Consider the following 144,179-nt stretch of genomic DNA (forward strand, 5'->3'; position numbering starts at 1 on the left):
CTCGTCTTTTTGGATCACAATGTGACCCAGGCTATCTACACCCCCTTCTCCAGACTCAACATCTACCAATTCCTTCTCTTTGGTGAATACTGATGCTAAGTATTCATTTAGTACCTCGCCCATTTCCTCTGGCTCCACACATAGATTCCCTTGCCTATCCTTCAGTGGGCCAACCCTTTCCCTGGCTACCCTCTTGCTTTTTATGTACGTGTAAAAAGCCTTGGGATTTTCCTTAACCCTATTTGCCAATGACTTTTCGTGACCCCTTCTAGCCCTCCTGACTCCTTACTTAAGTTCCTTCCTACTTTCCTTATATTCCACGCAGGCTTCGTCTGTTCCCAGCCTTTTAGCCCTGACAAATGCCTCCTTTTTCTTTTTGACGAGGCCTACAATATCACTCGTCATCCAAGGTTCCCGAAAATTGCCGTATTTATCTTTCTTCCTCACAGGAACATGCCGGTCCTGTATTCCTTTCAACTGCCACTTGAAAGCCTCCCACATGTCAGATGTTGATTTGCCCTCAAACATCCGCCCCCAATCTATGTTCTTCAGTTCCCGCCTAATATTGTTATAATTAGCCTTCCCCCAATTTAGCACATTCATCCTCGGACCACTCTTATCCTTGTCCACCAGTACTTTAAAACTTACTGAATTGTGGTCACTGTTACCGAAATGCTCCCTTGGGTTTGGTTCCCTGGGTGGGGGGTTCGGGGCTGTTGGTGTCGTTGCTGGTTCGGGGGGCATTAGTGGGCCGATTCCGTTGCTGTTTCAGGGGGGCTTGACATTCTCGCACGTAATGTCCTAACTGTCCACAATTGTAACATTCTTGAGCTTTGGGCTGGGGTGGGCTGTTCCTGCCCTCATTTACCCATGCGGGGTTCTGGTGCGCTTTAACTGAATTCATATCTGCCTGCTCTTCATCGGGTTTTATAAATGCGGTTTTGCTTTGGACTGATTGCTCCCAAGCGCGGGACAACGTTTTCAAAACCCATTTTTCATTGTGGGCCTCGTCTGAGGGGTCATAATGTACGCAAGCTTTCTGTCCTGCATCTGTCGCGTGAGACACTAAGATTCAAGTCCATTTGGCCATATTCTCTGGGGACAAATGGGTGTGGGCTAACTCTCCAAAAACTGCTGTGAAGTGTATCCACAAGCGTCCAGCAAACGCTGTGGGGTGCTCTGTCTTCTTTTGCCGACACTTGTTTAAGTCTTCTCCGGGGTCTCCTCTGTTATAGCCGATCGCATCAAGGATCGCTGTGTGCATCTCTTGGATTAAGCCTCCTCCTACATTCTGTGGGTCGGGAAGGGCTGCCATGACTGAAGGGTCGAGGCTTAAAACTGTCAGCTTCACTTGCTCCTTCTCGTCCAGGCCGTACATGGTAGCCTGCTGTTTGACTTTCGTGAAAAATTGGTGGGGGTCTGATGTGGGAAGGAACGGTGTAATTTTTCCACACGCATCCCGTAATTGGGTCACGGTTAACGGGGTTGTATAAAGGAAATCTGCATCTCCTTCTGCTGTGGCCCTGTGGTGTGTGGTTACAGGGTTCATGGAGGTGTGTTCTGCCTGTTCGGTTGGGGGCTCCTTTTCTGGGGTTCTTCCTGCGTACATGTCCCATGTACGTAGCTATGGGCAGGCTCATTCAATTCCTGCCAATCGCATCCTTTATCTCCTGCTCCACTACCTCTCTACGGAGCATCCTAACGACCTCCTCTGTGTCTCGCAATTGTGCCAAACAGGACACGATTGCCATCGGCTTGCGAGCTTTCCCCAAGCTCTTCTTGTGTATCTCTGACAGGTTCTCCCACCAAGTATGTCCTATACTCCCGGAACCTGTTTCATCATTGGCGCAGAATTTACTCCAAAGGGGCAATCCTTTCCCTTGGAGATATTTCCTGATCTCATCTTCCCAAACGGGACACTGTCCTACTCTACTGGTCGCTGCGACCTCAAATTCCTGGGGGTTCATAAGGCGTTCCATTGCCTTCATTGCCATTCTCTCGATCTGGGTTGTCTACTGAATTTGGAACAGGGGGTGATAAAGCAGTGATGTAAACACGGGTATGGCTTACGCTAATTTCCGGCCTACAAAACTGCCGAGTTTTACGCAACAAAATCTCTCAGGTTTACCTTATATCCCTGTTAGTACGCAAGCATTAACACACTTCCGAATCTCGGAGGCTTGATCAGTACTGCTTAACACTTGCGGTTTTTCTTTCTGTTCCCAATTGGATTCCAATTCAAATTTTGGGTTCTCTCGGAGTGGTTAGGTCACTTCGAAGTCGAGTCCCGTCAGATATCACCAGTAAATATTGCTAACGTGCTGTTGTCTCTCAATTTGGCTCTGTTTAATTACGTTTGCTCAAGAGTCGCCAGGTATCTTTCGACACCGCCACAAGGTTCAAAACCAAATGCTGAGCAAAGACTCGATACACCAGTTAGCAAGTTCAAAAGCAATGCTCATTTATTTACAGTCAAATCTACTCATGCATAAAACTCTACAACCTAAACTATCACTATTACTGAAAGCCTATACTTAGCTTCGGGTGCCCACTCAGTCAGAGGAACAATGGCCATTGCTCGGTTCTGAGGCTGCTGGGTCGATCTGTTTACAGGATAGCAACTAGGAACGTCTATCTCGTAGCGTGCGTTGACTTGGAACTTACTTGGTCTGGAGCAGATTCTCTCTTGGGGAATCCTTTTTATACCCAAAAGGGCTTTGCACGCTTTTGGGCGGGCCTTGAACTTGGCCCCAATTAATTGGGCCGTTTCCGAATCGTCCATATCGATTTTCCTCCAACAGAGGGGTGGGTTCCCTGGTTGCTGGGCGTGTCCTAGGTGGCCGTTGGTCAGCTTTGTTTTAGTCTCCTCTGGTGCCGGGATGTCTGTCTTAGCATTGTTTACCTAACTGTTGCCTTTTGTTCCCGGGGATGACTCATTAGTATGTAGATGGTTCTGCAGTACCGGTCCTGTCTGAGAGCTACAGCTTTAATCAACAGACAGACCTTGCACCTGCTTGCTTTTTTCAGTATTGTCCAATTTTCCCTGCATTCTTTGCAAGTGTCCATTTTGTAATCGGGACGTGGCCATCCGAGATGGCTACAGTATGAAGTTGGACTCAGGCAGATGAGTGGAGGCCCCAAACCCCCAATAAGACCCATTGGTTTTAGTGTCAGTCTGCAGACAGGAGCTGGAGAACCCAGGCAGAGGAGAGGGAGGGAAAAAACTGGGAGTGGAGGAAAGAAATGGTGCAGATGGTGAGATGGGTTTGGATTTCAGCCGAGGGAGGAGGGGCAGTGTGTGGGACGGGGATTTACAGCTTTGGGGAACAAGAGAGGAAAAAATGTTCCAGTAACACTGGAATTGTCTGTTCAGAATTTCTATCCTGGATTGACAGTGATGACTTTTATAAACTCCTTTTACAGGATATTGGAAGTGGAGGATTGGCTGACAGAAAACTCAAACCAAATATTGAGATCTGAGAGTCACTCAATTTTTAAGAACCTGAATATCATCGGTCTTTGTATGTGGAAGGAGAAATGTTTATCTGTTCAGTTTGTGAGAAAAGATTTCAAACATCAGTGTGATTGGAAAGCACCGAGACGCACATACACAGTGAGTGTTTCAGTGAACTGACTGTGGAAAGAGCTTTAACCAGTTACATAGCCTGAAAAACAATCACACCATTTACCGCAGGGAGAAACCGTACACGTGTTCTGTGTGTGGACGAGAGTTCTATATAACTAACGTAATTTTAGAGCTTTATACTTGATACCCCGTCCTATGAAGGCAAGCATGTCATGTGCTTTCTTCACCACCATTTCCACCTGTGCTGCCACTTTTAAGTATCTGTGGACCTACCTGCCCAGATCTCTCGGTGTTTCTGCTCCTGATGGTTCTGCCATTTATTTTATAGCTCCCACCTGAATTGGATCTAGCAAAATGCATCACCTTGCATTTGCCCGGGTTAAATTCCATCTGCCATTTTTCTCACCAATTTTGCAGCCTATCTATATCCTGTTGTATTCTCTGACAATCTTCATCACTGTCCACAACTCCTGCAATCTTAGTATCATCCGCAAACTTGCTAATCAGACCCGCTATGTTTTTTTCCAAGTCATTTATATATATTACAAAGAGCAGAGGTCCCAGTGCTGATCCCTGCAGAACACCACTGGTTACAGACCTCCATTCAGAAAAACACCCTTCCACTGCTACCCTCTGTCTTCTATGACCAAACCAGTTCTGGATCCATCCAGCTCATTCACCCCTGACCCCATGTGATCTATTATTTTGCACCAGCCTACCATGAGGGACTTTCTCAAATGCTTTACTAAAGTCCATGTAGACAACAGCCACAGCCCTTCCCTCGTCAATCATTTTTGTCACCTCCTCAAAATATTCAATCAAATTAGTGAGACATGACCTCCCTCGCACAAAACCATGCTGTCTGTCACTAATAAGATCATTCGCTTCCAAATGTGCCTAGATCCTATTTCTGAGAATCTTTTCCAACAATTTCAGTATCACTGACGTCAAGCTCACTAGCTATAAATACCCAGATTATCCTTGCAACCCTTCTGAAATAACGGTACAATATTGGCTATCCTCCAATCCTCTGGGATCTCACCTGTGGCCAATGAGAACACAAAGATTTATGTTAGAGGCCCAGCGATTTCATCTCTTGTCTCCCTCAGTAATCTGGGATAGATGTCATCTGGCCATTGGGATTTGTCGACCTTAATGCTTTTTAACAAACCTAACACTTCCTCCCTCGAAATAATGACTTGTTCTAAAGTGTTTACATATCCCTCTGAGACACCACCAATCAACGTGTCCCTCTCCTTTGTGAATACCGATGCAAAACACTCATTAAAGGACCTCACCTACTTCCTCTGGTTCTACACATGATTTCCCTCCTTTGTCCTGGAGTGGACCAACTCTTTCTCTAGCTACCCTCTTGTTCCTAATATACATATAAAATCCTATCTGCCAAGGACATTTCGTGACCCTTTTTGCCCACCTAACTCCCTGCTTGAGCTCTTTTCTACTTGCCCTGTAGTCCTCAAGTGCTTCATCTGTTTTTAGCTGCCTTTACCTCACATATGCATCTTTTTCATTTTGACAAGATTCTTAATTTCCCTGGTCATCCATGGTTCCCGAATCCTGCCTTTCCTGTCCTTCCTTTTTACCGGCACATGCCTGTCCTGCACTCCCATCTACTGCTCCTTAAGAGACTCCCGCATGCCAAATGAAGATTTACCCTCAAACAGCCTCTCCCAAGCAACAGCATCCAAATCCTGCCTAATTTGTAGTTAGCCTTATCCCAATTTAGCACCTTAACCCGAGGACAACACTCGTCCTTTTCCATGAGTATCCAAAAGTTTACGGAATTGTGGTCACTGTTCGCCACATGTTCCCCCACTACAACTTCGATGACATGGCCGGGCTCGTTCCCTAGTACTAGGTCCAATACAGCCCCCTCTCCAGTCGAACTATCCACATATTGCTCCAAAAAACCATCTAGAACATAGAACATTACAGCGCAGAACAGGCCCTTCGGCCCTCGATGTTGCGCCGACCTGTGAAACCACTCTAAAGCCCATCTACACTCTTCCCTTATTATCCATGTCTATCCAATGACCATTTGAATGTCCTTAGTGTTGGCGAGTCCACTACTGTTGCAGGCAGGACATTCCACGCCCTTACTACTCTCTGAGTAAAGAACCTACCTCTGACATCTGTCTTATATCTAGCTCCCCTCAATTTAAAGGTATGTCCCCTCGTGCCAGACATCACCATCCGAGGAAAAAGGCTCCCACTGTCCACCCTATCCAATCCTCTGATCATCTTGTATGCCTCAATTAAGTCACCTCTTAACCTTCTTCTCTCTAACGAAAACAGCCTCAAGTCCCTCAGCCTTTCCTCATAAGATCTTCCCTCCATACCAGGCAACATTCTGGTAAATCTCTTCTGCACCCTTTCCAATGCTTCCACATCCTTCCTATAATACGGCGACCAGAATTGCACGCAATACTCCAAATGCGGCCGCACCAGAGTTTTGTACAGCTGCAACATGACCTCATGGCTCCGAAACTCAATGGCTCCGAAACTCAATCCCTCTACCAATAAAAGCTAACACACCGTACGCCTTCGTAACAACCCTCTCAACCTGGGTGGCAACTTTCAGGGATCTAGGTACATGGACACCGAGATCTCTCTGCTCATCCACACTGCCAAGAATCTTACCATTAGCCCAGTACTCAGTCTTCCTGTTATTCCTTCCAAAATGAATCACCTCACACTTTTCTGCATTAAACTCCATTTGCCACCTCTCAGCCCAGCGCTGCAGCTTATCTATGTCCCTCTGTAACTTGTAACATCCTTCCGCACTGTCCACAACTCCACCAACTTTAGTGTCATCTGCAAATTTACTCATCTTGGACACACTTAACAAATTCCTCACCATCCAGGCCCCCGCCCTAATGGATCTCCACTCAATATCAGGAAAATTAAAGGCTCGTGGGAGGGAGTGACGAATGTGATATAAAAGTTACTTTAGAGATATTAGTTAATGTAATGTAGAAATAAGCCACTTTGATTCTGGCAGTTAGGGACAAAGGGGTTTGAGACCGCATGGAAAAAGCAGGAAGAGGTGTGTCTATGAGAGTGATGCTGCATTGATAGGGGCCAGAGAAAGGGATTGGAAGTGAGCCAATCAGAATAGATCGAACAGGTCAGGAGGGACATAGGCTGACCTATGTCCGTCGAGTATGTGAAACTTGATACCATTTGAATTGATTTTGCAGAGATCCCTTTGTCTTTTAGTTCAGTCGTTTTCTGGGGTGTAAGAGGCTGGATGTCTCTTACGTTTCTGTAAGATGATTCAAGCTTGCAAGCTAAATAAATAACTTCTTTTTACGTGCGAATCCATCTCAACTTTTATTGAGGCCAGACTGACAGAGAAAGAAATTTGGGGATCAACATTTGGTGCCGAAAACCGGGATTTCTCTGGGCGATCCTGATCCAACTGCGAAATCAGAATTAGACTGATTATGAACAGGAGGATGGGGAACAAAGGGCCCTCAATGTAGAACTGGAAAACGACTGCGCATTGATTGTTCCCCTCTTCTTATCGTCTGATTAGTCTGGTCACTCGCGGTTGGCACAGAAAGACCGCCTCGACGAAATCACAGGTCAGTCTGGGGATTAGCACTTTAATTGATGGGATTTCATATTGTTGTTTCGGCTTGGGTTAGGGTTTTGGGCTGATGTGACTTCATTAATGAAGGTTCAGTCTATTATATGCGTTCAGAGGCTGATGTGACTTCATTAATGAAGGTTCAGTCTATTATATGGGTTCAGAGGCTGATGTGACTTCATTAATGAAGGTTCAGTCTATTATATGGGTTCAGGGGCTGATGTGACTTCATTAATGAAGGTTCAGTCTATTATATGGGTTCAGGGGCTGATGAGACTTCAATAGATGGAGGTTCAGTCCAGTATAACTGTTTTTAAATCTGAAGATGGTTCAACTCTATGTGTGAGTGTTTTAAATATATAGTTGATTAAGCTAAAATTGTCTCCTTGGACTGTAAAGTTCCGAGGTCTAGTTGAGATTGTGAGGAATGCTGCATATTGGTTGAAGCAGAAGTCTCTCAAAGGGTTAACAGCAGCAGGCGGAGTTGAAAACAGACAGTGCTTCTCACTCAGGCTTTGAGATAACAGCAGCAGCCGTAGTGTAATCGGATACCTTTCCTTTGAGTCAGTGAACACCAGCAAAGTTACGTTTTGAATTAATTAAAGGAAACCAGTGGGTTTCTCCACCTCTTTGATAAAAGTTATTATTTTCGAAAGCAATTGATTGAAATTGCCAGAATCTTAAGTTTTACTTACTTGAAATAAGGTTTATCTCATTTTATCTGGAGATTAATAGAAACTTAAAGAAGATCATGGACACCATTTTAAAAAGTGTCAATCTGGAGATGATAGTTGATTTTGCTAATACTTATGTGTATGTAAAAGAAAAAAAACTTGTTAAAAGAAAAATTGTTAAGATAAAGAAATAATTAAGTTGTAAATGTTATACAAGTTTGTGTTAAGCAAATTGTAAATTTAGTTCTGAGTTGAGATCAGAGCTAAGCTTGCAAGTTACAGTAATTCAATTTGAATTTTCAAACATTTTTAAGTTTTAAAAAAAAAGAGAGCAAATAGAGAAAAGAAGGACACAGATCTTGAATGCGTTGAATAGCACATTTCAAAGGCCCATAAATCTTTCTGTTATCTTAGACCTAAAACCTAGGAAGATTGACGAGCCAGAGGAATTTCTGGAGCGTTTTAATGAAATCTACCGGGGGCAGTCAGGCGATTTGCTGTATCAAAATGGTCAGAATTCCCCTCAATACTGTGCTATGTTAATGCATTGCCTACCACCTTCTGTGGTTACTGCTGTGAAATGTAATAACATGAATTGGACAGAGAACGACCCTTCCCAGATGGCAAGGGCAGTCAGATTTTACTGGAAGGAGGGTGTAGGCCAAGAAGGAGGCTCAGTTACAAAGGTTAAGACTGAGTATGTAATGAAAAAGGATAATCTGCGACCCCAACAAGCGGCAGAAATGGTAGTTTACCAGCAGGAGCTCCAATATAGTGACTTTGGGTGGGTGGATCAGCGAAGAGGAGGATGAGACAACAGTGCTATATTTCTATCACCCCCCAGTGGTGGACGTTAGACGTTGAACAGTCACTGCATCACGTTACCCTGGCCTATGACAGAACTGGACGAAACAGGGAGTTGGAGGACAAATACCGGCCATTACTTGAGACCGAATGGCCAGTCAAGGTTACAGCCACAGTCACGGGAAAAGAAGGTACAGCCGATTTTGTTACAATATCACCACATTTATGGCCACAGTCAGCTTCGGTAAGCCCTCATATTACACGTCAGGTCCATGACCAGTACCATGCCAGGGATATGGGGCGAATGGTCAGCATCTTACCGCAGCTCGTCAGAATAGGTATGAGATATACCTTTTGAACAATCCACGTCTGACATTTAAATACTGTACCACTATCAATCCAGCCTGTTTTCTTAGTGGTCCCCCTGTCCATGAAGACGCACCTGGCCACGACTGTTTAGCCTTGATTCAGGAAACTACCACAATAAGGGGCGATTTGAGTGACATTTCGTCAGAACAACCTGACATGATTATGTGTGGTCAAATATCCCACCGGGGTTTAGTTAATGACCTACTGCAGGCCCTCCTTATGCCCGCGCAGATTTCTGTTATTAAATGCGCTGCCCACACGAATGGTACAACCCCAGTTGACGTTGGTAATGAACGAGCAGATCGTGCAGCGCGCACAGCTGCACAAATTCAGCAAGTGATGGTGCCTAAAATGTTAAGTCAGACTAAACGATCTACTATAAATATGTCTGCTTCTGACAAGCGAATGCCAACCATCCAAGACGTCATAAGGTTACAGGAGGACGCTCCTGAGAGTGATAAACAAATGTGGAAACGGTTAGGTTGTACATATGATTCTGTTTCCTCTTTATGGACCACGCCTGCACATCAGACTTGTATGTCTGATGTGCTGGCTTTATGGGTCATCGAATGTGTACACTTTGCAACTCATTGTGGGGCTCGAGGGACTAGTGATTTGTTGCTGGACACTTGGTGGCACCCTAAAATGCAGGGGTTGGCCCAAAGTATCAGTAATCGGTGTTTGATTTGTCAGCAATATAACACCGGAAAAGGTATCCCTTGTGGGAAGGGGCAAACCCCGTTGCCCAGTGGTCCCTTTGAGACGCTCCAAATGGATTACATTGAGTTGGAAAGGTGTCAATGTTACAAATATGTTTTGGTCATTGTGGATGTGTTCAGCAGATGGGTCGAGGCGTATCCGACTATCTATAGTAAAGCTGCTCCTGTGGTTAAAGTCTTGATGAGGGAAATCATTCCCCGGTACGGTATACCAGCTCAGTTAAGTTCTGATAATGGGCCTCATTTTATTGGACAAATTAACAAGGAGTTTTGCTCCCAGTTGGGCATACGCCAGCAGTTACACTGTCCTTACAGACCGCAGGCGGCCGGGTTGGTTGAGAGACACAATCAGACCCTCAAAACTAAATTGGCAAAATTAAGAGCAGACACGGGACTGACATGGCTTAAGTTGCTCCCCGTTGCCCTCTTCCAGCTGCGGGTTACACCTGCGGGACCGGCCCGGCTCTCTCCCGCCGAGATTCTTTATGGCAGGCCTCTTAGAACTCCTTGGAGCCTGCAGGTTCCCAGACGGGTTCAGTTTCATCAGATGACTGAAGAAATGACCACCTATGTTCTAGCCCTTACGCAAGTGCTCAAGGAACTCCATGGCCAAGTCCGCGCGGCTCACCAGCCATTGCCCCAGTACCTAGCTCACTTTCAGTCCAGCCCGGTAGTTATGTCATGGTCAAAAATTGGACTAGGAAGGGGTCGGAGCCGCGATGGGACGGGCCCTTCCAAGTTCTCCTTACCACCCCCACAGCAGTTAAAGTGGAGGGGCGAAGTGCTTGGTTCCACCTACATCACTGTAAATTGAGTCCATCTCCACTACTGTACAAGGTCGGATACTAACCTGCCTCCCTTCTCCAGTGCTATTTTACAGGTGTGGAGCATGATGGAGTGGCTACGCATCGTCTGTCTGATATTTGGCCTCACTTTGCTTGGCGTGTTATTGGCGATGGATATGGAAAAGGGGAATATTATGTATCTGTGTAGCCCCAACCAATCTACAAGGATACATCACCTATGCAAAGGTGATGTTCTTCGCTGCCCCCATATACGAGGACATGGTATCGACTCATGGAAGGTCATCAAAGTTAAGGAGAATGCAGGAGTCATGAAGCAGCTGCACCGGTCCCGGCGATGGGAAGGGAACATTATATGGACATTGCCTTGTTTTTGGAATACATGTAAATTTGATTTTGGATGTGTTAAAAGTGGTACAATAAAGGTAAAATCAGGCTGTCAGAAGAGTGTAGGAAGAGACCATGAGAAAGAGAAAGGGACTAGAGAGAGGACGGGGCGTGTGAGAAGGGAAGTACAGCTAGAACGTAGGTTACCGGGAGATACACTTAAGTTAGTTAAAGGCCAAACTGAGGAAAACCCGGGTAGTAAACCTTGGGAGCCCTCGGGGCAATAACCAAGGAGTTGTCTCAGCTACGGTTGTTTGCAATGCAGAACCGGCATGCTCTTGACTATCTTCTGGCCCGTGAGGGTGGGGTATGCGCCATAGTACAGGGCAAGTGTATCATGGGAGTTCAAGACTTGACCGCTAACATTACTAAATTTATGGATCGCATACGGGATCACTTGGACGGGATGCAGGATCCTGACTCTTGGGGTAACTGGGGATTTGGAGGATGGAAGGACTGGTTGATAAATATGGCCATGTATCTAGTGGTAGCTATCGGCTGCATCTTTGTGGGCCTGGCCATCCTTAAATGTGTGATGGGTAGAATGCGGGGTGCACTAGATCAGATCACCGCCCCAATCACCGGAAAAAAAATTTAACTGTTAAAATCCATGAGGGTGAGGCAGATGAAGGGGGGCTAAGACAGGAATTGGAAATGCAGCGACGGATCTTTTTAGATGAGGAACCGTAGCTATGGATTGGATAGTTTGGTTATCATGGAATGATAAAAGGAGGGAATGACGAATGTGATATAAAAGTTACTTTAGAGATATTAGTTAATGTAATGTAGAAATAAGCCACTTTGATTCTGGCAGTTAGGGACAAAGGGGTTTGAGACCGCATGGAAAAAGCAGGAAGAGGTGTGTCTATGAGAGTGATGCTGCATTGATAGGGGCCAGAGAAAGGGATTGGAAGTGAGCCAATCAGAATAGATCGAACAGGTCAGGAGGGACATAGGCTGACCTATGTCCGTCGAGTATGTGAAACTTGATACCATTTGAATTGATTTTGCAGAGATCCCTTTGTCTTTTAGTTCAGTCATTTTCTGGGGTGTAAGAGGCTGGATGTCTCTTACGTTTCTGTAAGATGATTCAAGCTTGCAAGCTAAATAAATAACTTCTTTTTACGTGCGAATCCATCTCAACTTTTATTGAGGCCAGACTGACAGAGAAAGAAATTTGGGGATCAACAGGAGGGAAGCAGCAGCGGCAGCTGATCGGATTTACTCAATCTCAGTCACAAAGAAGCTCCACAAACTCCTTGTTGGAGGTGAGGATGGAAGAGACAGGGAGAGCGAGAGTACTTCAAAAGGAACTAACTTGTGTCAGAGATATTAAAAAGTTTCAACACACTGCATATTTAACACAAATCTAATTTATTTGACTTTTAGCCAGAATATTAGCCCCTGTAAATGGGCTGGAGTTTGTTATCAGCAGAAAGAGACCCAAATGAACATGGTTCAGTCCTGATGTGAGTAACAGCAAAATCCAATAACTGTGGTTACTTGTGGCCTCGTTGGTGTCTCAGCAGGTGGGATGAAGTGGTGAATCCCTTCCCACACTCGGTGCAGGTGAATGGTCTCTCCCCAGTGTGAATTCGCTGATGTACAGTGAGTTGAGATGATCGCACAAACCCAGTCCCACAGTGAGAGCACCGGAATGGTCTCTCCTCAGTGTGAACACGTTGGTGACGGGTCAGTTCCCCAGAACTTTTAAAGCACTTCCCACAGTCTGGACATTTAAAAGGTCTCTCATCAGTATGAACTCGCTGGTGTGCAGTAAGTTGAGATGTTCGCCTGAACCCAGTCCCACAGTGAGAGCACCTGAACGGTCTCTCGTCAGTGTGAACACACCGATGGTGCATCAGTTTCTCAGAACTTTTGTAGCATTTCCCACAGAGTGGACATTTAAAAGTTTTCCTGTTTGTGTGAACTCGCTGGTGTGCCAGCAAGATGGATGATGTCGTAAATCCCTTCCCACACATGGAGCAGGTAAACGCCCTCTCCCCAGTGTGAATTCGCTGGTGCTTCTGCAGATCGGATGACTGAGTGAATCCCTTCCCACACTTGGTGCAGGTGAATGGCCTCTCCCCTGTGTGAATTCGCTGATGTACAGTGAGGTCAGATGATCGCCTGAACCCAGTCCCGCAGTGAGAGCACCTGAATGGTCTCTCGTCAGTGTGAATACGTTGATGGCACATCAGTTCCCCAGAACTTTTATAGCACTTCCCGCAGTCTGGACATTGAAACGGTCTCTCATCAGTGTGAACTCGCTGGTGACTCAGCAAGTGGCCTGAAATAGTAAATCCCTTCCCACACTCTGAGCAGGTGAATGGTCTCTCCCTGGAGTGAACTCGCTGGTGTGTGGACAGTGAGGATGACTGAGTGAATCCCTTCCCACACTTGGAGCAGGTGAATGGTCTCTCTCCAGTGTGACTGCGTCGATGAGTTTCCAGCTTAGATGGGGAAATGAATCCTTTCCCACAGTCCGCACATTTCCACGGTTTCTCCTCAGTGTGACTGTATTTGTGGCTTGTGAGGCCTGATGATCGAGTGAATCCTCTGCCACTCACACAACACGTGTACGGTTTCTCCCCACTGTGAACAATGCTTTTGCCTTCCATGTTCAAAATCCCACGATATTCAAGATATGATAAATTGAGGACTCTGTCAGATCCTGATGTGATGCTTGGTTTGGGTTTCCGGACTTTGAAGCCTCCCCTTCGAACACCCTGTGAAACTGATTGAAAACAGAAAATAGGGAGTGAGAGAGAATCCACAAAAACAGGTTGCGAAATTGAGCTGAATCAATCTGATCATTTGTGGGGCCGGAACAAGGGAAAGGGGCCATGAAAACTGCTGAATTATCATAAAAACCTAACTGGCCTCTTTGGTAGGAGAAAGAGGTGAAGAGGGATTTTGTATATCTACAAGACATAGTAAGAGAGTAGTTGGCAAAGCAAATGCGATCTTGAGCTTCATAAAAAGTAATATTGAGACTAAAAATATGCTCACGCTGGCATAGAGGCTAGCACTGCTGCCTCACAGTGCCAGGGACCCGGATTCAATTCCGGCCTTGGTGACTGTCTATGTGGAGTTTGCACTTTCTCCCCGTGTCATAGATTATCATAGAATCATAGATTATCATAGAATTTACAGTGCAGAAGGAGGCCATTTGGCCAATCGAGTCTGCACCTGCTGTTAGAAAGAGCACCGTACCCAAGGTCAAACCTCCACCCTATCCCCATAACCCAGTAACCACACTCAACACTAAGGGCAATTTTGGACACCAAGGGCAATTTAGCATGGCCAATCCACCTAACCTGCACATCTTTGAACTGTGGGAGGAAACCGGAGCACCCGGAGGAAACCCACGCACACACGGGGAGGATGTGTAGACTCCGCACAGACAGTGACCCAAGCCGGAATCGAACCTGGGACCCTGGAGCTGTGAAGCAATTGTGCTATCCACAATGCTACCGTGCTACCGTGTCTGCGTGGGGTTCCACCCGGTGCTCAGGTTCCCTCCAACAGTCCAAAGAAGAACAAGTTAAGTGAATTGGCCTTGATAAATTGTCTCTTAATTGGGAAAAGAAAATGGAAAATAAAAGAAACAGGTAATCAAAATTTTTTTTTTGAAAATTAGATGAGCCGCAATCTTATTGAATAGTGGAGCAGGCCTGAGGGGCTCGATGGGCCGACTCCTAGTTTATATGCAAGGAGCAGGCTCAAGGGGGCGACTCCTAGTTTACATGCAAGGAGCAGGCTCAAGGGGGCGACTCCTAGTTTATATGCAAGGAGCAGGCTCGATGGGCCGACTCCTAGTTTATATGCAAGGAGCAGGCTCGAGGAGCCGACTCCTAGTTTATCTGCAAGGAGCAGGCTCGATGGGCCGACTCCTAGTTTATCTGCAAGGAGCAGGCTCGAGGGGCCGACTATTTTTTTCAGCGTCGCAAAAATCGCTTTTACTGTCCAAATCACTTTCCATACACCCAGGCCTCAATCTCACCAAGGCAGAAGGTAAAATTTGAATTCATTGAAAGTTTACTGATGACCATGAAACCATTGTCGATTGTTGCAAAGACCCATCTGGTTCACTCACGTCCTTCAGTGAAGGAAATCTTCTATCCTTACCTGGTCTGGCCTACATGTGATTCCAGATTCACAGTTCACTGGTTGACCCTTAAAATGCTCTCTGAGATGCCCTCAGTTCAAGGGCAATTAGTGCTGGGCAGTGAATGCTGGCCCAGCCAGCGACACCCACATCCCGTGAATGAACAGAAAAGTAAATCTGCCATCCTTGCCTGGCCGACACGATTCCAACCCACATCAATGTGGTTGACTCTTTAAATGCCCTCCGAGATGGCCGAGCAAGTCAATCAGTTCAAAGGAAATTAGGGATGGGCAATAAATGTTGGCCCAGCCAGTGACTCCGAATAAAATAAAATCCCGGAGACTCCAGTCAGTCAATCCGGGAGAGTTGGCATCGGATCCCGGCTCGCAGCGCATGCGCCCTGCGGCTCCTTGTCCTCTGTAAAGATGGCGGCCGGTAACCCGGGCCTGTCACCGCTCAGCTCTCACTCTGTTCGGTGCTGTTTAAGTCGGGACCGTTAACATTTTACTCGGGAGTTGAAGCCTCCACGGGGTATTTATGAAGCCTCCCGGCTCACTCCGCAGCTTCTATCGCTCCCCAGCCACCCACCGGCTCCATTCCTGAAAGTCGCTCGATTGCTTCTTCCCCGCTCCTCGCACCGTCAGCAACAACCTGAACTGCGCATGCACGAGTCACAGCCCGATTGGCGCATGCTCCAGTCATAGCTGGACTCTGCGCATGTGCGAGGAGCTTCTGTAATGTGGATAGTGCACATTATCCGCCGCAATGCATGACGGGTAATAACCCCGCCATTGAAATCGATATTCCTGATAGTAATTATGCTTTGCAAACCTGTTCCGATTGGTACCATTGTGCCAAGGTAACAAATGTATTAAATAAATTAATAGGGCACCTAAATAGTACAGGCCCTCCACCATAGTTCTGTCCTGGGTGTGATTGACAACAGACCAAACACGGACAGTGAGATGTTAACGTGTTGGGGTCTGAGCAGGTTCAGGTGAACAGTGAATTTTGTCCTCCTGGACAGAACAGTTAAACTGCCCCTCGTCAATAACAATGTGCTGAAATCGGATCAAATGGTTTGGGGCTTTTAAAGTTGGAGTGTTAACCAGTGGGAAAACTGCGGAAATCCTTTTGGACACATGAAGTGTGCGAGTGAGCTCCCTCTGAACTGCTCCTGAACTGCACATTAGATTAATTAATGACTAACTCATATTTATTCTAATCCAGTGGAAACATCCTCCACTTGTCTATCATATCAAACCTTTTCATAATCTTACAGGATCAGGTCATCCTTCATTCCCTTTTCCAGAGAAAAGGTTTACACCCTGTCCCATCTTTCTTGCTGGGTACAACCTGCCAGTTCAGGCATAATTCAAATATCTTTTCCTGCACCTTCTCCAGTCCTTCTAGATCCATTTTACAATATGGAGACTTTAACTAATCTGAGCAGCAAACTCACCGTTGTCCCCAAATGCCTGTATGTTGCAGTATTTTAGTCATTTTACTGTTAGCTGAATGTTAGATGGGACAGAATAAGATCCAATGAGCCAGTCTGTAACACTGTAGAACATCTACAAACTTACCTCTTCCCCGTAATGCTAAACAGTTGACTTTTCACTCTTTACCTGTCAGCTATGTCATTAAGAATAATGTGTCAGAGAAAGACTGGATTTCAGCTTGGTGACACCAGGCCAGACTAAATTTTAGTTCATAGGATTGTTGAGCTAATTTCTCCACATCATAAGATGCCACTGACGATTCCTGAACTGTCAAACCAACGGAAGGAATTTATATTTACCCTCTGTTCATCTTAAAAGTGTTGATTCTGCTGTTACTGTCACTGTTAATCACACCCAGAACTGAACCATCTTCATTCTGACAATTGGGGTTTATTTCGAATCTCTGTCACTGAGCTGGACTAGAGTTTAATATCTTGTTGTTTGTGAAATAAATCAGCTTTGTCTCAAACACACTGTCCTTGATTTCTCTAGGGGGAAAGGAAATTAATTGATGGCCACGTGCCACCAGGCCATGCCAGTCTGAGTCTTTTTAAGACAGAGATATAGAGGTTCTTGATTAATAAGGGGCTCAGGTGTTATAGGAGAAGGCAGGAGAATGGGGATGAGAAACATATCAGCCAGGATCGAATGGCAGAGCAAACTGGATGGGATGAATGGCCTAATTCTGCTTCTCTATTTTTTTTTAATGAGAGGAGCTCATAGAAACGTATAAATTTCTAACAGGAGTGGACAGAGTAGATTCATAAAGAATGTTCCCAATGGTGGGAGAGTGCACAACTAGGGGGTCATATCTTGAGGATAAGGGGTAAAACTTTTTTTTTTTTTTTTTTTAAATAATATTTTATTGAAAATTTTTGGTCAACCAACACAGTACATTGTGCATCCTTTACACAACATTGTAACAATACAGATAATAATGACCTTTTTTAAATTTAAACAAAAACAACAACAAATAAATAAATATTAAATAACAAAAAATAAAAACTAGCCCTAATTGGCAACTGCCTTGTCTCAGGCCACACCCCCCCCCATCCCTCCACCCACCCCCCCCCCCCCCCCCCAAGTCCTGGGCCGCTGCTGCTGCCTTCTTTGTTCTCCCCTATCTATCTTTCCGCAAGATATTCGACGAACGGTTGCCACCGCCTAGTAAACCCTTGAGCCGACCCCCTTAGGACGAACTTAATCCGCTCTAACTTTATGAACCCCGCCATATCATTTATCCAGGTCTCCACCCCCGGGGGCTTGGCTTCTTTCCACATTAGCAATATTCTGCGCCGGGCTACTAGGGACGCAAAGGCCAAAACATCGGCCTCTTTCGCCTCCTGCACTCCCGGCTCTTGTGCAACCCCAAATATAGCCAACCCACAGCTTGGTTCGACCCGGACTCCTACTACTTTCGAAAGCACCTTTGTCACCCCCATCCAAAACCCCTGTAGTGCCGGGCATGACCAAAACATATGGGTATGATTCGCTGGGCTTCTCGAGCACCTCGCACACCTATCCTCCACCCCAAAAAATTTACTGAGCCGTGTTCCAGTCATATGTGCCCTGTGTAATACCTTAAACTGAATCAGGCTTAGCCTGGCGCACGAGGACGACGAGTTTACCCTGTTTAGGGCATCTGCCCACATCCCCTCCTCAATCTCCTCCCCTAGCTCTTCTTCCCATTTCCCTTTTAGTTCGTCCATCATAGTCTCCCCTTCGTCTCTCATTTCCCTATACATATCCGACACCTTACCGTCCCCCACCCATTTCTTTGAGATGACTCTGTCCTGCACCTCTTGTGTCGGGAGCTGCGGGAATTCCCTCACCTGCTGCCTCGCAAAAGCCCTCAATTGCATGTACCTGAATGCATTCCCTTGGGGCAACCCATATTTCTCGGTCAGCGCTCCCAGACTCGCAAACTTCCCATCCACAAATAGATCTTTCAATTGCGTTATACCTGCTCTTTGCCACATTCCATATCCCCCATCCATTCCCCCCGGGGCAAACCTATGGTTGTTTCTTATCGGGGACCCCCCCAGTGCTCCGGTCTTTCCCCTATGTCGTCTCCACTGTCCCCAAATCTTCAGTGTAGCTACCACCACCGGACTCGTGGTATAGTTCCTTGGTGAGAACGGCAATGGGGCTGTCACCATAGCCTGCAGGCTGGTCCCCCTACAGGACGCCCTCTCTAATCTCTTCCACGCCGCTCCTTCCTCCTCTCCCATCCACTTACTCACCATTGAAATATTAGCGGCCCAATAATACTCACTTAGGCTCGGTAGTGCCAGCCCCCCCCTATCCCTACTACGCTGTAAGAATCCCTTCCTCACTCTCGGAGTCTTCCCGGCCCAAACAAAACCCATAATACTCTTTTCTATCCTTTTGAAAAAAGCCTTCGTGATCACCACAGGGAGACACTGAAACACAAAAAGGAATCTCGGGAGGACCACCATCTTAACTGCCTGCACCCTCCCTGCCATTGACAATGCTACCATATCCCATCTCTTGAAATCTTCCTCCATCTGTTCCACCAACCGCGTCAAATTTAGCCTGTGCAATGTGCCCCAATTCTTAGCTATCTGGATCCCCAGGTAACGAAAGTCTCTTGTTACCTTCCTCAACGGTAGGTCTTCTATTTCTCTACTCTGCTCCCCTGGATGCACCACAAACAGCTCACTCTTTCCCATGTTCAATTTATACCCTGAAAAATCCCCAAACTCCCCAAGTATCCGCATTATTTCTGGCATCCCCTCCGCTGGATCCGCCACATATAGTAGCAGATCATCCGCATATAAAGATACCCGGTGTTCTTCTCCTCCCCTAAGTATTCCCCTCCATCCCTTGGAACCTCTCAGCGCTATCGCCAGGGGCTCAATCGCCAGTGCAAACAGGAATGGGGACAGAGGACATCCCTGCCTTGTCCCTCTATGGAGCCGAAAATATGCCGATCCCCGTCCATTCGTGACCACACTCGCCACTGGGGCCCTATACAACAGCTGCACCCATCTAACATACCCCTCTCCGAACCCAAATCTCCTCAATACCTCCCACAGATAATCCCACTCCACTTTATCAAATGCTTTCTCGGCATCCATCGCCACTACTATCTCCGTTTCACCCTCTAGTGGGGCCATCATCATTACCCCTAACAACCTCCGTATGTTCGTGTTCAGCTGTCTCCCCTTCACAAACCCAGTTTGGTCCTCATGAACCACCCCCGGGACACATTCCTCTATTCTCATTGCCATTACCTTGGCCAAGACCTTGGCATCTACATTGAGGAGGGAGATTGGTCTGTAGGACCCGCATTGTAGTGGATCCTTTTCCTTCTTTAAAAGAAGCGATATCGTTGCTTCTGACATAGTCGGGGGCAGTTGTCCCCTTTCCTTTGCCTCGTTGAAGGTCCTCGTCAGTAGCGGGGCGAGCAAGTCCAAATATTTTCTGTAAAATTCAACTGGGAATCCGTCCGGTCCCGGGGCCTTTCCCGTCTGCATGTTCCTAATTCCTTTCACCACTTCTTCTACCGTGATCTGTGCTCCCAATCCCATCCTTTCCTGCTCTTCCACCTTGGGAATTTCCAGCCGATCCAAAAACTCCATCATTCTCTCCCTCCCATCCGGGGGTTGAGCTTCATACAATTTTTTATAAAATGTCTTAAACACTTCATTCACTCTCTCCGCTCCCCGCTCCGTCTCTCCATCTTCGTCTCTCACCCCCCCTATTTCCCTCGCTGCTCCCCTTTTCCTCAATTGGTGTGCCAGCAATCTGCTCGCCGTCTCTCCATATTCATACTGTACACCCTGCGCCTTCCTCCATTGTGCCTCTGCAGTGCCTGTGGTCAGCAAGTCAAATTCCACATGCAGCCTTTGCCTTTCCCTATACAGTCCCTCCTCCGGTGCTTCCGCATACTGTCTGTCCACCCTCAAAAGTTCTTGCAACAACCGCTCCCGTTCCTTACTCTCCTGCTTCCCTTTATGTGTCCTTATTGATATCAGCTCCCCCCTAACCACCGCCTTCAACGCCTCCCAGACCACTCCCACCTGAACCTCCCCATTGTCATTGAGTTCCAAGTACTTTTCAATGCATCCCCTCACCCTTAAGCACACCCCCTCATCCGCCATTAGTCCCATATCCATTCTCCAGGGTGGACGCCCTCTTGTTTCCTCCCCTATCTCCAAGTCTACCCAGTGTGGGGCATGATCTGAAATGACTATAGCCGTATATTCCGTTCCCCTCACCCTCGGGATCAATGCCCTACCCAACACAAAAAAGTCTATGTGTGAATAGACTTTATGGACATAGGAGAAAAACGAGAACTCCTTACTCCTAGGTCTACTGAATCTCCACGGGTCCACCCCTCCCATCTGCTCCATAAAATCCTTAAGCACCTTGGCTGCTGCCGGCCTCCTACCAGTCCTGGACTTCGACCTATCCAGCCTTGGTTCCAACACCGTGTTAAAGTCTCCCCCCATTATCAGCTTTCCGGTCTCTAGGTCTGGGATGCGTCCTAGCATTCGCCTCATAAAATTGGCATCGTCCCAATTCGGGGCATACACGTTTACCAACACCACCATCTCTCCCTGTAATTTGCCACTCACCATCACGTATCTGCCCCCGTTATCCGCCACTATAGTCTTTGCCTCGAACATTACCCGCTTCCCCACTAATATAGCCACCCCCCTGTTTTTCGCATCCAGCCCCGAATGGAACACCTGCCCTACCCATCCTTTGCGCAACCTAACCTGATCTATCAGTTTCAGGTGCGTTTCCTGTAACATGACCACATCTGCTTTAAGTTTCTTAAGGTGTGCGAGTACTCGTGCCCTCTTTATCGGCCCGTTAAGCCCCCTCACGTTCCACGTGATCAGCCGAGTTGGGGGGCTTCCCACCACCCACCCTTGCCGGTTAGCCATCATCTTTTTCCAGCTTCTCGCCCAGTTCCCACGCGGCTGTATTTCTCCCAGATGGTGCCCCCCCGCCCATCCTTTCCCGTACCCACTCTCCCCTTTCCCCAGCAGCAGCAACCCAGTAATTCCCCCCCCCCCCCCGCTAGACCCCCCGCTAGCGTAATTACTCCCCCCATGTTGCTCCCAGAAGTCAGCAAACTCTGGCTGACCTCGGCTTCCCCCGGTGATCACGGCTCGCCCCGTGCGGCGCCCCCTCCTTCCTGCTTCTCTATTCCCGCCATAATTATCATAGCGCGGGAACCAAGCCCGCGCCTCTCCCTCGGCCCCGCCTCCCATGGCCAACGCCCCATCTCCTCTCCCTCCCCACCTCCCCCCATCACCACCTGTGGGAGAAAGAAAAGTTACCATACCGCAGGATTAATCATACAATCCCTCTTCGCCCCCCCCCCCCCCCCCACTCGTCCCACCACTTTGTCCAAACGTTCATTTTCGTAGTCCAATCATTCCAATTTTTCTTCTACAATAAAAGTCCACGCTTCATCCGCCGTCTCAAAGTAGTGGTGCCTCCCTTGATATGTGACCCACAGTCTTGCCGGTTGCAGCATTCCAAACTTTATCTTTTTTTTGTGAAGTACCGCTTTGGCCCGATTAAAGCTCGCCCTCCTTCTCGCCACCTCCGCACTCCAATCTTGATAGACGCAGATCACCGCGTTCTCCCATTTACTACACCGAGTTTTCTTCGCCCATCTAAGGACCATTTCTCTATCCTTAAAACGGAGAAATCTCACCACTATGGCTCTGGGAGCTTCTCCTGCTCTCGGTCCTCGCACCATAACTCGGTATGCTCCCTCCACCTCCAACGGACCCGTCGGGGCCTCCACTCCCATTAACGAGTGCAGCATCGTGCTCACATATGCCCCGACGTCCGCCCCCTCCACACCTTCAGGAAGGCAAGAATCCTCAAGTTGTTCCTCCTTGCGTTATTTTCCAGTGCCTCCAACCTCTCCACAGATCGTTTCTGGTGTGCCTCCTGTATCTCCGACTTCACCACCAGGCCCTGTATGTCGTTTTCATTCTCTGCTGCTTTCGCCTTCACGACCCGAAGCTCCTGCTCCTGGGTCTTTTGTTCCTCTTTCAGCCCTTCAATCGCCTGTAATATCGGGGCCAACAACTCTTTCTTCATTTCCTTTTTTATCTCCTCCACGCAGCGTTTCAAAAACTCTTGTTGTTCAGGGCCCCATATGAAACTGCCACCTTCCGACGCCATCTTGGTTTCTGCTTGCCTTCCTTGCCGTTGTTCCAAAGGATCCGCTGCAATCCGGCCACTTTCCTCTCCTTTTTCCATCCGTGTCCAGGGGGAACACCCTTCTGGTTTACCGCACGGTGTTTTCAGCCGTTAAAATTGCCGTTGGGGCTCCTATCAAGAGCCCAAAAGTCCGTTTCACAGGGAGCTGCCGAAACGTGCGACTCAGCTGGTCATCGCCGCACCCGGAAGTCAGGGGGTAAAACTTTTAAGATTGAGGTGACAGTGATGAGCCTGTGGAATTCATTACCATAGAAAGTCGTTGAGGACAAAACATTGTGCAATTTGAAGAAGGAGTTAGATTAAAGCTCTTGGGGCTAAAGGGATTAAAGGATATGTACGGCTCTGTGGTGCAAAGGATAATGTGTTGGACTTCTACTTAATGGGAAGTAAGGAAGTCAAAGGTTGTGGGATCAAATCCCACCAGAGTCGACTGTTAGTGTAGCACAGTGGTTATCACTGCTGTCTCACAGTGCCAGGGACTCAGGTTCAATTTCAACCTTGGGTGGCTGTGGGTGTGGAGTTTGCACCTTCTCCCCGTGTCTGCGTGGGTTTCCGCCGGGTGCTCCGGTTTCCTTCCACAGTCCAAAGGTTGGATCAGGGTATTGAACTTGCTGATCAGCCATGATCATAATGAATGGCGGAGCAGGCTCGAATGGCCTACTCCTGCTTCTATTTTCTATGGAAGTCACATGTAGGCCAGACCAGGTAAGGAAGGCAGATTTCCTTCTCTAAAGGACATTAGTGACCCAGATGGATTTTTGCAACAATTGACAACGTTTTCATGGTCACCATTCGACTTCTAATTCCAGATTTTTATTTAATTCAAATGTCACCATCTGCCATAGTGGGATTCCTCACTCATCCTCACTGTCTTCAGGTGATGTCCCGGAGGACTGGAGACTAGCCAATGTTGTTCCTCTGTTTAAGAAGGGTAGCAAGGATAATCCAGGGAACTACAGGCCGGTGAGCCTTACTTCAGTGGTAGGGAAATTACTGGAGAGAATTCTTCGAGACAGGATCTACTCCCATTTGGAAGCAAATGGACGTATTAGTGAGAGGCAGCATGGTTTTGTGAAGGGGAGGTCGTGTCTCACTAACTTGATAGAGTTTATCGAGGAGGTCACAAAGATGATTCATGCAGGTAGGGCAGTGGATGTTGTCTATATGGACTTCAGTAAGGCCTTTGACAAGGTCCCTCATGGTAGACTAGTACAAAAGGTGAAGTCACACGGGATCAGGGGTGAGCTGGCAAGGTGGATACAGAACTGGCTAGGTCATAGAAGGCAGAGTAGCAATGGAAGGATGCTTTTCTAATTGGAGGGCTGTGACCAGTGGTGTTCCTCAGGGATCAGTGCTGGGACCTTTGCTCTTTGTAGTATATATAAATGATTTGGAGGAAAATGTAACTGATCTGATTAGTAAGTTTGCAGACGACACAAAGGTTAGTGGAATTGCGGATAGCGATGAGGACTGTCAGAGGATACAGCAGGATTTAGATTGTTTGGAGACTTGGGCGGAGAGATGGCAGATGGAGTTTAATCCGGACAAATGTGAGGTAATGCATTTTGGAAGGTCTAATGCAGGTAGGGAATACACAGTGAATGGTAGAACCCTCAAGAGTATTGAAAGTCAGAGAGATCTAGGAGTACAGGTCCACAGGTCACTGAAAAGGGCAACACAGGTGGAGAAGGTAGTCAAGAAGGCATACGGCATGCTTGCCTTTATTGGCCAGGGCATTGAATATAACAATTGGCAAGTCATGTTGCAGCTGTATAGAACTTTAGTTAGGCCACACTTGGAGTATAGTGTTCAATTCTGGTCGCCACACTACCAGAAGGATGGTGAGGCTTTAGAGAGGGTGCAGAAGAGATTTACCAGAATCTTGCCTAGTATGCTAGACATTAGCTATGAGGAGCGGTTGAATAAACTCGGTTTGTTCTCACTGGAACGACGGAGGTTGAGGGGTGACCTGATAGAGGTCTACAAAATTATGAGGGGCATAGACAGAGTGGATAGTCAGAGGCTTTTTCCCAGGGTAGAGGGGTCAATTACTAGGGGGCATAGGTTTAAGGTGAGAGGGGCAAGGTTTAGAGTAGATGTACGAGGCAAGCTTTTTACACAGAGGGTAGTGGGTGCCTGGAATCCGCTACCGGAGGAGGTGGTGGAAGCAGGGACGATAGTGACATTTAAGGGGCATCTTGACAAATACATGAATATGATGGGAATAGAGGGATACGGACACAGGAAGTGTAGAAGATTGTAGTTTAGTCGGGCAGCATGTTCGGCACGGGCTTGGAGGGAAGAAGGGCCTGTTCCTGTGCTGTACATTTCTTTGTTCTTTGATTCAAACCCCAGTTCCCAGAGATTTACTCGGGGTTTGGATTACTAGTCATGTGACATTACCAATATGCCATCACCTCACCGAGTGATGCAGTGTATATTACTCACATTTTTAATCCAGTAATATATACGTGTACATGGCTCGCAGCCTATCTGATCCTTTTCAGGTCTCTTTGCCCTGCACAGGAATTAGTGAACATGGATATGTTCATCAGCATGAATTGTCATTCAGAAGAATTGGGACGGTATGTATCAGGCAAAGCAGAGAGAATGGAGGGAGAGTGTGAGATGCAGATATACAGGTTTTGGGAATGGGAGAGGAAGGAATATTCCATAGAAACGAGCACTATGCATTGTGAATATCTATCCTATCCTGACAGTGATGATTTTGTAAACTCCCTTTACAGGACAATAGAAGATTTGTATTCGGGAAATTCAGACGAAACATTGCATCAAGATCGTACAGAAATCAGTTGATTCATCAGGACCTGAATATCATCCTTCGAATGTGGAAGGAGAAATGTTTGTCTGCTCTGTCTGTGAGAAAAGATTTCAAACATCAGTGTGACTGGAAAAGCACCGAGACCCACACAACACACACCCGAGTGAGAGTGTTCCAGTGAACTGACTGTGGAAAGAGCTTTAACCAGTTACACAGTGGGGAGGCGGTGATGCAGTGGTATCGTCGCTGGACTCATAACCCAGAGAACCAGGATAATGATCTGGGGACTTGGATTTGAATCCCACCATCTCAGGTGATGGAATAAAATATCTGGAATTAAAAGTCTACAAAACCATCTGGTGCACTAATGTCTTTCAGGGAGGGAAATCTGCCGTCCTTACCCAGTCTGGCCTACACGTGACTCCAGACCCACAGCAATGTGGTTGACTCTTACTAGCCCTCAAGGGCAATTAGATCATAGAATTTACAGTGCAGAAGGAGGCCATTCCGCCCATCGGGTCCGCACTGGCCCTGGGAAAGAGCACCCTACCCAAGCCCACACCTTCACCCTCTCCCCGTAACCCCACCTAACTTTTTTGGACACTAAGGGCAATTTATCATTGCCAATCCACCAAACCTGCACATCTTTGGACCGTGGGAGGAAACCGGAGCACCCGGAGGAAACCCACGCAGACACGGGGAGAACATGCAGGCTCCGCAGAGACAGTGACCCAGTGGGGAATCGAACCGGAGACCCTGGCACTGTGAAGCCACAATGCTATCCACTTGTGTTACCGTGCTGCCCGTTGCTGTGGAATAAAGGAGGCAACAGCTCTGCTTCTCCACAAACACCTTTGTTTCTTTGATCCAACGTCACACACAAATCTCCATGAACAAATAGTGCCACCTGTAACCCCTTTATGTATCAGTGACTTCTATTGGATAATTGACATCAAATTAGTATTTAATTCGAAAGTCCATTCCGAACATCTTGTTCTCCAGAGTCTGTAAATCTCCATCCCACACACTCTCCCTCCATTCTCACTCTGCTGTATCTAATATTTACCCTCCCATTTCTCCTGAAGGTGCTGATTCATGTTGATCGACAGATCCAAGCTCAGCTCACTGCTTCCTGACCAGGACACAGAGATTATAACAGGAGCAAGAGTAGGCCATTCGGCCCACCGAGTCTGCTCAACCATTCAACCTTGGCCGATCTACCTCAACACCATTTCCCACACGATCATCGATATCTTCAATATCTAGAAACCTATCAATATTTGTCTTAGACATACCTGATGACTGAGGCTCCACATTCCTCTGGGGTAGAGAATTCCAAAGCTTCACCACATCCTCGAATGAAGAGATCCCCCCTCATCTCAGCTTTCTCTCTATTTTCCTACCTGTTCCCCATAACCCTGAACTCCATTGTCAATAAAATATCTGTCAAACTTGTGCTTCAATATATTCAATGACCCCCAGATACAACTGGTCCCTGTGGAAGAGAAATCCAAAGACTAACAACCCTCTGAGGGAAGAGATGACTGGAAATCTATAATGTAGCTACAGTCTTATATTACAAGGCGAGAAATAAGAATAAATTTACTTTATTACAGAACGGTAAATAATATATCTAATCTGTACAATATAACAACACTAGCCATATCTCTGTCCATTATTAATTTAATTGCCCTGAAATGTCAGCCATCTCCTGGGGAACCCACCCCTTTAATTGTGAACATTAGGAAAGAGACAATCTTTTTTTGAAATAAATTTCGAGTGACCAAATATTTTTTTCCAATTAATATGCAATTTAGCGTGTCCAATCCACCTACCCTGCACATCTTTGGGTTGTGGGGGTGAGACGCATGCAGACACGGGGAGAATGTGCAAACTCCACACGGACAGTGACTCAGGGCCGGGATCGAACACGGGTCCTTGGCGCCGTGAGGCAGCAGTGCCAACCATGGTGCGATCAGAGACCATTCTTTTTGTCAGACAAATAAATGCGTCAACCTGTTAAGGAGATGGGTGGGAGGAGTTGGAAACACTTTGTGGAGCTGCGAACCTACATGAACATATTTTTTTCCCAATTAATGTGGTTCCAGTTTGGGCTCAAATCATCAACGAGGACTCTGATCTCAGGGGAGGAAGATACCCTGGGAGTTGTGCAGGGAGGATTCACAAACACCCACTGGAGGCCCCAAACCCCCAATAAAACCCATTGATTTTATTGTCAGTCTGCAGACAGGAGCTGGAGATCTGAACCCAGGCAGAGGAGAGGGAGGGAGAAAACTGGGAGTGGAGGAAAGAAATGGTGAGATGGGTTTGGATTTCAGCCCAGGGAGGAGGGAGACTGTGTGGGATGGGGAAAAATGTTCCAGAGAAACCAAAATTGTCTGTTAAGAATTTCTATCCTAGATTGACAGTGATGGCGTTTGTTTATTTTTAATTTAAAAAATTTAAGATTACCCAATTTTCTTTCTCCCAATTGAGGCGTAATGTTAGCGAGGCCAATTCACCTACCCTGCACATCTTTTGGATTGTGGGTGTGAGTCCCACACAGACACGGGGAGAATGTGCAAACGCCATTCGGACAGTGACCCGGGGCCGGGATCAAACCCGGATCCTCGGCTAATGACTGAGCCACTGTGCCTGCCCCTAGTGATGACTTTTATAAACTACTTAGACAGGATATTACAAGGGGAGGATTTACAGATGGAAACACTAATCAAACTTCACATCAAGATTTTAAAAGAGTCACTTCATTCATCAGGACCTGAATATCATTGGCCCGTGAATGTGGAAGAAGAAATGTTTGTCTGTTCTGTCTGTAGGAAAAGATTTTCTTTAGAAAAAAATAAATTTAGAGTACCAAATTATTTTTTTCCAATTAAAGGGCAATTTAGCGTGACCAATCCACCTACCCTGCACATCTTTGGGTTGTGGAGGTGAGACTCACGCATACACGGGAAGAATGTGCAAACTCCACACAGACAGTGACCCGGAGCCGGCATCGATACCAGATCCTCAGCGCCATTGGCAACAGTGCTAACTACTGCGCCACCCTGCCACCTCTAGTGTTGTGAGTTTCTGACATGGGTCTCCGTGTGACTGAACAGAGCCGCACATGGGGTCAGACATCTGTTGAGTTAGTGGGATCCATGGAGCAGAATTTGCTTGTTTCTTTACTTCTCTGTTGCTACTCTGATCAGCAATTAGATATCAGGGTCTGTGAAAACCGGGGTAATGGGAGGTCAAGTACCCATTACTTGTAATGGGAGGACAAAGAGTAATGCAGTTTGCTGGCCAAGTTGTCTCCATTCTGAGCAATGTGGAATGAGCTTCTCCCAGTAACTGAAAATGTTGCCCCCTACAAACATGGCGGCCGCACATGCGCTCTACTGCACATTGTCCCGAGTAAAGATGGCGGTCGTTATCCCGAACCGATCACGGGGCCCTCGCGGCCCCGCTCCGTGAAACGGGCGAACGAGGAAGTGATTTTTCCAGGTATGGCCTTGTACAACATGTTTAGAAAACTTCTCCACCCACCAACCAGATCCATCGCTCCCGCGTTCCACAATATTCCTCTTACCCTTTGTGAATCCGAGATAAAAGTTTCTCTCCATCGCCATTACCCGCACTGCGCATGCTTCAGTCGAGGTCCCACCCACTCCGATTGGTTGGAGGACCATCCACTTCCGCACGGTCCTCCAGTTCCGCCCCCTCTTCCTATTGGTCCGGAGCTCCCGTCAATCACTCCCTGGGCATTGTGATGTGGGGCATGCGCAGTGCGGCTCATGTCCAAGGACCGACGCTCGTTTGTCTCATCTTCAGGCGGCAAGGAGGCGGATAAGCGGAGGCAGCGTTAGGGGCAGTGGGTGGGAGGGGAGGCTTCACAAACACCCAGTGGAGGCCTCAACACCCCCAATAACAAACTAGCCGCACCGCCTCAACACCCAACACAATGGCAGCTTTCTCCCGGTGCCAGGCCCCAGTGGACAAATGTGGCTTCAGGAAGGAAATGCAGCAATGGATTTCTTCAGGAGAAATTATCTTTCACTCACTTTACTGATCCTGGAGCAGGAGGAGAGAATGGGGCAATTTCTATCCTACTCTCACATTGATGGATTTGTTAATGCAGATGGTAGAATTTAAATTCAAGGGATAATCTGGAATTCAAAGCTCCACTCCGTATTAAGGACCTTGAAACCATTGTGGTGAGTTTGTGGGAAGGGGCAGTGTGGGACTGGGATTTGCAGCTTTCGGAAACGAGAGAAACAATTACTCCCCAGGGACGAGAATTATCTGTTCTGAATTTCTGACCTGTGTAAACTGATTCTACAGGATTACAAGGAATGGATGACAGACAGGAAACTCAAATAATACATCAAGATCTGACAGTCACTCAATTCATCAGGATCTGAATGTCAACAGCTTTTGAATGTGGAAGGAGAAATGTTTGTCTGTTCTGTCTGTGGGAAAAGATTTCGAACATCAGTGTGACTGAAAAAGCACCGAGACATACACACCTGAGTGAGAGTATTCCAGTGAACTGACTGTGAAAAGAGCTTTAACCAGTTGCACAGCCTGAAAAACGCACCATTCACGGCGAGGAGAAACCGTACACGTGTCCTGTGTGTGGAAGAAGCATCAACTGATCGTCCAAAATGGAGACACAAGGACGCCGGCACCATTGAGAAACCGTGGAAATGTGGGGATTGTGGGAAGGGATTCAGTTACCCTTCTGAGCTGGAAACTCATCACCGCAGTCACACCGGGGAGAGACCATTCACCTGTTCCGAGTGTGGAAAGGGATTCACTCGACTAACACATCTGACTGCACACCAACTTGTTCACTCTGACATGAGACCTTTTAAATGTTCCGATTGTGAGAAGAGCTTTAAAAACAAATTTAATCTTCTGACACACCAGCGAGTTCACACTGGGGAGAGGCCGTTCACTTGCTCAGAGTGTGGGAAGCAATTCACTCAGTTATCCAGCCTTTTGACACACCAGCGAATTCACAGAGGGGAGAAACCATTCACGTGCACTGAGTGCAGGAAGGGATTTGCTCAAGTTATCCAAACTTCTGATGCACCAGTGAGTTCACACTGGAGAGAAACCATTCACCTGTCCTGAGTGTGGGGTAACATTCGCTCAGTTATGTAAACTGTTGGATCATCAGCGAGTTCACACTGGGGAGAGACCATTCACCTGCTGTGTGTGTGGGAAGGGATTCGCTCAGTCATCCACCCTGCTGAGACACCAACGTATTCACACTGGGGTGAGACAGTTCACCTGCTCTGAGTGTGGGAAGGGATTCACTCAGTCCACCCAACTCACCTCACACCAACGTGTTCAGTCTGACGCGAGGCCTTTTAAATGTTCCGACTGTGAGAAGAGCTTCAAAAGCAAAATGGATCTGCTGATTCACCAGCGCAGTCACACTGGAGAGAGGCCGTTCACCTGCTCCGTGTGTGGGAAGGGATTCACTCAGCATTCCCTGCGGCTGAAACATTAGCGCATTCACACCAGGGAGACATTATTTATCTGCTCTGTGTGTGGGAAAGGATTCACTCGTTCATTCACCCTGCAGAAACACCAGCGAGTTCACAAGCGATTATAGGGATTGGAATCTGTTATTGCTGCTGTTAATCACATCCAGGACTGAACCATGTTCATTCTGACAGTTGGAGTTTGTTTCAATTGATGATAATCATTCCTGTGACTCGGCTGAAGTTTAATATTCTGTATATAGATTAATTAAATTAGCTTTGTGTTAATGACAGTGTTCCAGTCCTTGATTTCTCTAAAATAGGAGGAGACTGTTGATGTCCTGCTACCGACTGTTCCATTGTTGGGTCTTTTCTGATTTATTGTGGAAGATGTGGTAAAGCAAAGCGTAAGACCAGAGAGAAAGATAAGAATATGGGAAATGATAAACAGATTGAGGCAGGAAGAGACAGAGAGAACATATTTAAAATTACATCAGATAAATGCTACAAAAATAATAAAAGGCCAAAACTAAAGGCTGTGTATCAAAACACAAGTAGCATTTGAAACAAAACTGATGAATTGACAGCACATATAGAAATAAGTAAGTACGATCTGATGGCCATTGCAGAGACATAGATTGAGACCTGAATTTTTTAATATTCATTCTTGGCATGTGGGTGTCGCTGGATAGTCCAACATTTATTGCCCATCCCTCATTTCCCTTCTTCAGGTAGTGGTGAGCTGAATATTGTAGTATATGTGAAACTTAGGAAGGACAGAAATCTAGGAAAAGGTGGAATTGTTGATGGTGTTAGCACATTAGACAGGGATGACCTAATTTCAGGAAACTAGGATGTCGGAGTGGTTTGGTTTGAGATGAAAAATGCTAAAGGCAAGAATTTAATTGTAAGTACACAGTAGGACAGAGTGTAAAGGAAGAGATAATGGGAGTTTGTCAGAAAAGGTACAGCGATAATCAAAGGGGATTTTAGTCTACATATAAACTGGAAAAATCAGGTGGTCAAAGATAGCATAGGTGAGGAGTTCACAGAATGTTTTGCGATAGTTTCTACAATCAACACATTTTGGAGCCAACCAGAGGGCAGGTTCTACCAGACTGGGTGTTGTGCAACAAGGATTAATTGATAACCTCATTGTGAAGGCATCCCCAGGTAATAGCAATCATAATATGATTGAATTGGACATGCAGTTTGAGGGGAAGAAGATTGAGCACAAAGGCAGATTTCAGGTCAAAACGTTGGGCAGATTATAAAGAATAGAATATAAACACAAAAATATCAATGAGGGAATAATTGGGCTAAACAGCTGGCTTGTAATGCAGAACAAGGCCAGCAGCGCGGGAGCAATTCCCGTACCGGCCTCCCCGAACAGGCGCCGGAATGTGGCGACTGGGGTTTTTCCACAGTAACTTTATTGAAGCCTACTTGTGACAATAAGCGATTATTATTAGAGTACCAGAGAAAGCTGGCTAGAAATATAAAGACAGAGTTTCTGTAGACATTTGTGTTAGTAAATAATTCAAGTGAGTGTTGATTCTCCAGAAAGCTCGTCTGGGAAATTAACAATGAAAAGTAAGGTTTTGGCAAATGAACTGATCAGGTATGGAGGAATCAAATGACATCCCAGAAATATCCGTAAATCAGGAAGGAATGGAAAGAAAATTACAACCACCAGGGAAGTGGTAATGAGCAATGTTTTGAGTCTGCAGGCTGACAAAATCCCGGGTCCGGGTGGACTTCACCATAAGGTCTTGAAAGAAGCAGCTAAAGAGGGAGTTGATGCACTCGTTTCATTGTCCAAAATTCACTAGATACGAGGAGGCTTCCATTAAATTGGAAAATAAAAATGTAACTCCTTTATTCACAAAGGGAGGGGGACAGATGGCTGGAAACTACAGGCCAGTTAGCCTAATATTAGTCACAGGGAACATGTTAGAAGCTATTATTAAAGATGCGATGTCAGATCTCTTAGAAAAATTCAAGGCAATCAGGCAGCGTCAACATGGTTTTGTGAAAGGAAAATCACGTTTAACCAAAATCACGTTTAACCAATTTATCAGAGTTACTTGATGGAGTCACATGACTGTGGATAAAGGGGAACGGGTGAATGTACTGTCCTTAGATTTCCAGAAAGCATTTGATAAGTTATATCAAAGGTTATTATAGAAAACAAAAACTCAGGATATAAGGGATAACATACTGGCTTAGACTGAAGATTGGCTAACCAGTGGGAAACAAAGAGTCGGCATAAATGGGTATTTTTCTGATTGGTAGGATGTGATGAGTGGTGTGTCACAGGGATCAGTACTGGAGACTCAACTTATTATAATTTATATAAATGACTTGGATGAAGTTACTAAAGGTTCTGTTGCTAAATTTGCTGATAACACAAAGAAAGGTGGGAGACTAAATTGTGAGGAATGCAAGACAGCCACATAGGGACATAGATAGGTTAAGTGAGTCGGCAAAGGCCTGGCAAATGGAGTATAATGTGGGAAAATGTGAAAATGCCCATTTTGCCAGGAAGAATAAAACAGGCAGATTATTCAAATGGTGAGAGACTTTTAGAGTTCTGAGACACAGAGGGACTGAGGTGTTATTGTGCATTAATCACAAAAGGCTAGCATGCAGGTACAGCAAGTAGTTAGGAAAGCTAATAGAATGTTAATTGAATATTTATTGTGAGGGAATTGAATACAAACTGGGGAGGTTATGCCTCAGTTATACAGGGCATTGGTGAGACTGCACGTGGAGCACAGGGTACAGTGTTGGTCTTATTTTTTTAAAAATCCAATTGAGGGGCAATTTAGCATGGCCAATCCATAAATAACATTCGAAAGCTCCTGGAATGATCAGAATCAGCAACACAAATCCTTGAGCTGCCACCGAGAATAAATGTAAAATCTTTTCCATCAAATTGTGATCATTATTGACGAGATTCATCCTCCCCACCTGCACTCAATCTCTCACAATTCTAAATTATTGGCATCGTAAACACATCTGGTTCAAACAAAGGTTCAGGCACAAACTTCAAAGATTCTCCAGCTCCCTGTTCACCTGCATCCACCTTGTGGATATTTTCTAAATCCAGATTCGAGATACCTGTTCACTTTAATTGCACTCCCTCTGATAGATTCCTGTGTTTAATTCTGTCCTGATTGTTTTAAAGTCAGATTCTCTATGTCAATGTCTTGATAACTTAAAATGTTCTCACATTCTTTAAAAAAAAATTTAGAGTACCTAATTCTTTTTTCCCAATTAAGGGGCAATTTAGCGTGGCCAATCCACTTTCCCTGCACATCTTTGGGCTGTGGGGGTGAGACCCACGCAGAAAAAGAGGAGAATGTGCAAACTCCACATGGACAGTGACCCAGGGCCGGGATTGAACCCAGGTCCTTGGCGCCATGAGGCAGTGGTGCTAACCACTGTGCCACCATGCCTCTTCTGCTCTCTCATTCTGCGTTAATCTCTCAATGTTAGTCTGTATTTGTATAGCTGAACATGTCTGGGACCTGTTCTCCAGTGCATGGTCACGTGTTTCCACAAATTACTGACACGACATGTAACATATCACATCTGCACACTCACATCTGTATCCCAAAAGGATGTTCCATCCAGGGCGGCGCAATGGTTAGCACTGCTGCCTACGGCGCCGAGGTCCCAAGTTCGATCCCGGCTGTGGGTCACTGTCCGTGTGGAGTTTGCACATTCTCCCTGTGTTTGCTTGGGTTTCGCCCCCACAACCCAAAGATGTGCAGGCTAGATGGATTGGCCACGCTAAATTGGCCCTTAATTGGAAAAAATGAATTGGTACTCTAAATTTATTTTTTAAAAAAAGATGTTTCATCTACCATCTGTTACAGCCCATTGATGGATTTTAATGTTGTTAAAAAGATGATGATAGCGTCTCCATGAAGATGTTTGCCTGTCTCTCTATGGCTCCAATGCCTTCAGGTAGTGACCAGACTGTCAGATTCCATTATTTTTCAGTTCAGAAGGAAGGACACAAACATCAAGAGAAAACCAACAATTATTGTCTCATCTACACTTTCCTGATTTCCACTAGAATGTCTGTGGATATCCAATTTGTCTGTTCCATTGAACTAGGTCCAGAGTGAATTATTCCTATTCCCAATCGCTGGTGTGATTCTTTTCTTTGAAAATGGGGCTTCCCACAAGAGACTGCGGAATCTACTGTCCATTAAACACTCACATCGTCCGGTATTTTTAGATCAGAGACAGAGGTACAGATTAGTTTGAGGGAACCTCTCATATCTCCCGTTTTCAGGCAATTTGTCTTGAACAATATCAAATGGGATGAAGCCAAATCTTTAAAAAACAGAATCTTTAGTTTAAATTCTCACCGCGCTGCTTGATTGTAAAAGGGTGAAGCAAACATTCACAAATGGGCACAATTGTGTCACTTTACATAACTTTATTTCCAGATTAAAGATGAACAAGACACCATTTTGATCTTTGTTTTTCCAATTATTTTGGTGTTTTTCCCAATTGTAAACAAACGTTTCAACCTTTTTAGACCAAAAAGAGTTAAAGAGCTTCCCACAGCTTGTGAGCTCCGAAACATAACTTAAAGGCTGAAATATATCTTCAGGTAATCAAACATTTTGGTGCCTTTTCCAATTGTACCAGTAAATTGAACTTTCACACTGAAAGGTTTACTTTCGCTCAGTAACTGCAGCATTTCATTTTTCACAACACAGGAGCTGGCAGCATTTTAGATTAAACACCAATTGTTCCCTTGTAGCTGGTGTGTGGAGAAGATCATGTTCACTGTAGATCTGTCAGCACAGAAACCGCACTGTGCTTCTGGATATACCCAATCTGCAAGTAGATGAATCTTTTAAACATCACCCAAGTGATGGTCTTCCCCTGACTCTAAGGAGTGAGATGTCCCTGTAGTTGATGCTGTCTCCTCTGTCACTGCTGTTTTTGTAGATTGTAATGATTTTTCACACATTTCCTATGAAATGGATTCTATCTCCCAACAGAGAGGGCTGTGGTCATGAAGGTGTGACAGTCGATGGGACTTTGTGTGTGAGCAGTTCAGCTGGAATTCCATCCTTGCCAGGTGCCTTTCTGCTTGCTCAGCAATCAATGGCCTTTTCCAGCTCAAATGATGAGGGTTCCTCATCCAACTGAACCATGACAGGAAGCTGCAGGAGAGTCAAACAGAGACTGGGAGATGTCCGTCTCACAAGGGGACAGCTCACAGTCGGGTTCAACCCAGCGGGACTTTTGGTTACTTCTGTCGGTAAGAACGTCACCAGCTCCAATTTCAGCCAGGGAACTTTGGTGCTGGTGGGATGAAGCGCCCTCTTGATCTCATCATACAGAGATTTCCATTGTCAGTCAGTCTGGAATCATTGACACAGGCTGATTCTGATTTTTACACAATGGTCTTGGCTACTTTCATATGATGCAGCGTTCTAGTTGTTGGGTTTATGTTGTACATCAGGTCGGCTTTGCTTTTTGCTTCCATGACAGATGTCATCTCTGCTGAGTGGGTCTCAAACCAGTCTGTGTTGTGGGTTCCACCTTTACCAAATGTTGCTGCTGCTGTGTCAGAAATGATTCAACTCAGCGACTTCCAAACTTCATCAATAACAATGTTGATGTTCAGTGTTTATGTCCGTTTTCACAGGGCCTGTATAATACTTAACTGTTTTGTTTTGCTTCCTTCACAATTTAATTTCCTAATGGACATAACACTGAAGAAGTCAGTAAGAATTGTCAGGAAGGATTAATCTGCACTTTCTAATTGCAGATGTTGATCAGTGGAACCTTCCAGACACTGATTTGCATCAAACATCAATTTAGGATTGAAGTACAAGTTCAGTATTTTACTGTAAAGGTGTTCCTGTTGACAGTTCTTGTTTAAGTAGTAAGATCACAGCTGGTGCTTTTAAAAAGAGACATTGCAGCCCCGAAAACTAGTGAAATCTCCAGAATGTTAAACTGCAGCCAGTTATAGGGATTGTCAACATCAGCAGAATCAAACCAGATATTGTCAGACTATCAATCCTGGATGTGATTAGCAGCAAAACAGCAGATTCCAGTCCCTGCACTCACTTGTGAACTCGCTGGTGTCTCAGCAGGTGTTGTGACTGAGAGAATCCCGCTCCACACAAGGAGCAGGTGAACCGTCTCCCCCCGGTGTGATCCCACTGATGTGTCAGCAGTTGGGATGACCAAGGGAATCCCTTCCCACACACGGAGCAGGTGAACGGCTTCTCCCCAGTGTGAGTGCGTTGGTGCTCACTGAGGTCAGCTGACTGACTGAAACCCTCTCCACAGGTGGTGCACCTGAATGGATCCCCATTTGTGTGCATTTGGTGGTGTGATTGGAGGGTGAATATCTGAGTGAATCCCCCCCCCCCCCCCCCCCCCCACACACAAAGCAAATGAATGGTTTCTGACCCGTGTGAATTCGCTGGTGTTCAGTGAGCATGAAAAAGGACTTGAATTTCTCTTCACAGGTTGTGTAGCTGAATGGCGTCTCCTCAGTGTGAACTCGCTGGTGTAACCGAAGGGCAGATAACTGAGTGAATCTCCTCTCACACACACAACAGATGAACGGCCTTTCCCCAGTGTGAACGCCAGGTGGATTTCCAGCCTGGATGAAGAATTGAATCCTTTACCACAGTCCTCACATTTCCACGGTTTCTCCATGATTCTAGTTTCCCTGCGTCTTTCCAGTTTGGACAATCAGTTGAAGCTTTGTCCACACACAGAACACGAATACGCTTTTTCCCCACTGTGAATCGTGTGATGATTATAATTGGCTGTTTAACTGGTTAAAGCTCTTTGTACATTGAGTGTACTGGAACCTCCCACTCCAGTGTGAGTCTTGATGCTTGTCCAGTCACACAGATGTTTTAAATGGTGTCGCACAGACAGAACACAAACATTTCTCCTTCCAAATTCAATGACTGATGATATTCAGGCTGTGGCGACTCAGTGACTGTCAGACCATGCAGTTGGAGTTCCTGTTTGTAAATCCAAGTCTAATGCCCTGGAAAAGGAGTTTACAAAACTTTAGAGAAGAGAAATTCTGAACGTACAGTTCTATTTTCCATGAAGGATATTTTCCTCATCTGTACCTGCAAAGCAGTAAATCCTCATCCCATGCACTCTCTCACCTCCCTGTGCTCGATGCAAATCCCAGGGTGACTAACAGTCCCATATTTTACTGGAATGTATTGGAGTCCACTGTCCCAGGCTGCATGCTGCCTAGATGTTTTCTGTCATATAATTTGGACCTTTCTCAATGCACAGAACCATGTTCCTTATTGTTTCTGTGTTCCAGAAACAGACACTTACCCCAGGCGGCCTGGTCCCAGCTCTGGCAGAACACCAGTCTTTCAGTGCAGGCTGTACCTTAATTTTCACCATGGGAGTTTGTCAGCTCGGCAAACCCTGCACACCACCTTCACAATTCCTTTCCTTACAGCTCACCCCCTCCCTCCCCTCTGGCTGGGTTCAGTTCTCAAACCCCTTTGTGCAAAGTGAGAATAAAATCAATTAACCAATAATTTTTCCTCCTGGTCACTGGGACCCTGAAGCCCCGCCCACTCTTATGTTCCTGCACCAAGATGGCCGCACCTGAAGCCAACAATCCCCCAGAGCTGGAAACCCGGGATCTGCAGGTTCTGATTGGGGGTTTGGGGTCTCCAGCGGGTGTTTGTGAATCCTCCCCGCCCACGTGCCAGGGTTTCCTTCCTTGCCAGAGATCAGAATCCTCATTGATTTGAGTGCAAAGTGGAAGCTCTTATTTATTATCCCCCCTCCCCCATCCTCTGATGTGAACCATCCTCCAGTGTCTGAAGCAGGATGGTGCCCGTTAACCTGGGCCTGTTCCCGGGAGGGAGGGAGAAGCACCGCAGCTGCAAACCAGGGAGCTGACAATGATTGTGAAGGGTTTGCGGATCCACAAAGTGTTTCCAAATTCTCCCACCCACCGCCTGACGCTGACTCCGCTTCTCCAGGACAAACAAGCACTGAAATCCATGTCCAGCAGTCACACTGCGCGTGCTCCGGAGCACAATGCCGGGGAGTGATTGACGGCAGCTCTGGGCTGGAGGACCGAGCGGGAGCATCTGGTCCTCCAACCAATCGGAGAGAACGAGGGGCGGGGCTTATCCCAGATCTCCTTCATTGGCTGTGATTCTGCATCATTTTGAGTTCTTCCTATTGGCCACGGGTGCGCGGTTTCCACAACCTAATTTTCTACCTGAGAGGTGTTGACCATTGAGAAGGTTTGAAGGACTGGAGCGACTCTTGGCAGCATTTTGTATTTGGCACCTGCGTTCAATTCAATGTGTAGTTTGCACATTCTCCCTGTGTCTGCGTGGGTTCCCTCCATTGTGTTCCAGTTTGCTCCCACCATCCAAAGATGTACAGGTTTGGTGGATTGGCTATGCTAAATGGCCCCTCAGTGCCCAAAAAAAGGTTAGGTGGGGTCCCTGGGTTACAGGGATAGCGTGGAGGCACGGACTTAAGTAGGGTGCTCTTTCCAAGGACGGTGTAGGCTTAATGGGCCTGTAAATTCTATGATTCTGTCGGACTTTCGCTCTCACAGTCTGATCTGATGGGTCTGTCTTGCGGTATTTCCTGGTACAGTCTATGTGTTTGGGTATTTTAGGGAGCAGGTAGAACTTCCTTGGTTCTATCTGTTGTGCCTTGTTGTTTTTGGATAATGTGTCTGCAGTTTTTGAGTTCTTCCAGTCTGTCTCCAATTCTCCTTCCTGTCTCGTGTATATGGATCTAGGTAGCTTGGTGTGATGTGTGTTGTTTAGTTGTCTGTCTGTCTCCAGCAGGTATTGTTGTCTCTCGATAATGACTGTGCTGCTACCCTTGTCTTCTGGTTATGAACATATCCGTATTGGAGCCAAGTTCCCGGATTGTCTGTCTTTCTGTTTGTCTCTTGTATTTCACTGTGACATTTCAGAGACCTGATTGAAGGGATTCAAACATGGGAGTTCTGGGAAAGATGGGCAAGGATTTGGGAGGTGGCAACATGTTCAAAGAGTTTGGAGAGGAGGGAGGTTGAAGATGGGGCAGTAATTTGTAAGGATGGCAGGGTCAAGGGTTTGTTTTATTGAGGGGGTAATGATGGCAGATTTGAAGGACAGAGGGACAGTACCTGAAGAGTGAGAAATGTTGACAACATCCATGGACACAGGGTAGTTGGCTGATCAGTAGCTCAGTGGGAATTGGGTCGATGGAGCAGGAGCTGGGTCTCATGGACACGATGAGCTCTGAGAGGGTATGAGGGGAGATGGGAGAGAAACTAGAGAAAGATGTGGGCTCAGGGCTCAGGAAAGGATGACATTTAGAGACAGTTTGGTCCGGTGGGCTCGTGGAAGGGAGGGAAGCAGCAGAGGCAGCTGATCGGATTTACTCAATCTCAGTCACAAAGAAGCTCCACAAGCTCCTCACACTTCTTGTTGGAGGTGAGGGTGGAAGAGACAGGGGAGAGCGAGAGTACTTCAAAAGGAAGTAACTTGTGTCAGAGATATTAAAAAGTTTCAACACACTGCGTATTTCACACAAATCTAATTTATTTGACTTTTTAAAAAAATATTTTTTATTCTCCTTTTTCACATTTTCTCCCAAATTTACACCCACCAACAATAAACAATAATCAGTAACAAATATGTCAATCCCCATATCAATAACAACGATCCCATCCTCTCGCCAAACCCCAAACATTAGCCCGCATGTTCACATAAACAAATGACAAAAAGGAATCAGGAATCACCCAAAGTCGCCATTAACACACACAGCCCCCCCTCCCCCCAAAAACTAATGTTCGATGTTATCCAATTCTTGAAAGTGCATAATGAATAATGCCCATGAATTGTAGAAGCCCTCGTCCCTCCCCTCAGTTCAAACATAATCTTCTCAAGAGTCAAGAATTCCAACAGGTACCCCCCGCCACGCCAGGGCACTGGGTGGAGAGGCTGCTCTCCATTCCATTATATCCACCTTCGGGCGATCAACGAGGCGAAGGCTACAACATCTGCCTCCACACCTGTTTCCAACCCTGGGTGGTCCGACACCCCGAATATGACCTCCCGGGAGCCCGGGTCCAGTTTCACGTGCACCACTTTAGAAATTACCCTAAAAACCTGCTTACAGTACTCCCCTAGCGTTGGACAGGACCAAAACATATGAATGTGATTAGCACCCCCCCCTCCCGCAACGCTCACACACATCTTCCACTCCGTCAAAGACTCGGCTCATCCTCGCCCTCGTGAGGTGTGCTCTGTATACCACCTTCAGCTGTATCAGCCCCACCCTCGCACACAAGGTGGAGGCATTCAATCTCCGGAGCACCTCACACCAGAATCCCTCCTCCATATCCTCTCCCAACTCTTCCTCCCACTTTGCTTTGATCCCATCCAGTGGTGCCTTCCCCTCCTCCAAAATAGCGCCGTAAACCACCAACACTACTCCCTTCTCCAGTCCCCCTGTCGTCAGCACCTCCTCCAGCAATGTGGAGGCCGGTTCCCCCGGGAAGCTCTGTATCTCCATTCTGGCAAAATCTCGAACCTGCATGTTTCTAAACATTTCCCCCTGCTCCAGCCCATACTTCGCTTCCAGCTCCTTCAATCCTGCAAACCGACCCCTAAGAAACAAATCTTTTAGTGTCTTAATCCCCTTCGCCTCCCCTTTCCGAATATTTCTATCCCACTTCCCTGGCTCAAATCTGTGGTCCTCCGAATCGGCATTTCCCTTGACCCTGCCCCCAACCCGAAGTGTTGGCAAAACTGCCTCCAAATTCTCAATGAAGCTATTATTACCGGACTCCCGGAGTATTTTCCCGGGGCTATCGGGAGTAGCGCTGTTGCTAGTGCTTTCAATCCCGACCCCCTGCACAAACTCTCCTCCATTCTGACCCACTGGGAATCAACCCCTCGGACTCAGCTCCGCACCTTCTCTACATTCGCAGCCCAGTAGAAGTACATCAGGTTCGGAAGACCCAAACCCCCTGCCTGCCTTCCCCCCTGTAGCAGCATCTTTCTAACTCTGGCCACCTTCCCTCCCCATATGAACGACGTAATCCTTCCCTCAATCTCTCTGAAAAAAGCCTTTGTCAGAAAATCAGCAGGCATTGAAAAATAAACAGAAATCGCTGCAATATGTTCATTTTAACCGCCTGTACCCGACCCGCCAGCGACAGAGGGAGACATCCCCAACTTGCCAGATCAGCTTTCATTCTCCCCACCAAATAGGAATGTTGTACCTGCGGAGGCCCCCCCACTCCCGGGCAACCTGCACCCCCAGGTACCTGAAGCGAGTCACTGCCCTACGGAATGGCAGCCCCGCCACCCCTGCCCCCACCCCCGGTCAAGACACCACAAAATACTCACTCTTGTCCAGGTTCAGCTTGTACCCCGAGAAAGACCCAAACACCCGAAGCAGCTCCACTATTCTCCCTATCGACACACTCAGTTCCGACACATATAATAGCAAGTCATCAGCATATAAGGACACCCTATGCTCTATTCCCCCCTGCACTATTCCTTTCCATACTCCTGAACCTTTTAATGGGATGGCCAACGGCTCAATCGCGAGTGCAAACAGCAGGGGGGACATAGGACATCCCTGCCTCGTCCCACGGTGGAGAGAAAAGTATCTCGAGCTGATGTTGGTTGTGCGGACACTCGCCCTCGGCTCCTTATATAGTAGCTTTACTCAGTTCACAAATCTTGGTCCAATCCCAAACCGCTCCAGAACTGCCATCAAGTGCCCCCATTCTACCCGGTCCAACGCCTTCTCAGCGTCCAATGCCACAACCACCTGTTTCCTTCCCCTCTGCCGGTACCATAATGACGTTCAATACCCTTCTAACGTTTGAAAAGAGCTGCCTCCTTCTCACGAACCTCGTCTGATTTTCACCTATCACCTTCGGGAGGCACTCCTACAGCCTACCCGCCAGTACCTTCACCAGTACTTTTGCGTCTACATTCAGAAGTGATATGGGCCTATATGACCCACATTCCATCAGATCCTTAGCTTTTTTTAGCAACAGGGAAATCGACGCCTGCCCAAACGTTTGTGGCAACACCCCCTTCCCTATCGCCTCCTCAAACATCCCCACCATCAGGGGTACCAGCTTATCCTTGAAGTTTTTATAATATTCCACCGGAAACCCATCCGGCCCTGCCACCTTCCCCGACTGCATCCTCCCAATCGCATCTTTTATCTCCTGCTCCACTATCGCTCCTTCTAATGTAGCCCTGTCCCCCTCCCCTAACCTCGGGTACTCCAACCCATCTAGGAATTCCTGCATCTCACGGTCTCCCCCAGGTGGCTGACCTGTAAAACCTCTCATAAAATTCCTCAAAAACCTTGTTAATCAGATCCGGAGCCACCACCAGCTTCCTTGCCCTATCCCACAGCTGAACAATTTTCCTTGTCGCTGCTTCCCTCCGGAGCTGACCTGCTAACATACACTTAACAGCGCCACTAACCTCCCCTCCAGCGCCCCTGTCAGAATCACATATCTACCCCCCTGATCTGCCAGCACCTTCTCCATCTGGGAGCGTACTCTTTTGCTGACCATTACGCTATCCCTCAAGCCCTTCCGTCAAATCCAGAGTGAAACACCGGACTAATCCAGCCCTTTTTAAGTTTCAACTGATCCTTCATACTCAGGTGAGTCTCCTGCAGCATTGCTCCACCAGTTTTCAAACTTTTAAAGATGCGCAAGCACCCTTGACCTCTTGAGCGGATCTCTTAATCCCCTCACATTCCACGTGACTATCCTAACTGGAGGTCTCTCACCCCCCAGCCCCCCCTTCTTATCCACCATCATCATCCCGACTCCATGAGCCAGACCCGCCCCTATCCATTAACATCGAACCCCTTCCCCCCCCTCCCACTACATTTCCTCTCGAAAAAACATCTCCCAGCATCAATTCCCCCCCCCCCACCCCGCCTCCCCGCTTGCTTCGTAGGCCCATCGAAACCTGCCAACCAGGCTCCAATATCCACAGCCCTCCTCCGTTCACTAGCCGACTTTAGTTAGCGAGCGCGGGTGGCTCTCCCGCCAAGAAATACCATCCCCTCCCACCCAGTCGCAGAAAAAACAAAAACAAAAATAACAATCCAACCCATACAATTCACTAAACTAAGATATAACCGTCGCAACGCAGAATGCCAATCAACCCAACCAATAACCTGAACTCTGGAACAATGTGAAGAGAATTAAATTACAATACACGTCAGTAAAAAGAAAGTTACAGCATTTATACATTTTCCAGCTCCCCAATCACAGCCCAGTCCCTCTTCCAGCTCCGCTCCTCACGTCTGTCCCAAGCCTTCTGCCCTCGCGAACGACTCAGCCACCTCCGCCGTCTCGAAATAAAAGTCTTTGGCTTCATACGTCACCCTCAGCTTCGCCGGGTATACCATACCAAATCGAACCCCCTTTTTGTACAGTGCCGCCTTCACTCGCCAGAACGAACCTCGTCTTTTTGCCAACTCCACCGTCAAGTCCTGGTAGATCCGAACTCCAGCAGCATCCCACTGCACCTTGCGCTTCTCCTTCGCCCAGCTTACCACCTTCTCCTTCATGCAGTACTTATGGAAGCAGATAATTACTGCTCTTGGCGGCTCATTCACTTTGGGCTTCAGCCTTAATGACCGATGAGCTCGGTCCAGCTCGTACCGGGAGGGGTTCTCACCCTCCCCCATCAACTCCGCCACCTTCTTAGTGAAGTACTCTGCTGGCCTTGCACCCTCTGTCCCTTCGGGCAAGCACACAATTCTCAGATTGTGCCGCCTCGAGCTTTGCTCGGAGTCCTCTGTTGACCTCCACCACCCTCCGCAGCTCGTCCCCCATCGAGGTGAGCTGGTCGATGTGCTGCGACACGCCCTCCTCCACTTCCTTCATCTTCTCGCCCTGCTCTCTCACCTCGGCCGATGTCTTTGCCACAGCTATCCTCACCGGGGCGATTGCCTCCTCCACCAATGACTTCAATGCGATCGCCGTCTCATTCCTCAACGCCTCCATGTGCCCATGTGCCTCACAAACTGCTTTTCCAGCTCCACCACCATCACCTCGGTCATCTTCTCCACCGTTAGTAGTGCTGACCCACCACGCGGTCCGGCATCCTCCCTCTTGTCAGCACTTTTGCTCATCTTCTCATTCAACGACGAGCCCGCGTTTCCAACCTTTCTCAACGCTGCTTTTCGCATCCTTTAACGGCTTATTATTTTTCCTTTTTTTCCCCCACCTTCTTTCCTTCTTCAATCCTTTTTTTTTTAAAATCGAAAAAACAAAAAACATTTCTTCCTTCATAAAAAAAGGGAGAAAACTTTTTTTTTCAACCAAATTTCTTTAAAACATCTTTCTCTTCTTTTTTGTATTCCTCCAGAATTTCCCTGGGACCGGGCTTCAGTCCTCTTATTACATTCTAGGCGGGACATCCGATGTGGGACATCTCACCGACATCACGCCCTGGCTTTGGGCCTGCCGCCTCGGCCTGTTTGGCTCCGCCCCCGCTGCTCCTTTCAAATTTTCAGGTCCGGCTTTCAGGTTGTCCCGCTCCTCCACCACGTGCAGCCGCTCCAGCGAACCCACCGGGACCAGTCTCCCCCCCCCCCCCCCCCCGCCCCCCCTCCCCCCTCACCCCCCCCCCGCACCCCCTCCCCCCTCACCCTTCCAACCCTCCGGCTCCCTGAAACGGAGCTTTGACGGGTGAGGGAGGCAAGGCCGACCCCGGAGAAGTTTAATTTTATTTTAAACAGTGGGGAGTCCCCCGAAAAAGACCGCGATATCGTGGACCAACAGGAGCTTCTCCTCATCGCGGCCGCTCCGCTCGTGAATGCCACCGTCTCTCCCAGTGTGAATTCGCTGGTGTTTCCGCAGGTTGGATGAATTACTGAATCCCTTCTCACTCTGAGCAGGTGAATGGTCTCTCCCCTGTGTGAATTCGCTGGTGTGTGGACAGAGCGGATGACTCAGCGAATCCCTTCCCACACTTGGGGCAGGTGAATGGTCTCTCCCCTGTGTGAACTCGCTGGTATGTGGGCAGAGTAGATAACCGAGTGAATCCTTCCCACACTTGAGCAGGTGAATGGTCTCTGCCCAGTGTGACTGCTTCGATGAGTTTCCAGCTGGGATGGAGAAAAGGCTGATGAAATTCAACGTGGGCAAGTGTGAGATCTTGCACTTTGGAAAAAAGAATAGAGGGATGGACTATTTTGTAAACGGTGACAAAATTCATAATGCTGAAGTGCAAAGGGACTTGGGAGTCCTAGTCCAGGATTCTCTAAAGGTAAACTTGCAGGTTGAGTCCGTAATTAAGAAAGCAAATGCAATGTTGTCATTTATCTCAAGAGGCTTGGAATATAAAAGCAGGGATGTACTTCTGAAGCTTTAGAAAGCATTAGTTAGGCCCCATTTAGAATACTGTGAGCATTTTGGGCCCCACACCTCAGAAGGACATACTGGCACTGGAGCAGGTACAGCAGAGATTCACACGGATGATCCCAGGAATGGTAGGCCTAACATACGATGAACGTCTGAGGATCCTGGGATTATATTCATTGGAGCTTCGGAGGTTGAGGGGAATCTAATAGAAACTTACAAGATAATGAATGGCTTAGATAGGGTGGACGTAGGGAAGTTGTTTCCATTAGCAGGGGAGACTAGGACCCGGGGGCACAGCCTTAGAATAAAAGGGAGTCACTTTAGAACAGAGATGAGGAGAAATTTCTTCAGCCAGAGAGTGGTGGGTCTGTGGAATTCATTGCCACAGAGGGCGGTGGAGGCCGGGACATTGAGTGTCTTTAAGACAGAAGTTGATAAATTCTTGATTTCTCAAGGAATTAAGGGCGATGGAGAGAGAGCGGGTAAAAGGAGTTGAAATCAACCATGATTGAATGGTGGAGTGGACTCGATGGGCCGAATGGCCTTACTTCCGCTCCGATGTCTTATGGTCTTCAGTCAATTTATTTGACTTTAAGCCAGAATATTAGCCCCTGTAAATGGGCCGGAGTTTGTCATAAGCAGAAAGAGACCCAAATGAATATGGTTCAGTCCTGAATGTGAGGAACAGCAAAATCCAATCACTGTGGTTACTTGTGGCCTCGTTTGTGTTTCAGCAGGTTGGGTGAAGTAGTGAATCCCTTCCCACACTTGGGGCAGGTGAATGGTCTCTCCCCTGTGTGAACTCGCTGGTGTGTGGACAGAGCGGATGACCGAATGAATCCCTTCCCACACTCGGCGCAGGTGAATGGCCTCTCCTCAGTGTGAATTCGCTGATGTACAGTGAGGTCACATGATCGTCTGAACCCAGTCCCGCAGTGAGAGCACCTGAACGGTCTCTCGTCAGTGTGAACACGTTGATGGTACATCAGATCCCCAGAACTTTTACAGCGCTTCCCGCAGTCTGGACATTTAAACGGTCTCTCATCAGTGTGAACTCGCTGGTGTCTCAGCAAGTGGGCTGAAATAGCAAATCCCTTCCCACACTCTGAGCAGGTGAACGGCCTCTCCCCAGTGTGAACTCGCTGGTGATTCTGCAGGTTGGATGAATCACTGAATCCCTTCTCACACTCTGAGCAGGTGAATGGTCTCTCCCCAGTGTGAATTTGCTGGTGTCTGGACAGAGCGGATGACCGAGTGAATCCCTTGCCACACTTGGAGCAGGTGAATGGTCTCTCCCCAGTGTGAACTCGCTGGTGTGTGGACAGAGCGGATGACTGAGTGAATCTCTTCCCACATTTGGAGCAGGGGAATGGTCTCTCCCCAGTGTGACTGCGTCGATGAGTTTCCAGCTGGGATGGGGAAGTGAATCCTTTCCCACAGTCCGCACATTTCCACGGTTTCTCCTCAGTGTGACTGCATTTGTGGCTCGTGAGGCCTGATGATTGACTGAATCCTCGACAACACACACAACACGTGTACGGTTTCCCCGCAGTGTGAATGATGCTTTTTCCTTCCATGTTCAAAATCTGCTGATATTCAGGATATGATAAGATGAGGATTCTGTCAGATCCTGATGTGATGCTTGGTTTGAGTTTCCGGACTTTGAAGCCTCCCCTTCGAACACCCTGTGAAACTGATTTAAAACAGAAAATAGGGAGTGAGAGAGAACCCACAAAAACACAAAGGCAGGTTGTGAAATTGAGCTGAATGAATCTGGTCATTTGTGGGGCCGGCACTGGGAAAAAGTGACCATGAAAACTGCTGGATTGTCATAAAAACCCAACTGGCCTCTTTGGGAGGAGAGAGAAGGAGGTGAAGAGGGATTTAGTATATCTACAAGTCATACTAAAGAGAATAGTTGGCAACGCAAATTCGACCTTGAGCTTCATAAACAGTAATATTGACACCAAAACTATGCTTCTGGTGGCATGGTGATTAGCACTGCTGCCTCTCAGCGCCAGGGACCCGGGTTCAATTCCGGCCTTGGTGACTGTCTGTGTGGGGTCTGTACTTCCTCCCAGTGTCTGCGTGGGTTTCCACCCGGTGCTCAGGTTTCCTCTAACAGTCCAATGAAGGGAAAGTTAGGCGGATTGGCCTTGATAAATTGCCCCTTAGTGTCCAGGGATGTGCAGGTTAGGTAGGGCTATGGGGTTACAGGGACAGGGTAGGAGTGTGGGCCGAGGCAGGGTGCCCTTTCAGAGAATCAGTGCTGACTCGATGGGCCGAGTGGCCTCCTGCACTGTAGGAATTCTATGATTCCAATTCTATTCGATGAATCTTTATAAAGCTCTGGTCACCACTTTTCAGGAAGGATCTGAAGGTTCTTGGAGAAGGTGCAGAGGAGATTTACCAGAATAGTTCCAGCAAAGGAGGTTGAGGGGAGATTTGATTCAGGAACACAAGATTATGCCAGATTTCTATCAGGTGTACAAAGAAACTCTGTTTCCATTCACTGATCGTCCAAGAACTAGGGACAAAGATGTAAAGTTTTGGGTAAAACCTGGATTGATCTATATAAGATCCTGAGGGGTTTTGACAGGGTGGATGTGGAGAGGATGTTTCCTCTTGTGGGGGAATCGAGAACGAGGGCATCACTGTTGCAAAATAAGGGGTCACCCATTTCAGATGGAGATGAGGATTTTGTATTCTCTTGAGGGCTGTAACAATTTGGAACTCGCGTCCTTAAAAGGCAGCGGAAGCAGAGACCTTAAATATTTTTAAGGCAGAACTGGATAGATTCTTGATGAGCAAGGAGGTGAAAGGTCATCAGGGGTAGACAGGAATGTGGAGTTAACGTTAGAATGAGATCAGTTGCAATCTTATTCAATGCTGAGCAGGCTCGAGGGGCCGAGTGGCCTGTACTTAGATTGTATGTCCAAAGGTACAGGAGATATGAGGTGATATGAGATTTATGTTTTTACACAGCGAGTGGCAATGACCTGAAACTCGCTGCCTATGAGGGAGTTTGAAAATAGACACAATGAATGATTTAATTTCAAAAGGAAATTGGATAGACATCTGAGGGAAATAAACCTGCGAGGATACAGGGATAGAGCAGGAGAATGGCACTGACTGGATTGCTCCAGAGAGCTAGCATGGACTCAATGGGCCAAATGCCCTTCTTTGTGCCATCATGTCGCTGACTCTTTTGTGTAATCTAGTTTTGTAATTTAACGCCGGGTTCAGATATCACTCAGATAAATCTGTGCTACACTCCCTCCGAGGCCATTCTATCCTTCCTCAGGTTTGTTGCCCAGAACTGAACACAGTTCTCCAGGTTTGGTCAAACCAGGGTTTGTGAATCTCGGGGCTTTTCCAGTCACACTGAGACCTGAAATCTTCCCTCACAGACAGAACAGACAAACCTTTTACCTTCCACACCCAGATGCTGCTGAAATTCAGTTTCTAATAAATCAATAATAGATCGCGATGTGACGTTTGGTTTGCATTTCCCGTCTGTTAAACCTCCACTTCCATTATTCTGTAAATTACAGAAACCTCACTGTCAGTTTAGGATAGAAATTCACAACATTCTCTCCTCGCCAACTTTGATTAAACGTATTCCTGGAGGTTTGATCACATGACCTGCCCCCATCCTCCAGCCATTAATCGGTCAACACATCCATCCTTGTGACACACTGCCTTCCTCGGCCAATTGGGAAGCAAAATGATTCATTACCTTACAGGACAGTTACTGTCCTAACGATTTTCCAGACACCCAGGTATGAATCTCACCAACGCAGGGAGTGGAGTTGGTGCGAACTCAGGCAGGAGCAGCTTCAGAACAGTAAATATAAATGACTTACCTCAGGGATTCACGGCCTATTCGGCAGGGAGCGGATTTGGCCCGAATCCGGGGAGGAGGAGCTTTGAACGGTAAATATAAATAACTTACCTCAGAGTAAAGCTGATTGGCTTGTTGGGAATCTGTTCTAAATTTGAGAAACTGGAGTAATTAACTAAATAGGGAGTAACTCGGAGATCAGTAACTAGGAGATTGCTGTTTATATCTATAAATCAACGATTTGGATGAGAATGTACAAGACATGATCAGTAAGTTTGCAGATGACACTAAAATAGGTGGTATTGTCGGCAGTGAGGAAGGTTATCAAAAATTGCAGTAGGCTCTTGAGCAGATGGGAAACTGGGCCGAGAAATGGCAAATGGAATTCAATACAGATAAGTGTGAGGAATTACATTTCAGAAATCAAGGTAGGACTTTCACAGTGAATGGTAGGGCCTGAGGGTGTATCATGGAACAGAAGGATCTTGGAGTTCAGGTGCATGGTTCTCTAAAGGTGGAGTCACAGGTAGATAGGGCAGCACGGTAGCACAGTGGTTATCACAGGTGCTTCACAGCTCCAGGTTCCCCCGTTCGATTCCCAGCTGGGTCACTGTCTGTGCAGAGTATGCACGTTCTCCCCGTGTGTTCTCTAGTTTCCTCCCACAGTCTAAAGATGTGCGGGTTCGGTGGACTGGCCTTGCTAAATTGCCCTTAGTGTCCAAAAAAAAGGTTAAGTGGGAGTTACTGGGTTACGGGGATAGGGTAGATAAGTGGGCTTGAGTAAGGGCCGGTGCAGACTCGATGGGCCGAATAGCCTCCTTCTGCACTGCAAATTCTCTGAAGAAGGTTTTTGGAATGCTGACCTTCATCAGTCAGGGCACTGAGTATACAAGTTGGGAAATTATGTTGCAGTTGTACAGGACGTTGGTGAGGTCGAACCTGGAGTATTGTGTTCAGTTTTGGCTGCTTTGCTATGGGAAAGATGTTATTAAACTGGAGAGAGTGAAGAAGAGATTTACAAGGATGTTGCCAGGACTCAAGAGACTGAGTGAAAGGGAGAGATTGGACAGGCCAGGACCTTTATCTTTGGAGCGTAGGAGACTGAGGGGTGATCTTATCGGGATGTATAAAATCATGAGAGGCATGGATAGGGTGAATGCACTCAGTCTTTTTCTCAGGGTTGGGGAATCGAGAACTAGAGGCTTTGGTTTAAGTTCAGAGGGGAAAGAATTAATGGGAACCTAAGGAGCAATGGTTTTACACAGAGGATGGTACGGAATGAGCTGCCGGAGGAAGTAGTTGAGGCAGGGACATTGACAAGATTGTAAAGGCATTTGGACAGATAGATGAATAGGAAAGGTTCAGAGGGGTGTGGGCCAAATGCAGGCAAATGGCATTGACCTAGATGAGCTCTTTGGTTGGCATGGACCGGTTTGGGCCGAAGGGCCGGTCTCCGTGCTGTAGATTCTATGAACCCCAAATCTCTTTGGACATCCACTGTACTTAACCTCCTTCCATTTAGAAAGTACTCAGTTCTATCCTTTATTGGTTCCAAACAGATAACCTCACACTTGTTTACATTGCCACAATCTTGCCCATTGACCTTGTCTGTCAATATCTTCTTGCAATATAATGCAATCATCTATGCTGTCTATGATGCCATCGAACTTTGTATCATCAGCAACACAGAGGGGCTGGTTTAGCACACTGGGCAGGCCAGCAGCACGGTTCAATTTCCGTACCAGCCTCCCCGAACAAGCGCCAGAATGTGGCGACTAGGGGCTTTTCACAGTAACTTCATTTGAAGCCTACTTGTGACAATAAGCAATTTTCATTTCATTTATTTCAGTGCAGGAGAGGCCCTTCAGTCCATCGAGTTTGCACTAACACATGATAAACCTGACCCACCTACCTAATCCCATTTGCCAGCACTTGGCTCATAGCCTTTAATGTTATGACGTGCCAGTCTTCATCCAGGTACTTTTTTAGCGGATGTGAGACAACCGTCTCTACCACCCTCCTAGGCAGTGCATTACAGACCCTCACCACCCTCTGGGTAAAAACATTTTTCTTCAGTACATGTGTCAATAAATCTAACCCCACTCTCTGTTGTCTGTTGGTTAGCCAATCCTCTATCCAAGCTAATATCTCTCAACCCCGTGGGATTTTACCTTGATTATTACCTTTTATGTGACACTTTATCAAATGTATTCTGGGAGTCAAAATACATCGACAGGACCCCATTATCCACTTGGCATGTTACATCTTCCAAGAACTGCAAGAAATGAGTCAAACACAATATACCCTTCACAAAACCACGCTGACTCTGATGGATTGCAGTTTGACTTTCCAAATGTCCAGATACTGCTTCCTCAATAATAGATTCTAACAGTTTCCCAACAACAGGCTTTAAACTAACTAGTTTCCTACTTTCTGCCTTTTTGACCTAATCCAATGACATTGGAGATTTTCTCAGTGACCCTCAGTCACCATCACTGAAACGAACTTTAAATTCCAGATTTTATTAATTTAATGTCCCCAGAACATTCTCTTGTCTCTCTGGGTGACTAATGCAGTGACATTGTCACTGGGTCAGTGTCTCCCCCCTGGTCTCTGTGAGGTTGTTTGTGCAGAGAAGCCGGAAGTGGTGGACAGTGAGAGTGGAGAATGTTCATTGTTCAGCTCTGGGGCCGCACTCGGGATTTGTAAACCCCGCCCCCCAACACTGACCTCTCACCTGACACCTCATAATGCCCGGACAATGGTCGACAGCATCGCGCGACCAATAGAAGAGTGGACGGATCCTTGGGGAGGGGGGGGAGGGAGAGTGACTGGTCCTCCAGCCAATCGGAGCGAATCAGGGGCGGGACTGGGCCGAGTGAAGCATGCGCACTGTGATTAATGGCGACGCAGAAGAAGTTCTTTCTCGGATCCACAATTCGTGAAGGTGGGAATGGCGGGACGGAGGGAGAGCTGGATCATGCGGGTTGTTAGGCACGCTTCGTAAACATGTTATATAAACTGAACATCTGACAAAATAAACCACCGGTACCTGGGGATCTGAGCGGAGGCTGCAGCTTTGTTACAGACGAGCCTGTGCACCCGCCATCTTTATTTGGGACTGGCAGCGGTGCGCATGCGCCCTCGTTATTTGGCTCACTGGCAGTAGTGCGCACGCGCACCCACCATATTTATTGGGGCACGAGCAACAGAGCTCAGTCGCCATCATTGTTGGGGGCAACATTTTTGAAATGTGTCTTCATGACAGACTTTCCCTCTGAGTTACAAATTCTTATTTATGGGGCAGAATATATGCCGAGGGCAGTGACAATAATTCGAATTTATATTGTGACTTGAACAGAATATAACTTTTAAGACTTTCAGAGAAACGTTACAAAATAACAATTGACACTGAGCCGCATGAGGAGATATTAGATTTTAAGGAGAATCTTAATGGAGGAAATTGAGTCAGAGAGTCGGAGAGTTTTAAGGAGGAAATTCCTGAAATTGAGGCCTTGGCAACTCAGTAATGGTGGAGAGATTAAAATCAGGAATTCTCAAGTGGCTGGAATTAAATGAGTGCAGAGATCTCAAAGGGGTGTGTGTGGAGGAGATTACAGTGATCAGGATGATCATTATCATGGAGGAAAAGAATGAGAAATTTAAACTTCTGTGTGCCTTTTAAAAGGAAGCATTTGCAGATCAGTGGGCACAGGGGCTGGTGTGAGCAAGCACATGGGTAGCAGAGTTTGGGATGGGATGGAGGGGGTTGTTTAATGTTGCAGTCCGGCTGCGAGTGCGTTGGAATAATTTGGTTAAGTGGTAACAGAAGAATGGATGATGGTTTCTGCAGCAGATGAACAGAGACAAAGGTGGAGTCGAGCTGTGTTCCTGAGGTGGAAATTGGCAATCTTGGTGACAGTGTGGATATGTGGTCAAGAGCTCATCGAGGGGTGAAATATTTCACCAGGGTTGTGAACAGTCTGCTTCAGCCTCAGACATTGGACAGGGATGGAATTGGTGGCAAGGGACTGGAGTTTGTAGCGGGGATGAAAGGGAATGGGTTCAGTCTTGTCAATATTTAAATATAGGAAAGTTCTGCTCATCCAGCCCTGGATGTCAGGCAAGTTCAACAGTGTGTGTCTTGGAAAGGAACTTGCAGGTGGTGATGTTCACATACATCTGCTGTCCTGCTCCATCCAGGTGGTGGAGGTTAAGGGTTCAGGAGATTCTGTCAAATTGTGATTCAGTTGTTGGTCCATTGCTTGCTGTTACCCTCACTCCTTTCTCACTCTCTCCCTTTCCATCAATCTTTTTGATTTTCTCTCTCCCCCACTACTCACTCTCTTTCTCTCTCACTCTGTTTCTCATATTAAATTCTCTAGCCCAGAGGGTTGAGGATGTTAATAATCATTATTGTCACAAGTAGGCTTACATTAACACTGCAATGAAGTTACTGTGACCATCAGTGAATATATATAAGGCTGAGATGGTGAGACTTTTGGTCTCTCAGGAAGTCAAAGGACATAGAGAGCTAACGGGAAAGTGGAATTGAAGACTGAGATCAGCCACAAATGTGTTCAATGGCAGAGCAGGTTCGAAGGGCCGAATGGTCTACTTCTGCTCCTATTTCTTGTGTTCTTGCAAAGGCCCGAGTCTTGTGTGGGCTCAGACCGGGTGGTAGGTTCCCTTCCCTGAAGGACATTAACAAACTAGTTCACTTTTCACAAAAGGTTCAACAGTTTTCGTGGTCACTTTTTCCCAGTGCCGGCCCCACAAGTTACCAGATTCATTCAGCTCCATTTCACAACCTGCCTTTGTGTTTTTGTGGGATCTCTCTCACTCCCTTTTTTCTGTTTTAACTCAATTTCACAGGGTATCAGCAGGGAAGGATGTGCAATTGGGAAACTCCAACCAAGCACCACATCAAAATCTGACAGTCATGTAACTGATCGTAACCTAAATATCATCAGATTTTGAACATGGAAGGAAAAAGCACAGTTCACAGTCAGGAGAAACCATGGAAATGTGGGGACTGTGGCAAAGCGTTCAATTACCCATCTGACCTGGCAACCCATCGACACATTCACACTGGGGAGAAGCCTGTCACCTGCCCCGAGTGTGGGAAGGGATTCACTCATTCATCCCAACTGCTGACACACCAGCAGATTCACAATGATGAGAGACCTTTAAAATGCAGGAAGTGCTTTAAATGTTCTCGGGATTAGGTGTCCCATCAAAGAGTTCACATTGACGCAAGACCGTTTAAATGCTGCCACGAGGTGACATCATCCAAAAGCACCGTGTTAGTTTTCACATGTACACTGACAACACCCAGCTCTACCTCACCCCTCTCCATTCCTCCACTGTTACTGAATGATCAAACTGCTTATTTCACATCCGGTACTGGATGAGCAGAAATTTCCTCCAATTAAAAATTGGGAAGACCAAAGCCATTGCCTTCAGTCACCATTAGAAATTCCGTTCCCGAACTCCCGAGTCCATCCCTCTCCCTGGGAACTGTCTGAGGCTGAACCACACTCTGCACAATCTCCGTGTCAGATTTGACCCCAAGATGAGTTTCTGACCCCATATCCACACCATCACTAATACCAGATATTTCAGTCTCCATAATGTCACCTGTCCGCTCCCACACCAGCTGCTGCTGAATCCTCATCCATGCCCCTGTTACCTTTAGACTTGATTCCAATACATTCCTGTCCAGCCTCTCCCGTTCACCCCACATGGAAATGGGAGATCATCCAAAACTCTGCTGACTGTGTGTTTTCTCACACCAAGTCCTGTTCACCATCACCCCTGTGCTCACTGACCTACACTGGCTCTGACTGAGCAATGCCTCCATTATAAAATTTGCATTCATGTTGTCAAATCCCTCCATGGCCATGAACATCATCAGCCTTTAACCATGGAAGCAAAGAGCCCTGTTCAATGTGTGGAGAAACAGTTCACGTGGTCTGAATGTAGATGATGTTTTAGCCGATTATCTGACCTTTCGAACGATATGTAGTCACACTGGGGAGAAATCTTGGAAATCTGGGGATTGTGGAATGGATTTAATCAGACCTGGAGATTCATCAACCTGTTCACACTGAGGAGTGACCGTTAATGTTCTCCGTGTGTGGGAAGGGAGTCACTCAGTTCACCAGCCTCACTTCATCATGGTCAATCTGTACTGGACTGTTACCAAGTGCAATGTATCTTCCTGAGGTTTGGGGCCAGTACGGAACACAGTTGATGCAGCAAGTGAGGAAAAGACAGCAGGAATTTCTCTAATCTGTGATTTACAAGGACACATTCTCTGGATCCCAGCAGTTAAGTTTCTTTAGTTATTTCCTCATTCTCCCTAAACTACCCTGCCTGTTAATTCTATTATTTCTGATAATTCCATTACTGTAGCTATAAACATCACACATTAGAATTTAATCTGTTCCATTATTCACTCTGGTTTAGGTTTATGGTGAGGTTAATAACAGACAACTCTGTCCTCCCCCCCACCCCCCCCCCACCCCCCCACCCCCCCCCCCCCCCCCCGCCCCACCCGATCCGATTCGAGTTTCCAATGAGTCGATTCTGTGGAATGGAATGTCTGATCAGCATTTCCACGGTGACCTGTCTGCAGTGAAGAGCCTGCTTGAGTTTCTAATACAGATTAAACTTCTCTGTCCCATAACACACATTATATCAGACATTGGATGTCAATGTATTTCAGCCATGTTATGTTAATGTCTCCAAAACCCTAAAAGGAGTTTCAGATACACAAACTTTCAAGTGTGGGAGGACAAGTTGATAAAGTGTTTAAAATTCACAATGGATCCAAAGTTTTATAATTCTGGGTGTGGAGTACAAAAAGGACAGAGGTCATGTAAATCTGTACAAATCATTGGTGAGGCTGCAGTTGGAATATTAGGTCAGGTTTTGGGGATCTTACACCAGGAAGAATGTCAAGGCCATGGAGAGGTGTAGAAGAGATTCACTGAGATGATCCCAGGGAAGAGAGGCTTTAGTTACCAGGAGAGATTAGAGAAACTGGGGCTCTTTTCATTCGAAGAGAGGCTGACTGGAGATCTAAGGGAGGGGGTTCGATTCCGGCCTTGGGTGACTGTGTGGAGTTTGCACTTCCTCCGCGTGTCTAAGTGGGTTCCTTCCGGGTTCCGGGTGTTCCAGTTTTCTCCCATAGTCCAAAGATGTCCAGGTTAGGTGGATTGGCCATTCTAAAAGATTTCCCCTGAGTGTCCAAACGTTAGATCGGGTTACGGGGATAGGGTGGAGGAGTGGTCCTGAGTGGGGTGCCGTTTTGGAGGGTCTGTGCAGACTCGATGGGCCGAATGGCCTCTTTCTGCACTGTAGGAATTCTATGGTTCTAATTCTATTCTACGAATCTTTATAAAGCTCTGGTCACCACTCTTCAGGAAGCAAAGGAGGTTGAGGGGAGATTTGATTCAGGGACACAGGATTATGCCAGGTTTCGATCAGGTGGACAAGGAAACTCTGTTTCCATTCACTGATCGTACAAGCAGTCGAGACACAGATTTAAAGTTTTGGGTAAAACCTGGATTGGACGATATAAGATCCTGAGGGGTTTTGACAGGGTGGATGTGGAGAGGATGTTTCCTCTTGTGGGAGAATCTGGAACAAGGGGGTCACTGTTGCAAAATAAGGGGTCACCCATTTCAGATGGGTGACAGTGCGGAGACTGCACGTTCTCCCCGTGTCTGTTTGGGTTTCCTCCGGGTGCTCCGGTTTCCTCACACAGTTCAAAGACGTGCAGGTTAGGTGGATCGGCCATGCTAAATTGCCCCTTCATCTCCAAGGATGTGCACGTTGGGTGGGGTGGACCTGAGTGGGGTGTTCTTTCACAGGGTTGAGTCCGCTCCAGTCACAGCCGGACTCTGCGCATGTGCGAAGTTGTGTAATGTGGATCGCGCACATTCTCAGCTGCAGTGCATGTTGGGTGATTAACCCGCCATTGAAATCTATATTGGGATATAAATCATGCTTTGCGAACCGATTGTGACTGGTAATATTGGGCCAACGTAACAAATATATGAAGTCAATTGATACAGCACCTACATAGTACGGGCCCTCCACCACAGTTCTGTCCTGGGTGTGATTGACAACAGTGACGACAGTGAGATGTGAACTCATTGGGGTCTCAACAGGTTAGGGTGAACAAGTGATTTTTGTCCCCATAGACCAAACTGTTCAAACCTGTTGGACTTTAACCTGGTGTCGTAAGATTTCTTACTGTGCTCACCCCAGTCCAACGCCGGCATCGCCACATCATTACTGCTTAACAGTTGACTTTTTCCACTCTTAACCTGTCCGTGATGACATTAAGAATAATGTGTCAGAGAAAGACTGGATTTCAGTTCGGTGACACGAGACTAGACTAAAGTTTACTTCATAGGATTGTTGAGCTAATGTCTCCATATTATAAGATGGATCGAGAAGGCCCGGAGAAGAAGCAGGAGAGTATGCCAGAATGATGTCTGAAAGGGCAGGTTGCACCCAGCAAGAAATGCTGAGGCCTGATGAGCCAATCTAATCGGGATTTGATGAGAAACCTCTTCAGCCAGTGAGTGGTGAGAAGGTGGAACTCTGAGCCTGGCCAAATTGGCCATTAACAGGTTTAGGCTGGGGGGTGGTGTCGCCCCTCTTCCACGGCTATGTTCACAGCCGGGTGTCCCTGGAGAGAGCACGTGGTGTCTGCCGGCACGACTGAGAATTTCCATGATCGGTGGGCACCGCGGGGGTTGCAGCTCTTCATTTCCCCCCAGAACCACAGCATGATTTGAAGTTTGTAACTATCCTTCGGGGGGTTTAGATTTTTGTTGTCTCTTTAAAGGGCTTCTCCAACTCACTTAATTCAATTGTTTGATTTGTTACTTTGACCCATAGTCTGTTGCTCAAAAGAGTAAAAAGGGGAAATGTATTATGTATTGTTGACATTGTGTTGCATAAATACTGATACAGACCAATTGCTCTGACCAGCCTGGCCCTGTGCTGTAGACTCAATGGAACAGAGACAAATGTATTTATTTGAGATCTGCCTGTAATGGTAGAAACAGAGTCTACCAAATAAATTCAGGCCAGAACTAAGGGCCATGGTGTTATGATCTCATATAAACAGTGTGGAGCAGTCGCAGCATCTGGGTTACAATGAACATTCATCTTCTGAAAGCCCTTGTGTGGCCTGTGACAATGTGCGGCTGTGAAAGCTTGAGTATAAGAATCGGCAAGTCATGTTGCAGCTTTACAGAACCTTAGTTAGGCCACACTTGGAGTATCGTGTTCAATTCTGGTCGCCACACTACCAGAAGGATGTGGAGGCTTTAGAGAGGGTGCAGAAGAGATTTACCAGAATGTTGCCTGGTATGGAGGGCATTAGCTATGAGGAGAGGTTGAATAAACTCAGTTTGTTTTCACTGGAACGACAGAGGTTGAGGGGTGACCTGATAGAAGTATACAAAATTATGAGGGGTATAGACAGAGTGGATAGTCAGAGGCTTTTTCCCAGGGTAGAGGGGTCAATTACTAGGGGGCATAGGTTTAAAGTGCGAGGGGCAAGGTTTAGAGGAGATGTACGAGGCAAGTTTTTTTTACGCAGAGGGTAGTGGGTGCCTGAAACTTGCTGCCGGAGGAGGTGGTGGAAGCAGGGACGATAGTGACATTTAAGGGGCATCTTGACAAATACATGAATAGGATGGGAATAGAGGGATACGGACCCAGGAAGTGTAGAAGATTGTAGTTTAGTCGGGCAGCATGGTCGGCACAGGCTTGGAGGGCCGACGGGCCTGTTCCTGTGCTGTACATTTCTTTGTTCATTGAAATCTGCATCATCAAGAAGAGCGACGAGGCTCCAATAAAAGTGTTTGAAATGTAAGGACTCAAACGGATATTCCGTGTGTCACGGACGGCAAAGTGGGCGAATGAGTGGGTGCTGGAGAAAGCTGGTGTTCAGAGGAACCTGTTTGAGGCAATGATATCGAGGAAGCTCACGGATTTTGGACATGTGTTGTCAATAGGAAGGGAGTGTTTGGAAAAAGAGGTAATGCCAGGCACCTGGAAACTGTGTACAAGCAAGGCCCAAGATGGCCTGGGTGGATAATAGCAGAATGTGGACTGGCACCGAGGTCCCAGGTTCAATCCCGGCTCTGCGTCACTGTCCGTGTGGATGTTGCACATTCTCCCTGTGTCTGCGTGGGTTTCACCCCACAAGCCGAAGATGTGCAGGGTAGATGGATTGGCCACGCTAAATTGCCCCTTAATTGGAAAAAATGAATCGGGTACTCTAAATTTATTTTAAAAATTAAAAAAAAAGAATGTAGACTGGCCTCTCGATGGGACAGGGAAGTGAGAGCAGCGGAGAAATCAGTGGAGAAAGATTGTTCAGTGTGTGACCAACACTCGGAATGAGGATGGATGAAAAACAAGACAAGGCACCTGTAGTGGTAGGAAAAAGACTATTTACTAAACAGGATAAAATTAATGTACCATATCTGCCTTTGCAGACCATTGCAGTGGAAATGTGCCTTCGCTCGAAGAGAATCAGTCCACTGGAATGGAAATTGGAAGACCGGCCAGTCCAGAGGGAAACCCTCCGACCTCCCACTTCACCCACTGTCAGACTGAACATGGTTCAGTAAAAACGGCAGAATCCAACCCCAACTTGTGAACTCGCTGGGGTCTCAGCAGGTGGGATGACTGAGTGAATCCCTTCCCACAGTTAGAACAGGTAAATGATCTCTCCCCATTGTGAACTCACCGGTGTGTGAGCAGGCTGGATGAATCTCTGAATCCTTTCCCACACACAGAGCACAGTAAATGGTCTCTCCCACGAGTGAACTCCCCTGTGAGTCAGCTGGTTGGATGAAGCTCTGATTCCTTTCCCAGACATGGAGCAGGTGAATGAAATTTCCCCGGTGTGAAATCACTGGTAAGAGAGCAGGTGGGATGAATCTCAGAATCCTTTCCCAGACATGGAGCAGTAAATGGCTTCTCCCCGATGTGAACTTGCTGGTGTGTTCGCAGGTCGGATGCATCTCCGAATCCTTTCCTACACACTGAACAGGTAAACGGCTTGTCCCCGGTGTGAACGCGCTGGTGAGTCAGCAGGCTGTATGAATCTCTGAATCCTTTCCCACACATGGAGCAGGTGAATGGCTTCTCTCCAGTGTGAACTCGCTGGTGTCTCAACAAGTCAGATGAAGTAGTGAATCCCTCCCCACACACACAGCAGGTAAACGGCTTCTCCCCGGTGTGAACTCGCTGGTGCCTCAGCAGGCAGAATGAATCTCTGAATCCTTTCCCACACTTGGAGCAGGTGAATGGTCTCTCCCCAGAGTGAACTCGCTGGTGTCTCAACAAGTCAGATGAATTAGTAAATCTCTTCCCACACACTGAGCAGGTAAATGGCTTCTCTCCGGTGTGAACGCGCTGGTGTGCCAGCAGGCAGGATGAATCTCTGAATCCTTTCTCACACTTGGAGCAGGTGAATGGTCTCTCCCCAGTGTGAACTTGCTGGTGTGTCTGCAGGTTGGATGAAGATCTAAATCTCTTCCCACACACTGAGCAGGTGAACGGTCTCTCCCCGGTGTGAGTGCGTCGATGAGTTTCCAGCGCAGATGGAAAAGTGAATTCCTTTCCACAATCCCCACATTTCCACGGTTTCCCCATGGTGCTGGTGTCCGTGACTCGGTGCTTTTCCCGTCACACTGATGGTAAAATAGCCAATGGTTTTCCCCGTCCTAACGAATCGAGTGACTGTCAGATCTCGATGTGAAATTTGGTTTGAGATTTCTTGCTGCAAGTCCTCCCCTTTGAATACCCTGTTAAAGGAGTTTACAAATCTCATCACTGTCAGTACAGCTCAGAAATTCAGAACTAACAATTCTAGTTGCTGTGGAACATGCTTTCCTCTCTCGTTCCCCCAAAACTATACATTTCCTTTTTAAAAAAAATATCTTCATTGGAATTTTGCATTTAATATCAAAACATTGCAGAACAACATAAAAACAATAATACTAACCAAACCGATAACAATGTCAATACAGGTATCACATGCTGCCACCGTGTCTGTGACAGTCGTCCCAGTGCTATCATTCCCTACCTTTGTTACATTAGTGTGTTTTAACCAGTTTTTTTTAAAGGTGTTCTTATTCGGACTTTTAGTGTTTAATAATAAGAATTATACACAACTTTACATCAGTATTTAAAGTTACTGCCAGGATTGTTTGCGTTATTTCCGATTACTTTCATTTTGCTGGGGGTGGAGGGACACGGGTGGAGGGAGTGGGGGGGGGGTCCTATTTCTCCCCTTGAGTTTTGGACGGTCCACCTATCCGGTTTGACTTGTGTGAGAGGGATGTGTGACCCCTCCTGTGAGTGGCCTTCCTCCCCGTTTCTTACCTGCCCCACGCTTCCTGCCACCCCTTCCTATTCCCCCCCCCCCCCCAAGTTAGTTGCTGGTTGTGAACAGGTCTGCGAAGAGGTTTGTGAACTTCTTCCACTTGTCGTGGAATCTCTCCTTGGACCCCCTTATCGAGAATATTTTTGTTCCAGTTTCAGGAACTCGATCAGGTCTGAGAGCCACTCGGAGGCCCTGGGCAGCATTGCCAACTTTCAGCCTCGCAGAAGTCTCCACCTGGCAGTCAGTGAGGCGTAGGCCAGTGTGTCCGACCACTTTCCTGTCCAAAGCTGTTCATTTCCACACATGCACACACTCACTCTACCTCCCTCCGTTCTCACTCTGCTCTATCTAATATACACACTCCCTATCCTTCTGAAGGTGCTAATTCATGCTGGTCGACAGATTAATACTCACTGTTTCCTGTTCTCAACCAAGAGATCATAACATCCGAAGAAATAGGAGAAGTAGGCCATTTGTCCCATCAATCCTGCTCTTCTATTTAATAAGATCATGGCTGATCGGATTGTGACCTTAACTTCATTTTCTTCCTGTCACCCACAACTCTCGACTCCCTTTTCGACCAAAAATCTAACTGGACCTTGTATATATTTAATGATGCAGCCTCCACTGCTCTCTTGGGAAGAGAATTGCAAAGACCAACAACCCTCTGAGGGAAGACATTTCTCATCATCTCCACCAGAAATGGGGACCCTTTATTTTGACAATCTGCCCACTCGCTCCTGAATCCCCCATCAGGGGAAACATCCTCTCTTCATCTCCCCAATCATGTTACCTCAGAATCTTATATGTTTCAATATGATCACCTCTAAACTCCAATGAGTCCAGACCCTTTCCTCACAACACAACACCTTCATCCCAGGAATCAACCTGTGATCCTTCTCTGAACTGCTCCCAACGCAAGAATCACCCTCCTTAGTTAAGGAGACTAAAAGTGTGCACCGTACTCCAGGTACTGTGATGATAGCCATTACAGAGACACGGCTGCAAGATGACAAAGGCTGGGACCTGAAGATTTAAGATTCCATCACTTTTGAGAAGGACAGGAAGCTGGAAATATGCAGAGGGGCAGTTCTGTTAATTAAGGATGACATTAGTACAATAGAGGCAGATGACAGTTATGGAGATCAAGATGTACAATCACATTGGGTAACGATAAGAAATGATAAAGATAGGAAGTCACTTGTGGGCGTAGATTCTAGGCCCCCCCTACCAGTAACTACTGTCATGGGAATGTCCCTTTAAGAACTGTTTGTCTTCTCAAATGACTGCAGTGAAGTCATTGCGTGGGTGGAGCTGGGCTGTGGCTCTAGTTTTTACTTTTGTTTTGAGCTGGAAGCTGTTTGTGGCTCTGAGTTTTACTTTCTTAGACAGTTGGAAGCTGCATTCAGACAAAAGAAGGCGTCTCTGGTCTCTCCATGTTAAAAATGAGTCTCCAGATCACTTGATAACTTCAAAGTAATAACTGTTCTGGAAGGAATTCAAACCTACTATTTTGTGGTGAAAGGGATTGTCTGATTTATGGAGGTTGTTACTTGAGTGAAACAGTAAAGGGAAATTATTAAGGTTAAATATAGAGTACTGTAGCTGTGTGGAGTATTTAGGTTTGATAAAAATGCTGACTATGTGTGTTTATAGAAATGTTAACTGATTTGCAGAATAAACTTTGTTTTTGATTTAAAGTGCTTAAGGCTGTTGCATAACACCTGAAATGTAGGCCCTTGTGCTCCTCATAACCAAAATCTATAAACAGTTGTAGGTCAGGTGAACTCCATGATATATTTTAGTGTTCTCTAGACTCTGCCCATAACACTACACTGTAGGATGGAGAGTACAGAGAGGAATAATGGCTCTGAAAAAATGTACGACAATAATCATGGGTGATTTTAATCTACATGTAGATTGGGCAAATCAGATTGGCAAAGGTAGCCAGACAGATGAGCTCGCAGAGTCTTTTTGGGACAGTTTTTAACAGCAGCACATGCTAGAGCTGACCAGAGAGCTGACTATTCTAGATCACCCCAATCACTGAATTGTTAGGGTACAGAAGGCCCATCGTGTCTGCACCGACTCTCCAAACGAGGATGATGACTTAGTGCCATTCCCCGTACCTCCCTTGATAACTTCACATCTGAAATTATTGCTCAATACTGGGTTACAAAGTCCTCGGGGTTAAACCCAGCAGCTTCTCCTGCAATTCCACTCCAGTCAAACTGATACAACAAACCAAAGGGAATTGGACAAGACCTTGGAAAGAAAAATCGCTGGAAGGAAGTGAAGAAAGATCAGGGGAGTGGGATGAGCCAGTATGATGGGCTGAATGGCCTCCATCTGTATTGTAATCATTCAATGATTATGTGAAAAAGGACTGTAACTGGAGGCCAGAGACCAACCTCCACAACCAACACCCTCCACAATACAAATCCGTTCTTAATTGGTCTATCTCTGTTTCTAGACTCGCTTCTGTGAGAAACGCCTGCAACAAAATAATAGCAAAATACTGTGGTTACTGAAAATCTGAAATAAAAAGAGCAAATACTCAACATGTCAGCGAGTAACTGCGGCAAGAGAAACAGAGTTAACATCTCAGGGTGACAGAATCAATAAACATATGAACAAGGAGCAGGAGTCGCCATTCAACCCCTCAAGCCTGCTCTACCATTTAATAAGGTCATGGCTGGTCTGATAGTAATCTGAAATCTTCAATTGCACGGAAAACATTTGGTGCAGAATTTGATGGTTAATATCAGCTGATGAACAGAAGAGAAATTATCTCTTGTGTAGGAAAAACAATTCCTGACCACGGGAAGATAAAGATGGTAAATCAGCAGCACACAGCCAAGGGATGGGCAGCAGTGAAATCTTCATTCAGACACATTGGAAGAAACAACAGTAAAATACCAAACCTGGTTAAAATAAATCCACTGTTAGGGGCAGAAGTTAAACAATGGCAGAGAGGTGATGAGAGAGGGCAGAGCGGAAACAGAGCAATGGGTGAAGATGGATTCAGATCCACAGTAAAAGGAGCCAAATCTTCCCCAGAGCCCTGGAACCAGAGCACAGATAACAAAACACAACACTGAAAACTCTAAATTATAGATGAATGCTCAATAATACTCACCTCTGGAACTATTTCACTGTTTTCAAATTTCAAACCTTCTGCTGGAACTACAGCTTGAAATAATTCAGCAACACTCGAATCAGAGAAAAATTGCTGTCTTCAAATCTTCTAACTCACTGTCAAGGGCGATTACAAGAGCCATGTGTCAATAGTGGTTATAAATCAAGAGATGAACATTTTTTCTTGATTTACGATTGCTATGTAAATACTCTCCCTCTAACCTCCTGTAAAAGGAGTTTGCAAAATCCATCAGTCAGTCCAGGATGCAAATTTATAACATTCTCTCCTCTTTCCTGCTGTAGGATTACTTAAAATGGGATATACCTAATTGGAAGTAGTTCAGACAAAATTCACTGAGCTGATTCCTGGCTAGAAGGAGTTAGTTTCAAGAGCAAATGTTGGGCAAGGTGGTTAGCACTGTTGCTTCACAGCGCCAGGGTCCCATGTTTAATTCCAGGCTTGGGCCACTGTCTGTGCGGAGTCTGCATGTTCTCCCCGTGTCTGCGTGAGTTTCCTCCGGGTGCTCCGGTTTCCTCACAAGTCCCAAAAGACGAGTTTGTTAGGTGAATTGGGCACTCTGAATTCTCCCTCTGTGTACCCCGAACAGTTGCCGGAGTGTGGCGACAAGGGGATTTTCACAGTAACTTCATTGCAGTGTTAATGTAAGCCTACTTGTGACAAAAACAAATATTATTATTGTGTCCCCTGCAGCACCTTCCCCCCTCTAAGGAGGATGCCCGTAAACCGGACCTTTCAATCAATGAGTCATACATTTTCTCTCCTGGTCACTGGAACCCCGGCACAGTGGCAGAGTGGTTTGCATTGCTGCCACACAGCACCAGGGACCGCCGATCAATTACGGCCTTGGGTGACTGTGTGGAGTTTGCACATTCTCCCTGTTTCTGCGTGGGTTTCCTCCGGGTGCTCTGGTTTCTTTTCACAGGTCAGGTTGGGATAGGGTGAAGAGTGGGCCGAGGTAGGGTGCTCTTTCGAAGGGTCGGTGGAGTCTTGATGGGGCCGAATGGCCTCCTTCTGCACTCCAGGGATTCTCTGATCAAAGATGCTAGGATAGCCGCGCATGCGCTCTACTCCCCGCTGAACGAAGATGGCGGCGGTGGAACTGGGCCTGATCCGGATAAAAGCCTCGCAGTTGCAAACTCGGGACCTGAAGGGTTTTATTCCGGCTTTGGGCCTTCACAAGGTGTTGTTCAAGCAGCCTCTCCCTACCCACCCCCCGGTTCCCGGCTATCGGCTCCATTCCTCCCACCGACTCACCCGCCCAAAAAGCCGCTTCCGCACTCGCAGAGGTCCGAACGAAGTGGCACTGCGCATGCTCCAGATACAGCACAACGCCTGCGCACTGGGCTCATGTGGAGTGAATAGAGCACCTTCACAGCCGCGGGGGATGCTGGGTAACACCCGAACCTTGAAAGTACAATACAATATAACTTTGTTACCATTTGAGATAAGTTAATCTAAAAATGTAATAAATTGTGAATTGGTGATCTGCTATGTTCCATTTCTCAAAGTTCTCCTGTGCGACCATGCAGAGTTTTTAAAGCTTTCGGACTATTTCCTCTCTCTCATCCCTCCTCTCATGTTGCTGACTCTGACTAGGTTCAATCGCATCACTGGTTCTTCTCTCTTTCCTTCTCCAACCCTGATTCTGAATATTCACTGTTTTACAGAATAATACTGTACAAATAAAAGTTATTCGGCCCATTATACCTGTACTGGCTCTTTGGAAGATCTATCCAATTAATCCCATAGCCCTGCTGGCAGAGTCAGAACAATGTATAACTGCTGTAGTAATCCGAGTGATTAATGGAAATAGTTTTCCAGTTGGATAGTTCACAGTCATATTCACCACTGTGGAAAAATTTATTGTCCAATTTATTGTCCAATTAAGTGTCCACCGTTAGTTATGCACACAGCACATTATTGAATAATCCAACAAACGACAGACCGCACAAACCACAGTGACATTATTAACAAAGGGTCAAGTTAAGGGAGAATCCTGTTGTGATAGAGTAGATGAAACATGGGGTGACAAAATAAAGGCATTAATATCCTGCAACTTCACAATTGGCTGGAATGTTGCAGTATGAAAGGGCCCCACATTCCTGTCAGAGGGAAGAGGCCGAGTCCAATAAACCTATTAAAGCCACACCACTGTTAGACTGCCTGGGGTCTGTGAATAAATCTGGGTATTATGATTATTAGTATGGATGTGTATTTGATTCCCAACAACATATGTAGTATCCTCATTAAATACCCATGACAGTATTTAGCCCAGAAATCACAGGACATCATCATAATCACAGCCCTTGAAATCGTTCCTGATAAAATTACCAACTATTCTGAAATCTCCATTAGGTATAACTCCCTCACTGAAAACATACGTCTCTGGCACAAAAAAAAACGCACACAGCTTCTGCACAGCAGAAAGGAAATCACTCATCCTGCACTCCAAACTCTGAATGATTTGGGATGTTGCTGATAAGAGTCCAGGACAAATTGTTATTTGTAAGGTGAAGGTACATCAGCAGCTGGAGTTAGTGAAGAGGGTAATGGTAATAACTAGACAGACTGACCCAAAAGATAAAACACAATCATTGGCATCGGTATGACAGACTCCAGTTAGACCTGATTTTAAAACTTTTCAGGACCCTGACCCTGATCTGATGGTGCAGAGGTGGGACACCATCGCAAAGACGTTTCCTCGTCCCTCACAGCAAGTAATTATCATAGAATTTACAGTGCAGAAGGAGGCCACCCGGCCCATCGAGTCTGCACCGGCTCTTGGAAAGAGCACCCGACCCAAGGTCAACACCTCCACCCAATCCCCATAACCCAGTAACCCCACCCAACACTAAGGGCATATTTGGACACTAAGAGCAATTTATCACGGCCAATCCACCCAACCTGCACATCTTTGGACTGTGGGAGGAAACCGGAGCACGCGGAGGACACCCACACGCACACGGGGAGGACGTGCAGACTCCGCACAGACAGTGACCCATACTGGAATCGAACCTGGGACCCTGGAGCTGTGAAGCAATTGTGCTATCCACAATGCTACCATGCTGCCCCCTAAGTAAGGTCTCACCCATCCTACATGATGAGGTTTTCTATCACAAAGTGGCTCTAATTTGACATGCATTACATCTTGATGGCTTGCAAAAGAATTAATTTTGTTTAGGGATCAGATTGGGGGAGTGTTGCTCTTTCATGTCCTCCATATATTCATAATAACTACTGGTGGCTGAGGAAACCCCAGGATGTTCGTCAACACCTGAACCTGTGTCCAAACTAATCTGGCTGAGCGAAAGGAAGACTAATTGGGAAGTTCCACATGATGATCTGGATAAATTGGGAGGAACAAGTCATTTATTGGCTATTCACAAATGAGTGAAGGAAGCACAGTATCTGTGTTACCATGGAGATAAATGTGTCAGGTACAAAATGAAAAGAAAAATGTCCGATAACTAGATTGTGAATAAATACTGTGCTTGATGTTTTTCCAACAGGGACGAGATGTAGATGTAGACGTGCTTGTGGACTGTGTCCAGGCTGAAATTCGGTTCTTGATCCCCACCCCCTGCCCCACCCCCTCCAGCCAGGTAATATTAACATTTAATTGGGAAAGCCAAAGAGTATCAGGGGAAGGTGCTAGTCCAGAGCTTTCTCTATGATAGTTCTCTCAATGCTTGAATTATGATTAAACTGTTATTACCTATCCCTGGGTCTCCTCTCGTTAGTTGGAAGAGGTCATGCGTCCAGAACTGTATACAATATTCCAGCTAAGGTCCAACTAGTGTCTTGTGCACGTTCAACACAATCAGCTTGTTCCTGTAGTCCATGGCTGTGGAAGGGAAATTAATGAGTTGCCAACGTAGAAGCATGCTGAGAAATGCTTGCCTATAGTTCAACACTGCTTTTGAACGAAAATAAGTAAGTCAGGTAACATAAACGAAATACTGCTTAATATTCTGGTCTCGGCCTTATTATGAAAACACATTGTCCTCCGAAAGATAACAAAATGTGTACTCGAGTTGTTTTTAGCCAAGGGCAAGAACATACGTACTACGTATTTCATCTTACGTACTACGTATTTCATCTTACGTACTTTCCAAGGTCTATTTAATATAAAGATGGCTGTTTACTTCAAGTTGTTATTTCAGACTATAAAAATATGCTTTCTTGGGTCGCATCTCAGAGTGCAGTACCCTGGCTTTTCAGCTGGAACACTCTCTCTCCGCAAATATATTTGTGTAAATAAATTTCCTTCAATCGAACCTCAAGAATTTGTCTTTATTATAATTTCCACGACAATGGCCTTATAAATCAATCTCAGAATATATTATGCTTTAACTGCTCTCTTCATCTATCCTGTCACATTTAATGACTTCTGCACATATACACCCAGGTCCCACTGATTCTGCCCCTTAAGAATTTTATCCATTATTTTATATTGTCTCTCTATGTTCTTCCTTCCAAAATGTATCACCTCACACTTCTCCACATTGAATTCAATCTGTCGACCATCTGCTCAGTCCGCCAGCCTGTCTTTGTCCAATTTGAAGCTCTACACTATACTCTTCACAGCTTGTAACACTTCCAAGTTTTGTGTCATCTACAAACATTGAAATTGTCCCCTGCAAACCATCAATCTAGATCATTAATAAAAACCAGGAAAAGCAAGAGTCCAAATACAGACACTGGGGAACACCACTACAAACATTCCTCCAGCCTGAAAAATATTCATTGACTGTTACTCTCTGCTTCCTCGTATTCAACCACTTTTGTATCTACATTGCTACTGTCCCTTTCATTCCTCGCACTATAATTTTTCTCACAAGCCTGTTGTGTTGCATTATATTAAATGCCTACTGAAAGGCCGTGTACATGACGTCAACAGAATTCCCTCATCAATCCTTTCGGTTACCTTCATAAAAACTCCAGCAAATTAATTAAACATAATTTTCTCTTTAGAAATCCATGCTGGTTCTTCCACATAAGCACTCATTTTTCATGTGGCGATTAATTCTATCTGGAATAATTGATTCATGAAGCATACCTAACAACTGGTGTTAAACTAACTGGTCTATATGCTGGAGCTATCATGACAACCCTTTTTGAATAAAGGTGTAAGATATGTAATTCTCCAGTCTGGCACCTCCTGGAAAGACTGGCGAATCATTTCAGCACCCCTGAAATATACATTTTCACTTCAACAGTTCCTCCTTATCAATTTTAAACCTATTTATGGACAGGGCTTTCTAGTCTGCCTACATGGCCTGGGTAGCGTCCATCTCCTTCGTAAAGACAACCAGTTAGTTTTGTATCATTTTGAACAGGGTGGGATTCTCCGTTGGCCGACAGCAGAATCGCGAAACCCGATTGGGCGGAGAATCGGTTCCGCCTCTGAAATTGTGACAAGCACCGAATTCAAGGGAAATCGCAATTCTCAGGGTAGCACGGTGGCGCAGTGGTTAGCACTCCTGTCGCACGGCGCCGAGGTCCCAGGTTCGATCCCTGCTCTGGGTCTCTGTCCATATGGAGTTTGCCCGTGTCTGCGTGGGTTTTGCCCCACATCCCAAAGATGTGCAGGATAGGTGAATTGGCCATGCTAAATTGCTCCTTATTTGGAAAAAATGAATCGGGTACTCGAAATTTATATTTTTAAAAATTGCAATTCTCTGTCGCCTTGACAGTGGCGTCAATGCATTCCGAAATGCAGATACAGTTAAAATTGTTTGCAGATCATTAGCAGGGCCAACCCAGTATTCTCAGGGGCCTCCGTGATTCACCTCCAATGGGCTGAATTCTCGACGGTGAGGTTCATTTGTGCTTTTAAAAATCGTGAAACAGGCTCTATGGCTGATGAGCGAGAGGGGGTATGGAAAGTGTCCAACATCACCATAGTTTGCTGACAGTTGTGTTGCTGGCCAGGGGACTTCTGCCAGAGTTGGGGGGAGTAGTAGGGGATGGCCAGGAGGTGCTCTGTGGGGTGAGGGTGGATGGGCACAGAGCACTATTGCTGCAGCCTGAAAAGTAACCATGCAGATGCGCTCGCTGGTGACTGCCCACTGTGAAATTAAGGCCACAGATTGTATGGGTGTCCCCCAGGAGACTCCCATAGGTGCCCTCTGGACTTAGCTGACCCATCAGTGGGATGGGGGCACTCCAGTGCAACCAATGCTATCTTGTTGGCTGGGATGAGTGTGTATGGGGAGTGTAATGTGTATATGCGACCGCAGCTTGTCAGCCTCCCGTGAGTCAATCACAGACCCGGTGAATCCCGCACCGTTTTAATTCGAATTAATTGTGTTCCATGTGGCTCCGGTCCTAGCCCCTCCAAAGTCACTGAATAGGTACTCCCTCTCTGCCCTGTTCTTTTCTAAAGTCAGCCCTTGAATTGTGTGAATATAGTTTCATATTTCCACACTTCAGTAACAAATGTTGAAATGTTTGCTCCACACCCATAGGGTTTCATCTGTTTAAAGCCACAAACACAAAGGTCCAGTTTTCTCCTGGGGTTTGAGACATATCAGCTTTCAAAATGATGCAGAGTTTCAGCCAATAAGGGAGATCCGGGCTCAGCACCGCCCTCCATTCACTCCGATTGGTTGGAAGACCAGTGCCGCCCCGTCTTCCTATTGGTCCAGACCCTCCGTCAATCAGTTGGGCATTGTCATACAGAGCATGCGCAATCCATGCTGTCATTGGACACCAGTGCGCAGGCGTAGAGACGGAGTTAGGAGCATGCGCAATTCCAGTGTTGGCCTGGGCAGCGGGTTTTTTGTCCTGGAGAAGCGGAGTCAGCATCAGGCAGTGGGTGGGAGGATTTGAAAACACTTTGTGGATCCGCAAACCCTTCACAATCATCGTCAGCTCCCTGGTTTGCAGCTGCGGGGCTTCTCCCTCCCTCCCAGGAACAGGCCCAGGTTAACGGGCACCATCCTGCTTCAGACAGTGGAGGATGGTTCACATCAGAAGATGGGGGAGGGAGGGATAATAAATAAGAGCTTCCACGTTGCACACACTCTGATCTCTGGCAAGGAAGGAAACCCTGGCAGGTGGGCGGGAAGGATTCACAAACAACCGTTGGAGGCCCCAAACCCCCAATAAGAACCTGCTGGTCCCGGGTTTCCAGCTCCGGGGGATTGTTGGCTTCAGATGCAGCCATCTTGGTGAAGGAACAGAGTGGGCGCGGCTTCAGGGTCCCAGTGATCAGGAGGAAAAATTATTGATTAATTGATTTTATTCTCACTTTGCACAGAGGGGCTTGAGAACTGAACCCAGCCAGAGGGGAGGGAGGCGGTAAAATGTAAGGAAAGGAATTGTGAAGGTGGTGTGCAGGGTTTGCCGAGCTGACAAACTCCCATGGTGAAAATTAAGGTACAGCCTGCACTGAAAGACTGGTGTTCTGCCAGAGCTGGGTCCAGGCCACTTCGGGTAAGTATCTGTGTTTCTGGAACACAGAAACAGTAAGGAACATGATTCTGTGCATTGAGAAAGGTCCAATCTATGTGACAGAAAACATCTAGGCAGCATGCAGCCTGGGACAGTGGACTCAAATACATTCCAGTAAAACATGGGACTGTTCGTCACCCCGGGATTTGCATCCACCCCGGGAGGTGAGAGAGTGCATGGGATTAGGATTTACTGCTTTACAGGTACAATTGAATAAAATATGCTTCATGCAAAATAGAATTGTATGTTCAGAATTTCACTCCTCTATTTAAAGTTTTGTAAACTCTTTTTCCAGGGCATTAGAATGGGTGGATTTACAAACAGGAAGCTCAAACTGAACATCTCAGCATGATCTGGCAGAGTTACTGAGTCACCACGGCCTGAATAGCATCAATCATTGAATTTGGAATGAGAAATGATTGCGTTCTGTCTGTGCGACACCATTTAAAACATCTGTGTGACTGGAAAAGCATCAAGACTCACACTGGAGTGAGAGGTTCCAGTACACTCAATGTAGAAAGAGCTTTAACCAGTTAAACAGCTTGTAAAAATCATCACACGATTCGCAGTGGGGAAAAAAGCGTACTCGTCTTCAACTGATTGTCCAAACTGGAAAGACACAAGGAAACTAAAATCATGGAGAATCCGTGGAAATGTGAGGACTGTGGTAAAGGATGCAATTCTTCATCCAGGCTGGAAATCCATCGACGCGTTCACACAGGGGAAAGGCCATTCATCTGTTCTGTGTGTGAGAGGAGATTCACTCAGTCACCTGGCCTTCGATTACACCAGCAGGTTCACACTGAGAAGACTCCATTCAGCAGCACAACCTGTGAAGAGAAATTCAAGTCCTTATCCATGCTCACTGAACACCAGCAAATTCACACGGAACAGAAACCATTGTTTCTCCTCTTTTCCTGCTGTCTCCCATCATGCTCTCTCAGCGCTCATCTTGTCTGTGAGACTTACCCTTTGCTCCTTTGACCCAATTCTCACTAAACTGTTTAGCATCGAACTTCCACAATCAAATAATTTACAGTGCAGAACAGGCCATTCGGCACATTGAGTTTGCACTGGCCCAAGGAAAGAGCACCCTTCTCAAGCCACACCTCCACCCTACCCCTGTAACCCAGTAACCCCACTTAATCCTTTTGGACACGAAGAGCAATTTAGCATGGCCACTCCACCAAACCTGCACATCTTTGGACTGGGGGAAAACCAGAGCACCCGGAGTAAACCCCCGCAGACACGAGGAGAACGTGCAGACTCCGCACAGAGTGACCTAAGCGGGAATCAAACCTGGGACAGTGGAGCTGTGAAGCGATTGTGCTAACCAGTGTGCTACTGTACTGCCCCTGATTTATTGGATTCAAGTTTGAATACCAGCTACGATGGAAGCATCTGCCATGGTGGGGTTTGAACCTGCATTCTCAGAGAATTGTGCTGGGTCTCAGGATTACTCATCCAGTGACAATACCACTACACTATCACCTTCCCAGTCAAGCACTTTGCAGGGCTCATCCGGGATATGAACCCGGGACCTCTCGCATTTTGGAAACCCCCGAAGCGAAAATCATACCCTACGGTTTCGACGGTATCTCCATGGAATCAGTGTCTTTGTCGTTTCCTCTTTAGACAATCAAGTGAAGCTTGGTCCTCACACAGAACACGTGTATGGTTTCTCCCCTTAGCGAATGGTGTGGTGTTTTTTCAGGCTGTAACTGGTTAAAGCTCTTTCCACAGTCAGTTCACTGGAACACACTCACTTGGGTGCATGTGTGTCTCGGTGCTTTTCCAGTCACACTGATGTTTGAAATATTTTCCCACAAACAGAACAAACATTTTTCACTCCACATTTATCGTCTGAGGATATTCAGGTACTGATCAATTGAGTGACACTGTCGGATCTTAATGTGATATTTGGTTTGTGTTTCCTGTCTGAAAATCCTCTCCTAATGCCCTGGAAAAGGAGTTGACAAAGGTCACACTATAGAAATTCAGAACATACAATTTCTGCGGAACATTTTTTTCTCTCTTCTGTCCCCAATGCTGTAAATCCCCGTCCCACACACTCTCCCTCCTCCCTGGGCTGAAATCCAAATAAAGTATTCGATCATTATTTCTGTATCCTTTTAGCAAAGTTATATAATTAGAGGTAAGAATATGCTTTATAAGTCACTTCATTCATGACTTGTGACAGACATTCATCTGAATCATCCTGACTGACCAATTAGAATAACAGATGTTAACCTTGTGTCCAGAACTGACTGTGGAGATTTGATGAGCAATCGCGAAGGTCGTTTCTCCAAATCGTCCAGGGTTTCCTTTGTTCTTCCTCTCCCTCTCGAACTAAGTTAGACCGGATATTAAACTCAGGGCTCATTCTGGTTCTCTTCCTGCTGACTAAATAACTTCAATCAAATATGGAGAAGACTAAATCCACTGCTCGGTCCCTGCTCCAATCTCCATTCCTGGAGATCCACTCTATCCCACTCCCCGGCAACAGTCTGAGACTTAGCCAGTCTCTTTGTAAACTTGGGTTTCACACTTGATCCAATATGATCTTCTGACTTCATAGAATTTACAGTGCAAAAGGAGGCCATTCTGCTCATCGAGTCTGCACCGGCCCTTGGAAAGAGCACCCTAGCTAAGCCTCCACCTATCCCCATAACCCCCCTAACCTTTTTAGATACTAAGGCAATTTACCATCGTCACCTCCCGATTCGACAATTCCTTTACACACCTGGCTGCTCTCCCACATTCTACCTCTGTAAACTTAAAGCTATCCAAAAGTCTGCTACACATGTCTTAATTCACAGCAAGTTCCTTTCCCCTATGACCCCTGTGCTCCGAGACTTGCATTCACTCCCAGTCAATTCTCACCCTTGTTTTCAAATCCCTCCATGGCCTCGTCTCTCCCTGTGTCTGTCATCTCCTCCAGCCCCACAACCCCCTGAGATATCTGCACAGCTCTGATCCTGGACTTTAGTGCACTTCCAATTCTAATTACTCCACCATGGTTTTAAGTTCCTTCCGCCCCAAGCACTGAATTCCCTCCCTAAACCTCCCCGTCTCCACCTCACTTACCTCCTTCCAGACTCTTTAAAACTGACCTCTTTGACCAAGTTTTTGGTCACCTGCCCTAATACCTCCTTTTGTGTCTGGGTGTCTCACTTTGTTTTATAATGTTCCTGTGAGGTTGACTGTGATGATTTATGATGTTAAAGGTGTTATATAAATAGAAGTTGTTGTTGTTGACTGTAACCCTGACCTCCTGTTTTACAATATCCCATTGGTTTCACAACAAACTCTGTCTCTGATGTTTTGCCCCCTGCGGGTTTGCAGCCTCTATAAAGACGGCGGCCGTTAACTCAGGCCTGTCACCGGGAGCAGGCCGCAGCTGTCCCCCCCGCTCGATGCAAACCCGGGCCCGGAAACTTCTTATTGGGGTTCGGAATCTCCGCCGGGTTTCAGTGAAACCTCCCGGCCGAGTCCAGCATCGGCACTGCGCATGCTCCAGCTCACAATGCCCTGGGAGTGTTGAGGGCAGCTCTGGACCAATGGCAAGCCAGGGCTCCGCCTGGAGGACCGAGTGGTTGCAGCTGGTCCTCCAACCATTCGGAGTGAATGAGGGGCGGGGCTGAGCCCGGTCGCCCACGTGGACTGGAGCATGCGTAGTGCTGATGACAGCTCAGGATTCAGGCGGTCGGATGGGATTCTTCAGCCGGTCAAATCCCGGGCGGTGAGTCCTGCGGGAGGAATGGGGCCGGCGGGTGGGTCGGGAGACCTCATAAACACTCCGTGTCGGCCCCAAACTCCAAACACGAAGCTCGGATACGGCAGTTCAACCGGGGAAAGCTGCTCGGGCTTTTCCCTGAGACAGGCCCGGGCTTTGCTCCGCCTCCCATTCACTCTGATTGGCTGGAGGACCCGAAGCTCTTGATCGGTCACCCAGACCCGCCTCCTCTCCCTATTGGTCCGTACCCGACGTTAATCAGTTCCCGGGCATTGTGAGCTGGAGCAAACCTTCACAATCATTATGTGGAGATGCCGGCGTTGGACTGGGGTGAGCACAAAGTCTTACACCAGGTTAAAGTCCAACAGGTTTGTTTCAAATACTAGCTTTTGGAGCGCTGCTCCTTAGGTGAATGAAGAGGACAAATTCAAAGATGCAGATACAGAATTTGTCCACATATATGTTTCTGGAACATACCTCTTCATTCACCTGAGGAAGGAGCAGTGCTCCGAAAGCTAATGTTTGAAACAAACCTGTTAGACTTTAACCTGGTGTTGCAAGACTACTTACTGTGTTCACAATCATTGTCAGCTCCCTGGTTTGCAGCTGCGGGGCTTCTCCCTCCCTCCCGGGAACCGGCCCAGGTTAACGGGCACCATCCTGCTTCAGACACTGGAGGATGGTTCACTTCAGAGGATGGGGGAGGGAGGATAATAAATAAGAGCTTCCACTTTGCACTCGAATCAATGAGGACCCTGATCTCTGGCAAGGAAGGAAACCCTGGCAGGTGGGTGGGGAGGGTTCACAAACACCCGCTGGAGGCCCCAAATCCTCAACAAGACCCATTGATTTTGTCAGTCGGCAGGCAGGAGCTGGAGAACTGCACCCAGGCAGAGGAGAGGGAGGGAGAAAACTGGGAGTGGAGGAAAGAAAAGGGAGTGCAGATGGTGAGATGGGTTTGGATTTCAGCCAAGGGAGGAGGGAGAGTGTGTGGGACTGGGATTTCCAGTTTTGGGGAAACGAGAGAAAAAAATGTTCCAGAGAAACTAGAATTGCCTGTTCAGAATTTCTATCCTGGACTGACAGTGATGGCTTTTGTAAACTCATTTTACAGGGGGTTAGAATTGGAGAATTTGCACATAACAAACTGAACCCAACAGAAAGGATTGTCTCTTTGCAAATTCTATACTGCATTGACAGTGATGACTTTTGTAACATGGGAGATTACAGCTCTCAGGAAAGATTAAATGGAGAGGGGCGATGTGAAATAGTGACCATCAATAAATAACAAGTCATAAATACAAGATAGTTATGAATAAATCCAAGGGGGCAGTACAAAATTATTTATTACAGGTTCCGAATGTGCAACTCATTACCATGCAAAGGAGTTGAGGAAAGTGCTGAGATGATTTCAAAAGGAAATGGGACAAGCACATGAGAGAAAATGGAATCGAAAATCGGCTGAGATTTGATAGGTGGGAGAGTCGGAGATGTGTGCCGAGTATGGACAGCAGCAGAATCTGTGACAAAATGGCCTGCTTGTGTCTTATATATTCACAGTATTTCAATGTAATCTCCTTTTACAGAATATTTACAGATGCAAACATCATGTTGAGATATGACAGTCACTTGATTCATCAGGACCGACCATTCAACGTGGAAGGAGGAATGTTGTCTGTTTTGTCTTTTGTAAAATATTTCTAAAAACCACTGTTATTGGAAAAGCACCGAGACACAGACATCGAAGTAATTTTCCACAGTTAGCTGGAACTGAGTTTTAACCAATCACACAGCATGAAATTAAATTGCAGCATTTACATCAGGGAGACACCGTACTCAGACTTCAACTGATGATCCAAGTTGGAGAGACATAAGGACAGTCGCACCGAAGGAATCAAGAAGCAGCAAAAGGACATTCAGCCCCGTGAGCCTGTTCCACCATTTACTAACATCACGGCTGATCTGATAGTGACGTCAAATCTTCATCCCACCTACACCTGATAACTTGTCAATAGCCATGGAGAAACTGTGGAAATGTGGGGACTGTGGGATGGGATTCAATTACCCGTCTGAATTGGAAACTCATCAACGTATTCACACTGGAGAAAGGCCATTTACCTGCTCCGTGTGTGGGAAGGGATTCACTCGGTCATCATACCTCCTGACACACCAACTTGTTCATACTGATCAGAGACCTTTTAAATGTGCTGACTGTGAAAAGAGCTTTAAAAGCAGAAAGGATTTACTGATACATCAAGCACTCACACTGGGGAGAGGCCATTCACCTGCTCCGTGTGTGGGAAGGGATTCACTCTGTCATCCCACCTCCTGAGCCACCAACTTGTTCATACTGATCAGAGACCTTTTAAATGTGCTGACTGTGAAAAGAGCTTTAAAAGCAGAAATTATTTACTGACACATCAACGCACTCACACCGGGGAGAGGCCATTCACCTGTTTGGAATGTGGGAAGGGATTTAAGGCTTTGTCAAACCTCCGGGCTCACCATCAGATTCACTCTGACCAGAGACCGTTTAAATGTGCTGACTGTGAAAAGAGCTTTAAACGCAGAAATTATTTACTGTTACATGAACGCATTCACACTGGGGAGAAGCCATTCATCTGCTCAGTGTGTGGGAAGGGATTTACTCAGTCATTATACCTCCTGAGACACCAACTTGTTCATTCTGATCAGAGACCTTTTGAATGTGCTGACTGAGAGAAGAGTTTTAAAAGTAAAACAAATTTACTGACACACCAACGCACTCACACTGGGGAGAGGCCATTCACCTGCTCCCTGTGTGGGAAGGGATTCACTAGGTCATCATTCCTCCTGGGGCACCAACTTGTTCACATTGATCAGATCAGAAACCTTTTAAATGTTGCGACTGTGAAAAGAGATTTAAAAGTAAACTGAATCTGCTGAAACACCAGCGAGTTCACACTGAAACAGAATCATAGAATTTACAGTGCAGAAGGAGGGCATTTGGCCCATCGAGTGCACCGGCCCTTGCAAAGAGCACCTTACTTAAGCCCATACCTCCAACCTAACCCATAACCCGACCTCACCTTTTTGGACACGAAGGGCAATTTAGCATGGCCGATCCACCTAATCTACACATTTTTAGACTTGTGGGAGGAAACTGGAGCACCCGGAGCAAACCCACGCAGACATGGGGAGAACATGCAAACTCCGCACAGACAGTGAGCCAAGCCAGGAATTCTGGGTCCCTGGAGCTTTGAAGCAACAGTGTTAACCACTGTGCTACCATGTGGCCCACATGTGGGAGCGGTACTGGGGAAAGGCTGTTGAACTGCTCCGTATGTGGGAGGAGATTCACTCAGTCAAACAACCTGCACAGACACCAGCAAGTTCACAGGCAACAGCAGGGTTTGGATTCAGCTGTTGTTCCTGCTGTTAGTCACATCCAGGGCTGAATGATGCCTGGACGTCTGTTTCCAGTGGGGCTCCACAGTTTCCGGTGTATATCAATGATTTAGACTTAAATGTATGCACCAGGATTATACAAAAGTTGCTCATGTGTTTCAGACAATGAGGGAGAAAGCCATGGACTGGGTCAGGAGGATGCCGGCTCGTTGGTCTAGGGGTAAGATTCTCGCTTCAGGGTTTGCGCTACATGAAAGGGCAGCACGGTAGAATTGTGGATAGCACAATTGCTTCACAGCTCCAGGGTCCCAGGTTCGATTCCGGCTTAGGTCACTGTCTGTGCGGAGTCTGCACATCCTCCCCATGTGTGCGTGGGTTTCCTCCGGGTGCTCCGGTTTCCTCCCACAGTCCAAAGATGTGCAGGTTAGGTGGATTGTCCATTATAAATTGCCATTAGTGTCCAAAATTGCCCTTAGTGTTGGGTGGGGTTACTGGGTTATGAGGATAGTGTGGAGGTGTTGACCTTGGGTAGGGTGCTCTTTCCAAGAGCCGGTGCAGACTCGATGGGCCGAATGGCCTCCTTCTGCACTGTAAATTCTATGAAAAGTGGTAAATGGAAATTTAGATAATGAGATGTTAGGAACAGACTTCAGTGAACTCCCGATAAAAATAAGGTCACTTCTGGATAATGGAAAAAACTGATTGGTGGGGGAACTACAAATAATCCTTTTTTTAAAAAATGATAAATTCAGAGTACCTAATCATTTTTATTTTTTCCAATTCAGGGGCAATTTAGCCTGGCCAATCCACCTAACCTGCACATGTTTGGGTTGTGGGGGTGAAACCCATGCAGACATGTGGAGAATGTGCAAACTCCACACGGACAGTGACCCAGGGCCGGGATTCAAACCCGGGTCCTCAGCGCTGTAATCCCAGTGCTAACCACTGCTCCACATGCTGCCCTAGCTACAAATAATTCTAATAACTTTATGTCACAGTTCTCAAATGGAAAGGCACTTGACCACATTAAAAATAAGGATCTGCAATAGATGTTTGATCTAGCAAGTCATATTTAGGGCAAGGTTATAAACAGAGGGCATTAATTTAAAGTGATTAGAAAAAGAAGCAAGGCTAGGAGAGTGGGCAAAGAAGTGGCAGATGGAATACAATGTGGAAAAGTCTGAGGTTATGCACTTTGGAAGGAGAAATGGAGGCATAGACTATTTTCTAAATGGGAAAATGCTGAGGAAATCACAAGCACAAAGGGACTTGGGAGACCTTGTTCAAGATTTGCTTCAGGTTAATGTGCAGATGCACTGCAGCCTCACGGCGCCGAGGTCCCAGGTTCGATCCCGGCTCTGGGTCACTTTCTGTGTGGAGTTTGCACATTCTCCCCGTGTTTGTGTGGGCTTCGCCCCCACAACCCAAAGATGTGCAGGCTAGGTGGATTGGCCTCGCTAAACCTCTCCTTAATTGGAAAAAATGAATTGGGTACTCTAAAAAAAATTTTTAAAGGTTAACGTGCAGGTTCAGTCGGCAGTTAGGAAGGCAAATGCAATGTATTCAGGTCGAGTGGGCTCGAATACAATATCAGGGATGTACTTCTGAGGGTATATAAGGCTCTGATCAGACCCCATTTGGAGTATTGAGAGCAGATTTGCGCCCCGTAGCTAAGACGGATGTGTTGGCCTTGGAAAAGGTCCAGAGGAGGTTTACAAGAATGATTCCTGGAATGAAGAGCTTGTCGTATGAGGAATGGTTGAGGACTCTGGGTCTGTACTCGTTGGAGTTTAGAAGGATATGGGGGGATCTTATTAAAACTTATAGGATACTGCGAGGCCTGGGTAGAGTGGACATGGAGAAGATGTTTCCACTTGTAGGAAATTATTCCTTAAAATTCTCCAAAAAATACTTTTGGCAGGAAAATCGGCAGGCATTGGAAAATAAACAGAAATCGCGGCAACGTGTTCATTTTAACCGACCCTCCAGTGACCCCCCCCCCTCCAATCCCGAGTAACCTGCACCCCCAGATATCTAAAGTGAACCCCTGCCCACACCCCCGGCCGAAACACCTCAAAATGCTCACTCTTGTCTGGATTTAATTTGTACCCCGAGAAAGACCCAAACACCCGAAGCAGCTCCAATATTCCCCCTCTTGACACACTCAGTTCCGACACATATAATAACAAGTCATCGGCATACAAGGGCACCCTATGCTCTAATCACCCCCCCCCCCCGCATTATCCCTTTCCATACCCCCAAACCTCTTAACGCGATGGCTAACGGCGATTTTGCGATGGTCAACGGCTCAATCGCGAGTGCAAACAGCAGGGGGACATAGGACATCCCACGGTGGAGAGAAAAATATCTCGAGCTGATGTTTTTTGTGCGGACACTGGCCCCGGCTCCTTATACAGTAGCTTTACCCAGTCCACAAATCATGGACCAATCCCAAACCGCTCCAGAACTGCTATCAAGTGCCCCCATTCTACTCGGTCAAACGCTTTCTCGGCGTCCAGTGCCACAACCACCGATGTTTCCTTCCCCTCCGCCGGTGCCATAACCACATTCAATAGCCTCCTAACGTTTGAAAAGAGCTGCCTCCCTCACACAAACCCCGTCTGATCTTTACCTATCACCTTCAGGAGGCACTCCTCCTGCCTACCTGCCAGTACCTTCGCTAATACCTTTGAGTTCACGTTTAAAAGTGATATGGGCCTCTACAACCCACACTCTGTCGGATCATTATCTTTTTTAAGCAACAGAGACACCGATGCCTGCCGCAAAGTTTGTGGTAACACCCCCTTCCCTATCTCCTCCTCAAACATCTGCACCATCAGGGGTGCCAGCTTATCCTGCAGACACACCAGCGAGTTCACACTGGGGAGAAGCCATTCACCTGCTCTTAGTGTGGGAAGGGATTCCATAGAAATATAGAAAATAGGAGCAGGATGAGACCATTTAGCCCTTCGCGCCTGCTCTGCCATTCATTATGATCATGGCTTATCATCCAATTTAATAGCTTAATCCCGATTTCCCCTCCATATCCTTTGATCCCCTTCACCCTAAGTGCTATATCTAACTGCTTCTTGAAAACATACAATGTATTGGCTTCAACTATTTCCTGTGGTAACAAATTCCACAAGCTCGCCACTCTCTGGTTGAAGAAATTTCTCCTCATCTCTGTCTTAAATTGTCTACCCCGTATCCTCAGACTGCGACCTCTGGTTCTGTACACTCCCACCATCGGGAAAATCTTTCCTGCACCTACCCTGTCGAGTCCTGTTGGAATATTATAGATTTCTATGAGATCCCCCCCCCATTCTTCTGAACTCTCGCGAATACAATCCTAACTGATTCAATCTCTCATACGTCAGTCCCACCATCCCAGGAATCAGTCTGGTAAACCTGCTCTGCACTCCCTCGAGAGCAAGAACATCCTTCCTCAGATAAGGAGACCAAAACTGCACACAATATTCCAGGTGTGGCCTCGCCAAGGCCCTGTATAATTGCAGCAAGATATTCCTGCTCTTGTACTCTAATCCGCTCGCAATGAAGACGAACATACCATTTGCCTTCTTTACCGCCTGCTGTCGCTGCATACTTACCTTCAGTGACTGGTGTACAAGGATACCCAGGTCTCGTTGCACATTCCCCTCTCCTAAGTTATGACAATTCAGAAAATAGCCTGCCTTCTTGTTTTTGGTACCAAAGTGGATAACCTCGCATTTCTCCAAATTATACTGTATCTGCCATTCATTTGCCCACTCACTCAACTTGTCCAAATCACACTGAAGGATCTCTGCAACCTGCTCACAGCTCAACCACCCAAGCAACTTGTGTCATCTGCAAATTTGGAGATATTGCATTCTGTTCCCTCATCTAAATTGTTAGGTAATGCAGTGGTTAGCACTGCGGTCTCACAGAGCTGAGGACCAGTGTTCAATCATGGCCCCAGGTCACTGTCCATGTGGAGACATGTTCTCCAAGTGTCTGCGTGGGTGTCACCCACATAACTCAAAGATGTTTACCTCTATTTGCGCGATTCACTCGGTTATGCCGTCTGCAGTCACACCAGGGAGTTCATACTGGGGAGAGGCCGTTCACCTGCTCTCAATGTGCGAAGGGCTTTTGTAATTCATCGCACTTCCTGAGGCAGCAACAAGTTCACAACAGATTACAGGGCCTGGATTCTGCTGTTATTGTTTCTGTTCTCAATTACATCCAGGACTGCATTTTGTTCATTCTGTTGGTCAATCGGGATAGTCAGAGGGTTTCTTTCTGCTCGACTGGCCGGTCTCATGGCTTCGTCTCCAATGGTCTGATTCTCTCTGAGCCTTCTTGCAAATATCTGGTTTCACATTTCACAAGGATCAAAGAGTGAAAGGGTGTTTGGAGGTTAGAAGATGTTTCATTACCATTTCTGTTTGGTAACCCCAAAATCATGCCACATTGCCATCAAGATGGACTGTGGTGGTTAGATGGTTCCTTTGTTTAATTTATCTTGGTGCTTCTCACAGAAGAAAACTATCAGGGTCTGAAGGGCAAGTTGTCTGAGGTGCACTGGGAAACTACATTAAATAGTGTGGCGGGTGACAGGCAATCACTAATATTCAGGAACAAAGTAGAAAGGGTCGAGAGCCTCAGGTTTTTAGGTGTACAGATCACCAACAGCCTGTCTCGGTCCCCCCATGCCGACTCAATAGTTAAGAAAGCCCACCATCGACTCTACTTACTCAGAAGACTGAGGAAATTTGGCATGTCGGCTACAACCCTCACCAACTTCTACAGATGCACCATAGAAAGCATTCTTTCTGGTTGTATCACAGCTTGGTCTGGGGCCTGCTCTGCCCAAGACCGCAGGAAACTACAAAAGGTTGTGAATGTAGCCCTGTCCATCACGCAAACCAGCTGAGAGTTTGGCTCAAGAGGAATAGAGCTTGATGGGAAATGGAATGTCAAATAGAGCTTTGTGTAAACTGGAGTGTCAAAGCTTTGTAACTGTGTACGTGACTTTCGAGATGAATCGCGTCTGCTTTTGCACTAGAGAGTTTGCAATAACAGGATGCAGTTGGGAATGGGTTCCTCATTCTAAAGATAATTATAACTTAGCTGAGAGCAACAGAATGTCACAAGTGAGGCCTCCCAATTTTGGGAACCAAAGGGGCTGTCCCTGATGCTGTATATAACCTGCTGTATAATGTTTGAAGACTGACTGAGTGCTGTAGCTGTTACTGATACAGCATTTTGGCCCCGGCCGTGAAATAAAGTATACGTTGAAGTGACTTGGTGTTCGATTGATCATTTCATCCGGACTGACAATAGCGAACTCTCATTTGATGGCAGCGGTGGGATCTCAAGGAGCCTCACCGGAGACAGACGGCGTAACTGACTGATCGTGCCCGGACGCCGAGGAGGGATTGGGCCCCCAAATGTGAGTACCCTTGTTACCACTTTGGTTTCCCCCTCCGCTGTACCAAGTGCAACCAGGTCCTGCTGTCTGTTTCTGAAGAGACTCTTACGAGATCCAGGTCAGTCCGGCGAACCTGTTACAGGAAGGGTTGGAGTCCCGTAAGAGGTTAGAGTCCTCTTCGAATCCCTGGGTAGGAGTCCCATAAGAGGTTAGAGTCCTCTTCGAATCTCTGGGTTGGAGTCCCGTAAGAGGTTAGAGTCCTCTTCGAATTCTGGGGTTGGAAACCCGTGTGCGAGGGTAGGAGACCCTCGGCCCAAAAGAGATACGTAGGGAATGATGATCCTTCTGGTTGCTTAAATACCTTCGCGATAAAAGGTTGGCATTAAAACAAGTGATTGTCAACCCGTGTCTTGAGAACGGAGAACTCCGTCTAAATTATAGTACTTCTCACCAGATGCGGATGATGCCTTAAACTCCACAATAAACAGGGTTTGACCATTGCGTGTCCGGTCGGAACACTAGAACAATCTGCCTAAGCCTCCTGATTGGGTAACGGGGCAGGATAACCCCGTTTAAATTCTTGATTGAATAAGCGATGTAGGATCACTATCAAAATTAAGTTGGTAACCACAAGGATCATCCGAGGATAGGAGACGATGGGTAATACTCTGGATAGCACCTCTGATAGTGGAAGCGCGCTTCAGGTTCTTTGCAGCAGTATCCGGAACATTCCAAACAATTACGACAGCTCTCCGGAGAATTACATAAGATCTTAGGAAAAGGACAATGGCCCCTAGGAGGACCAAAGGATTTGTCCACTGTTCTCGAGGCACAACAACTTATTTGGCAGCATAACCGTAGTTCTACGGCAAAAAAAATGATTGTCCTATGGCGAGAGTACTGCCAAAAATTAAAAGACGCGTCTGCTGGCAAGCGAATGCTGTAAAATTGGGAATAGAGTTGACGGGATTGTTAAGACCGCTGAGGTTTTAAAAGAAGGAGTGTGCCCACAAGAAACGGGCCCGATCTCCTAGGTCTAAACCACCACAACCCAGTCCGTGCGGACAAATGGCCGGCCTTGCCTTAACCGAGGGAGACGACGAGAGCGATTTAGAAAATTGGCCAGTGGGAAGGAGGCAGCCGACTGCACCCCCGCCTCAACCTTACTATGCCCCTGTGGCAATGGGACCGGTTCCTGTCCCGATTGTTCCTGTTGCCGTAATACCGGTCCCCGTTCCACAGTCCCCGCCCGTGGCCTCCGCAACAGTGCCGATCTCGGCACCAGTTCCCGCAGCACCAGTACCACCTCCGCCAACGGTGCCTATTCCCATCCTACCCGATGCGCCTTTTCCACCACCGCCTCCCCCTGTCGATCAAAGAGGACCAGCCACTCGTACAAGATCCCGTACTCGAGCTCAATTCCCCCAAACCAAAGACCCGTGGAATGAAGGGGCGCCGGCGGTTGATTTCCCCGATTATGATGACGATTACCCACCAGCCCAATACCCTGTTCGGCAAGTGCCTAACCCTGCCTCTAATCCCGCGAACCCCCCCTTGAATATTCCGGCACAGATTGGTATATATCAGCCTTGGAAGCCTAATGAGATAATGGCAATCCTTACTCGGGTTCCCGACCGCAAACAGTCTCCGGCAGCCTTTGTCGATTTCCTCCGAACTACTGTGCAAGTTTATAGCGCCGAGACCAGGGATCTATGGGCCCTGGTACGCCAGGTTCTGCGCCCAGAAGAGCATACTCGCTTTCTCAACCATCTGGGACAGCAGACAGGAGCCGCGGCACCCACTAGAGACGCCTTACAGGCTGTGCGTGCCCAAGATGGTGACCAGCAAACCGCTATCTACAATGCTCTGTCTACCACCTTACAGAAGCTAATAGACATTTCTAAAGTAATGGACACAAGGCCACGGAAAAATGAGGGAGCTGAAGCGTTCCTGGAGCGCTTTGAAGAAGTCTATAAAAACCAAGGAGGGGACGGCAACTACCAGGCAGGAGGTAACTCTCCCCAATACTGTGCTATGTTACTAAGTTGCCTGCCCACTCAAGTTTCAGACGCAGTCAAAACCAACAATATGGACTGGTCCGATAATACCCCGACCCAAATGGCCCGCGCAGTAAAATACTATTGGCACAACGGGTCTGCCTGTGACCAATCCAAGCCGTCAGTTAAAGTGAAGACTGAATACGCCCAAAAGACTCCAACCCCACCCTCAGACCCCGTTGTGTACCCCATGGAGTCTCAGTTTTATGTACCTCCACCCTGGGCGGCCAGCAACAGACCATAACAAGGAGGACCACTGCCCCCTCCTTATGGAACTCCCTCCTCCCCGTACAGACAACAGCCCCAGCACTACCCACCGCCACAACCATATTCGGCACCAATGCCTTACTCGGCAAATTTCCCTCCCGGGCAGGCGGCACCCGCCCCCGCAAATACCGCTTGTTACAGCTCTGGCCGTCAGGGGCATTGGGCTCGTGACTGCTATCAGAACCCAAAGGGGGGATATAGAGGAAGACAAAGGGGAAGAGGCCGAGGGAGGACCAACTTTATACAAAATAACCCCTTCCAGTACTGACCCCGAATACTGCGAGCCAATACCTTTTTGCTTTTACATATCAAAATCAGCAGTTTACTTGGACCCGGCTACCACAGGGCTTTATACACTCGCCCACCCTCTTTTCCCGTTGCCTCCAGCAGCAGCTCCAGCCATTGGAGTTGAAAGGCGGCTCAACGCTGGTACAATATGTCGATGATCTACTAGTGGCTTGTCCATCGGAAAGAAGTTGCAAAGAGGATACAGCCCAGTTGCTGAATTATCTCGACCCTAGGATATGTGGTCTCTCCCGCCAAAGAATTAGTTGCCCAGCCCACGGTCAAGTTCTTAGGCATCCTTTTGTCTGCCGATGCGCGAGCCTTATCGCCCAGCCGTGTGCAGCCCATCCGCCACTTTCCAGACCCCTCCACGGCCAAGGACGTCCGACGATGGCTCGGCATGGTAAATTATTGTCGACAGTGGATCCCTAACATCGCCCTCGACACTCGCTTACTACCCCTTTCACCAATAATCCAGGAATCTTTCAGTTCAGCCCGGAGGCTCGGGGAGCCTTTGGGCGGCTTAAAGATGCCTTAATGCGGGCACCAGCACCGGGCCGCCCCCTGTACGACAGGCCCTTTCAGCTTTATTGTCCTGTTTTATCCGGCTGTGCAACCGCTGTCCTTACCCAGAAACACGGGGACCGCCATCGTCCTGTTGCCTATTATTCGTCTAAACTTGACCGGGTGGCACTCGGGTACCCCGCTTGTACTCAAATTCTGGCCTCTATTTATAACAGTCTCCAATCAGCGGCCAATCTTACCCTGCAGCAGGACATCGTGATCTGTAGCTCCCACTCTGTCATGGCCCTGCTCGGCCAGCTCCAAACTCAGCATTTAACCATGGCCCGGCAGAATAAATATGAAATTTATCTTCTCAATAACCCGAAACTCCAGTTCCGTCACTGCACAACTATTAACCCGGCCAGATTTCTTTCTGATCCGCCCCTTGACAGTCCCCACCCGACTCATGACTGCCTCACACTCTTGCGTGAGGACGCGTCCGTACGTGATGATCTCACCGACGCTCCTATCCCCGAGGCGGACATGACCTTATTCACCGATGGAAGTGCATCCGTCGGTGAAAGGGGGATAGGCTGTCCAGTTACGCAATAGTTAACAGGGAGAAACTCTAGAAGCAGCAGCATTTGAAACGCCCTTTTCTGATCAGCAGGCTGAACTCTTTGCACTTATTCGAGCATGTGTATTGGGGAAGAAAAAACCATAAATATTTACACAGACTCCAGGTATGCCTTTGGAGTTACGCACGATTTTGGACAATTGTGGAAGAACAGGGGATTCCTTACCTCCGCGGGCACTCAGATATCTCTTAAGCAGTTAGTCACCCAATTGTCACAGGCCTTAATGCTCCCTAAACAAATAGCAGTGATAAAATGCGCAGCCCACACAACTGGTAAAACTTTGGTGGACGTGGGCAACCGGCAGGCGGACCACCAAGCCAAAGAGGCCTCTCGACTAAAAGACGTGGTGGTGCCCAAAATGATGAGTCAGACTAAAAACTTGAAAAGTCAGTCTCCCTCTGAAAAGCCAATGCCGACCATCACTGACGTCATTCAATTACAGGAGGACGCTCCTGGCTGTGTAAAACGATTGTGGGAAGAATTGGGATGTTGTTATGACCCTGTAAACAAATTGTGGGTCACCCCGGCATGGCAAACTTGTATGCCCGACATATTAGCAGCCTGGATCGCCGAGTGTGTTCACTTTGCAACTCATTGTGGTGCACGTGCAACAGGTGACGTGCTGCTCAAAACATGGTGGCATCCGAGACTGCAAGATATAGCGCAAAATATTAGCAGCCGTTGCCTGGTATGCCAGCAGTATAACCCTGGAAAAGCAATACCCTGTGAAATGGGAAGAACCCCATTACCAGAATGTCCCTTTGAGACCTTCCAGATGGACTACATTGAGTTGGAAAGATGTCAATGTTATAAGCATGTGTTAGTTATCGTTGATGTATTTAGTAAATGGATAGAGGCCTACCCCACCGTGGACAGCAAAGCCGCCACGGTGGTGAAGGTGGTGAACGAGGATGAATGTGCTAAATTGGGGGAAGGCTAATTATGACAATATTAGGCGGGAACTGAAGAACATAGATTGGGGGCGGATGTTTGAGGGCAAATCAACATCTGACATGTGGGAGGCTTTCAAGTGTCAGTTGAAAGGAATACAGGACAGGCATGTTCCTGTGAGGAAGAAAGATAAATACGGCAATTTTCGGGAACCTTGGATGACGAGTGATATTGTAGGCCTCGTCAAAAAGAAAAAGGAGGCATTTGTCAGGGCTAAAAGGCTGGGAGCAGACGAAGCCTGTGTGGCATATAAGGAAAGTAGGAAGGAACTTAAGCAAGGAGTCAGGAGGGCTAGAAGGGGTCATGAAAAGTCATTGGCAAATAGGGTTAAGGAAAATCCCAAGGCTTTTTACACGTACATAAAAAGCAAGAGGGTAGCCAGGGAAAGGGTTGGCCCACTGAAGGATAGGCAAGGGAATCTATGTGTGGAGCCAGAGGAAATGGGCGAGGTACTAAATGAATACTTTGCATCAGTATTCACCAAAGAGAAGGAATTGGTAGATGTTGAGTCTGGAGAAGGGGGTGTAGATAGCCTGGGTCACATTGTGATCCAAAAAGACGAGGTGTTGGGTGTCTTAAAAATATTAAGGTAGATAAGTCCCCAGGGCCTGATGGGATCTACCCCAGAATACTGAAGGAGGCTGGAGAGGAAATTGCCGAGGCCTTGACAGAAATCTTTGGATCCTCGCTGTCTTCAGGGGATGTCCCGGAGGACTGGAGAATAGCCAATGTTGTTCCTTTGTTTAAGAAGGGTAGCAAGGATAATCCCGGGAACTACAGGCCGGTGAGCCTTACTTCAGTGGTAGGGAAATTACTGGAGAGAATTCTTCGAGACAGGATCTACTCCCATTTGGAAGCAAATGGACATATTAGTGAGATGCAGCACGGTTTTGTGAAGGGGAGGTCGTGTCTCACTAACTTGATAGAGTTTTTCGAGGAGGTCACTAAGATGATTGATGCAGGTAGGGCAGTAGATGTTGTCTATATGGACTTCAGTAAGGCCTTTGACAAGGTCCCTCATGGTAGACTAGTACAAAAGGTGAAGTCACACGGGATCAGGGGTGAACTGGCAAGGTGGATACAGAACTGGCTAGGCCATAGAAGGCAGAGGGTAGCAATGGAGGGATGCTTTTCTAATTGGAGGGCTGTGACCAGTGGTGTTCCACAGGGATCAGTGCTGGGACCTTTGCTCTTTGTAGTATATATAAATGATTTGGAGGAAAATGTAACTGGTCTGATTAGTAAGTTTGCAGACGACACAAAGGTTGGTGGAATTGCGGATAGCGATGAGGACTGTCAGAGGATACAGCAGGATTTAGATTGTCTGGAGACTTGGGCGGAGAGATGGCAGATGGAGTTTAATCCGGACAAATCTGAGGTAATGCATTTTGGAAGGGCTAATGCAGGTAGGGAATATACAGTGAATGGTAGAACCCTCAAGAGTATTGAAAGTCAAAGAGATCTAGGAGTACAGGTCCACAGGTCATTGAAAGGGGCAACACAGGTGGAGAAGGTAGTCAAGAAGGCATACGGCATGCTTGCCTTCATTGGCCGGGGCATTGAGTATAAGAATTGGCAAGTCATGTTGCAGCTGTATAGAACCTTAGTTAGGCCACACTTGGAGTATAGTGTTCAATTCTGGTCGCCACACTACCAGAAGGATGTGGAGGCTTTAGAGAGGGTGCAGAAGAGATTTACCAGAATGTTGCCTGGTATGGAGGGCATAAGCTATGAGGAGCGATTGAATAAACTCGGTTTGTTCTCACTGGAACGAAGGAGGTTGAGGGGCGATCTGATAGAGGTATACAAAATTATGAGGGGCATAGACAGAGTGGATAGTCAGAGGCTTTTCCCCAGGGTAGAGGGGTCAATTACTAGGGGGCATAGGTTTAAGGTGAGTGGAGCAAAGTTTAGAGTAGATGTACGAGGCAAGTTTTTTTACGCAGAGGGTCGTGGGTGCCTGGAACTCACTACCGGAGGAGGTAGTGGAAGCAGGGACGATAGGGACATTTAAGGGGCATCTTGACAAATATATGAATAGGATGGGAATAGAAGGATACGGACCCGGGAAGTGTAGAAGATTGTAGTTTAGTCGGGCAGTATGGTCGGCACGGGCTTGGAGGGCCGAAGGGCCTGTTCCTGTGCTGTACATTTCTTTGTTCTTTGGTCTTTGTTTGTTGTCTTGATGCGGGAAATTGTTCCCAGGTTTGGGATCCCGTATCGGCTAAGTTCAGACAATGGCCCCCATTTTGTGGGACAGATTAACAAAGAATTTTGTGCTCAGCTGGGCATAAAACAACAGTTGCACTGTGCATATAGGCCACAAGCAGCAGGAATGGTGGAGCGTGACAACCAGACATTGAAAACCAAACTAGCCAAATTACAGGCTGAGACAGGCACTACCTGGCTCAAGCTATTGCCCATTGCCCTTTTTCAAATTTGCGCTACACCAGCAGGAAAAACTCGATTAAGCCCTGCTGAGATATTGTACGGAAGGCCTTTTCACACTCCCTGGGATCAAGACAAGCCAAAAGATTTCAACTTTCACCACATGACCACAGAAATAGCCAATTACGTTAGAGCTCTGACAAAGGTTTTGAAAGGTCTCCACTCGCAGGTCCGAGCGGCCCGGTGGGGATGTACCCCCCTTGTCCAGTACTGTCACTAATAACCCCGGCGAGTACGTTATGATCCGGAACTGGGTTCGGAAAGGGCTGGAGCCACGATGGGAGGGACCGTTTCAGGTTCTCCTGACCACCCACACGGCCGTGAAAGTGGAAGGCCGGAATGCTTGGATTCACATTCATCATTGTAAGAGTGTAAAAATGTCATAGGAATTAAAACTCTTTGTATTAAGTTCTAGGGGAACGATAAAGTTGAACTACAGTCATGAATATCGTACTCGTCGCTCTGACCTTGGTTGGCCCATAATCCTGGAAGGGGAAACTAGACGAAAGGACTGTGAGCCCCAGCGGAGGAGCCCTCACCATCTTTGCCAAGGGGACACCCTGCATTGTGCCAGTCGGGGCCCGCAAAGGAGACCATGGACCATGATGCCCGTTGATCGGTGTTCGGCTCAGTTCCTGCGCCAGGGTCAAAACTGGCCCTTGGATACGACACACCGGCATCGCCTATCCTGCGACCAACATGCCTGCAAATGGGATTATGAATGCAGGCACAAAACCAGAACAATGTCGTTACAATGTGACTTGCAGAAGCAACCATCCCGGGCTAAACGGGAATTGCATGTGAACACTTATTTGTATATGTCATATTTGTACGCAAAGGATATGAATGTTTCTGGTTGCTGGGTATGTACACATATCCCGACCCATGCTAAGGGAGGGATCCCCCTCAGACCTGTTCCCCTTAACCTGTCAGAAACAGTAGAATGGTATATTTACCAGGATGGTACTCGTCAATCCCCCAGGACTATAAGAATTGCATCTATGGTAAGACACCCAGATGGCGGGGCAGCTTCTAGTTTATCGTTTCTCCCCATATCCCCAAGACCTTGGAAAGAGGGGGGCTATCCGATGAACACCTTTGAAATGTGGTACCAACCAAGTTATGACCGATCCCACCAGCCTCCGTTTCTTACCCTCACTAATACCACCAACATGGGAAGACCACTGGGAATAATATGTTTAGTAAGGAATGTGGTTAAAGGGATATTCGTAGGTGCTAGTCGATGCAAGCACAAATTTGTAGTGGCCAACATATCCATGGTCTATCCTGTATATACGTCTCCTCAGTTTTATGGGTGTACACTGGATGTCCCATACGCTAACGGGACAGGTACCTTCAAGTACTCCCTGATGGCTGAAGGGTTTGACGTGGACAAACTCACTTCATACTATGGGACGTACTTTATTTGTGGCCACAAATAATATCCCTGGCTGCCAGAGAATTGGATGGGATCCTGTAATCTGGGGTATGTAGTCCCCTTTATACACCACCTCGCCAATTTAGGCGACCATTACCAAATGATGAAGCGAGAAAAGAGAGCAATAACCGAAACGCAACGATACTTTGGGATCCTGCTTCCCCCTATCGGGGTAGCTCTTGCAATAAAGGAAATAAGGAAGGTAGCAAAATTCCTGGAAGAGGTAGCAAACGACACCACTGAGATAAATAATGAAATGGTGGCAATAAGAACCGTAGCCCTACGAAACTGAATGGCCCTCGATTACCTCCTTGCAAACAAAGATGGGACATGTACCGTGATCGGTTCGGAATGTTGCACCTACATCCCCGACAGTTCGGAGAACATCACCCACCTCGTGGGTCATATCCGCAAAGAGGTTAAGAAACTGTATGAAACATCAAGAGATGGGTGGTTAGATTGGTTGTTTGACGGATCATGGGGGTCTTACCTACTGCATGGATTAATAATCCTGGTAGTCGTAAAACTTGTAATAATCATGCTTAGCTTCCCAATGAAATGCTTGTGTAAAAGTGTCGGTGCAGCAGTAATTTCCCAACAGTTAGTACAGCAACATGAAGTGAGCCTGGAAGAACTAATGGATGTGAAAGAAGGTGCAGAGGTACGTAGGAAAATGATAGAAGTGCAGATAGAATGGGAGACAATGAGACAAGTGGCTATGGATTAGAAGAAGTTATCATGAAATGATAAAAGGGGGGAATGAGAGTTTGGCTCAAGAGGAATAGAGCTTGATGGGAAATGGAATGTCAAATAGAGCTTTGTGTAAACTGGAGTGTCAAAGCTTTGTAACTGTGTACGTGACTTTCGAGATGAATCGCGTCTGCTTTTGCACTAGAGAGTTTGCAATAACAGGATGCAGTTGAGAATGGGTTCCTCATTCTAAAGATAATTATAACTTAGCTGAGAGCAACAGAATGTCACAAGTGTGGCCTCCCAATTTTGGGAACCAAAGGGGCTGTCCCTGATGCTGTATATAACCTGCTGTATAATGCTTGAAGACTGACTGAGTGCTGTAGCTGTTACTGATATAGCATCTTGGTCCCGGCCGTGAAATAAAGTATACATTGAAGTGACTTGGTGTTCGATTGATCATTTCTTCCGGACTGACAATAGCGAATTCTCAACTCTGCCTGGTTATGACCGTCACTCTCTTCATAACTCTTGCTGCTGATGTACCTTCATCTGACAAAAAGCAATTTGTTCTGGGCAATTACCAGCAACATCCAAAATCATTCAGAGTTTGGATTGGTGGGTGAGTGGTTTCCTTTCTACTGTGGAGAAGCTTTGTGTTTTTTGCTAGATAAGTATGTTTTCAATGAGAGTGTTACAACTAATGGAGCTTTCAGAATTGTGCTTAAGTCTGTCAACAGTTCCAAGGGCAATAATAATGATGATGTCCTTAGATTTATAGGCTAAATGTTGTGATGGGTATTTGATAAGGATACTACAGCTGTCATTGTGAATCAAGTACACAGTACCAGACTGATCCGGATCTTGTTCATAAAACTCAGACCCATTCACAAACCCCAGTGTATTCCAACAGTAATGTGGCTTTAACAGGTCTAGTGGTGGGGCTCTTTCATACTGCAACAACCCAGCCAAATAATAATTGTGAAGTTGCAGGATATCCATGCCTTTATTTTGTAACCCCATAATTCATCTACTCTATCACGCCGGGATTTTCGCTTTCTTAACAATGTCACTGTGGTTTGTGGGGTCTGTAGAATTATTCAATTACACGCAATCAGGTACTCTATGTACAAACTAACCAGTGGGCACTTAACATCTGCTTAATAAATGGACAAATGGACAGCATGGTGGTGCAGTGGTTAGCACTGCTGCCTCACGGCGCCAAGGTCCCAGGTTCGATCCTGGCTCTGGGTCACTGACCGTGTGGAGTTTGCACATTCTCCCCGTGTTTTCATGGGTTTCGCCCCCACAACCTAAAGATGTGCAGGGTAGGTAGATTAGCCACGCTAAATTGTCCCTTAATTGAAAAAAATGAATTGGGTATTCTAAAAAAAAATGGGCAAATCATTTTTTTCCGCAGGGGTGAATGTGACTATGAACTATCCAATTGGTAAACCTTTTATTTTAAGATCCCGCATTACAACAGCAGATATACATTGTTCTGACTCTGCCAGCAGGGCTGTGGGATTCAATGGAGAGATCTTCCAAAGAGCCAGTACAGGTATAATGGGCCAAACGACTTCCATTTGTGCAGTATCATTCTGTGAACACTGAATATTCAGTATGAGGAATAGAGCGAGAAAGCGAGAGGGACCAGTGACGGCGCGATTGAACCCAGCCAGAGAAAGTACAATGCGAGGAGGTAAGAAAGGAAACCGCATAGAAACTTGAACACCTCAGCGTGGTCACACAAGAGAACACTGAGAAATGGAACATAGCAGATCATCAATTCACAATTTGAGATTTTTAATTAATTAACCTCAAATCGTAACAAAGTTATTTTGTTGAGTGTTTGTGATTTGAATGGTAGGACTATTACCCACCATTCCCTGCGGTTGTGAATGTGCCCTATTCACTCCACAGGAGGCCAGTGAGCAGGCGCAGTGGTGTCTCCGGTGCATGCGCAGTCGGGAATGTATCTGGAGCATGCGCATTATCACTTTGTTCGGAGCCCTGCCAGCGCGGGAGGGCTTTTGTGGTGGGTTAGAGTCGGTGGGGCGGAGTGAGTACTGGAGCTGTGGGTCGGGGTAGAGAGGGAACGGAGGCTTCATAAACACCCGGTATAGGCCCCACGGCCGGAATCACATCCTGCATGTCCCGAGTTTGCAGCTGCGGAGCTTCTATCCGGGAAAAGGCCCAGTTCCAGCGCCGCCATCTCCGCTCAACGGGGAGCGGAGCGCATGCGCGGCAATTTTTGCGGAGCAGCCGATTGGACGAGGCTTCAGGGTCCCGGTGACCAGGAGAGAAAAGGTTTGAGTAATTGAAAGGTGCGATATACGGTCGCCCTCTTTATATGATGTGGAGATGCCAGCGTTGGACTGGGGTGGGCAGAGTAAGAAGTTTTACAGCACCGGGTTAAAATTCAATAGGTTTCTTTCGAATGGCTAGCTTTCGGAGCGCAGCTCCTTCCTCAGGGGAAAGAGGAGAAATGTCTTCCCTCTTAGGGTGGTTAGTCTTTGCAATTCTCTTCCCCAGAGAACAGTGGAGGCTGCCTCATTAAATATATTCGGAGCAGGGGGTGGAACGTTACAGCTTTTGGGGAATGAGATAGAAAAGCATGTTTCACAGCAACTAGAATTGTCTGTTCTGAATTTGTGAGCTGTATTGACTCGATGACATTTCTTATCTCCTTTAATAGAATATTAAAAGCAGAGGATTTTCAATAAGAAATCTCAAACCAAACTTCACATCAAGATCTGACAGAGTCATTAAGCCATTTTACCATCAGTGTGACTAGAAAAGCACCGAGACACAGACACCAGCACCATGAGGAAACCATGGAAATGTGGAGATTGTGGGAAGGGATTCATTTTCCCATCTCAGCTAGAAAATCATCGACGTACTCACACCGGGGAGAGACCGTTCACCTGCTCTCAGTGTGGGAAGGGATTTACTAATTCGTCTGACTTGTTGAGACATCATCGAGTTCATTCTGGAGAGAGTGCATTCACCTGCTCCATGTGTGGCAAAGGATTCAGATATTCATCCAGCCTGCTAACACATCAGCGAGTTCACACCGGTGAGAAGCCATTTACCTGCTCAGTGTGTGGGAAGGGATTTACTAATTCATCCAACCAGCTGAGACACCAACGAGTTCACACTGGGGAGAGACCATTCACCTGCTCTGTCTGTGGGAAGAGATTTACTATTTTATCCAACCTGCTGACACACCAGCGAGTTCACACTGGGGAAAGACCATTCAGCTGCTCTGTGTGTGGGAAGGGATTCACCAATTCATCCAACTTGCTGACACACCAGCGAATTCACACTGACGAGAAGCCATTTATCTGCCCCGTGTGTGGGATAGGATTCAGAAATGCATCCCATCTGCAGAGACACCAGCGACTTCACAAGTAATTAGAGGGGTTAGATTCTGCTGATTTTGCTGCTGTTAATCACATCCAGGACTGAACCACGTTCATTCTGACAGTGGGTGAAGTGGGAGGTCGGAGGGTATCCCTCTGGACTGGTCGGGCTTCCAATTGTCACTCCAGTGCACTGATACTCTTTGAGTAAGAGCACATTTCCACTGCAATGATCTGCATAGGCAGATGTAGTACATTAATGTTATCCGGTTTAGTAAATAGTCTTTTTCCTACCACCACAGGTGTCTTGTCTTTCATCCGTCCTCGTTCCGCGGATTGGCCGCTCTCTCGACAATCTTTCTCCACTGCTCTCACTGCCTGTCCCATTGTAGCCATGTAAAATGGTGCGTTCCGATTAATCTGGCCAAAACCCAGTTTAAAACGGCAAACCCGAAAGACTGCTGGGAAAAGCAGCCAAGAAGACACAAGGAGGCAGCTGCAGACAGTTTTGCATATTCGGCTCTGGGAAGGTAGCCCAGATCGATACTCAGGGCTATCAACAGCCCATCAACCCACGTATTCGCAGTTGCACTCAGGACTGTTTGCAGCTAATCTACTCAGACATCCACAGTTAAATCGGCTATCCCCGGGAACAATTGCAACATATTAGCAATTGAGTACCGGGCCAGACCTGTCGGTGCCTGCAGTGGCCGAAACAAAGACAGGTGAGCGACCACCGCCTGATCGAGGAATCGCCTCACCATTGGACACATCAACCCCAGAGAGTGGGGCAGAATCCAATCACTTGGGACTCAGGGTCAAGGGCCGCCCCGGGAGGCGGGAAGCCCCTGGGCCCTATAAAAGTGAAGGTCCAAGTTCAGATCTCTCTCTCTCTCATCTGCGCCTGCTCGAGACCTTCGCAAGACCAGCCACCGGCAACTGTAAGTTTGAATCCAACGATCGCTATCCGGTAGAGACACCTAGCCACCGACCTGGAGCAGCCTTTTGAATCCCACGGGCCAGATTTGATTGGACAAGCCATTCGTTTCCCTGACCTGGTGGGCTCGTCCTAAGTTAAGTATTGGCCAGTAGTGATAGGTTTATTATATAGAAAGTAGTATTAGGGTATTAATATTGTTTGTTGTATATAATAAATGACCGTTGTTTTAATCCTTACTAAGCGGTGTGCTGTGTTATTAATCATAACCTGAACTTGAACCACATAGCGGTATCATAAAGATACCTGGCGACTCATGAGCAAAGGTGACGCAAACCGAGCAAATAGACTAAGGTTAAAAAGAGCAGCACCATCGAGAGGCCGGTCCACATTCTGATACTATCCACCCTTGGGCCTTCCTTGTACATGGTTCCCAGGTGTTTTGCCTGGCATTACCTCTTTTTCCAAACACTCCCTATTCAGAACGCATGTCCAAAATACATGAGCTTCCTCGATATCACTGCCTCAAACAGGTTCCTCTGAACATCAACTTTCTCCAGCACCCACTCATTTGCCCACTTTGCCATCCGGGACACACGGAATATCCGTCTTGGGTCCTTTCATTTCAAACACTTTTATTGGAGCCTGTAAAAGCCAGGTATTTCTAATACAACTAGTATAGGTAAAAATTGCTGTTTTAGCATAAATATTAAGCCCCAGTTTTAAATACCCATTTTAACATGAGGATTTCAGCACCCATAACCTCAGGTCATCTCTGGACATGCAGAGACACAAAACAACATGAAACAGCATAATCCCATCATAGATTAAAACAGCAAGTTGCAAAACAATTTGACACTGCATGTGCTACTGTCAAGGACAAGGGCTGAATTCCATGACAACGAGGTGGCAGGAGTCCAGTGCAGTTTGTAGAGCATTGAATCAAATATATATTTGATTCCAGCTTTCTCGACATGAAGTCTCCATTGTTACATTAGCCAAGCTAGCTTAAAACCAGTTTACTGCTGGTAAAGATTAGCAGAATATCACATTCCATAACATGCAGACATGAAACAATTAAAAGCTAATGTTGCACATTGAAGATGGACGGCTTGCCATCATATCAGAAGTAATGAGTCTAACCCAAACCAATTAGGATTATATTGGGGTGTGATTAGATGATTTAAGACAGATACGAAAGTGTATAACTGAAAAGTTTCCCCCTGCCATTTTAGTCTGTCGGGTAGTTTGTCTATCTGTTTGTCAGTCTGTTTGTCTGTCTGTCAGTGTGCCTGTGAGGGTGTGTTCTGAAGTATTTTGAAGGGGAGTTTTTGGAGAGTGTTTTGAGGTCTTGACGTTTAGTTTTAGCTCTCTCTCTCTCTTTTTCATGTTTCATTTCCAGACTTTGACCTTTAAAAAGTTACTTTTGAGCTGTCTGCCTAAGCAAGAAAATAATGTCTTTGATTCTCTGAAAGCTTCAAATTGTCTACGAATTGCCTTTTAAATGACTTTCAAATTGTAATCAATAGAAGAAAACTAAAACAATCCCCCCCCCCCCCCCAATAAATTCTGGTGGAGAGGAAACCCGAGACACTACACATGTAGTGTCTCCCACCCACCCTCCTCCTCTAACCTAATAATAAGATCCATTGGTGTGAGGTAAGTGCCATATTATATTATTATTAGCATTATTATATTATATTATTAGCATTGCGCAGGTCAAGGAGACACAGCCGGAGTGAGAGAGATACAGACAGTGAGAATTTGCTAGTTTGGTGCAGTAAGGTAACCAGGAAAGGTAAGTGGTTAATCTAATTGTGCTGTTTTTCAGTTAAAAGTGCAGGGTAGTGTCTGATTGGCTGAAGCTGCCCCCACCATAAACTTAAATTAAACTAATTAATTAACTAGTGATGGCTGGTCAGGTGATGTGCTTGAGCTGCTTGATGTGGGAGCTGGCAGATCCCATTGCGAGCTGCAGCGACCACATCTGCAGTAAGTGTTGACTGCTCTAAGAGCTCCAGCTCAGAGTTGATGAGCTGGAGTCTGAGCTTCAAACACTGAGGCACATCCGGGAGGGGGAGACTTACCTGGACGCTGTGTTTTAGGAGGCAGTCACACCTGTCAGACTAAGTAGTTTAAATCCTGCTAGTGGCCAGGGACAGCAGGGTGTGACTGCAAGTCAGGCAGGTAAAGGGAACCAGCAGTCAGGAACTCGGGAGCCTCAGCCCTTGACTCTGTCCAACAGGTATGAGGCACTTGCTCCCTGTGTGGATGGCAAACAGGGCTGCAGGAAGGATGAGTCAGCTGACCAAGGCACCATGGTTCAGCAGGCCATTCAAGGGGAGGGAGTAAATAGGCAAGTTGTATTTGTAGGGGATTCTATTATCAGGGGGATAGATAGTATCCTTTGTGAGCAGGATAAAGAGTCCCGCATGGTATGTTGCCTGCCCGGTGCTAGGGTGCGGGACATCTCTGACCGGCTTGAAAGGATACTGGAGAGGGAGGGGGAGGATCCAGTTGTTGTGGACCATGTCGGTACCAACAACATAGGCAAGTCTAGGAAAGAGGAGCTGTTTAGAGATTATAAAGAGCTAGGATTCAAATTAAAAAAACAGGTCCTCAAGGGTCATAATCTCCGGATTACTGCCCGAGCCACGTGCAAATTGGCAGAGGGAGGCAAGAATAAGGGAAGTTACTACGTGGCTGAAAGAGTGGTGTGGGAATGAGGGGTTCTTTTTCATGGGACACTGGCATCAGTTTTGGGACAGGGGGGACCTATACCGTTGGGATGGTCTCCACCTGAACCGAGCTGGGACCAGTGTTCTGGCGAAAAGAGTAAATAGGGTGGTCAATAGGACTTTAAACTAAAGATTGGGGGGGAAGGGAAAGTCGGGGAACTTCAGGGGGGAAGGGAAAGTCAGGGAACCAAGAGGTGAAGTAATCAGTGGGAAGCGTAGCTGCTTAGGAATACAAAAAAGCACGAAAAGACAGAACTCAGGAGAGGTTACAATAGTACCCATCCCACAAAATATGACAGTGTATGGAAAGGCTCAGTAAACCAAGGTCCACCACACTAAGAAAACAAAAAGGGACGGTCAATAGAGAATTAAAGGTGCTATATTTAAATGCGCGCAGTGTACGGAACAAGGTAGAAGACCTTGTGGCCCAGATTGTGACTGGCAGGTATGATGTGGTAGGCATCACAGAGACATGGTTGCAGGGGGTTCAGGACTGGCATTTAAACATCCAGGGATTCACAACCTATCGAAAAGACAGAGAGGTGGGCAGAGGGGGCGGGGTTGCCTTGTTAATTAGGAATGAAATTAAATCAATAGCACTAAACGACATGGGGTCGGATGATGTGGAGTCTGTGTGGGTAGAGTTGAGGAACCATAAAGGCAAAAAAACCATAATGGGAGTTATGTACAGGCCTCCTAACAGTGGTCAGGACCAGGGGCACAAGATGCACCACGAAATAGAAAGTGCATGTCAGAAAGGCAAGGTCACAGTGATCATGGGGGAGTTTAATATGCAGGTGGACTGGGTAAATAATACTGCCAGTGGACCCAAGGAAAGGGAATTCATTGAATGTTTACAGGAGGGCTTTTTGGAACAGCTTGTGATGGAGCCCACGAGGGAATAGGCCATTCTGGACTTCGTGTTATGTAATGAACCAGACTTGATTAAAGATCTTAAAGTAAGGTAGCACTTAGGAGGCAGTGATCATAATATGGTCGAATTCAATCTCCAATTTGAAAGAAAGAAGGTAGAATCAGATGTAAAGGTGTTACAGTTAAATAAAGGTAACTACAGGGGCATGAGGGAGGAACTGACGAAAATCGACTGGGAGCAGAGCCTAGTGGGAAATACAGTAGAACAGCAATGGCAGGAGTTTCTGGGAGTAATTGAGGACACAGTACAGAGGTTCATCCCAAAGAAAAGAAAGGTTATCAGAGGGGGGATTAGGCAGCCATGGCTGACAAAGGAAGTTAGGGAATGCATCAAAGCAAAAGAGAAAGCCTATAATGTGGCAAAGAGTTGTGGGAAGTCAGAAGATTGGGAAGTCTACAAAAACGAACAGAGGATAACAAAGAGAGAGATAAGGAAAGAGAGGATCAAGTTTGAAGGTAGGCTAGCCAGTAACATTAGGAATGATAGTAAAAGTTTCTTTAAATACATTAAAAACAAACGGGAGGCAAAAGTTGACATTGGGCCGCTCCAAAATGACGCTGGTAATTTTGTGATGGGAGACAAGGAAATAGCCGAGGAACTGAATAAGTACTTTGCGTCAGTCTTCACAGTAGAAGTCATGAGTAATATCCCAACAATTCAGGAGAGTCAGGGGACAGTGTTGAATATGGTAGCCATCACAAAGGAGAAAGTGCTAGAGAAACTAAGAGGTCTAAAAATTGTTAAATCTCCGGGCCCAGATGGGCTACATCCTAGAGTTCTAAAGGAGATAGCTGAAGAAATAGTGGAGGCATTGGTGATGATGTTTCAAAAGTCACTGGAGTCAGGGAAAGTACCAGAGGATTGGAAAATCGCTGTTGTAACCCCCCTGTTCAAGAAGGGAACAAGGAAAAAGATGGAAAATTATAGGCCAATTAGCCTAACCTCGGTTGTTGGCAAGATTCTAGAATCCATTGTTAAGGATGAGATTTCTAAATTCTTGGAAGTGCAGGGTCGGATTAGGACAAGTCAGCATGGATTTAGTAAAGGGAGGTTGTGCCTGACAAACCTGTTAGAGTTCTTTGAAGAGATAACAAATAGGTTAGACCAAGGAGAGCCAATGGATGTTATCTATCTTGACTTCCAAAAGGCCTTTGATAAGGTGCCTCACTGGAGACTACTGAGTAAAATAAGGGCCCATGGTATTCGAGGCAAGGTACTAACATGGATTGACGATTGGCTGTCAGGCAGAAGGCAGAGAGTTGGGATAAAAGGTTCTTTTTCGGAATGGCAACCGGTGACGAGTGGTGTCCCGCAGGGTTCAGTGTTGGGGCCACAGCTGTTCTCTTTATATATTAACGATCTAGATGACGGGACTGGGGGCATTCTGGCTAAGTTTGCCGATGATACAAAGATAGGTGGAGGGGCAGTTAGTATGGAGGAGGTGGGGAGGCTGCAGAAAGATTTAGACAGTTTAGGAGAGTGGTCCAAGAAATGGCTGATGAAATTCAACGTGGGCAAGTGCGAGGTCCTGCACTTTGGAAAAAAGAATAAAGGCATAGACTATTTTCTAAACGGTGACAAAATTCATAATGCTGAAGTGCAAAGGGACTTAGGAGTCCTAGTCCAGGATTCTCTAAAGGTAAACTTGCAGGTGGAGTCCGTAATTAAGAAAGCAAATGCAATGTTGGCATTTATCTCAAGAGGCTTGGAATATAAAAGCAGGGATGTACTTCTGAAGCTTTATAAAGCATTAGTTACGCCCCATTTAGAATACTGTGTGCAATATTTGGCCCCACCCCTCAGGAAGGACATACTGGCAATGGAGCGGGTCCAGTGGACATTCACACGGAAGATCCCAGGAATGGTAGGCCTAACATACGATGAACGTCTGAGGATCCTGGAATTATATTCATTGGAGTTTGGGTGGTTGAGGGGAGATCTAATAGAAACTTACAAGATAATGAATGGCTTAGATAGGGTGGAAGTAGGGCAGTTGTTTTCATTAGCAGGGGAGACTAGGACCCGGGGCACAGCCTTAGAATAAAAGGGAGTCACTTGAGAACAGAGATGAGGAGAAATTTCTTCAGCCAGAGAGTGGTGGGTCTGTGGAATTCATTGCCACAGAGGGCGGTGGAGGCCGGGACGTTGAGTGTCTTTAAGACAGAAGTTGATAAATTCTTGATTTCTCGAGGAATTAAGGGCTATGGAGAGAGAGCGGGTAAATGGAATTTAAATCAGCCATGATTGAATGGTGGAGTGGACTCGATGGGCCGAATGGCCTTACTTCCGCTCCTCTGTCTTATGGTCTTATGGTCTAAGCCTGCAGCGATATAAAGACTGCAGTCTGCATTCCATTTTCATCATTACAGCTTCAACTTGATCTGTACCTAATTTCTGTGTATGTGTCAGTGAGTGTGAAAGAGACGGGAGACTGAGATGTTCAAACATCCAGGGAAATAATGTGATAATAAATAACCTTCTATCCATTAAAAATCACCAGTCAGCCTGCTGCTGAAATGTGTTTTAAAGAAAGAAAAATCAATCTGAGGGTAAGAAAATATCACACAAACATCCTGATAATAGCTGAAAAGTCCCCAAAATGTAATCAAACGCTTTTAACCCCCTTCAGGTAGCTATATAGAGGCTGCAGCCTCTCACACTGAATGTAAACGTGACCCACAGACACCTCCAGGCTACAAACAGAAGGTTCAGCCTGGGCGTGGGTGAAACTTTTAAAAAAACCTGTTGCAATTCTTTGTTCAGGCGGGCACTAGGACCCGGCTGGGAACAGAAACCTGCAGGCCCCGCCCACTAGCTGTTGCATCACCAAGATGCCAGCGCATGCGCCCTGCTTCCCCAAGATGGTGGCTGTGAACCAGAGCCTGGTCCCGGGAGAGAGCTGACCGGCGGTGATGTGACCTGAGGCCGAATGGCCTTACTTCCACTCCTATGTCTTATGGTCTTATAGACATGGCTGGAAGATTAGTCACTGCAGCAACTAAAATAAAACAGGACTGAAACAATAGTCACGGCAGTCAGCGATCAAGGAAAGTTTATGGCTGATCCAAATCAAAGTGTAGATTCAGAGTCTTTAGCAGGCAGAAAATTACTCCCCACTACATCCAAGGGGAGAGCTGGAATACCAGATGTTTCTGTTGAAGATATGTTGGGGGATTTTAGATCTTTCATTCATAGACAATTTGGACTGTCTGAAGTTGCCACAAAGTTGAATCAAAATATGATATCCCCAAAGGACAGTGGTCCCTTGATAATATCAAGAAGGCATGGGGTAAGACCACACGGTTAAAGGGTGAAGACGTATGAAATGGTCTTTTGCAGTAATGGCACAGCTCCAAAAACATCAAGAGACAATTGCAAAAACGAAATTTGATCATGAGTATAGGTCCACTAAAGACCAACTAATTGCAGTTGTTGAAGAATTGTGAGATGCAAAATCCGAATTTGAGCATTATGATAAAATTAAAACAGATTTTCAAAATAATATCTCTGAACTCCAGCAGTTATCTTTTCAATTAGCAGAATTCCAAATTCAAGTTTTTAAAGTGGAGTCAGAACACCAACAGTTGCAATTAAAAACTGAGCGAATTGAACTTGAAAATTGCAAGTTAATCAAAGAAAGATGTGTTTTAGAAAGAGATATAAACGTCACTGAACACTGCAATATTTCTGTGCAGAAATTTGAACAAACAGCACAAACTCAGAAAGCAGCCCAAGCACCCCACCTAGTGGCACAATCGGCAATTGCACAACCGAGAACAAATGTAAAGAATAAATCAGTTCCTTTGTCAGATGAATCAGACGAAGATAGTGTTCCTACAATGCAAAATGCTCAAATCCAGCCCATGTTACCTGCTGCTCCAGCGGCGGCTGTTGCAGCACCTGCAGGAATATCAGCAGTAACTACAATTTCACCACCAGCGCCAGAGCAAACATGTACCCTTGCTCCATTAAAATCATGTAAGAAAATACCACAATGTCTTTTCTGTGGTAGAGTAGGACACTGGATGGCAAAATACTATCATAAACAACGGATAGATTCAAGAGTTGATAATGAAGTAGACAATGTTCACTACAATACATTTCCACCTCGTGGTCAACCATGTAACACGTACCAACAAGACACACCCAGTATGGCTTCTGCTCAGCACCACTGGCTAAGCAACTACAACCATGGTTTGCTTTTACAGTTAATCAGCAACAGTATCACAATAGCCCAACTGTTTACCACATGGCTTTACAGAATCATCTCAGGCAACTGCCTGTTCGGCCTTCCACCATTATCCAATATGAAGATGATGTTCTGATAACCTCCATCAATAAAGATGATCATGAGAAAGATTTGCGGATGGTCTTGAACCACCTCAGTGCTAATAGTCACAAAGCTAGCTTTGCCAAAGCACAAATTGCCCAGAAAGAAGATGTTTACTGGGGACAGAAAATTTCCAAAGGAAAAAGAGAACTTACTCAGAACAGAACGGCTGCCATCAAAGCAGCTAAAGAAACCTCAAAGTATCGCTAAAAAGTTGTCAAGAACTGTCATCTTAAGAAAACTGTCATTATTCTGAATGTTGCTTTATTAATTTTAAGAAATTAACATCTCTTGTTAGTTGTGCTTTCTTTAATAGAATCAATGAATTCATCTACAGAAAATCAAGAAACAGCATGAGATTGGTTCAGTTATATATTTAATAAGTTATTGTGTTTGATATTTTCAAATAAATGTTTAAAATTAGCTTGGAAATTAAAACTTCAAACAATGTGGAAGCTGTTTTTAAAAAAAAAACCAACTCTGATTAAAAGCAAATCTATATTCCAAAAGAACAGATCGTTCACTGACATTCGATAACGGGAATTTGGCAGCAATCCAACTTTTACTCCCAGTCCATTTGAGTGACAAATATTTTTTTTTAAAGTTTAGAGATGCGAATGGCATCATTCCAAGCTATACGCCTCTTTTTGTCTCTGCAAGAAAGTTAACCCTTTAAACAAGCTTTTGTGTATAATCCAGAAGATGTCAAAGACTTGACATCAATTTTGATAATCATTTTACCATTTATTACTAGATCATATGTTCAACTTTTTATTGTTTAATCATTTGATTTGTATACATGAAGTTATGATTAATTGTTTATTGCTGAATTATGTAATCATGATATCAATTTTCAATCAGTATATCAATGTTAGGATCTGTAAAATGTTAATAATACTCATTTTCAGTTATTTGACTGGCTTTGTAAATGTTGTACCAGATTCACATCCAAAAATCTATTAACTTATGGAAATCTGCAGATTCTGACGAAATGCGAGCAATACAAACCATAGTATTACAAAATCGAATGGCACTTGACTATGTGCTAGCTGAAAAAGGTGGCACCTGTGCCCTGATTGGTGCAGAATGTTGCACTTTCATTCCCGATAACTCTAAAGAAGTGAAAGATTTGGCATTACATATCCAAAAAGAAATCAAAAAACTTGATCCACCCCAATTTATCTCTCTCTGGGATAAAATTAGCGAGTGGCTTGGACACACTGGAATGTCCACAATAAGAATAATCCTATTCTCCTAAGTAGCTTTATTCATCATTTACATAACATACCAATGTGCTAAGTGCATAAAAAAACTATTCGCTAAACGCAGGGGACCAACTATCAGAATGATTCAAACTAACCCAACTGTACCCCCAATTGATGAATTTGAGCTGAAATACTATTATTGAAATGTTACTGATCAATCAACTATTTGACTATTATTAACATATTGTATAATTTATTAATACTGAATCAGTGGGATCAAATTTGATTAATTTATTAATTATAATAATTATTTTGAAATGCCTGTTGCAATGCTAAGTGTCCATTCTATTGTTTAAAACTGCAATGACAATATGAGTGAGTTATTCTTTGCGCTTTTACCTATCCTATCACATTAATTATGTCTTTTATCTTATTCTGATATATCTCACTTAACCTTTCGATTTATCAAAAGGCCGACTGTAGAAGCCAGGTATTTCTAATACAACTAGTATAGGTAAAAGATAGCTGTTTTAGCATAAATATTAAGCCCCAGTTTTAAATACCCATTTTAACATGAGGATTTCAGCACCCATAACCTCAGGTCATCTCTGGACATGCAGAGACACAAAACAACATGAAACAGCATAATTCCATCATAGATTAAAACAGCAAGTTGCAAAACAATTTGACAGGGGGCAGCACGGTAGCACAAGTGGATAGCACTGTGGCTTCACAGCGCCAGGGTCCCAGGTTCGATTCCCCGCTGGGTCACTGTCTGTGCGGAGTCTGCACGTTCTCCCCGTGTCTGCGTGGGTTTCCTCCGGGTGCTCCGGTTTCCTCCCACAGTCCAAAGACGTGCAGGTTAGGTGGATTGGCCATGCTAAAAATTGCCCGTAGTGTCCATAAGGGTTGGGAGGGGTTATTGGGTTGCGGGGATAGGGTGGAAGTGAGGGATTAATGTGGGTCGGTGCAGACTAGATGGGCCGAATGGCCTCCTTCTGCACTGTATGTTCTATGTAATATGTAATCTATGACACTATGCTTGTGCTACTGTCAAGGACAAGGGCTGAATTCCATGACAACGAGGTGGCAGGAGTCCAGTGCAGTTTGTAGAGCATTGAATCAAATATATATTTGATTCTAGCTTTCTCGACATGAAGTCTCCATTGTTACATTAGCCAAGCTAGCTTAAAACCAGTTTATTGCTGGTAAAGATTAGCAGAATATCACATTCCATAACATGCAGACATGAAACAATTAAAAGCTAATGTTGCACATTGAAGATGGACGGCTTGCTGTCAAATCAAATGTGTTTGAGCCTAACCCAAACTAATTAGCATTATATTGGGGTGTGATTAGACGACTTAAGACAGATATCAAAGTGAATAACTGAAAAGTTTCCCCCCGCCATTTTAGTCTGTCGGGTAATTTGTCTGTCTGTTAGTCTGTTTGTCAGTCTGTCTGTCTGTTAGTCTGTCTGTCTGTCAGTCTGTCTGTGTCTGTGAGGGTGTGTTCTGAAGTATTGTGTAGGGGAGTTTTTGGAGAATGTTTTTGAGTTCTTGGAATACTGTGAGCATTTCTGGGCACCACACCTTAGGAAGGATATATTAGGGTTGAAGGTAGTGCAACATAGGTTTACAATAATGATACCTGGACTACAGGGTTTAAGCTACAGGAGATATTACACAAATTAGGCATATTTTTCATGAATTTAGAAAGTTAAGGGGTGATCTAATCGAAGTATTAAAGAACAAAGAAAAGTACAGCACAGGAACAGGCCCTTCGGCCCTCCAAGCCCATGCCGACTATGCTGCCTGTCTAAGCTAAAATCTTCTACACTTCCTGGGTCCATATCCCTCTATTCCCATCCTATTCATGTATTTGTCAAAATGCCCCTTGAATGTTACTGTCATCCCTGCTTCCACCACCTCCTCCGGCAGCGAGTTCCAGGCACCCACTACCCTCCGTGTAAAAAATTGCCTCGTATATCTCCTCTAAATCTTGCCCCTTGCACCTTAAACCTATGCCCCCTAGTAATCGACCCCTATACTCTGGGGAAAAACCTCTGACTATCCACTCTGTCTATGCCCCTCATAATTTTGTAGACCTCTATCAGGTCGCCCCTCAACCTCCATCGTTCCAGTGAGAACAAACTGAGTTTATTCAACCGCTCCTCATAGCTGATGCCCTCCAATCCAGGCAACATCCTGGTAAATCTCTTCTGCACCCACTTAAAGCCTCCACATCCTTCTGGTAGTGCGGCGACCAGAATTGAACACTATGTTCCAAGTGTGGCCTAACTAAGGTTCTATACAGCTGCAACATGATTTGCCAACTTTTATACTCAATGCCCTGGCCAATGAAGGCAAGCATGCCATATGCCTTCTTGACTACCTTCTCCACCTGTGTTGCCCCTTTCAGTGACCTGTGGACCTGTACACCTATATCTCTCTGACTTTCAATACTCTTGAGGGTTCTACCATTCACTGTATATTCCCTACCTTCATTAGACCTTCCAATTGCATTACCTCACATTTGTCTGGATTAAACTCCATCTACCATCTCTCCGCCCAAGTCTCCAAACGATCTAAATCCTGCTGTATTCTCTGACAGTCCTCATCGCTATCGGCAATTCCACCAACCTTTGTGTCATCTGCAAACTTACTAATCAGACAAGTTACATTTTCCTCCAAATCATTTATATATACCACGAACAGCAAAGGTCCCAGCACTGATCCCTGCGGGACACCACTAGTCACAGCCCTCCAATTAGAAAAGCACTCTTCCATTGTTACTCTCTGCCTTCTATGACCTAGCCAGTTCTGTATCCACCTTGCCTGCTCACCCCTGATCCCATGTGACTTCACCTTTACTACCAGTCTATCATGAGGGACCTTGTCAAAGGCCTTACTGAAGTCCATATAGACAACATCCACTGCCCTACCTGCATAAATCATCTTTGTGACCTCTTCAAAAAACTCTATCAAGTTAATGAGACACGACTTCCCCTTCACAAAACCATGCTGCCTCTCACTAATACATCCATTTGCTTCCAAATGGGAGTAGATCCTGTCTCGAAGAATTCTCTCCAGTAATTTCCCTACCACTGCCGCAAGGCTCACCAGCCTGTAGTTCCCTGGATTATCCATGCTACCGTTCTTAAACAAAGGAACAACATTCGCTATTCTCCAGTCCGCCGGGTCATCACCTGAAGTCAGTGACGATCCAAAGATTTTTGTCAAGGCCTCAGCAATTTCCTCTCCAGCCTACTTCAAATTTCTGGGGTAGATCCCATCAGGCCCTGGGGACTTATCTCCCTTAATATTTTTCAAGACGCCCAACACCTCGTCTTTTTGGATCTCTATGTGACCCAGGCTATCTACACACCCTTCTCCAGACTCAACATCCACCAATTCCTTCTCTTTGGTGAATACTGATGCAAAGTATTTAAGATATTAACATGGAAAGACAGTAGCTAAAAATAAACTAACTTTACTGCTCGGCAATTCGTAAACTAGGGGGCATAGTCTAGAAATTCGGGCTAGACAGTTCAGGAGCGGTGTTTGCAAACATCTCTTCACTGAAAGGTTCATGGTAGCACAGTGGGTAGTACTGTTGCTTCACAGCTCCAGGGTCCCCGGTTCATTTCCTGGGCTTGGGTCACTGTCTGTGTGGAACTCTCTCCCACAAACAGCAGTTGAAGCCAGAACAGTTGTTAATTTTAAATCTGAGATAGATGGATTTTTGTTAAGCAAAGGTATTCAGGGGTATGGACAAAAGGCATATGGAATTAGGCCACAGAACCATGATCTCATTAAATGGTGGGACAGGCTTGAAGGGCTGAATGGCCTCCTCCTATTCTGATGACCTTTCAAAGATTTAGAACAGACATGATGGGCCAAATAGTTTCCATCTGTACTGTATCATTCCACAAAACAGTGAATATTCAGTATCATAGAGAGAGGAATCACTGACTGCGATTGAACCCAGCCAGAGTCAGCACCATCAGTGGAGGAGAGAGAGAGGGAAACGCAAAGAAGTCTTAAAACCTCTGCTTGGACCCAGATGAGAACTTTCAGAAATCCTAGAATTTAGATCGTAGAATTTACAGTTCAGATGGAGACCATTCATCCCTAGGGAGTCTGCACCGGCCGTTGGAAAGAGCACCCGACTTCAGCTCACGCCTCCACACTATCCCCGTAATACCACGTAACCTTTTCGACACTAAAGGGAAACTTAACACCATATGGAACATAGCAGATCACCAATTCACAATTTGTGATATTTTTAAATTAATTTCTTTCAATTGGTAACAAAGTTATTTGTATTAAATGTTTGAGCTATCAATGGTGCGGCTATTACCCAACATTCCTCGCGGCTGTAAATGTGCCCCAGTCACTCAACAGGAGCCAGTGCGCAGGCGCATTGCTGTACTTGGGACATGCGCAGTGTCACTTTTCTGGGAGCCCTGCGAATGCGGGAGTGGTTTATTTGGACGGTGTGAGTAGGTGGGGCAGAGGGAGGATTGGAACCGGGCTGCGGGGCTGGGGAGGGAGCGGAGGTTTCATAAATACCGGGTGCAGGTCCCAGGGCCGGAATAAGATCCTGCAGGTCGCGCGCTTGCAGCTGTGGGGCTTTTATCAGGGATCAGGCCCAGTTCCGCGGCCGCCATCTTGGTTTAGCGGGGAGCAGAGCGCATGCGCGGCCATCTTGCTAACAATGGAATCAGAATCCCGGCAGTGCAGAAGGAGCCATTCGGCCCATCGAGTCTGCACCCACCCGTGGAAAGAACAACTTGCCCACGCCCCACCCTATACCCATAACTCCACTTAATCATTTGGACGCTAAGGGGACATTTAGCGTGGCCAATCCACTTAAACTGCACATCTTTGGACTGGCAGAGCTTCAGGGTTCCAGTGACCAGGAGAGAAAATGTTTGTCTCATTTGGGAAAGGTACAGGTTAAAGGGCGCCATCTTTAGAGGAGGGAGGTTCTGGAAGCCGTGTGTGTGGCAATCCGAATAACAAGAATTAGATAGTCAGAGACTTTTTCCCCAGGGTAGAGGGGTCAATTACTAGAGGGCATAGGTTTAAGTTGCGAGGGGCAAGGTTTAGAGGAGAGGTACGAGGTAAGTTTTTTTTACACCGACGGTAGTTGGTGCCTAGAACTGGCTGCCGGAGGAGGTGGTGGAAGCCGGGACGATAGTGGCGTTTAACGGGCATCTTGACAAATACATGAATTAGGAGCAGAAAGAGGCCATTCGGACAATCAAGGCTGCTCTGCCATTCAGTAAACTCATGGCTCACCTGAACCTCGCCAATGAGTATTTGTGTAACCTGCCCAACTTTTCCTCACTGTAGGCAGCACGGTAGCACAATGGTTATCACTGGCTTCACAGCGCCAGGGTCCCAGGTTCGATTCCCGGCTTGGGGCAAAGTCTGTGTGGAGTCTGCACGCTCTCACCGTGTCTGTGTGGGTTTCCTCCGGGTGCTTCAGTTTCCTCCCACAAGTCCTGAAAGGCCTGCTTGTTAGGTGAATTGGACATTCTGAATTCTCCCTCCGTGTACCCGAACATGCACCGGAGTGTGACGATCTGATTGAGGTCTACAAAATTATGTGGGGCATAGACAGAGTGGATAGTCAGAGACTTTTTCCCCAGGGTAGAGGGGTCAATTACTAGAGGGCATAGGTTTAAGTTGCGAGGGGCAAGGTTTAGAGGAGAGGTACGAGGTAAGTTTTTTTTACACCGACGGTAGTTGGTGCCTAGAACTGGCTGCCGGAGGAGGTGGTGGAAGCCGGGACGATAGTGGCGTTTAACGGGCATCTTGACAAATACATGAATATGATGGCAATAGAGGAATATGGACCCCGGAAGTGTACAAGATTTTAGTTTAGACGGGCAGCATTGTCGGCACAGGCTTGAAGGGCTGAAGAGCCTGTTCCTGTGCTGTACTTTTCTTTGTTCTTTGACTGGGGGCTTCATTGCAGTGTTAATGTAAGCCTACTTGTGACAATAAAGATTTATTATTATAAAACAAATCCCTTCATGCGAGGATTCAAATCTTGCCCGACCTGCTTCCTAAGCAGGTCGCATTTTACGTAATCCAATGCCAGGAAACAGGAGAAGGGAATGTCATGAATTTATATACTGGATTGACTGATGGATTTTGGGAAATTATTTTGCAGGGAGTTAGAAGGGAAGGATTTACACACAATCTGAAGTCAAGAAAAAATGTTTATCTCTTAATTTCTAACCACAAATGACACATGAATGTCACCACACGTGATGTCTCGGATCGTGTTTTCCGGGTCCTTAGGGGGGAGGGGGAGCAGCCCCAAGTCGTGGTCCACATTGGCACCAACGACATAGGTAGGAAAGGGGACAAGGATGTCAGGCAGGCTTTCAGGGAGCTAGGATGGAAGCTCAGAACTAGAACAAACAGAGTTGTTATCTCTGGGTTGTTGCCCGTGCCACGTGATAGTGAGATGAGGAATAGGGAGAGAGAGCATTTAAACACGTGGCTACAGGGATGGTGCAGGCGGGAGGGTTTCAGATTTTTGGATAACTGGGGCTCTTTCTGGGGAAGGTGGGACCTCTACAGACAGGATGGTCTACATCTGAACCTGAGGGGCACAAATATCCTGGGGGGGAGATTTGTTAGTGCTCTTTGGGGGGGTTTAAACTAATGCAGCAGGGGCATGGGAACCTGGATTGTAGTTTTAGGGTAAGGGAGAATGAGAGTATAGAGGTCAGGAGCACAGATTTGACGTCGCAGGAGGGGGCCAGCGTTCAGGTAGGTGGTTTGAAGTGTGTCTACTTCAATGCCAGGAGTATACGAAACAAGGTAGGGGAACTGGCAGCGTGGGTTGGTACCTGGGACTTCGATGTTGTGGCCATTTCGGAGACATGGATAGAGCAGGGACAGGAATGGATGTTGCAGGTTCCGGGGTTTAGGTGTTTTAGTAAGCTCAGAGAAGGAGGCAAAAGAGGGGGAGGTGTGGCGCTGCTAGTCAAGAGCAGTATTACGGTGGCGGAGAGGATGCTAGATGGGGACTCTTCTTCCGAGGTAGTATTGGCTGAAGTTAGAAACAGGAAAGGAGAGGTCACCCTGTTGGGAGTTTTTTATAGGCCTCCTAATAGTTCTAGGGATGTAGAGGAAAGGATGGCGAAGATGATTCTGGATATGAGCGAAAGTAACAGGGTAGTTATTATGGGAGACTTTAACTTTCCAAATATTGACTGGAAAAGATATAGTTCGAGTACAATAGATGGGTCGTTTTTTGTACAGTGTGTGCAGGAGGGTTTCCTGAAACAATATGTTGACAGGCCAACAAGAGGCGAGGCCACGTTGGATTTGGTTTTGGGTAATGAACCAGGCCAGGTGTTGGATTTGGAGGTAGGAGAGCACTTTGGGGACAGTGACCACAATTCGGTGACGTTTACGTTAATGATGGAAAGGGATAAGTATACACCGCAGGGCAAGAGTTATAGCTGGGGGAAGGGCAATTATGATGCCATTAGACGTGACTTGGGGGGGATAAGGTGGAGAAGTAGGCTGCAAGTGTTGGGCACACTGGATAAGTGGGGCTTGTTCAAGGATCAGCTACTGCGTGTTCTTGATAAGTATGTACCGGTCAGACAGGGAGGAAGGCGTCGAGCGAGGGAACCGTGGTTTACCAGGGAAGTGGAATCTCTTGTTAAGAGGAAGAAGGAGGCCTATGTGAAGATGAAGTGTGAAGTTTCGGTTGGGGCGATGGATAGTTACAAGGTAGCGAGGAAGGATCTAAAGAGAGAGCTAAGACGAGCAAGGAGGGGACATGAGAAGTATTTGGCAGGAAGGATCAAGGAAAACCCAAAAGCTTTCTATAGGTATGTCAGGAATAAGCGAATGACTAGGGAAAGAGTAGGACCAGTCAAGGACAGGGATGGGAAATTGTGTGTGGAGTCTGAAGAGATAGGCGAGATACTAAATGAATATTTTTCGTCAGTATTCACTCAGGAAAAAGATAATGTTGTGGAGGAGAATGCTGAGTCCCAGGCTAATAGAATAGATGGCATTGAGGTACGTAGGGAAGAGGTGTTGGCAATTCTGGACAGGCTGAAAATAGATAAGTCCCCGGGACCTGATGGGATTTATCCTAGGATTCTATGGGAGGCCAGGGAAGAGATTGCTGGACCTTTGGCTTTGATTTTTATGTCATCATTGGCTACAGGAATAGTGCCAGAGGACTGGAGGACAGCAAATGTGGTCCCTTTGTTCAAAAAGGGGAGCAGAGACAACCCCGGCAACTATAGACCGGTGAGCCTCACGTCTGTAGTGGGTAAAGTCTTGGAGGGGATTATAAGGGACAATATTTATAATCATCTAGATAGGAATGATATGATCAGGGATAGTCAGCATGGCTTTGTGAAGGGTAGGTCATGCCTCACAAACCTTATTGAGTTCTTTGAGAAGGTGACTGAACAGGTAGACGAGGGTAGAGCAGTTGATGTGGTGTATATGGATTTCAGCAAAGCGTTTGATAAGGTTCCCCACGGTAGGCTATTGCAAAAAATAAGGAGGCTGGGGATTGAGGGTGATTTAGAGATGTGGATCAGAAATTGGCTAGCTGAAAGAAGACAGAGGGTGGTGGTTGATGGGAAATGTTCAGAATGGAGTACAGTCACAAGTGGAGTACCACAAGGATCTGTTCTGGGGCCGTTGCTGTTTGTCATTTTTATCAATGACCTAGAGGAAGGCACAGAAGGGTGGGTGAGTAAATTTGCAGATGATACTAAAGTCGGTGGTGTTGTCGATAGTGTGGAAGGATGTAGCAGGTTACAGAGGGATATAGATAAGCTGCAGAGCTGGGCTGAGAGGTGGCAAATGGAGTTTAATGTAGAGAAGTGTGAGGTGATTCACTTTGGAAGGAATAACAGGAATGCGGAATATTTGGCTAATGGTAAAGTTCTTGAAAGTGTGGCTGAGCAGAGGGATCTAGGTGTCCATGTACATAGATCCCTGAAAGTTGCCACCCAGGTTGATAGGGTTGTGAAGAAGGCCTATGGAGTGTTGGCCTTTATTGGTAGAGGGATTGAGTTCCGGAGTCGAGAGGTCATGTTGCAGCTGTACAGAACTCTGGTCCGGCCGCATTTGGAGTATTGCGTACAGTTCTGGTCACCGCATTATAGGAAGGACGTGGAGGCTTTGGAGCGGGTGCAGAGGAGATTTACCAGGATGTTGCCTGGTATGGAGGGAAAATCTTATGAGGAAAGGCTGACGGACTTGAGGTTGTTTTCGTTGGAGAGAAGAAGGCTAAGAGGAGACTTAATAGAGGCATACAAAATGATCAGGGGGTTGGATAGGGTGGACAGTGAGAGCCTTCTCCCGCGGATGGATATGGCTGGCACGAGGGGACATAACTTTAAACTGAGGGGTAATAGATATAGGACAGAGGTCAGAGGTAGGTTCTTTACGCAAAGAGTAGTGAGGCCGTGGAATGCCCTACCTGCTACAGTAGTGAACTCGCCAACATTGAGGGCATTTAAAAGTTTATTGGATAAACATCTGGATGATAATGGCATAGTGTAGGTTAGATGGCTTTTGTTTCGGTGCAACATGGTGGGCCGAAGGGCCTGTACTGCGCTGTATTGTTAAAAAAAAAAATTTAAAAAAAAAAGAAAAAAAAAAAAAGAATCTTGTAATCTGTTTTTACAGTTAGGAGCTTTGAAGACTGCAATTTTCTCTGATTCCAGTGCTTCTGATATCTTTCCAGCTGCAGGCTCCAGCAGGAGGTTTTAAATTTGAAAACAGTGAATTGTTCCAGAGGTGAGTATTATTGCGCATTCATCTAGTTTAGCACAGTGGGCTAAATAGCTGGCTTACAATGAAGAACAATGCCAGCAGCGCGGGTTCAATTTCCGTACCAGCCTCCACGAACAGGCGCCGGATTTTGGCGACTAGGGGCTCTTCACAGTAACTTCATTGAAGCCTACTTGTGACAATAAGCGATTATTATATTAAAATTATTATATTATTATTTATAATTTAGAGTTTTCAGTGTTGTGCTTAGTTGTCTGTGCTCTGGTTCCAGGGCTCTACGGAAGGTTTGGCTCCTTAATTGTGGATCTGAATGTTCGCCCGCTGATGTTTCACATCTTCCCTCCCTGAACACCAGTCTGCCATTGTTTAACTTCTTCTGTCTCTAACAGTGGGTTTGCTTTAACCATGTTTGGTATTTTACTGCAGTGTGGGTCGATATTGCTTGTTAATGTTGGTCTCTGGCCTCCAGCAGAGCTCCTTTTCCCACAGAGTCATTGAATTATTACGGTACAGGTGAAGGCCATTCATCCCATCATGTCCATGCTCTTTGCAAGAACTAATCAGCCCCTCCCGCTCCCCTGCTCTTTCCTCATATCCCTGCAGCGTGTTTTCTTTCCAGGGTATTGTCCAATTCCCTTTGTTTTGCTGTTTCAATTTGGCTGGAGTGGAGACGGAGGAGAAGCTTCTGGGTTTAACCCTGAGGACTTAATACCCCAGTTTGGAGCAATGATTTCAGATTTGAAATTGTCAAGGGAGGTATGTTCCAAGGGAGATTGGGTTGCTAAACTGACATTTAGGCCAATCTCCAGTTATCTGTGGAGAAGATGATGTTTTGCTTTTTTCAACGACTGCAGTCCGTGTTGTGAAAGGACTCGAACAATGTTGTTAGATAAGGAGTTATAGGATTTACACCCAGCCATGATGCAGCAATGCCAAAAATGCCCAATTCAGTGTCAATGATTTGTATTTATATACGTTTAACAGATGAACATTTTCAAAGACATTTCACAGAAATGGCAGAAAGCATCATTTGACACTGAGCCACATGACGGGATATTAGAGCAGGTAACCGAAAGCTTGGTCAAAGAAGATTTTCATGATTTTCAATGAGGTTACGAAATGGAGAGATTTAAGGAGGAAATTCCTGAGGCCGAGGGAACTGAAACAACAGCCAGCAGTGCTGGTGTGATTGAAATGTGGAACGCTCATGATGCTGCAATGAGATGAGCACAGATTTCTCGCAGAGTTGTGTGACTGGAGGAGATTTCAGAGAGCGGGATGGTCACGCCCAGAGATACATGGTCGGAAGCTCAGTTTGGGCTCAAAGGTGGCAACCATGTTGTGAAGTTGGTTCAGCTTCAGATAGTTACTGGAGAGAGGGATGGAGTCCGTGGTTTAGAGAGTGGAATTGGTATCAGGATCACTCTCTATTATGTGTATCTTGATGTATGAATCTCTATCTATATATCACTCTCTATCTCTCTTCACCCCTAGTGTCCAAACTCTCGTACAGTCCCTGACCGGGTGGCAGGTTCCCTTCTCTGAAGGACATTACTGAACCAGTTGGGTTTTTACAACAATCCAGCAGTTTTCATGGTCACCTTTTCCCAGTGCCGGCCCCACAAATGACCAGATTCATTCAGCTCAATTTCACAACATGCCTTTGTGTTTTTGTGGGTTCTCGCTCACTCCCTTTTTTATGTTTTAAATCAATTTCACAGGCTGTTACAAGGGGAGAGTTTGCAGTCAGAAAACGGAAACCAAACATCACATCAGGATCAGACGAAGTCGCCTATTTTATCATAACCTGAATATGATCAGATTTTATACATGGAAGAAAAAAGCACCGTTCACAGTGAAGAGAAACCGTACACGTGTTCTGTGTGTGGGCGAGGCTTCAACCAGTCATCAAGCCTCTCAAGACACAAACGCAGTCACAACAGGGAGAAGTTGTGGAAATGGGGACTGTGGGAAAGGATTCACTCATTCATCCGCGCTACAGAATCACCAGCAAGTTCACACAGGGGAAAGACCGTTCACCTGCTCCGAGTGTGGGAAGGGATTCGCTCGGTCAGCCACCTTGCTGAATCATCGGCGAGTTCACACTGGGGAGAGGTCGTTCACCTGCTCTGAATGTGGGAAGGGATTCACTCGGTCATCCCACTTGCTGACACACCGGCGGGTTCACACTGGAGAGAGACCATTCACCTGTTCAGAGTGTGGGAAGGGATTCATTCAATTATCCAACCTCTTGGCTCACCGGCAGGTTCACAGTGGAGAGAGACCATTCACCTGCTCCGAGTGCGGGAAGGGATTCACTCAGTCCGGCAGCCTGCATTTACACAAACTCACTCACACTGGGGAGAGACCTTTCACCTGTTCAGAGTGTGGGAAGGGATTCATTCGATCATCCGACTTGCGAATACACCAGCGAGTGCACACTGGGGAGAGACCTTTTAAATGTCCAGACTGTGGGAAGTGCTGTAAAAGTTCTGGACAATTGATGTCCCATCAACGTGTTCACACTGAGAGACCGTTCAGGTGCTCTCAATGCGGCACTGGGTTCAGACGAACAACAAACCTGACTGTACATCAACGAGTTCACACTGGAGAGAGACCATTCACCTGCTCCGTGTGTGGGAAGGGATTCACTGATTTATCCACCCTTCTAAAACACAAGCGCTTGCACACTGGAGAGAGGCCGTTCACCTGCCCTGAGTGTGGGAAGGGATTCACTCAGTCATCCAATCTGCTGAGACACCAGCGGGTTCACAAAATTCTACCGCGATTTGATTTTGCTGTTGACCAGATCCAGGACTGAACCATGTTCACTGGGATCTGTTTTTGTTCTTCTTCCTCTCTTCACCCCTCTCATGTCAGTCACACATTCCTCTCCCAATCGCTCTGTATTTCTGTCTGTGTACACCGTATCTTTCCATCTGATCTTCGACATTTCTCTTCTTCCTCCTGACAGTCCCATGTCCATCCTTTTCCTCACAACATTTCCTCCCTCTCTCTCCACTGCAGATATCCAGACCATTTCAATCCCTTCTCGGCTACAGTCTTCAATGTTTCCACAATCTATCCCCCCCCCCCCCCCCCCCCCCCCCCCGCCGATTTACTGGTTCCTGATCTTGTCCTTTCTTGTCACTTCACACATCCATCTCAGCATCTGAATCTCATTCTTATCCAGTTGTTGTTCCTCTCTTCTTGATATTATCCAAGTTCTTACACTATACAACAAGGCCAGTCTCACAGTTGTCTTATTGATTCTCCCTTTTCAATTCCAATGATAATTTTCTGTCACAAAACATTCCATCGCACTTCTTCCAACCAATCTGATTCCAATCTGATTCTTCATTCCCATACTTCCATCACTGACTCCAGATGCTTGAAGCTACTCACATTCTCCAAATCCCCACCCATAATTTTTACACCTTCACTCTGATCCCCTTCCCTAATCTCAATGACAGCCCATAAATTGGGTCTTTGGTTCACTGATGACTCTGAGGGGGATGCACATTGGCACAGTGGTTAGCACTGCTGCCTCACAGCACCAGGACCTGGTTCAATTCCGGTCTTGGATAAATGTGTGTGCATAGTTTGCACGTTCTCCCTGTTTCCGCCGGGTGCACTGGTTCCCTCCAACAGTCAAACCATGTGCAGTTAAGGTGGAGTGGCCATGATTGGTGTGTGGGGTTACGGGGATAGGGTGGGTGAGTGGACCTCAGTAGTTTGCTCTTTCAGAGGGTCCTTGCAGACTCGATGGGCTGAATGGCCTCCTTTTGCACAGTACGAAGTCTGACAACACCAGGTTAAAGTTGAATTCACCTGAGGAAGGAGCAGCGCTCTGAAAGCTAGTGACATCGAAACAAACCTGTTGGACTTTAACCTGGTGTTGTAAGGCTTCGTACTGTGCTCATCCCAGTCCAACGCCGGCATCTCCACATCATGGCTACCATCGACTCCTTTTGCACCATAGTGGTTCTGTGGATCCTAAATCTGTCATCCTTATCTGGTCTGTACAGACTTGAAACGTTAACCATTTCTCTCCACAGATGCTGCCAAACCTGCTGGTTTTCTGTTTTTATTTCAGATTTCCAGAATCCGCAGTATTTTGCTTTTATTAAATACACTTGTTTTGTTACATTGACCTTCCCGATATTTCTCTGTCATTTGTCTCAAGACGTATCTTTGGGATCTGTTTCTGTTGATGTTAATAAACTCGATCCCAATCATATGTGTTCATATTCTGGATAAAAGTGAAATAAATCAGCTTTGTGTTGAATAGCCAGTGTCAATCGTTTTAATATATCTAATACAAGTTAGTTCCTTTTGAAGAGCTCTCCCTCTCCCCTGTCTCCTCCGTCCTCACCAGTAACAAGGGGTGTGAGGAGCTGATGGAGCTTCTTTGTCACTGAGATTGAGACAATCTGCTGCTTCCCTCCCATCCACTGGCCCAGCAGTTCAAAATTGCTCTGAAGATCTGCTCAACCCTAAACTGCCGTCTTTCTTTAATTTCTCTCCATCTCCCCTTCAGAGCTCATCGTGTCTCTGAGACCCACCGTCCATTCTGTTCACTCTTCCCCACTCAACTGCCAATCGCCCAGAGAGTTCTGGCGGAGCGCAACTTTATGGAGAATGGAAGGTGGGGATCAGTCAGCAGGGCATTGGAATAGCTGAACCTGGGAGTAACAAAGAGACGATAATTTCAGCAGTAAATGGGCTGATGCAGGATGGAGCTAATTGTCTTACAGAGGTGAAAAGAGGTCATCTTAGTGATGCAGAGGATATGGAGTCAGTAGGTCAGCCCAAAGTTAAAGAAGAAATTAAGGTTGCAATTGGTTTGGTTCAGACTGCGGGCAGGAAGGAGGATGGTGACAGTGAGGTGAACAAATTTTTTTGAAGGAGGGGGGGGTGGGGGAGTTCATGAGTCTGAGTATTAATCCACCTCCTGGACCACACTGTACAGAACACAGAATTAATCCACCTCTGCATCACCACATAAGAACTAAGAGCAAGAATAGGCAATTCAGCCCCTCGAGCTGACTATGCCATTCAATATGATCATGGCTGATCTCCTCTCGGACTCAACTCCACTCTCCTGCCCATTCTCCACAACCCTCCAAACCCAGATTTAAAAAATCTGTCCATCTCTTTAAATTTACTCAAAGTCCCGGATCCACTGCACTCCTGGTTAGTGAATTTCACAGAGAGAAATAATATCTCCTCATCTCTGTTTTTAATCTGCTACCCCTTACCCTCAAACTATGACCTCTAGTTCTAGATTGCCCCACAATACCCTCAAACTATGACCTCTAGTTCTAGATTGCCCCACAAGAGTCTACTTTGTCAATATCTTTTATCATCTTATATACCTCAATTAGATCTCCTCTCATTCTTCTAAACTGGAGAGAGTACAGGCCGAAACTGCTCAATCTCTGTTCATAAGACAAACTCCTCATCTCGGGAATCTAGTGAACCTCCTCTGAACTTCCTCTAATGCAACTACATCCCTCCTCAGACAAGGGGACCAAAACTGCACACAGTACCCCAAGTGTGGTCTCACCAATGCCTTGTAGAGTTGCAGCAACACTTCCCTACTTTTATACTCTAAACCTTTAGCTATATGTAGTCCATTTGCCTTCCTGATTACCTGTGGTACCTGCATACTAGTATCCTGAGATTAGGATTAGATCACAGAAACATTCAATCCAATCTCAGTGTGTTGACAAAATTCCTGTTCACTAATCAAGCTTTCAATGACAATGTTACAATCCATAATTTTCCACGTGGACAGAATGTGCCCCATCAATGACCACAGGAGCCCAGTGCCATTCCTTAGCACCAGGTTGTACTCTTGAGCATGTTCAGTACAAGTAGTGGATGTGGAACATGCTGACCAGGAGCTGGGAGGAGATTGCATTTAATTAAGTAAAAAGGAAAATTGTCATTGCCCCACATGACCATGGGCTGATCTCCCCTTTGAGCTCAGTAAGAAGTCTTACAACGCCAGGTTAAAGTCCAACAGGTTTGTTTCGGATCACCAGCTTTCGGAAGGAGCAGTGCTCTGAAAGCTAGTGCTTCGAAACAAACCTGTTGGACTTTAACCTGGTGTTGTCAGACTTCTTACTCAGCTCACCCCAGTCCAACGCCAGCATCTCCACATCATGGCTCCCCTTTGAGGGGAGAGCTGACTGGTGAAGATTTAACCTGAGGATCACCACACCTCAGGCAAGGAGCAAGGTAATAATAATCTTTATTATTGTCACAAGTAGGCTTACATTAACACTGTAATGAGGTTACTGTGAAAATCCCCGAGTCGCCACGCTCTGGCGCCTGTTTGGGTACACAGAGGGAGAATTCAGAATGTCCAATTCACCAAACAAGCATGTTTTCCAGGAGGTTGAGCAGGCCTTCATGAATAACCTCAGCCGATACAGGAATTGAACTGTGCTGTTGGCCTTGCTCTGCATCATGAACCAGCTATCCAGCAAACTGAGCTAAACAGAGAATATTGAGTCGAGAAATGGACCATTTGGTTTCACTAATCTGGACGTGTTTATAGTTCTTGAAATTCTTTCAAATCCATCAGCCTGCCTTTCTATTCTCTTATCTCTCATGTAATCATCTAATTTCCTTTTGAAAACATTTAAATTATTTCATCTAAACCATTTCGTGTGGTATTGAATTGCACATTCTAACCGCACTTGAGTAAAGACATTTTTCCTTCTTTCCCTCTTGGATTTATTACTTGCTAATTTTATATATGGCCCTAATTTTTGATTTTTCCCCAAGTGGAAATATTGGCTTCACATAGAATCATAGAATTTACAGTGCAGAAGGAGGCCATTCGGCCCATCGAGTCTGCACCGGCCCTTGGAAAAAGTACCCTACCTAAGCCCACACCTCCTCCGTATCCCTTAACCCAGTAATTCAACCTAACATTTTTTGGTCACTAAGGGCAATTTAGCACAAGACAGGGTGGAAGTGAGGGCTTAAGTGGATCGGTGCAGACTGGATGGGCGGAATTGCCTCCTTCTGCACTCTGTTCTATGTTCAGACTTCCCGCGCCGCGGAAAGTCCCATATCAATGAGTGTAGGAGGCCAGTGTGCAGGTGCAGTGTGGGTGTGCTGTGAGCATGCTCAGTGTCAGCCATAGTGAGAGTGAAGAGGATTGGATGGTTTAGGAAGCGGGAGGAGATTGTGGGCACAGGGTAGGAATGGAAACCACCGCTTAGGAGCAGGCCTGAGGCCTCGAAGAAGAGGCCGCTGGCCCCGTGTTTACCCCGCCTGGCCGCCCGCAGTGACAGGCCCGGGGGGAGCGTGCTCACTGGCCGCCATCTTGCGAGTGGGAGTCAGGGTGGCGGTGCTTCCTCCCCGGTGACAGGCCCTGGTTACCCAGGCAACCAGATGCCGCCATCCTGGAAAAGGAAGGTGGGGCCTGTTCAGGGGGTGGGGCAGTTGGGCGGCCATTTTGGTGAGGGAGAGGGTTGGGCTTGTGCAGGGAAAAAGAATCTGCCATTCGGCCCCTCGAGCTTGCTGCACCATTCAGTAAGACCATGGCTGATCTGATTGTGGCCACAACACCACATTCCCAGCTACCTCAATAACATTTCACCCCCTTGCTCATCAAGAATCTATTCACCTCTTCCTTAAATATATTCAATATCACTGTCTCTGGGAAGAGAGTTCCAGAAATCCATGACCTTCTGAGACAAAAACATTCTCCTCATCTTCATTCCAAATGGGAGGCCCCTTATTTTTAAACCATGTCCTTTAGTTCTGGTCCCTGCCTCAGGGGAAACATCCTTCAACACCCACCCTGTCAAGTCCTATCAGGACCTAATATGTTTTGTCAGTTCACCTCTCGAACTTCAAACTCTGGTGGCTTCAGGCCCAGCCTGTCCCAGTTTTCTTTTTTAAAATATATTTTATTCAAAATTTTGTGGCCAAACATAACAGTACATAGTTTTTCTTTTGAACAACAACAAAGCAATATAAATAACCGTGGCCAATTTTAAACAAATAAATAAATAATATATAAACAAAAACAAAAACAAAACTGAGTGGCAACTGCCTTGTCAAAAATAGTTACTCTCCAAAGATACAATATAACAATCCAATATACATTACCTATAACAAGTGTCTATACAATGACATCCCTGAGAGTCCGTCCGGTTCCTCCCCGCCCCCCCCCCCCCCCCACCCCCCTCCCCCTTGGGTTGCTGCTGTTGTCTTCTTCTTTTCCATTCCCTCTATCTTTCTGTGAGGTAGTCGACGAACGGTTGCCACCGCCTGGTGAACCCTTGAGCCGAACCCCTTAATACGAACTTGATCCGTTCTAACTTTATAAACCCTGCCATGTCGTTTATCCAGGTCTCCACACCTGGGGGTTTGGCTTCCTTCCACATTAACAATATCCTGCGCCGGGCTACTAGGGACGCAAAGGCCAAAACATCAGCCTCTCTCGCCTCCTGCACTCCCGGCTCTTCTGCAACCCCAAATATTGCCAACCCCCAGCTTGGTTCGACCCGGACCCCCACCACCTTTGAAAGCACCTTTGCCACCCCCACCCAGAACCCCTGTAGTGCCGGGCATGACCAGAACATGTGGGTGTGATTGGCTGGGCTTCTCGAGCATCTCCCACACCTATCCTCTACCCCACTGTCCCAGTTTTCTAACGCATTTCTATCTTTTCTTCAATCTGGAGGCCAAATCTATAGACATTACAGTAGATCTGGTTTCATCAGCAGTTGCAAGAAGCAGCCCAATTTTAAATTCCCTTCAAAGTCATAGAATACCTACAGTGGAGAAGGAGGCCATTCGGCCATCGAGTCTGTACCGACCCTCTGGAACAGCAGCATACTTAGGCCCACTGCCCCTCCCCCTAACCTGCTATGGGCCAATTTAGTTTGGCCAATCCACCTAACCTGCACATCTTTGGACTGTGGGAGGAAACCTGTGGCGCGACACGGTGACACAGTGGTTAGCACTGTTGCTTCACAGCACCAGGGACCCGTGTTCGATTCCTGGTTTGGGTCACTGTCTGTGGAGAGTCTGCACGTTCTCCCCGCGTCGGTGTGGGTTTGCTCCGGGTACTCTGGTTTCCTCCCACAAGTCCCGAAAGACGTGCTTTTTCGGTGAATTGGACACTCTGAATTCTCCCTCTCTGACCCGAACAGGTGCTGGAGCGTGGCGACTAGGGGCTTTTCACAGTAACTTCATTGCAGCGTTAATATAAGTCTCCATGTGACACTAATAAAGATCATTATTATTATAAAATTTATTATTAAAACCCGAGCACCTGGAGGAAACCCATGCAGACACAGTGAGAAAGTGCAAACTCCACACAGACAGTCACCCCAGGCTGGAATCGAATCGGGTTCCTGGCGCTATGAGGGAGCAGTGCTAGCCACTGTGCCGCCACATTGCAAACAACAAAAACATTCAATTTGCCTTCCTGATCACTTCCTATATCTGCAAAGTAACTTTGTGATTCTTGTGTCAGGATACCCAGATCTTTCTGTACCTCACATTGCTGCAATCTCTCTCAATTTAAATAATAAGCTGCTTTTCTATTCCTATTGTCTCAGTGGAGAAGTTCACATCTCACATTATACTGGGTCACCGGGCTGATTCCTGTGATGAAGGTGTTCTGTTAGAGGGATGGCTGGGCCTGTATTCATTGGAGTTTAGAAGAATGAGAGGTGATCTTATTAAAAATATAAGATTCGGAGGTATTGACAGATGAAGAGAGGATGTTTCCCCTCATGGGGGATTCAAGAGGGAGTGGGCAGATTGTCAGATTAAATGGTCCCCCATTGATGATGAGAAATGTCTTCCCTCAGAGGGTGGTTAGTCTTTGCAATTCTCTTCCCCAGAGAGCAGTGGAGTCTGCATCACAAAATATATTCAAGGCTCAGTTAAGAGTTTTGATCGGAAAGGGAGTTGAGGATTATGGGTGACACGCAGGATAGTGGAGTTAACGGAACAATCAGATGAACCATGACCTTATTGAATGGAAGAGCAGGCTTGATGGGCCGAATGGGCTGCTCCTATTTTCTGTGTTATGGTCTCTGTGTCGAGGTCAGGAAGCGATGTGTATTGATCAACATGAATTAGCACATTGAGGAGAATTGGGAGGTATAGATAAGTGAGAATGGAGAGAGAGTGTGGGAGACAGAGCTTTTGGGGAATGAGAGATAAAGAATATTCCAGTAAACCTAGAATTGTCTGTTCTGAATTTAGAACATAGAACGATACAGCGCAGTACAGGCCCTTCGGCCCACAATGTTGCACCGACATGGGAAGTCAAAAAACAAAAGCCATCTAACCTACACTATGCCATTATCATCCATATGCTTATCCAATAAACTTTTAAATGCCCTCAATGTTGGCGAGTTCACTACTGTTGCAGGTAGGGCATTCCACGGCCTCACCACTCTTTGCGTAAAGAACCTACCTCTGACCTCTGTCCTATATCTATTACCCCTCAGTTTAAGGCTATGTCCCCTCATGCTAGCCATTTCCATCCGCGGGAGAAGGCTCTCACTGTCCACCCTATCTAACCCCCTGATCATTTTGTATGCCTCTATTAAGTCTCCTCTTAACCTTCTTCTCTCTAACGAAAACAACCTCAAGTCCATCAGCCTTTCCTCATCAGATTTTCCCTCCATACCAGGCAACATCCTGGTAAATCTCCTCTGCACCCGCTCCAAAGCTTCCACGTCCTTCCTATAATGCGGTGACCAGAACTGTACGCAATACTCCAAATGCGGCCGTACTAGAGTTTCGTACAGCTGCAACATGACCTCATGACTCCGGAACTCAATCCCTCTACCAATAAAGGCCAACACTCCATAGGCCTTCTTCACAACCCTATCAACCTGGGTGGCAACTTTCAGGGATCTATGTACATGGACACCTAGATCCCTCTGCTCATTCACACTTCCAAGAACTTTACCAATAGCCAAATATTCCGCATTCCTGTTATTCCTTCCAAAGTGAATCACCTCACACTTCTCTACATTAAACTCCATTTGCCACCTCTCAGCCCAGCTCTGCAGCTTATCTATGTCCCTCTGTAACCTGCTACATCCTTCCGCACTGTCGACAACACCACCAACTTTAGTGTCGTCTGCAAATTTACTCATCCACCCTTCTGCGCCCTCCTCTAGGTCATTGATAAAAATGACAAACAGCAACGGCCCCAGAACAGATCCTTGTGGTACGCCACTTGTAACTGAACTCCATTCTGAACATTTCCCATCAACCACCACCCTCTGTCTTCTTTCAGCTATCCAATTTCTGATCCACATCTCTAAATCACCCTCAATCCCCAGCCTCCGTATTTTCTGCAATAGCCTACCGTGGGGAACCTTATCAAACGGTTGAAATCCATATACACCACATCAACTGCTCTACCCTCGTCTACCTGTTCAGTCACCTTCTCAAAGAACTCGATAAGGTTTGTGAGGCATGACCTACCCTTCACAAAGCCATGCTGACTATCCCTAATCATATTATTCCTATCTAGATGATTATAAATCTTGTCACTTACAATCCCCCCCAAGACTTTACCCACTACAGACGTGAGGCTCACCGGTCTATAGTTGCCGGGGTTGTCTCTACTCCGCTTCTTGAACAAAGGGACCACATTTGCTATCCTCCAGTCCTCTGGCACTATTCCTGTAGCCAATGATGACATAAAAATCAAAGCCAAAGGCCCAGCAATCTCTTCCCTGGCTTCCCAGAGAATCCTAGGATAAATTCCATCAGGCCCCGGGGACTTATATATTTTCAGCCTGCCCAGAATTGCCAACACCTCTTCCCTACGTACCTCAATGCCATCTATTCTAATAGCCTGGGTCTCAGCATTCTCCTCCACAACATTATCTTTTTCCTGAGTGAATACTGACGAAAAATATTCGTTTAGTATCTCGCCTATCTTTTCAGACTCCACACACAACTTCCCATCCCTGTCCTTGACTGGCCCTACTCTTACCCTAGTCATTCTTTTATTCCTGACATACCTATAGAAAGCTTTTGGGTTTTCCTTGATCCTACCTGCCAAATACTTCTCATGTCCCCTCCTTGCTCGTCTTAGCTCTCTCTTTAGATCCTTCCTCGCTACCTTGTAACTATCAAGCGCCCCAACTGAAACTTCACTCCTCATCTTCACATAGGCCTCCTTCTTCCTCTTAACAAGAGATTCCACTTCTTTGGTAAACCACGGTTCCCACGCTCGACGCCTTCCTCCCTGCCTGACCGGTACGTACTTATCAAGAACACGCAGTAGCTGTTCCTTAAACCAGCTCCACATATCCAGTGTGCCCAACAGTTGCAGCCTACTTCTCCAACCTATCCCCCCCCCCAAGTCATGTCTAATGGCATCATAATTCCGCTTCCCCCAGCTATAACTCTTGCCCTGCGGTGTATACTTATCCCTTTCCATCACGAACGTAAACGTCACCGAATTGTGGTCACTGTCCCCAAAGTGCTCACCTACCTCCAAATCTAACACTTGGCCTGGTTCATTACCCAAAACCAAATCCAATGTGGCCTCTCCTCTTGTTGGCCTGTCAACATATTGTGTCAGGAAACCCTCCTGCACACATTGTACAAAAAACGACCCATCTAATGTACTCGAACTATATATTTTCCAGTCAATATTTGGAAAGTCAAAGTCTCCCATAATAACTACCGTTACTTTCGCTCTTATCCAGGATCATCTTCGCCATCCTTTCCTCTACATCCCTAGAACTATTTGGAGGCCTATAGAAAACTCCCTACAGGGTGACCTCTCCTTTCCTGTTTCTAACCGCAGCCCATACTACCTCGGAAGAAGAGTCCCCATCTAGCATCCTCTCCGCCACCGTAATACTGTTTTTGACTAGCACGCCACACCTCCCCCTCTTTTGCCTCCTTCTCTGAGCTTACTAAAGCACCTAAACCCCGGAACCTACAACAACCATTCCTGTCCCTGCTCTATCCATGTCTCCGAAATGGCCACAACATCGAAGTCCCAGGTACCAACCCATGCTGCCAGTTCCCCTACCTTATTTCGTATACTCCTGGCATTGAAGTAGACACACTTCAAACCATCTACCTGAACACTGTTTCTGTATTTACAGTGATGTCATTTGTAAACTCCTTTTACAGAATATTAGAAGGGGATGATTTGGAGCCAGAAATATCGGAACAAACGTCACAGCAAGATCTGACACTCGATTCATTTGGAAGTGAGAACCATCGGCCATTTTAACATCAGTGTGACTGGAAAAGCACCGAGACCCACACAACACACACCCGTGTGAGAGTGTTCCAGTGAACTGACTGTGGAAACATCAGTGCGAGTGGAAAAGCACCGAGACCCACACAACACACACCCGTGTGAGAGTGTTCCAGTGAACTGACCGTGGAAACATCAGTGCGAGTGGAAAAACACCGAGACCCACACAACACACACCCGAGTGAGAGTGTTCCAGTGAACTGACTGTGGAAAGAGCTTTAACCAGTTACACAGGCTGAAAAATATAACACCATTCACAAAGGGGAGAAACCGTACACGTGCTCTGTGTGTGGACGAGGCTTCAACTGATTGTCCAACCTGGAGAGACACAAGGACACCGGCACCATGGAGAAACCGTGGAAATGTGGGGACTGTGGGAAGAGATTCAGAACCCTGTCTGAGCTGGAAACACATCGAAACAGTCACACAGGAGAGAGGCCGTTCATCTGCTCCAAGTGTGGGAATGGATTTGCTCAGTCAGCCACCCTGCTGACACACCAGCAGAGAGAGGCTGTTCATCTGTTCTCAATGTGGGAAGGGATTCACTAATTCATCCACTCTGCTGAGACACCAGCGAGTTCACACTGGGGAGAGACCATTCATTTGCTGTGACTGTGGGAAGGGATTTAAAGATTCCTCCACCTTGCTGACACACCGGCGAGTTCACACTGGGGAGAAACCGTTCATCTGCTCAGAATGTGAGAAGGGATTCAGTGATTTCTCTGTCCTGCTCACACACCGGCGGATTCACAGCGGAGAGAGACCGTTCAGCTGCTGTGTGTGTGGGAAGAGATTCACTCAGTCTTCGAATCTGCAGAAACACCAGCGAGTTCACTCTGGACTGAAGCCTTTCACCTGCTCAGAGTGTGGGAAGCGATTCCGTGATTCATCCCACCTGCTGGCACACCAGAGAGTTCACACTGGGGAGAGGCCGTTCGCCTGCTCCATGTGTGAGAAGAGATTCACTCAATCTTCGAATTCTCTGAAGCACCAGCGAGTTCACTCTGGGCAGAAGCCGTTCAGCTGCTCCGAGTGTGAGAGGGGATTCAGTGATTCCTCCCACCAGCGAGTTCACAAGTGATCACAGGGGCTGAATTCTGCTTCTTTTGCTGTTGTTAATAATAATCTTTACTAGTGTCACAAGTAGGCTTACGTTAACACTTCAATGAAATTACTGTGAAAAGCCCCTAGTCGCCACACCCCGGCACCTGTTTGGGTACACACGGAGAATTCAGGATGTCCAATTCACCTAACAAGCATGTCTTTCGGGACTTGTGGGAGGAAACCGGAAGAAACCCACGTAGACACGGGGAGAACGTGGAAACTCTCCAGACAGTGACCCAAGCTGGTAATCGAATCCGGGTCCCTGGCGCTGTGAAGCAACGTGCTAACCACTGTGCTGCCGTGCCGCCCATCACATCAATCACATCCAGGACTGAACTAGGTTCACTCTGACAGTTGGTGAAGTGGACAAGGGTCTATTTCTGCTGGACTGGCCGGTCTTACAACTTTACTTCCAGTAGCTGATGTTCTTTCAGCCTGGGAGTGCACGTTTCCACTAAAACGATCTGCAAAAGCAGAAGTAGTAAATTAATTTTAACCTGGATAGTAAATGTTGTTTTTCCAACCACTAGAGGCGTCTTGTCTTACATCCTCATTCCGAGTGTTGGCAATCTGATCAATCTTTCTCCACTGATTTCTCCACTACTCTCACTGCCTGTCCCATCGAGAGGTCAGTCCACATTCTGATATCCACCCAGGACATTTTGGGCCTTCCTTGTACACGGTTTCCTGGTGACTGGAGGCCGGTGTCCAGTGGCGCACCACAGGAATCTGTGATGGGTTTGTCATGGATATAAATGACGTAGGTGACTATGTGGTGGGGGGTTTAGGATCAGTACGTTTGGATGACACAAAGATTAGCCGGGTGGTTACTAGTGAGGTTGAGTGTGTTGGGTTATAGGAAGATATAGATGGGATGGTAAAAATTGGCAGATGGAATTTAACCTGGTAAAGTGTGGAATACACATTGGAAGGAGTAATATGACAAGGAAGTATTCAGTGAATGGCCTGACACTGGGATGTTCCGAGAAACAAAGAGACTTTGACGTGTTTCTTTAGAGATCACTGAAGGCTGAAGGGCAGGTTAATAGGTTGGTGATAATGGGACACTTGCTTTTACCAGTCGAGGCGTAGATTACAAAAGCAGAGAGGTCATGTTGGAGTTGTATAGAACTTTGGTGAGGCCACAACTGGAGTACTGTGTGCAATTCTGGTCGCCATATTATAGGAAGAATGTGATTGCACTGGAGGTGCAGAGGTGATTCACCAGGATGTTGCCTGCGATGGAACATTTAAGTTAGGAAGAGAGGTTGGATAGGCTTGGGTCGTTTTCGCTGGAGCAGAGACGATTGAGAGGCAACTTCATCAAGTGCACAAGATTATGAGGGGCATGGACAGAGTGGATAGGGAATAGCTGTTCCCCTCAGTTGAAGGGTCAGTTACGAGAGGTCACAAGTTCAAGGCGAGGGGCAGGAGGTTCAGGGTGGATTTGAGGAAAAGCTTTTTTGCCCAGAGGGTGGTGACGGTCTGGAATGCACTGCCTGGGAGGGTGGGAGAGGCGGGTTGTGGCACATCCTTTAAAAAGTACCCTGTAAATTAAAATGGGAAACTGTGTCATTTGAACCATGGAAGTCTAGAAAAACTTGAGATTTTAAAAAGTAAGGGATAAGTCCCACAAAGGGATAATAGCAGCAGCTTGTTTGAAATACAGATAGCTTCACAGGCATTAAAGAACACACCTAGGGACAACTCATCCTGTTTTTCAAGTTAAAAAGCCATTTGACCAATTTAAATTCTTAAGTTATATAAAAGGGAACAGTATTTCACACTTCCTTAGAAGTGCATTATTTTACTGAACAGTTAACAGGATCTTAGTTTAAATTGGGGGATAAATGTTAGGCATGAAACCTTGTTGTCGCCAGTTAAAAATGAAACAACTGCTTTCCAGATAAAGAAACACACAAGGTGGAATGTTTATACCATAATTTTCACATTTTTGACGTTAAAACCTTTTTAGCAAATAACCAAGCCGGATAAGGTTAGAGTTACAGGGGGCGACCTGCCGCTGACACCAGCTGACCCTTAAAAGTGCAGAGGCGAACTGCTTCGATCAACACGAGTTCTTACCCAGTATTGAGACTGAAAAAACATCACTAGAGACAGATATCAGACAAGCTGCTGACGAAGCAACAAACAAATTTAGTACCTGCCAAACAAATGCATTACACTTCCAGTGGCAGCCATGGAGGAGGAGGTCGCACATTTGATAGCTCCCGCCTGTAACGGACTTTTGGACCTTTTCCCCCTGTTTTTCTTTTGATTTTATGGGATAAATCAGTGAAGAGTGAGACAGTAAGGAGAAATCCTCCTCCGGTGTGTGGAGAATTGACCAGAAGTGGCCACGTGAGACGACAAAGTCCTATAAGGGAGACGCAAGAAGAGCTGGTAACACGGGACAGCATGGCGGAGAGCAAGGGCCGCGGGGAGACGGCACAGTGATCGACGGAGCAGCTGGTGAAGTTTTTCGAGGATTGCTTCGCCAAGCTGAAGAAGGACACGCTGAACCCGATTAAGGCTTCGATTGATCAAGTGGTTCAGAATCAGGAAACCCACGGGAGAGCGATCCAGGAGGTGGAACACAAGTTGTCCAAGCACGAGGCGTGTATAACCGTGCTGGAAAGCAAGGTGGGGATGATGAACGACCGCCAGAAAAGAATGCAGGAGAAGCTGGAGGACCTGGAGAATAGGTCCAGGAGGCTCAATCTCAGAATTGTTGGCCTTACTGAAGGCAGTGAGGGATCAGATGTGAGGGCCTATGTGACGGACATGTTGGAGAAGTTGATGGGGGCTGGGTCGTTCCCTCGGCCCCTGGAATAGGACAGAGCGCACATAGCCCTCGCGAGGAAGCCCAGAGCGAACGAGCCGCTGAGGGCCATGGTGGTACGTTTTCACCGTTTCATGGAGAAGGAACACGTTTTGCGATGGGCCAAGAAAGAACGGAGCAGCAAGTGGGAGAACTGTGAGTTGCGCATCTATCAGAACCTGGGAGCGGATTTGGCCAAGAGGCGAGCTGGGTTCAATCGGGCAAAAACGACCCTCTTTAAGAAGGGGGTGAAGTTAGGGATGCTGTACCCTGCCAGTCTGTGGGTCACACATAAGGAACGGGACTTCTACTTTGAAACGCCAGACAAAATATGAACCTTTATTCAAGAAATTAAGCTGGAGGCGAATTAAAAGACACTTAAGCCTTGGAGAAGAACTGTGGCAGCGATTTGTGGTGCTGGATTGTATAAATTTAAGTATCTCTATGTGAAATAATGGGCTGTGTGGATGGTTAAAGGTTATCTGTCTTGTAGGGACCTTGTTAGAGGGGGGATGGGCTTTGAATTTAGTTCTGCTTTTTGGGTGACAATTTTTCTACAGTGACCGTTTCTTCACTGTTTTTTCTGTTGTTTGTTTACTGGGGAATGTGATGCTTTTAAAATGTTTATTCATGTGAGGGGAGGAGAGAGAGAGATGAGAGTACAATAGGGAGATAGATTGCTTGGTGCCAGGGGCGGGAGCTATCGAGTCAGCATGGGTCAGCTGACTCTTAGAAGTGCAGTGGGGGGTGAGCAGGTGTTAAGCAGGAGCTTGACTTGGAGCATTGGGTTTCTAGTGTTGTTGCTAGAGGGGAGGTGCTTTACTAACGGGGAGGAACTGTTACTAGGGGATAAATGGGAGGTCGGGAACGCGACAGCCCGAGTGGGGACTTGAGGAAGCTCGAGGCTAGCCTAAAAAGGGTGATGGCTAGGGGGTGTGCGGGGGGGGGGGGGGGGGGGGGGGGAAGGAGGTTGGAAGTCCCCCGTCCAGGCTGATCACATGGAACGTGAGAGGACTGAATGGGCCGGTCAAGAGGGCTCGCGTGTTTGCGCATTTGAGGGAACTGAAGGCGGACGTGGCAATGCTACAAGGAACACACTTAAAGGTTACAGACCAGACGAGATTGAGGAAGGGGTGGGTTAGCCAAGTGTTCCACTCAGGACTGGACTCAAAGACCAGGGGGGTAGCGATCTTGATCAGCAAACGAGTGGCATTCAAGGCAGGAAGAATCGTGTCAGACAAGGGGGGTAGGTACATAATGGTGAGTGGGAAGCTGGAGGGGGTGCGAGTGGTACTTGTGAACATATATGCTCCGAATGGGACAACGTGGAATTTATGAGGCGGGTGTTAGGTAAGATCCCAGATTTAGAGTCACATAACCTGATCATGGGATCAGTCATTGATCCGGAATTGGACCGGTCAAAATCCAGGACAGGGAGGAGGCCGGCTGCGGCAAAGGAATTGAAGGGTTTTATGGAACAAATGGGGGGAGTAGACCCATGGAGGTTTGGACGGCCGAGGACGAAGGAGTTTTCCTTTTTTTCACATGGCCACAAGGTATACTCTCGCATCGACTTTTTTGTTCTGAGCAGGGCGCTAATACCGAAGGATATTGAGTATTCGGCAATTGCAGTGTCGGATCATGCCCCGTACTGGGTGGATCTACGGGTTAGTGTGGAGAGAGGGCAACGCCCGCTGTGGAGACTGGATGTGGGGCTGCTAGCGGACGAAGCGATCTGTGGGTGGGTTAACAAGTCCATCCAGAACTACCTGGAAACAAATGATAAGGGGGAGGTCTCTGCAGTGTGTCGATAGGGAGAATAGTGGAGCTGCTTCGGGTGTTTGGGTCTTTCTCGGGGTACAAACTAAATCTAGACAAGAGTGAGTATTTTGTGGTGTCTCAGCCGGGGGTGGGGGCAGGGGTGGAGGGGCTGCCATTCCATAGAGCAGGGACTCACTTTTGAAACCTGGGGGTGCAGGTTGCCCGGGAGTGGGGGGGGGGGGGGGGCTTCCGCAGGTACAACATTTCTAGTTTGGTGGGGAGAGCTGATCTGGCAAGGTGGGATGGTCTCCCTCTGTCACTGGCGGGTCGGGTACAGGCGGTTAAAATGAACTTGATGCCGCGATTTCTGTTTATTTTCCAATGCCTGCCGATTTTCCTACCAAAGGCTTTTTTCAGAGAGATTGAGGGAAGGATTACTCCCTTCATATGTGGAGGGAAGGTGTCCACAGTGAGAACGGTGCTGCTACAGAGGGGAAGGCAAGCAGTGGGTTTGGGTCTTCCAAACCTGATGGACTAATACTGGGCAGCGAATGTGGAGATGGTGCGGAGCTGGGTCAGAGGGGTTGATTCCCAGTGGGTCAGAATGGAGAGAATTTGTGCAGGGGGACGGGATTGAAAGCAATAGCAACAGCGCCGCTCCCGATGGCCCTGGGGAAATACTCAGGGAGTCCGGTAATAATAGCTTCATTGGGAATTTGGAGGCAGTTTCGCCAACACTTCGGGTTAGGGGCAGGGTCAAGGGAGATGCAGATTCAGGGGAACCTGAGATTTGAGCCAGGGAAGTGGGATGGAAATTTTCGGAAATGGGAGGAGAAGGGGATTAAGACACTAAAAGATTTGTTTCTTCGGGGTCGGTTTGCAGGATTGAAGGAGCTGGAAGCGAAGTATGGGAAATGTTTAGATACATGCAGGTTCGAGAGTTTGCCAGAAAGGAGCTAGAGTTTCCCGGTGGAGCCGGCCTCCACATTGCTGGAGGAGGTGCTGACGACAGGGGGACTGGAGAAGGGGGTAGTGTCGGCGGTTTGCGGAGCTATTTTGGAAGAGGAGACGGTGAGAATATGGCTCCAGCTATAGAATGTCAAACAGAGTTTTTAGTCTGAAGCTAGAATAGAGCTTGATGGGAGAATGAAATGATCAATCGAACACCAAGTTACTTCAACAAACGTACGTTTATTCACGGCCGGGACTTCACCACTGTATTTCAAAGAGTGTCTACAGTCGCAAGCCAAAATTAATACAGCAGACAGTTATTTATATATAATTAAATGACCATGTTTCCTTCCTAAGGACAGCCCCCTTCGAGGAGGCCTGAGAATTACAGCATTCTGTGGCCTCCTCTCAGGGGGCTGTCCTTAGGAAGGAAACATTGTCATTTAATTATATATAAATAACTGTCTGCTGTATTAATTTTGACTTGCTACTGTAGACACTCTTTGAAATACAGTGGTGAAGTCCCAGCCGTGAATAAACGTACGTTTGCTGAAGTAACTTGTTGTTCGATTGATCATTTCATCTGGACTGAAGGGAAACGAAAATTCACATTTGGTAGCAGAGGATGGTTCTCACGGAGCCTTGCCAGGAGCAGACAGTGTAACTGACTGATCGTGTCCGGAGGCGAAGTAGTGATCGGGCCCCCAAATGTGAGTACCCTTGTTACCACTTTGGTTTTACCTCCGCTGTACCGAGCACGATCTGGTCCTAACGTCTGTTTCTGGAGAGACTCTTACAAGATCAGGTCAGTCCGGCAAACCCGTTACAGTCCGGATTAGAGGCCCGGGAAGGGTTGGAGTCTACGGGTTAGTGTGGAGAGAGGGCAAACTGTGGAGACTGGATGTGGGGCTGCTAGCGGACAAAGCGATCTGTGGGTGGGTTAACAAGTCCATCCAGAACTACCTGGAAACAAATGATAAGGGGGAGGTCTCTGCAGCGACGGTCTGGGAAGCTTTGAAGGCAGTAGTCAGAGGGGAATTAATCTCGATACGGGCCCACAGAAAAAAGGCAGAATGGGCTGAGAGGGATAGATTAGTGGAGGAGATACTCCAAGTATACAGGAGATACTCCGAGGCCCCGGACGCGGGGCTACTGAGGGAGTGGCGGAGGTTGCAGGTGGAGTTTCGGTTGTTGACCATCGGGAAAGCAGTGGAACAGTTCAGGAAAGCAAGGGGGGGCAATCTATGAGTACGGGCAAAAGGCAAGCAGAATGTTGGCACACCAGCTCAGGAAAAGAGAGGCGGCTAGGGAGATACGTAAAGTAAAGAGTAGACATGGTAATACTGTCCTAGACCCAGCGGGGGTGAACGAGGTGTTTAAGGACTTTTACAGTAAATTATATGAGTCGGAACCTCCGGCTGGGGTGGAGGGGATGAGGCAATTTCTGGATCAGTTGAGATTCCCGAGGGTGCAGGAGGACCTGGTGGAGGGGCTGGGAGCCCCAATTGAGATTGAGGAAGTAATCAAGAGGCTGGAGGGCATGCAGTCGGGCAAGGCCCCAGGGCCTGACGGCTACCCGGTGGAATTCTATGAGATGTTTTCAGAGATATTGAGCCTACTGCTGGTGAGGATATTTAACGAAGCAAGAGAGAAGGGAGTCCTCCCCCCCCCCAACAATGTTGCATCAATTTCATTGATCCTGAAACGGGAGAAAGATCCGGACCAATGCGGGTCATACAGGCCGATTTCTCTACTGAATGTGGATGCCAAACTGCTGGCTAAGATACTGGCCACAAGGATAGAGGACTGTGTCCCAGGGGTGATAGGGGAAGACCAGACGGGATTTGTTAAGGGCAGGCAACCCAAAGCCAATGTTCGCAGGCTTCTAAATGTTATGATGATGCCCTCAGAAGGAGAGGAGGCGGAGGTGGAGGTAGCGATGAATGCGGATAAGGCTTTTGCTCGGGTGGAGTGGAATTACCTGTGGGAGGCGCTGGGAAGGTTTGGGTTCGGTGAGGGCTTTATTGACTGGGTGCGGTTGCTCTATGAGGCACCAGTAGCGAGAGTGCGTACGAACCGGCTGAGGCTGGGGTATTTTGAATTACACCGAGGGACGAGGCAAGGGTGCCCCCTCTCCTTGTTACTGTTTGCTCTGGCCATAGAGCCATTGGCCATGGCATTAAGAGCCTCGAGGAACTGGAAGGGGTTGGTTCGGGATGGGGGGGTGGTGGTGGTGGAGCACCGGGTCTCGCTCTACGCAGATGACCTGCTCTTGTAAATTTCGGACCCGTTGGAGGGGATGGGTAAAGTAATGCAAATCTTGGGGGAATTTGGCAATTTTTCGGGGTATAAATTGAACAAGTTGTTTGCAATCCAGGCAAGAGGACAGAAGAGACTGAGAGAGCTGCCGCTTAGAATGGTAGGGAAGAGCTTTCGATATCTGGGAATGCAGGTGGCCCGGAAATGGGAAATAGATTAAACCTATCCCGGTTGGTAGAACAAATGGAAGGGGACTTTAAGAGATGGGACAATGCTCCCGCTATCCCTGGCGGAGTGGGTACAGACCATGAAAATGACGGTCCTCACCAGATTTCTGTTTGTCTTTCAGTGCCTCCCCATCTTCATCCCTAAGGCCTTTTTCAAGCGGGTGAATAAAATTATTTTGGGCTTTGTGTGGGCGAGTAAAACCCCGCGAGTGAAGAAAGTGTTGCTGGAACACAGTCGGGGGGAGGGTGGGTTGGCGCTGCCGAACCTCTGCAATTACTACTGGGTGGCTAATATTGCCATGATTAGGAAGTGGGTAGTGTGGGGAGGGGTCGGCATGAGTGCGGATGGAGGTGGCGTCATGCAAAGCCACCAGTTTGGGAGCATTGGTAACGGTACCTCTGCCATTCCCGCCGGCCCGATACTCCACAAGTCCGGTGGTAGTGGCGGCTCTGAGGATCTGGGGGCGATGGAGGAGATATAAGAAAGTGGAGGGAGCATCGATTTGGACCCCGATTTGTAATAACCACAGGTTTGTACTGGTTAGGCTCGATGGCAGGTTCCAGAGTTGGCAGAGGGCAGCAATTGGAAGGATGGGGGATCTATTTATAGACGGGAGCTTTCCCAGCTTGAAAGCTTTGGAGGAAAATTTAAATTTCCAGCAGGGAATGGTTTTAGGTATTTGCAGGTGTGAGACTTCCTGAGAAAACAGGTGCCGGCCTTTCCGCTGTTACCGCCACGGGGGATACAGGACAGAGTAGTTTCCAGTACCTGGGTGGGAGAGGGGAAGGTATCAGATATTTACCAGGAGCTTTTGGAGGCGGAGGAAACTCCGGTGGAGGAGCTTAAGGGAAAGTGGAAGGACGAGCTAGGAGAGATGGAGGCGGGGCTATGGGCGGATGCCCTAAGCAGGGTTAATACCTCCTCATCATGTGCCAGGCTCAGCCTGATACAATTTAAGGTAGTCCACCGCGCACCCATGACAGCGGTTATGATGAGTAAGTTTTTCGAGGTAGCGGATAGGTGTGCGAGGTGCGCGGGAAGCCCAGCAAATCATGTCCACGTGTTTTGGGCATGCCCAAAGCTTAGAGGGTTTTGGCAGGATTTTGCTAAGGCAATGTCCACAGTGCGAAAAACACGGGTGGTGCCCATTCTGGAGATAGCGATCTGTGGAGTGTCGGAAGATCCGGGAGTTCAGGGGGCGAAAGAGGCCAACGTCTTGGCCTTTGCTTCCCGGGTAGCCCAGAGACGGATCTTGTTAATGTTGAGGGACTCGAAGCTCCCGCGTGTAGAGACCTGGGTTAGTGACATGGACGGGTTTCTCAGTCTCGAGAAAATAAAGTTTTCCTTAAGAAGGTCAATGTTAGGATTCTCCCGGAAGTGGCAGCCGTTCGTCGACGTTCTCGGGGGAAATTAAAATGTCAGCAGATGCAGTATTCCTGGGCGGGGGGGGGGGGGGGGGGGGGGTTGACGGATTGTTGTTGTATGGTTGAGGTGTGTGAAGATTGGGGTGGGGGGGGGGGGGGGGAATTGTTTATTTTACCATGTTACTGTCATTTTTCTGTTCCTGTTATAACAATTTACAAATACCTTAATAAAATATTTTTTTTAAACAAAAAACAAATGCATTACCTGTCAAGCAGAATAAGATGGTTCAAAGACTGGGAGCTCACATTAGCTACAGTCGGCAAGGGGCAGTTACATTTCAATAAAGGTCATATAGAAACTAAGGCTGCGCAAAGGGCTACATAAACCCTAATAATTCAGCAGCCAGCAGAGTCAGCTCTCACAGCTGCCCTCGGTACATGGAACGGATAGAACACAGAAACCGAGCAGCACAGCAAATCCATCAGGAGAAAACAAAAGTTAAAGAAGAAAGATTGTCAAGGCAGACCTGAATGTCTAACAACTGACCCGGAGGATCCAAAGAAAAGATCTTTTTAACCTTTCTGTAAAAAGTGATTTTATCTTTTAAAAGAAAAAATAATAATAAAATAACTCAAAAGTTGCAACCTGAAACAGTGGTTATTACTTTAAAAAAAAAAATTTTATTAAGAATTTTTCAACAATATTTTCAACCTTACAAACAAACCCCCCCCCCGTAACAAAGAAAAGAAAGAGAGCTCGCGTGGCAAGACATGAACATGGCAAGTCAATAAGATACAGAACTTTGTACATTGTATTCATCCCATACATATCAGTTTCCGGATCATTCATGTGTTTTCTTGCTCAAATGCCCCCCAAAGGAACCCCCCTACCCCCCCCCCCCCCTCCCTCCCCCTCCCCCCACTCCCCCTGGGTTGCTGCTGCTGCTGTCCGACCTTCATCTAACGCTCTGCGAGATGGTCTAGGAACGGTTGCCACCGCCTGTAGAACCCCTGCGCAGACCCTCTCAAGGCAAACTTTATCCTTTCCAACTTGATAAACCCAGCCATATCATTTATCCAGGCCTCCTTCCACATTAGCAAGATCCTTCGTCGGGCTGCTAGGGACGCAAAGGCCAGAATGCCGGCCTCTTTCGCCTCCTGCACTCCCGACTCGTCCACTACTCCAAATAGTGCTAGCCCCCAGCTTGGCTTGACCTGGACTTTCACCACCATAGATACTGTTCCCACAACTCCCCTCCAGAACCCCTCCAGTGCCGGGCATGACCAAAACATATGGACATGGTTCGCCGGACTTCCTGAGCACCTCCCACATCTGTCCTCCACCCCAAAGAACCTACTCGGCCTCGCCCCCGTCATATGCGCTCTATGAACCACCTTAAATTGTATCAGGCTAAGCCCGGCACACGAAGAAGAGGAATTAACCCGACTTAGGGCATCAGCCCATAGCCCCTCCTCAATCTCCTCCCCCAACTCCTCCTCCCATTTACCCTTCAGCTCCTCTACCAAAGCCTCCCCCTCTTTCATCTCCTGGTATATCGCCGACAGCTTGCCCTCTCCGACCCATACGCCCAAAATCACCCTATCTTGAATCCCCTGTGCCGGGAGTAGCGGAAATTCCCTCACCTGCCGCCTCACAAACGCCCTCACTTGCATGTACCTGAAAGCATTTCCCAGGGTAACCCAAACTTCTCCTCCAGTGCCCCTAAGCTCGCAAACGTCCTGTGAATGAACAGGTCCCCCATTCTTCTAATCCCTGCCCGATGCCAGCTCTGAAACCCCCCATCCATCCTTCTTGGGACAAACCGATGGTTGTCTCTGATCGGGGACCACACCGAGGCTCCTGTCGCACCCCTGTGTCATCTCC

At 46.7% G+C, this 144,179-nt stretch overlaps 4 protein-coding genes and 2 long non-coding RNA genes across 14 annotated transcripts; 4 read left to right on the top strand and 2 right to left on the bottom strand.

The window, feature by feature from the left end:
* Positions 1-12,312: 12,312 nt before the first annotated feature.
* Positions 12,313-29,323, bottom strand: LOC140421686 (uncharacterized). The gene is made up of 2 exons (XM_072506487.1): positions 29,165-29,323; positions 12,313-13,692 (listed from the first exon to the last, which is right to left on the bottom strand). Exons 1-2 carry the CDS (start codon positions 29,262-29,264, stop codon positions 12,455-12,457), a joined length of 1,338 nt encoding a protein of 445 aa, XP_072362588.1. The 5' UTR covers positions 29,265-29,323; the 3' UTR covers positions 12,313-12,454.
* Positions 28,646-31,355, top strand: LOC140421735 (uncharacterized). The gene is made up of 2 exons (XR_011947050.1): positions 28,646-29,079; positions 29,917-31,355. It is a non-coding gene; the product is annotated as an uncharacterized lncRNA (long non-coding RNA).
* A 6,145-nt stretch (positions 31,356-37,500) lies between these two features.
* LOC140421710 (uncharacterized) lies at positions 37,501-89,530 on the bottom strand. Of its 9 annotated transcripts, XM_072506564.1 has the most exons (6): positions 89,296-89,512; positions 69,644-69,772; positions 67,183-67,332; positions 65,908-66,023; positions 49,927-50,035; positions 45,783-48,187 (listed from the first exon to the last, which is right to left on the bottom strand). In XM_072506564.1, exon 6 carries the CDS (start codon positions 48,069-48,071, stop codon positions 47,202-47,204), a length of 870 nt encoding a protein of 289 aa, XP_072362665.1. In that variant the 5' UTR covers positions 48,072-48,187; positions 49,927-50,035; positions 65,908-66,023; positions 67,183-67,332; positions 69,644-69,772; positions 89,296-89,512; the 3' UTR covers positions 45,783-47,201. The 9 variants fall into 9 exon arrangements, 6 of the variants coding, with proteins under 6 accessions (XP_072362665.1, XP_072362667.1, XP_072362666.1 ...); XR_011947021.1 differs by lacking the exons at positions 45,783-48,187; positions 49,927-50,035 and adding an exon at positions 37,501-38,121 and having other exon boundaries at positions 89,296-89,517; XM_072506566.1 differs by lacking the exon at positions 67,183-67,332.
* LOC140421727 (uncharacterized) lies at positions 77,024-85,794 on the top strand. Its single transcript, XR_011947042.1, has 2 exons — positions 77,024-77,128; positions 78,709-85,794. It is a non-coding gene; the product is annotated as an uncharacterized lncRNA (long non-coding RNA).
* Positions 89,531-89,634: 104 nt separating the features above from the next.
* On the top strand, positions 89,635-95,643 carry LOC140421698 (uncharacterized). Its single transcript, XM_072506527.1, has 2 exons — positions 89,635-89,778; positions 93,482-95,643. The coding sequence occupies exons 1-2, from the start codon at positions 89,732-89,734 to the stop codon at positions 94,512-94,514; spliced, it is 1,080 nt and encodes a 359-aa protein (XP_072362628.1). The 5' UTR covers positions 89,635-89,731; the 3' UTR covers positions 94,515-95,643.
* A 17,507-nt stretch (positions 95,644-113,150) lies between these two features.
* LOC140417888 (uncharacterized) lies at positions 113,151-134,335 on the top strand. Its single transcript, XM_072501320.1, has 4 exons — positions 113,151-113,209; positions 118,466-118,518; positions 120,234-121,330; positions 132,300-134,335. Exons 1-4 carry the CDS (start codon positions 113,151-113,153, stop codon positions 132,885-132,887), a joined length of 1,797 nt encoding a protein of 598 aa, XP_072357421.1. The 3' UTR covers positions 132,888-134,335.
* The last annotated feature ends 9,844 nt before the right edge of the window (positions 134,336-144,179 follow it).

Source organism: Scyliorhinus torazame, chromosome 5, assembly GCF_047496885.1.
Source record: "Scyliorhinus torazame isolate Kashiwa2021f chromosome 5, sScyTor2.1, whole genome shotgun sequence".
In the NCBI taxonomy this organism is placed as follows: Eukaryota; Metazoa; Chordata; class Chondrichthyes; order Carcharhiniformes; family Scyliorhinidae; genus Scyliorhinus; species Scyliorhinus torazame.

What these genes read in the sequence shown, in the direction of transcription:
- LOC140421698 (XM_072506527.1), top strand. Translation starts at nt 89,732, where the DNA reads ATGTGTATTGGGGAAGAAAAAACCATAAATATTTACACAGACTCCAG. An exon ending in AATATTTACACAGACTCCAG is followed by an intron (nt 89,779 to 93,481) that starts GTATGCCTTTGG and finishes CTTTGTATTAAG; the next exon opens with TTCTAGGGGAACGATAAAGT.
- LOC140421686 (XM_072506487.1), bottom strand. Translation starts at nt 29,264, where the DNA reads ATGGTCCTCCAACCAATCGGAGTGGGTGGGACCTCGACTGAAGCATGC. An exon ending in TTATCTCGGATTCACAAAGG is followed by an intron (nt 13,693 to 29,164) that starts GTAAGAGGAATA and finishes GTTTTCAATCAG; the next exon opens with TTTCACAGGGTGTTCGAAGG.
- LOC140421710 (XM_072506566.1), bottom strand. Translation starts at nt 48,071, where the DNA reads ATGGAAGGAAAAAGCATCATTCACACTGCGGGGAAACCGTACACGTGT.
- LOC140417888 (XM_072501320.1), top strand. Translation starts at nt 113,151, where the DNA reads ATGCGCAGTGTCACTTTTCTGGGAGCCCTGCGAATGCGGGAGTGGTTT. An exon ending in GAGTGGTTTATTTGGACGGT is followed by an intron (nt 113,210 to 118,465) that starts GTGAGTAGGTGG and finishes ATATCTTTCCAG; the next exon opens with CTGCAGGCTCCAGCAGGAGG. An exon ending in CTGTTGACCAGATCCAGGAC is followed by an intron (nt 121,331 to 132,299) that starts TGAACCATGTTC and finishes CCACCCTGCTGA; the next exon opens with CACACCAGCAGAGAGAGGCT.